This window comes from Rhipicephalus microplus, chromosome 4, assembly GCF_043290135.1.
Source record: "Rhipicephalus microplus isolate Deutch F79 chromosome 4, USDA_Rmic, whole genome shotgun sequence".
NCBI classification, from domain to species: domain Eukaryota; kingdom Metazoa; phylum Arthropoda; class Arachnida; order Ixodida; family Ixodidae; genus Rhipicephalus; species Rhipicephalus microplus.
Window position 1 is genome coordinate 87,211,006 of NC_134703.1, and position 128,009 is coordinate 87,339,014.

The window sequence follows — 128,009 nt, forward strand, 5'->3', positions numbered from 1 at the left end:
TTAGTGACGATTAGCAGAGTAGGACAGCTAATGTAATATTGCTGAGTCGCATGATAACAACCTTCTTAACAGCCACCGCATTCAATGCAGGGCTATTTTGTGCATAAGGGGCTCAACGAACATTCCTTTCTTTCCCTTTTTTTATACACTATTTAATACAACCAACCCTCACTTGAGTAGACTCCAAGAGAACCAGGGAAATAGCTGACTTAACTGTAGGCTTACTCAACTGAATATTCACTAGAACAAGTTAAAGCTTTGGGCACAGGAGAAATCGAATCAAATGAGCGAACTGTAATTTCATTTGAATAAAAAAAAACTGTGATTTTCCTATCGCCTGGGGACCTTAAAGCGCAAGGAAAGAGACAGCTGTTCAGAGAGCGCATGTTTCTAAGAAATGCAGTACCTCTGGCACAGCATGTTGCTGTGATACGAACTCTTGCAGCTTTCTCATGTAACCTACAGCCTCAGATTGAGATACATTTTTTAAGATACAGATACAGATATAACTTCGTCAAATTTTTCTCCCGGTTTGGGACGAACACTGGAAACAGTTACCACAATTGGTGTCACTGCACAAGTACTGAAGCGCACGGGGCTAGTTTTCATAGTTTTCGTCTCCCGAATGGTCACTTTGCCTCTATAAGGGCTTATTCACAAACGATGCTGCACCATTGCCGATGAATGGGTGATCTGGGGGTGGGACGTATAGGCTTCGCCCTTGCAGCAAAGTGCAAAGCTTTATTGATCTCAATAATTGGCCCGGGTCTGCAGGTCAAGTTCGTTCAACTCAAGTATAAGCTATTCACAATTTCGTTTAAATCAAATATTTCTGCATACAGTGCGCAAAAAAAAAAAAACGCCAGAGATTTTCTAGAAACTCCATATTCCAAAAACCAAATTCTTTACATCAATGTTCGTTCAAGTGAGATTTCACTGGATCGCCCCCAGAGTGAGCTACACCACAGTAGCGCGTGGGCGCACTCTAAGGTTATACATTATTCTACGTTTACACAGTGGCGTGGATGCGACACATTTTCGAGTGAGCAGGGGGGCGTGTGGCTGTTCCTACGAGTGCGCATCACCTCTACCTGCTTATATGGTCTCCCTGGTTTGGCCCTGGCGTGATATCGCCTTTACAAATTGTAAGTTAGAGTGAGTAGGCAAACTAGTGTGGGCAATGCGCGTTCTCAGGGGACCCTAAGGTCTCCCCCAGTAATTAAAAAAATATCCATGAACGGGGTCAACTTCATTACACCACCTTGCAGTACGCTCGGTGACGTGTTATCGTGGTGTATCTTGTACTGAACGCGACAGGACGAGTCATAAACAGCACATTGGCAACTGGCAACATCGGTTTGCGTTGGTGATAATCGTGTATTTGCAGTGACATTCAGTTACAAGTTTGTTCGCAGCTGACGGTCCAGGTAACTGCCCGTTCATAATTTCAAGCAGTTAATATCCGTTTCTAGGAGAGCAATGCAGTGACTCTGCAGCTTACAGGAAAGGAAACAATTTTTAGTGAGCGGCGAGCTAAAATTTAATTTTTGACTTCGTGTTTTACAAGAATCCTTCACGAAATCGCCGTTTCAACTCGCCTATAACACAGAACAGTCGGAAACAAAACAGAGAGAAAGAAAAAAAAAAGGATTTCAAGCTTGCTAGACTTGCTATCATCTATACATGGGGAAGACTAAATTGTTCATGCATGTTGGCAATATTACGATGCAGAACCAAAAGGGAAACACTCTCGGGAGTTCCACGATCCACACTGTGAATGTTTCCGAGTGGCAGCGAGTCTTTTTTTTTTCTCTGGTTCACGACGTTGTTATCAGTCACTGTTGCTGTCTTCGCTTCATATACATCTTCTGTAGCGTAAGCTGCAGTGGCCGAGGTTGGTCAGTTTCGCGTGGCTTACCGAGAGACATGCCGCATACGCCCGAGGGGTATGGCTGGCACACCGAATCCTCTCCTGCGTTCTCCAGCTCAAAGCTGGAGCACCGAAGTAGGCCTGGAAGCTCCATGAAGTGACATTGTCGCTTGTGGGCAGGTGGTTGACTCGCGTGAGGTCGCTGGATAGTCTGTCCGTCTATCCGTCTATCCGTCCATCCATTCATAGCACACCGTTATCATCATCATCATGATCAGCAGCAGCAGCAGTAGCAGCAGCTTGACTACGCCCACTGCAGGGCAAATGCCTTTCCCATTTTCCTTGCTCATGTGGGAAGTAATCACCAAGTACTGCACTAGGGCAACTAATCCTGCTCTGGTGACGGAGTCCATCCGTAGCTCACGCTATGTATATCCTTGAATAGCCAAGCTAAGACACTGCTAATTTCTTTCAGAGTTTCTGTAGTGCTCAAGAAATCATTTGGGATATCGCAGGGTTGTCACACTTGCGTGACCCACATCATATCTCCATGGAAAGACTCTTGCCTGTTGTGATTACGTTGGTTCAGGATCCAGCAGACGTCATTGTTTTCCTCCTCCTCCTCTTCTGGTTCTCCAGGTTCCACGTTTTCTTCTTCTCCGCCATTCACGCCTGCTTGTTGAGGGCTCTTGGTCCCATTCGAACGTCCCAGCGTTGGGTTTTCGAAGATGGTCGAACGACGACGTAGACGCTGCTTGTGGCGGCCTGACCGCGAGACGGACAGTTGGTTGCCGGTCCTTTCGAAGCCAGGGGGCGTTTCTTCGTGAACTTCTTCCATCTCGACTTTACCACTGTCGAGGGGATGGTCATGGTCGACTTTCGTGTAGCTTTCTGCTAGAGCTTCACTGGGTATTTCACTTGTAATCATGACCTTGGAATTTCTCGCGTGCCTGCAGTTCCAGATTTTCCAGAAGTTCATTTTTCACAGCCTATATAAGCCTATATATTTAGTCACCAATGAACTGATGTTCGAAGGCCCTAAGATAGTCGTGTTTTGACGGAAAGCCCAATATTCCCGCTCCTAGCTACAGTGGCGTATGTCATAACCTAACAGATTCTTCGATTTTTCAAAAAAGTCGGGATGAAGTCATTGCTTCGCTTATCGGTTCATGACAAGAAGGTGGCAACAGATTGCCATTTTTGAAGTATGTACAGCTTCGAGCTTACTCGTTCCTTGCGGGTGAAAGAATTGGGATCACTTTGGCATGTGCAGACTCCCGGATCTACGAACGGACGTCACTCACGGCTCACAACACTTCTTGGCAGAAAGAAGGACCTGTGGTGTGTCGCAGGAAACGACGAACTGCTGCTCAGACCTGGAATGTCCTCAGGCACAGAGAAGCTTGCATACGGTGTGTCTTGCTACTTGCTTATTCAAGAAGGTTTAATTGAGAGCTAAGCACTTTTTCTCTATCACATAAATACGGAGCCACCGTCATGTTGGGCACTAACGAATACAACCACTTGCTGCACAGGCAGTGGTCAGACTGCTCTGGCGTGACAACTGCTGCGCCACCGCCGTCCGGGTCCAATGGGTGCGCATTCACATGAGCGGAGGGCAAGCGGCCGGCAGTCGTGGCCAGGAATGGCCGGCCACCGGACATGCGCCCGGCTGTCGCTTCGCGTCCGGCGGTCGGGTCTTTTTTGCGAATCAGTCATCCTTTCAGAACGACTCTTCCTCTGGACGCTGTGGTTTACATTGTATCCGTGGCTTTATTGTCGTTTTTGCGACAGGCATTAGTTGTTCATTTTATTATTTTTTGCTCGGGTCAGCTTCCTTATGTGCTATGGGCGTGCGTGCGTGAACACTGGGTGCTTTGACAGATATAAGCAACGCAAACAGTTCCGGTATACTCACTTCGGCCCCATTCGATTGGGGCAGGCTTTTTTGCTGCGGTTGTTGTGAAGATGCAGTGGCTGGTGCTTCCGGATTCGATTGCGTGATAAGCCACAGTTTAGCGGGAGTACCTTCGGTGCTTTTTAAGATAGGAGTATGCTTAGAGCGACATTTGAATCAAGGCTGACTGAATCAGCCTTATGTAAAATTGCTCCCGCAGTTCTTCTCCGGGCGAGGCGGGGGGAAGCTGGGATTAACCTTTGTCATTGCTGGGATTAACCTTTGGAGTTTCGACTTGTTATTACAGACAAATGGGTTTTCAAATGTCATTGATTTACCAACCCGCATCACGCCAAATTCTTCCACGTTGCTAGATCCGTTTATTACGAACATAGACAGAGCAAGGGTAAAATCTGGAGTAATTAGCGCTGACATTAGTGACCACTTACCGATTTATTTATGTTTTACAAAAGAGTTCAAAAAACATGTTAGCAATACCCACTCTTTTCAACCTATCACTGAAAATGCCCTTTCAATATTTAGGCAAAATGTAGCGCAAGTAAACTGGGATTTTATTCTGGAAGAAAATGATCCTGAAATAGCGTACGACAAGTTAATAAATGTTTTTAAGCCAATTTACAACGCAAGTTTTCCATTCAAAGTTGTGAGGAACAACCACCGAACTCGGAAGCCATGGATCACACAAGAACTGCTTACTAAGATTAGGTTGAAAAACACTTTGTATCACAAGTTTATCAAAACTAAAGATGCGAATGACTTGCGTATCTTTAAGAATCTCCGTAATCGCCTGAACAAGGAACTTAAAAAAGCTAGAGCAGATTATTACACAAATCAGTTTGTTGCATGCCAGGGTCGCACTGATTTAACGTGGAAAAAGCTAATCAATATTCTAGGGAAACAAAGTTGAGAAAAAGAACTTTCCACACTTGTACTAAACGGGGAAGCTATATCCGGCCAGGAACTGGCCAATGAATTTAATCGCCATTTTGTAAGCATTTTTGTGAAGTGAAAGTGTTCAATGACCTCCTAAACATTACCTCGATTGAAAATACTCTATTTCTTAGCCCGGTTGATGAAGCTGAGGTGATGGGCACATTCAACACGCTAAACAACACGACATCTTGTGACATTGATGGATTCCAAGTTAAACCAATTAAGTTTATATTTGACATTATTTCGCCGTACATTACGCATATTCTCAACAAGTGTATCATTAAGGCAGTGTTTCCTCGTGGTATGCAGCTTGCGCGTGTATCAGTAATTTATAAAAAGGGTGACAGAAATCAATTGGGAAATTACAGGCCAATATCTATACTACCAATATTTTCAAAACTGTTTGAAAATGTTATTCATAAGCGCTTCGTGAGCTTTGAATCTAAGCATTCCCTAATTAGCGACTCTCAATTTGGTTTCAGAAAACACTGTTCGACAGAGCTCGCGTTACTGGAACAAAAAGAACACATTCTAAAGGAACTTGACAAAAATAAAATAGTTATTGGGATCTATGTCGACTTTACGAAGGCTTTCGACCTAATAAACCATGAACTATTGCTGCGCAAGTTAGAGCGTTGCGGATTTCGTGGACATGCATCTGCACTCGTAAAATCTTATCTTGAATTCCGTAGGCAGGCAGTTGTTGTAAACGGATTCTTATCCGATACACGGCCTGTTCAGTGTGGCGTCCCACAAGGCAGCATTTTGGGCCCGTTTCTTTTTAACATGTTTATAAATGATATTGTGCAGACTATACCCTTCGCAAAAATTGTATGCTACGCTGACGACACGAGCATATTTCTAGCTGGAGATAATATAGGCGAGTTGACAGAACAAGCAAATGACGCACTAGACAAACTTGATAACTGGAGACGAAAGAACGCATTACAGATAAACAGCTCAAAAACTAAAGTCGTCATCTTTAGAGGAAAAAACAAAAAAGTCGCATTAACAAGAGATATATGTTTTCTGCGTATTCCCCTAGAAATAGTGCCATCGATTAAAACATTAGGAGTTATGATAAATCAAAAACTGTCCTGGGACGACCATGTAACCTATCTTGGTAGCAAGCTGTCGCAGATAATAGGCATTGTTTACAGAAAACGTGAGATGCTGCCGCTGAACGTGATGATCCTAATCTATCAGTCTTTATTTTATTCTCATCTAAACTACTGTCACTTAGTCTGGGGCACCACGACACAAGAAAACCTAAACAAATTACACGTCCTACAAAAGAGCTTCTTACGCGTAATGGAAAACCTTCCTCGCTGGCACACAACAACCGAACTTTTTACCAAGCACAAAATTGTGCGAGTAACTAAATTATATGAGTATCGTCTTTGTCATTCCTTCAAGCGTGAAATCAAGTATAGTACATTTCTACTTCGTAAGATTGCTCTGCTAGAGCCGCGAAAACATATATGCAGAACGAGAAATACAGATATATGGCACGTTCAAACATACAGAACAACTTACGGCACGCAAACCCTGGAAAACCAGCTTCCGCGACTGCTCAATAGCCTCGCAGCTAAAAGCGCACCCCTTGAAACATTGACAAATAAAGAGTTGTTATCATTTTTTCTTTCATAATTCCTGTTATCTGTTTGCTCGCGATTTCTGTGCCTTAAAAGTGTACTTCCTTGTATTGTGTCTTTCGTTTTTCTTTTTCTGTTATGTTATGCACATTTGGTTGTGTTTTTTTTTATTCTTGAATCCTTGCTGTTCGCCAAGTTAGGGGTCAGCAGCTCAGTCAAGCTGTTTTTTTTTTTGGAGTTTTCATTGGAACGATCCTCGGATTTTGCAGCTTTTACTGCGGGCCCCTGTCATCATGTACACAATGATGATGAAATAAACGTATTATATCATGTCCAACGCCCTGTGGATGGTGGTGCAGAGGCCTCAGGTGACGGCTCAAAGGCCTTGAATCGGAGCAGTATCTTCAGATAGATATTACTAGGGACGAAGCTACTTAGTGCGTGGGTCTGTACATACTTCGATGTATGCAGTATGTTGCCACCTCTAGTTTAGTTCTTGAAGTGGTCACTAGATGGTGGTACTTGCGATTCATGAAAAGATGTTATAAAACCAGATGTCGCGACATCTGTGCTTCTGTTCGTCCATCCGTTCGTCCGTCTGTGTTTCCGTCCGTGCTTCCATCTGTATATCCATCAGTATGTCCGTGCTTCTGTCCATCCGTCCGTTACTCAGTCCGTACTTCCACCCGTCCGGCCGTCAGTCCGTCCGGACGCTTCGCCCTACTCATCATCATTCACTTCGCGGATAGGCTGTGATTTTTTTTTTACCAAACAAGAAAATAGGCACTTTTCACCTGAGTGTCACAACGTATACATATACTGCTACCTATAGCACTATAGTGCTACAGTCACACTTTTAGTTTCGGAGGCCATCGTCAATGAGGAGACCATGAGTTTTTCTTTAGATACGTTAGTTCTGCGGGTCATTTAACGGGATGAGTCATGTTGATGTGACTGCTTTCACTGGTCTTCGTTGCTTTCTACTTCTTTATTGTCCTCCACCACTCGTAAACAGTCGACAGTGCTAATGTGGTAGTCGTGTAATAGAGCCCCTGCAACGTACTAAGTGAGGCAAAAAAATGTTCGTTAGAGAGACACTATGCAGCTCGGCTATCGCAACACGACTGACCACACTTCATGCTCACTCTAATGTTTTCATTTTTGCAGCGTAGTACGGGTGATTATACTTCAGGTGTGCATGTCTGGAATATAGGGGCTGCGAAGTGTGAGTAGCTTCTCATGGTGTTTCGAGTCCACATTTATTGCAAAAAAAGATGAGCCTCACGTACCGTGGGAATCGATTTTATATGAAGCATGCGGAGGGCATGTGACTGTGGTATTTTTAAAGACGATAGTCCTTCTTGGGGACCTTCGACGCAAAAATATTGGTCTGTCTGTCTGTCTGTCTGTATGTCTGTCTGTCTGTCTGTATATTTGTCTCTTTGTCCATCCTAAATGGTACTGGGTACCCTAAACAACACCAGACGATACCCCAAACGGCCAACCCCATCCGCAGCGCCCAACAATATTGCTCAAGATTCAGCGTTCACACTTGTGCGATTGTCAATTAACAAGCAGTTATTAGGCATATCTGAGGCAACATAACAACACGTATATATTCTGTATGTGCGGCTTTTACTGGAAAAGGCTCCATAAATAATTCTAAAGACCGTAGCGTTTATCACGCTGCGCTGACCATGTAACGCTTGCACGAAGAGGAAGTGTTTCCAACGCTTTGCTAAGACGACACGGTGGTGGCACCTACCCGTCGCATTGCGTTCTACACCTTACCACCTCTGAGAAGGGCGCGCATGCCCGTCTCAGAGCCACGCGTTTTGTTTTCCAAGATAACTGCCAGATAACGGTCATGTCTCATGTGTGACGTGACTTGATGCGCTCGTTCGCCTCCGCTACGCGCTCGGGGCACTCTAACGCAGTGCCTCCAGAATACCGTTCACCGATTTTCTTGCGCAGAACATCAAATAAACGTTTTACTGACTCTCTCCAGACGCAAGACTATCTTCTTTCGACGACAGTTGCAGTGTAACATGCAGATACGGGGCCATTTTTTTATTGAGTGAAACGGTACAAAATTACGCTAAATAGATGTACAGCGCTCAACTCGCAGGCCTATAACGACGGAGCATCGTGCGCGAAACAGCACGAGCGACATCTGCCGTCGCAAATATGTCACATCTGAGCATGTGCGGCGCCAGTGATGTGCCTGCTTTGCAATGCTGATCCCTGTTTATCACCGCGGATGCAACCACCGCTTTGGCCGTCGAAAGCACTCTGAACAATTTGGCGAAAAAACAAAACAAAAACCAAGACGAAAAGACAAAGTAAAACCGTTGTCACTGAGATATGATATGACGAAGCGAGAATGTATCTTTTTTTCTTTTATTTCAGTTCTATAATGTTGACAGCACTTCGACGGCCAAAGCAGTCATCACGACCGCAGTGACTAAGAAGGGTTGAAACTGCTGAAGAGGCACGTCATTGGCGCCTTGCATGATCAAATGTGGCATGTTTGCGACTGCAGATGTCGCTCGTGCTGTTCCGCGCGCGATGCTCCGTCGTTATAGACATGAGAGTTGAGCACTGTACATATGTTGTACTTATGTTGTACGATGTACATATGTTGTACTTTGCCACCTACTGCAAAGAAAATGGCATTAAGCAGTGGAAGAGTGGGTGGATGCCTGTGTTGAAATCAGAATCGTTACAGCTCACATGTCAAGACACGCACTCTCCGAATACTCGCTTGATACGACACGAAATATTCCTCTTCAGCGTGAAACTACTTACCTTTGTTTGTTGCCAGGCCCGTAAGCGGAACTTTTTTTCGGAAAAGGGTAGGTGGGGGGGGGGGGGGGACACTTGCTGAAGGACCTGAAAAACGCCTATTTTTAGTATTTATACTGAGCCTAAAACACCGTTCCATCAGTGAAGCACCCCCCCCCCCCCCCCTGACTACGGGCCTGGTCGTTGCTGCATATGCTCGAAGACCTAGACAAAGTCGAAGTCAGTAAAAGGTAATACATTCACAAGCATATTTTCCAACTCCTAGGTAATACGAACAATGTCATGGGAACACGAGGGCAAGCATGTTACGCTCATTGAAATCAGAGTGCACATAATATGGCAAATGGGTTCGACTAATTTAATCAATGATGAAACAACAGTGACAGCAATAAATACAAAGTATGTGATTTGTGTGAATTTGCGAGTTTGCCTTTCTATAGTAGCCCAGAATAGACTTCATTAGCACGTGAAGCCACGCACACGTGAGCTGCTACCTCGTGTTCAACGCACGTCTGGAACGTCTTGGCATCTGCAAGGGCATCGGCGTGATGCGAGTAGGGGTCTAGGTGCTAGCAGATGAATGACTCGTAAAAGCGCTTAGAGACTTTTGAAAATCAATGGTACATGCCCATACAGTGGTCACATTGAGCTGGCTTGTTTGGATACCCTGTCGTAAAAGTCGTAGCCGCGAGAATGTGCTCGGCTCAATCTTGTTGCTTAATTTGCTTTACTTGTTTCTTGAGTGACTTTGCCCGTAAGTAACATCTCCCAGCCCGACCAACCTATTGTACAATAAGATATACCTCGGTCAGCAACACTGACGTCCAAATAACAACGCATCTTCCCAGAGACAACTCGGATCTTGAACTGCTTCAGAGAAGGCCAATATAAGTAAAGGCCGAAATTCTTTCTTCCCTTTGGCGTCTTGTGATAAGCGTTGTGATGCCTGTAGTCTGCGGAGCACCCTACAGGCATGTTCTGGAGTAGTTGACAGGAAAAAAATATTGATGTGCATTATAAAATGATTTGTGTGTGTGCGCGCGTTTTCCGTCCCGAGAAAGCAGGAATTGGTAAGGTGATGATGAACTCATTCTAACTCCACTGCCGCTTTAAATTCCACACCAATATAAGGCATGTTGCGCATGAGTAATTAGTGGCTCGATTTCGTTTTTTTTAAACGTACAACTTTCACGCGTTGGCACAATATAAATATACTTCATTTTCATGGTAATCATGTTCTCTGTATTGTCAGCTGATATAGTGAATTGTTTGACCAATAATTGTTCGCAAGTGTACTTATAACGCTCAGGCTCTTACGACAATTTCTGACACCATACTCAACACCACGGCGTTGACGATAACTGCTGAAAGGCTTTCCGCACCAAGCATTCTGTGCTAGGCGCAGCATGTTACCGCCTCCCGTGTACTTCACATGACATTTATGGTCCTATGGTTATGTAATAAATAAGTAGAAATAATGAAAAAAAGCTCTCTGAATCATTGTTATAATGAAAATTCTGTCATTCTGTTGTTATAGGACAGCCAAGGTGCTTAATTAAAGGTGGAAGCAGCCATTTTGAGCAAAAGTTACGAGTTACCTTGCTAAAATGCATCATTGTGGCATGTTTCTCAACAACAGGCAGGAAGTGAAGCTTCCAGGACATCAAAAAAAATAAAAAAACCCTTCTTGGTATCTCTTTCGCACTTGACAGACATTATAAAAAAATCTTCAAGTTAAGCTAAATGATCTGGAGTTATCAACAATGTTGCAGTAAATGTGGAGGAGCTTGCTAGGCCCAAGTATGACGGAATACTGTATGCTCGACTCTGAAAAGTAACGCTATATACACGGATCGCATTTTATACGGGCACTGTATCGCAGCGCTTGAACGTCACTTTCTCGGTTTTGGTCGAGAGCAGGTCACTAAAGCACACGCGTTGATTTTGTCGCATAGCGTTCGCGTGACTTTGTGCTGTAAGGAACAGTGATTGTACAACGTGTGCAGCACAGTAACTTTCATAGACAGTCAGAGAGCGTGCCGTGGATGTCGGGCTTGAATATCGCCTCCCAGAAGCGGCAACGTTCTAGTTGTTGCAGCGTCTCGGCACGGGTGCTGTTGTGGTCCAGGATAACCACCTTGTGGTCCGTGGAGTCGAACAGCGGCCATAAACCACCTTGCTTCATTGGCGGAACCCTGAGGTTGGAGGGAGGGTGGGGGGGTCGGTTGTTTAAATGTGCTGCAAACTCAAGTGGCGCTATACTTGTAATTACCATAAATAGGCCTTCCAAAGAAGACAAACATTTATGCGCTGTCATGCTCAGCTATCTGTGCTAATGAAGCCAAGACTACAGGGGCCGATCATCTTTGCATGGCCTACTGCGTAAAGTATTCCAGATGCTTCTAAACCAATTTTCGATTCAAGAAACGCATGCTGTGATGACTTTTTCCGCAACACGGAACAAAAAAAGCAAAAACATTGATCAACTGTAAAACTCAGTTGAACTATTATCCTGCGGATTTGTGCCTATTTTACGTTCTCTATATATTCACACTAACGCAGAAGTATGACCGAGATGGGCATTATGTCTTAGGCTAACGTTTTCTTAACGATGACCAACGATCATAGAGTTTTTGTCATCGTCTTACGTTGTGCACTTTCAGGCACGACACCTGCAATGCCAATGGGGGTGGTCGCCGTTATGCCAGCGTATTAAGGTGCCTGTAGAAGCAGTCAGGGTGCTCTTCATACAACTCAGCACGATCTACTTCGCATGTTGCACCGTGAAGACATGTCGCGCGGACGTACGGCTTGTATGCGATTCCAGGAGTTGACTGAGAAGTCGGAACTCAATTACGGTCAGTGCTTCATACTGTGAGTTAAAACTGCGAACATTGTTCAGATATGTGAGTTAAACCTGCAAAAATTGTTCCGATCTGCACCCACGTCATTTTTAAATAAATATATCTATATATCGATATTCTTGCTAGAAACATATGCATATCATTTCTTATACCGTTGTCACACGGCCACCTTTGATGGTGATCAGGCCAGATATGGATCAAATTTCTAAACTGTGTTTGGCTTCTTTGTGCAATCTGCAGAAAAAAATTAGTCACTCTTCAGAAATTCGGTCCCGATCATGCTTAATCACGATCAGCAGGGCATGCTGTGATACCGGTATTAAACTTTGCCGCTTATATCGTATGCTATGTAAAATGCACGCGTAGTGTGACCACATATGTACACGTTCGCACACCTTACTTGAGATCTGGTGCTCTTAATATTTAAAACATTGATTGAATGTAAAGTACGCAAAGAAATATGCTTACCCAGTTTTCGCGAAGGTCACCCATATGTCTATGATGTGTTTACTGAATTCCGCATCAAGAAATGAGTAGTTCTTCGGAGGGCTGTCTCTGAGAGGCATTCCGAACACGTACTGCACGTCCTCGAAGTGTGTCAGGCCAAGCCAGTGGTCGAGGTGGGTGTCCGTCTCCGAGTTATACTCCATGTTGTAGTAGTAGACGTGCGATTTGTGCTGTGACAACTTCTCGCCAAAAAACACCTCGGGGCAACGAAGAAAGGCGTCGCCGATGGCCTGACCAAATTCCGACCTCAGTTTATGGTATTCCGTCTCACGAAGAGCTCCAACGTACAAGTTGTACACCGCTCTGGCCACCGTGTTCGGCAAGAATGAGAAGGCCTTGAGGAAGAAGTACAGCATGTCCTGCTTGTTTACGTTCATGGCACTGCGGAATGGAAACTGCATCCAGAACCACAAACTGGCGAATACAGAGCCTTCGTTTTCAACATTTCCGAGGAGGAAATCCTTGGGCGTGCTCATGTCTGCTTCGCTCACGGGGTCGTAAGGCAGGTAGTCGTCACCATGGACGGCGGTAAAACACATCAAGTAATGGGCACACACAATGGACTGCGTGATGATAAGGTGGTGAGCGCTCTTGTTTTGCAGGCAGCCAACAGTGCTTGTAGTGTTAGCATCTGAAATGCATCCGATGTTATGGGCAAGATGCAAGGCCTTCGCCTCTGCTACACTGAACGTGTCAGCCAGCTGTGGCACCAGGACTCCGGCACTCTGGACGATAGCTCGACTGAAGAGCGTGCGTGCCATAGGTGACATGGCGTGGTATTCTATAGACCACCCGCCAGCGCTCTCCCCAAACAAAGTCACACGCGCAGGATCACCACTGAAGTTAACGATGTTGTCTTGGACCCAACGAAGGGCGAACACTTGGTCCAGAAGTCCCTGGTTTCCGTACACCGGCGTCCGATCTTTCGGAAGTGAGAGGAATCCGAACACGCCCAGACGGTAGTTCATCGATACGACGACTACATCACCCGCAGCAGCCAGGATGGCTCCATCGTAGAGGTCCATTGAAGCCGAGCCGGAAGCGAAGCCTCCGCCATGGATCCACACCATCACGGGTTTCAGCTTCTCTGTGGCGTTCTTCTTTTGTCGTGGTGTCCAGACGTTCAAATATAGGCAGTCCTCGCTCTGTTTGCTCTCGTGCTCTGCCCATGATGGTATCGGGTTCGCTGGGGTAAACTGAATGCATGCCGATCCCTTTCTAGTCGCGTCCAAAATGTATGGTTTCCAGGGGACTGGTGGCACTGGGTCCTTGAAGCGGAGCTTTCCAACTGGCGGAGCTGCGTAAGGTATCCCAAGGTAGGCATCCACCTCCATCGTTCCATTCAACATCGTTACCGTCTTGCCCAAGACGATGCCGTTCTTCGTCACGACGACAGGGTCTGCTATGGCCATTGCGATGCCGACAGCAATGGCAGTGGTGACGAGAGTCATCATGACCTGCGTAGTGGAATACAAAAGAGTAATAGCGATCGGAGATGTCAGGTACAAGTGGCTCAGCAAGTCGTCTTTTTCCATTCATTTCTCAAATTTCCTTTCTTTCTTACTCTGTTTAGCCTTCTTGTTTTGTTTTCTTACTCTCCTTAGCCTTTTTTATTCGAAAAGTGGCACAGGGCCACAGAGCAGCTAGTATGAAACATGACTTCTACACCACGATGTTGTTTCGCAACCTTTCCGCAATTCATCACACAGCATGAAAAATGATTGTGTCGGGCACCCACTGAATGCTCGGCTTTGTTGCTCTGGATTCTCGTAAACACAGGCCTCCCTTCAGGACGTCACCAAAGAGGAGTTAGGTCTAGGAAACTAGCTTCTGTACTGAAACTAGTACGTTACTGAAAAAATGCTTCCCGCGACTGAGCTGGTAGCCTAATATGGGCGACAAGGAGCATCAATATTCGTTGAATTGATATGATCAGTATGGACCTATTGTTATTTTATCAACACAGGACTTCTATCGTTGGTACTTACGTATTGCTTATGCTATTACACTATTGTTATTTTATCAACACAGGACTTCTATCGTTGGTACTTACGTATTGCTTATGCTATTACAGTGGTAATTTTGCAATAACTAACGTATCTTAGTGAGGAACTTGGCACAAGACGCGTACTCATATATTGGAAACGCATACGAAAGTTATTGTTTTTTATATGTAGAAGTAATCTTGCCTCTAATGAAACTGCATGTGTGACGGCGTTGTAGTTCTTGCACTATATAAAACATACAAAAAGAATAGTGTGTGTGATTAAGAAGAAAATGTGCTTTACCTTTGAAATGATTTTAGATGACCAGCGACTGTGTGGCTGCTACTATTGTGCTCTTTGTGTTGATAGCAATTGCGAGGTACAAGTTAATCAAATAATCAATATATTGAGTATTATGCACCAAAACCACTATATGGTTATGAGGCACACCGTATAGTGAATTTTTCCGGTAATGTTGATCACCTGTTGTTCATTAATGTGGCATGGACGTTTACATTACAAGACCAATAGGCTCATGACCCCTAGGGAAAGTACGGTGAGAGCACGCGCGCACGCGCGCACGCGCACCACACACACACACACACACACACACACACACACACACACACACACACACACACACACACACACACACACACACACACACACACACACACACACACACACACACACGCACGCACGCGCACACACACAACCATGTTTTCTGCAGTGGCACAAAATTTTGCAATATACTGTCACTACCGTCACTTATAGATACAGCTATTTATAGATTTCAAGCAGGAAAACAAAGTGAGGTTGATACAGTACAAGAGAAAAATATCTAAGAAAACTAGATAGATAGCAGTCTATTTATCACAAAATATCATCGAATACTTACAATCAAGATAGAGGTGGCATCGATTATAGCTCGGAAATTTGAGTCCGAAGTATTGTCAACTAACCGGCCAGAATAACTCTCAGGAATTTATTTTTACTCGCATGAATGGGTGAGAAAAATATCAGACGAGGAGAAGCGCATACATTAAGCTAAGCTATATTCCCCAGAGGCAACATATAAAATGAATGCGTACCAAAAAGACACCACTCCGCGTGGCCAAACATGGCGAAAAAAGTGTTATCTATTGAGGACACGGAGAACTACATAAAACCGACTGCATGGTGTTCGGTGCTCGTTGCTGAAATCATAACTGCTTCTATACAGGCCCAAGCGCACGGGCCCCCAACCGAGAAAGTGGAAGCCATTAGAAAACATCGACATCACTCTTAGGACAGGTGAAGACAGCTTGATTCCCAGGGTAGACTCCCTCCGGGTTATAGGTATGACCATCCAGTCGAACGCCTTCAATAACCTGACGGTTACGAGACTAGCCAGAAAAACTGACAGTGCCATCAGACTGATAGGAAGGGTTGTCAACAGGCAAAGGGGACTTGGAGAAGATAACCTCGTAAGGTTGGTGCATGACTTTGTGATGTGCCATTTCACCTACGTTGCAGCCATGCACAACATGACAGAGGTCAGAGCGTGATAAGCTCAACACGTTAATCAGAAAGGCCATCAAGAGCGCTCTCGAGCTTACCATGTACACAAGCACGGATAGACGGTTCCGTCTCGGCATGCACAACACGCTGGAAGAAATTGCAGAGGCACAGGGGAGGGTGCTATTCGCCAGGCCGTCCATCACGCGTTCCAGTTTAAACATTCTGTGGAAGCTGGGGATTCCCCTGACGGGAAATCAAGTCTCCCTTCTGAAGCATTTCTCGTCAACAGCGAGAACAAATCACCGGTCCCCATCCCGCGAAATGTCCATCCGGAGCATAACGAGTGTAGACGACGGGCCAGGGAAAGGCTCTACACTACAAAGGGCTCGGGAACATGCCGGAGATTGTTGCTTGGTCGAGGCGGCCCGGTATCCCGAAGGGAAGGTGTATGCGGCAGTGAGCATCAACCACAAGGGCAGTATCAAAAACTCGACAACGGTCCACACGACGGTGGCTGAAATAGCAGAGCAAGTGGCGATTGCGTTGGCCTTGCTGGATAACAGGAGGTCCACAATTTACAGCGACTCGAGATCGGTGATCCGAGCATTTGCCAAGGGAACAATATCAGGACCAGCTTTGCGAATTCTTCGGGACAAAGACATCGAGCCACACACACTCGTTTGGTTCCCAGCTCATATGGGATGCATTGAGGGAGCCCCGCCCAATCTCAACGAGTCAGCCCACATAGCTTCGCGAGGACCATAGTAAACCGCGAAGCTATCGGGGGGCGCGGCGCTGATGTTTTGGAAAACCGTGACCCTCCTATCTCGTGTAATGAATTGACAAAACATTTTTACACGGCGCTGAGACAATACCCTCCACTGCACAGAAAACTAAGCAGACCTCAGGCTCTGACACTCAGGCTTCTTCAGGTAGGGGCGTACCCTAATCCCGCGCTATCGAACGAAATTTATCCCGAAATACAGCCAACTAATACATGTTCTTTCTGCGATGATATAGCCAACTGGGAACACGTGTTCTGGCTGTGCCCCGCGTTACGCTGCGGGGAAGCCATCATGCCATCCAAATGGGAGGGTGCTATTACAAGCTCCGGACTCGAAGAACAGTTATGGGCAGTCCACCAGGCACGCGACGCAGCAGAGAGACTCAGTAGGTGGGAGCAGCCCGTAAAATGCTAAAGCGCGTTCTGAAGGACCAAATTAAGTTCATTCATCCGTCACGACAAAGTTCGATGTCACGCAGCCTAACTATGCGACGTCCGAGTAAATCGCATCTACTGTTTTGGAAAATTGAGTTACTTTACGAGGCAGGTTTTTCATTACCGTTGGTTCCAAGCACGTTTAGATTATTTTTACTATTGTTCATGACATCACCATGACATGGCAGTAAACTCAAGTGGAACAGAAGTTTGCACATACTAGGAATGACATAGGCAGTTTAAAATAAATGAAATGAAGGTGAAAATTTACTTTGGCGACGCGTTAAAAAAATGTATAACGCAGCAAACGAACCCAATTCGCCTTATCGCTTGGTTTTTAAGATGACAGTAGCAACTCACGTTGCTTTCCAGGAAACTTCCGTTCATTTGAACGATCACTACACCAAAGCAGAAAGCATATTTTAGGGGCGTAGCACCTCAAGGGGAAGGCTTGTACGGTGTCCGTTGTCACCGCTACATTATATCGGGCACCCTGGTGTAACGTACGGTATAGTCGAAACATAGGTGAGACACAAAGAACTATTTAACAATACACTAACACCAATCATAATTGTGACAGAACAACATAAAACAACTGCAAGCCCAAACCCACTATACTAGTCGGCGACTTCAACGCACGCATTATGGACCTTAGGACCTAGTTTTGTCGTCGACACTTTGTCACTTTATCGCTTAATGTATATCAATTTACATTATATGGCGCAACGCTCGGGTAACGTACGGTATAATAATAATAATATTATCTGAGGTTTTACGTTATCAAACCACAATGTGATTGTGAGAGACGCCGTAGAAAGTGCTCCGGCAACGTCAACCACACACACACACACACACACACACACACACACACACACACACACACACACACACACACACACACACACACACACACACACACACACACACACACACACACACGCGCGCGCGCGCACGCACGCACGCACGCACGCACACGCACGCACGCACACGCACGCACGCACGCACACACACACACACGCACGCACGCACACGCACGCACGCACACGCACGCACGCACACGCGCACACGCACACGCACACACACACACACAAAGGAGTCAAAGGAGGATTCTGAAACGCTATTCCGTTTTGGGTACTAGCTTTACCGCTTTTGGAAACTATATGCGAGAGAAGAGAGTTGCCATTTACAAGAGATTCATAGAACTCTCGCGCAGCGCGTTTCGATTGCCTTCCGTGTCGAAGGCGCCACCGTATACGCCATATAAATCACTTGTTTGCCTTTGGGTGCCACTTTGGTGGGTTCCCCGCTTACCCTGACTGGGGTGACCACGGCGTTTGCTGAAGTAGCGGGGGTGTCGCTCGTTGCGACCAGCGCGGCCTCGACCGCGGTGTCGCCGCCAGTTCGTCCTCCTTATCTCTTTGTTTCCACCTTCTTATGAATACGTCGCGTTGGTCGTGAGCAGCGATGTAAACCTTAGATATTTATCGCTAGATCTAGGGATTTCGTATCGCTTTCAGAGACTTTGCGTCTTTTTTTTTTAATCTAGGGGCTTTTGTAGGGCTATGGAAATTTCACATTACTCGGCCTTAAAGGCACTGCGTAATAATCACGCTCTTTTAACCTAATATCGTCTCTAAGATACGATAGCTTCGGCTATTTAACGTTTTTCCTATTTAAGAGTCTTGTTGTTTTGCTGGGCCGAGTGAAAGCAATAACACTTCTGAAACGCGAAATTATTATATGGTGAATAATGCGAAATATGGAACTCCGCCATACACGTGCATGTCATGAGCGGCCTGAGTTATTGCTGCTCAGTGAAAAAAAAAAAAACGATACACTTTGTTTTGTGCTGCTCATAAACGCGCGGCAAGTTCAGGCGTATTGCGTGTCTTCACCGACCCATGTCTCCATGTGCAATAACTTAGTCAGGAGGCTTAGAGAGGAACATGTAGAGCGAAATATGACTTGGGATTAGGTAAAGGGGTACGCGCTCAATATTGCGGACATGGCGTATTCAAGATTACAAGAAGACTCTTCGGATGTTTTCAGCCTTCCTATCGTGTCCTTTGTTGTATTAGTCCAGTGTGGCAAACGAGTTTGATTCCTGCTGAATGGAAATCATCCGTGGTGAAGCCAGTTTTAAAGCCTGGTCGCTTTGCACAACTTCTGAAGTCATACCGGCCAATGTCACTAACTTCTTATGTTATGAAGCTGATGGAACGTATGGTGCTGTTTCGTCTGGACGCCAGATTACAGGAGCTCACTTTTTTCCCTGATGTCATGAGCGGATTTCTTTGCCACCGTTCAGCTCTCGATAGCATAGCAGATCTTGTATCATCGGTTGAATCTGCTCGAGCAAACAGACATTCAGCGTATGTTCTATTTCTTGACATACAGCAAGCATTTGACTCGTCTTGTGCCACATAAGGCGATTGTTTGTGCACTGTTTGGAGTTAGTTTTGAGTTTTGAGAACTTGTTTTGAGTTATTATGGACTATCCCGGATAAGCATTTTTTCTCAGTGCACGAGCTGCATAGAAGCGGCAAGAAGATATAAATCAGCTCCTCTTGTCTGTTGTCTAGTCGCGTAGTGAAAATATTATGAGCTCAATGATTGATGCCTGCGTATTACAAGTTCCACTATGAAGCCAACTTTTGTCTATGAGCATAAATTTTCATTGTTCGTATTAAAATACATTTACCTCACCCTGAGGTGTTTTTATATTGCGTTCGAACCGGAATAGTCCTAAATATTTTAGCGTATACAGTTTACTCTATGCTGCATAATGAGTAGTTTGCGTGTTCATAATAATGACATACGGTACATGCTGCTGGCGATGTTATGCAGGCTGTATATGTTATTCACATTATTTGCTGCGGCGCTTTCTGCAGTTCTATTAAATATAATCTTAGGCAATATTCCACCACTGCTAACCTAATGAGTCAACATTTCTGAAAGCATTATCCCGTTGTTAGATTGTTATGGTAAACATTTAAGTGCATACTTATTTATGCCATGTTGAAGCATAGAGTGCAATAATTAGTTCGTGGTGGTTATTAAAATGTGGTTGTATATACTAGTTGCAAATATAAAAAAATTCTGCGCCATTCGTACGTATGTCCAGGAAGCAGTCAACAGCCGCCATTGTGCATGGGCAGTGCCGTGCGTTGGGCCGGCATGCGTGCCACCTGGATCACCTGTTTAAGTGTTCACGTCGAAATGAAACGTCTATCTCACGTTCATACTTCTTTTAACGTGATAGCGTCAAAGAGCTCGTTTCGCAGAAACAGTAAAGCGGTGCGTCCTTTGCTACGGTACTTCCGGTTCGAGGCATATCTCTTGGCTGCTTCAAGGTTCCTGCTGCGCAGTGTAATCGGCTATTAAATACGTGCAGTTCTGTGACGCGTTTGTTTGCCACTTGTTCAGTGATTAGGTTCTCTCTTTTTTCTGTGGGAATGGGTAGACTATATTTCGCGCACTTCAGAGAACGAAGCGAGAAGTGGGCAATCAAAAGAACGGTAAGAGGCGGGTTTCAAACGGCGCAAGTGATTATGCTTTGAATCATCTTTTTCAAAACCACCTCGGTATAGTATGTTTAGCACAAATGGTGAAAACTTTAAAATCACCATACTTGTGCGCACATGCTCCCAAACGTAAAAAAATTCGGCAGATCCCACGTACCCGGGAATCGACGTTATGCGAAGCATGTGGAGGGAAGGTGGCCGTATTGCAGTTTTTTTTTTTTTAGTGTGTGACACGTCATGAAATGACGCTAAATACATGTACAAACGTTGCACGCACAGATATATGTTGAAGAGTTGCAGATGCTTATATAACCAGTTATTTGCACTTGCGCAACGATGCCAACTGGAACATACATGTTATTAACACCAGAAGCTGATATGAAGCGCTGATGCCCGCGAGAATGTTGGCCCTGAACACTGTCAGATAAATCAACTTTAGCACATGGTAACTAACTACAATCGACATTAACCCGACGTGACGGATGTATGAAAGGAGCACATGTGTAATGTCTATAAAATTAAGTAGGCAGCACTGCAACCACTATTGACGTTTCACGAAGATTAACGTCTATTTGAAAAGTAGTTCCGAGACCTGGCGTAGCTCTGTGGTAAAATGCTTCATTGCCACGCAGAATGCTTGGGTTCTATTCCAGCTGGGACCCTGACATTTGTTCTTTGCATTCGTCGGGTTGACGTTACTGATTTCGGTTATTTCGTAACGCTCGCACGTTGAGCTTGCCCATGTGTGTTCTCGTCGTTCCTGGATAGATACTAGGTGTCAATCGCTTGTGGCACATACCCGCCTACCAGCGGCACATACCCGCCCGTGGGTATGTGTCACTGTTTGGCGGGACGTGTTTGACGACGTACGTGACGGGATTGGGACATTATTGAGGTCTTGTTCAGCGCGTCATATTCTCCAAACCATCTTACCCTTGCATGCTTATTTTGGTTCACGCAAGGTTAAGGGGTTGATGACAAGAGCACCCAAGCGTAAGCGGCTAGATAGATAGATAGATAGATAGATAGATAGATAGATAGATAGATAGATAGATAGATAGATAGATAGATAGATAGATAGATAGATAGATAGATAGATAGATAGATAGATAGATAGATAGATAGATAGATAGATAGATAGATAGATAGATACGCTCAAAGTCGCCGAAGCTCGCTAAGAAATGCTTCGCATTTAAAATACATTTTATTAGAACAGATTGATTGATATGTGGGGTTTATCGTCCCAAAACCACCATATGATTATGAGAGACGCCGTAGTGGAGGGCTCCGAATATTTCTACCACCTGGGGCTCTTTAACGTGCACCCAAATCTGAGCACATGGGCCTACAATATTTCCGCCTCCATCGGAAATGCAGCCGCTGCAGCCCGGATTCGATCCCGCCACCTGCGGGTCAGCAGCCGAGTACCTTAGCCACTAGACCACCGCGGCGGGGCTTGATTAGAACATAAGTATAAGCGTACTCTGTCAAATATATGGGAACTTCTGAGCGCGTAAAAAGCTCACGGGCAAAACGGCTGCTCTATTAATCGTATCGTGGGACGTAAACCGACCTAAGTCGCTTCGGGAGCAATGAGTAGCATGGTACGACGTCTTTATTGTGTAGACTGGCAGGCCTGAAGTGCCGATTGGCTGTGTTATGTAGGGTGCGAAGAATTCCGCATGTATTGAAGCACAATGTTTGAGTGCCTGAGGGAAGGCAATCTCACGTATACAGGAAGACGAAAAGGCGTAAAAAAAAACCCAAAAAACTACCAGCGCATTTCACTTTCAGAATAAGAAACGGTTTGCTATTGCCATTCACTATATACATCCTGGGATGATGCCTATGTAACACAAAAGCAAATAAATAATTTCAGGGGTAAGCAGCATGATAACAAATGGATGGATATTTCGTAAAGGAGGTGCATGCTGCTTGAATGAATAAATGACCGCTCGCACGATTACAACAATCTTGTGTGACTGCATTTATTATTCAACTAAACTTCATAGCTCTCCAAAGTATTATGCAGCGATTTGTGAGGGAAGGGCGCCGCGAGTGCTGGGTGGAACACGCGGAAAGTGACGCCACTGGCTAGAGTGCCCGTACGGCGGCACGGTACCTGTCGACGCAGACGGGCGCCGTAGCTCACAATCGTTCGCGTGAGCCATACTTTTGCTATCCACCTATTTCGGCGTTGGCGTCGTGGGTTGTGAGCGAGAAATCACCATCCTTGCGTGACCGCAAAATACAGAGAGGTGCAAATAAAGTAGTATAGAAAATTCTGGGTCTGAGTGGGAATTCGATCTGGGTTGTTTAAGTGGCAAGCTGTTGTTCTACCACACAGCCATGCCTCTGCTTGTGAGTACAGTGAAACAATGACTTAATCTGCTCGGAAATGGAGTAAAAGTAACTTTCACGCCTTACAAACACGCACGTCCTGTATATCTGCTTCACAGTACAACATGAAATATCGCCCTAATAACGCGTGCTACAAGTGTACATGGCCGTCGCCCGTCAGAACATCGGGTTGCCATAATGTATTCGTAGTTTAAAGCCAGTCACCCACTACAAAAGACGCACACGCTGCTGCACGAATATAAGACCACGTAGTGAGTGCATAGCAAGTTTGAAAAGATTTCATACACTAAGCGTTTGAAAGACGCACTAGGAACACAATATCGATAACGCATTGAACTCTAAATGCGAAGCTTCAGAGTCCCCCAATGTTATCACCCGCGCAAGCGCCGCGTTCTTGAGTGTTTTTTTTTAAGGGTGAAGCTCCTTATAGCGGCACCCGTTCGTCCCTCGTAGTCGTAGTAGTAATGTGTAACCAGTCTTACATTTTGACCTCCAAGGTGGTGTCGGTAGGATATTTATTCTGTGCGTTGTTGAACAATAAAAAAATCGCAGCGTGCGCGTTAACAAAAAGCCGAATTCTCCTGTCTCTCATTCTTCCTTAGCAGCCATTGGCATGTACATTGAGCACTATCTGACAAGAAAGGGTTGCTACGTTATACTCGCTGGGCGTAACCTCCTTGGTTTTAGAAACGTTTAGCGAGTGTTGGGCCGCAATGTCATAAATACAGTGAACTAGTATATACCATGAACTCGAGGTAGTTAAAGGTGGGAAGTAGACACGAAGCGCAAGCCGTAAGAAAGTGTGCGTGTGCCTCCTCTCGTTCAATCCTTGGAATGTCCACTAGATTGCGGTGCTTCTATATAAGGAATATATGATGAAAAGATACGAGATGGTGGTACTTGGAGTGTTGAATAGGTGGACGAATGGACACACAGACAGATGGATGGACGGACACACGGATGGCTGCACGGACGGATGGACGCATGGGCGGACGCAGGAGCGGATGCATGGACGAACGCAGGGACGGACGCCCAGATGAACGTGCGGACGCACGAACAGACGCACGCACGGACGGGCGGATGGACGCACAAGCAGCCACACAGACGCACGCATGGACGGACGGAATCAAGAACGAATGAATGGACGAACGCTTCGCCCCACTCTCTATCATTCACTCCGTGGATATGTTGCCATTTTTTTTTATTCGTTTCCATGCACTGCGGCGGCTTAGCCCATGGTCGCTTGGACGTTTTGGGACCTGTTTCAGTGTTGCTGACACCTATACAACTCGTCTATGATTCATATTCATTATCATCACAAAATAAGTGAAACTCTATTTGCGGTGCAGATAAGACTCGACCCGTCTAGTATTTTCCTCACAGGATAAAATATGAGCTTACATCGTGTAAACCTTTGGCGCACGAAAAAAAAAGACTGACTATGAAGACGGACTTCTCCCGTCGTCTTTCTTAGTCCGTGCCTTTTTCGTGTTTCTCGGATACCTGCGTGTCTCTGGATATCTCCAAGTCTCTCGGATATCTGCGCAGAAACTTACGCAACGCTCCTTGTAATGTACGTGCATCATCATATTTAACTTATGTTTGTCCACAATTAGAGTATGCAGCATCCACGTGGTAACCGCATCAAGATTACCTAGTCCGTACGTTGGAAACCATCCAGAATAGGGCAGCGAGATTCATAACAGGCAACCACGACTATCATTCAAACATCATCCTAATAAAACAAGACCTAGATTAAATGTCATTGAATCAACGCCGCTTAATCGCCCTTTTATGTTTATTTCATCTGTACATCTGCAGTAATAAATGCCACTGTTTGTCACTTCATGTCGCTTTGCGCACATCTCGACGCATTCACAACGCACGTAGTTTCATGCGCATCCATGGTCACACACTGGCATTTAACTCATCACCATTACCTCCAGCCATAGCACATTGGAACAGCCTTCCAGTCGTATCCATCTCCAACCGTGATCTTTTCGTGATAACCTGATTTCGTTGCGATTTTCTATTGTATATATATATATATATATAAGTTTGTTGACCTTGCAGTTTTTCGTTTGTTCGCTTTTTTGTTTTTCCTTGCTCTTTTTCCTTTTTGTCTATATTGGTTTGCAATGTATTTACTGATGCCCCCTCTTACTCAATGCCCTTTAATGGGCCTGTAGGGCATTTTGAATAAATAAATAGATATTATGCGCTGAAGTTCCAGGAGAGACATAATGATGTTTTGAGCGACCTTGTGAGCACCTGAAAAATCCAGAAGGTCGCGGGTTCGATACTGGCTTCGGGGATTGTATCTTGGTGCAAGCGAAATGATAGAGGGATCCTTCTATATTGTTATGTCAATGCACGTAAAATAGTACCAGCTGGTCCAAATTTCCTGAGCCCTTCGCTATGATATGCTTCATATTCATATCGTGGTTTTGGTCGTTAAACCCCGGATATTATTATTGGAGCTTCAAGCATGCTTCGAATTATATATATACATGCGCGCACTTGCTACATATCAGTCGACAACTGTGCACATTCAAAGCGACGATCAAGCAGACCACCGGCCGACTGATTCCCCTTTAATTATTCTAAAAACACGTTAAGCCTTTGACATTAGGTTACGACTGGTGGAACTTAAATGTCGGGGTGACTGACCCTGTCGGGGTGCTAATGGATGCACTTTTATAACCAAACATGTCGTTCGACTAAACTGTGAGATGATCATATTCAGCGAAGCGCTGAATATTTTATTGCGATGTGGCAAAGTACAAGTTCGCGTTTCGTAACATCGCTGTCGACATTACCATCAACCTACATCTTGAGGTGGCTTATACTGGAGATTTTAATATAGCTACTCGCCTAATACCAGCATACTTGGCAAGCTACTAAACCTTAATAGCGGTCGTTAGTTATTCCATGAAACAGAAACCATGGCTGTCGACCGTAAGAACGATGTCGCTAAGCAGGCGGAACCTTACTAAACTTTTTTTTTTATAAATTCATTGACATGTGAAGCAGAAGTTTTGCACTTTCCCGTCGTCTGAGTTTTCTACCGCTTGGAATCCAATTATACAATGTTTAAGAAACGAAAAAAAAGACAAAAAACGATTGTTTAAGACATCTACGTGTGAAAATTGAGCTTGTAGGCGTCAAAATAACAGTTTGTTGCCTGCGAGCTCAAGCCTCCTTGCGACCTGATAGCTCGTGTGAAATTCTCTTTTGCAGATATCAACACGCTTTTCACCCTAAGACCGAATGTTTCAGCAATTGGGAACAAGCTGTGTAGAATACATCGCAAATCGGGACACGGAATAAGCGCCGATGTAATGGTCTTCAAAGCAGAAACTCACATGCCGTCGTCAAAGGTGTTCTCCGTCGAAATACCGGCGGGTGGAGCACTGGTGTTTTTCTTTCGTTCTGCATGTTCCCCACGACTTTCAGCTCAGCATGCATGGCTGCCGGTAGAGAAATTGGCTGCCGGTAGATACTTTGCGAGAAATTGAACTCGAACAAGGCACGTCTTCTGGAACTCCGTGGAGCCCACTTCGCACATTCTGTGGCGCCGAACGAAGAACTTGCTTGATGATCGTGCTTCAGTATACCCTGTGCATTATGGAATGACAGACTGGACAACTGCACACGGACACGACGAAGACGCAGAGTCTGATAAAGAGCATGCGACAGCACACGTCCGCCCTGGGAATCTAATCTGTTTACACCAGGAACAGCGTGCGTTGCTGGCAGATAAATGATGCTACACTGCGCAGGGAACCGCTTTTCGAAATCCGCACAACAACAACAACAAGAGGAGGGTTGCGGCGGTTTAACGGCGAGGTCTCCTGAAAGCTGAGATGCTACTCCAAGTCTCCATACACGCTTCACATTGGATAGGAATGACTACGATACGGAACTAAAACGACAAGAGGTGGGCCACTCGGAAGGTCCAGGACAGCCACGTAATGGAGCTGACGTCTTTAAAGCAACTTACTGCGACGCGGCTCCGGTGAAGCCTTGCGTGGGTGGGCCCGAAGGTGCCAAGAGGACTAAAGCACCTCGTGCGGCTGTCGATCCAGTAGCAAACATACCGCGGCGTGTCGACCACGCCTATAGCTGGCGTAAAGGTAAAAGCTGTGTACAACGCGATTTCTTAAGGACACGGCATTGAACGCCGCGAAGCAAGAGGAGGAGCTAAAGACATGTACGCGTACCGCAATGGATAGTCACCATGTGGGTGGTGTAGGGTGGAGGCACACCTCCCCTCTTGCAAAAGTACCATAGCCCCGTTAAGGAGCACGTATCAACATACCAACACTATGTCCGTTCACAAGGGTGCGGAAAGCAGGGCGTGGAGGACCCGTATAGGGTGCAAATAACGCGGAAACATTAAATGTGTTACTTGTCCTTTTTATTTTAAATTTGGAGCATTTCTTAGCGAACTTCAGTGACATTGAGCGTATCTATCTATCTATCTATCTATCTATCTATCTATCTATCTATCTATCTATCTATCTATCTATCTATCTATCTATCTATCTATCTATCTATCTATCTATCTATCTACGACGTTTAGCTCTCCTGGCCATTTCGATAATGGTATCGATACAAAACTTGGTATGGTATAACATGACTGTATGAACAACACATCTGACTAGTCATAACATGAAAATAATGACATACATGTTATGAATGTCATGATTTACATTTTATGGTCCTGCAGCTCTTGCGGTGGTTTCATTTACATGGAATGTTGCAAAACTGGTATGGTATGATATGATTGCATGGCGAAAACAAGCGACAGACCCTAACATGAAAATCATGACATGCGTGTCATGTAACAACATGACTACACGCCACGCTCATGATGCACTCGCGGCCGTTTCGCTAGTATCACATATACCACATTTTGTTTTACAGTACGTGAATGGATGACGAAGGTATTTGACTGGTGCAAACACGGTAATCATGAGATGCGTATTATGTAACAACATGACTACATGCTACGCTCATGATGCGCTCGAGGCCGTTTCGCTAGCTTCACCTGTACCAAACTCGGTATTACGCGACGCGAACAAACGACATTGGTGAATGACACATCCAAACATGATAACGACATGCATGTCGTGTAACAACATGACTACATACCACACTGATGATGCGCTCACGGCCATTTCGCAAGCTTCACATATGCAAAATTTGATATTACGTGACGTCAATGGATGACGAAGGTATGCGAATGGTGCAAACATGATAATCATGAGATGCATGCCGTGTGAGAGCATGACTACATGTCTAAATCAAGGCGCCACTACACCTAGACGTGACGCGGTGCGCGTGCTCACCGGCGTTCATTTCGCCGCGTCACGTCGGCGTTGCCACGCCAGGAGCCGGTCCTGCCATATACTCGCAGGCGCGCGCCGCGCTGCGTTGCTTTGACACATGCGCGTTTCAGCGCGTCCGGCGTCCCTCCGTCACGAAAAGAGGGAGATGCAGTGTTTTCTGGTCAAAGCATCGGCGCGAAATGCAGCATGTTGAATTTCGCGCCGGTTGCTGTCGGGCCGCGCCAACGGATGCTGGTCGCGCCTGGCGTCAGACTATAGAGTGCTCGCGTTTTGCTAATGTTGCGTCGCTGTGCCCAGCGTGATCGCGCGTCAACGTTTAGTTGGAGTATATTGGGCCCTTCATGATGCGCTCGCGGCCATTTTGCTAGCTCCACATATACCAAATTTGGTGTTACGTGACGTCAATGGATGACAAAGGTATATGACTGGTGTGAACATGATAATCATGACTCTCATGTCATGTAAAAACATGACAACATACCTCGCTCATAGCAAGCTCGCGGCCGTTTCGCTAGCTCCACATATACCAAATTTGGTATCACGTGACGTGAGTAGATGACGAAGGTAAACGACACATCCAAACATGATAATCATGACACGGAAGTCATGTACGGCATCATTTACCTCCACCTCGTAACTTGCTGATTTTAAGCTGATTTTAAAGTGACATGTCAACATTTCTCATTCGTGCTTCGCATATCATCTATTCCCACTGTACGTGGTATCTGCCAATTTTTTATATTATGGATTCGTGTTCTTGTTAACATAGGGTGACTACCTACTAGCTAAATGCGGGACACATTCACTGGGGAAGGATGCGGTGTACTCAACGGAAAGTGATTGATTTATATGTGGGGTTTAACGTTCAAAGCCACGGTATGAATATTAGTGACGCTGTAGTGGAGGGCTCCAGAAATTCCGACTGGCTCAACGGAAAGTGAGAGTGTTGATACAGCACGATGAGTTATGAGGCGAGAAATATATTTTTGTTGTTTTTTTTTACAATACTTTGACATCTCTGAAACAGGGAAGCAGAGTGACTGGTACAAGCCAAGTCGAAGTTCAGAAAATATCTGTGTAAGCAAAACTGTACCATATATCCACCCTCGTATCATTACGCGTGGCACTGAGGCGACGGAAAATAACGCACAAACAGGAGCACACTGTCTGTACATCACTATATTGCTACGACATGAAACAATGTTGTTAATATAAACATGAAGTTTCAGCGTCTTGAAAACAGTCATTCGCAAAACAGCCAAGACCTTGCTTCTACAAGTTACCGATCAAGAGCCTGCGTACTCTGACTGATTGATATGTGGGGTTTAACGTCCCAAAACGACCACATGATTACAAAAGACGCCCTAGTGGGGGACTCCGGAAATTTCGACCACCTGGGGTTCTTCACGTGCACCCAAATCTGAGCACACGGGCCTACATTTCCGCCTCCATCAGAAATGCAGCCGCCGCAGCCGGGATTCGATGCCGCGACCTGCGATTCAGCAGCCGAGTACCTTATAGCCTAGACCACCGCGGCGGGCCGTATTGTAACTGAGGCAACTTGTTATAGTTAGTCATGTTTCTGGTGAGATTGAGCTGCTTCTAAAATGGATCAGTCAGATTGCCCGAACCCAAAACGCCGTCGAGTTAAGTGGTCGCAAAGGTCGCAAAGGTCGGAGCTAAAGCCAGAAACATTCCCCGCTGCTGAATTTTTCGGAAAATTAGGCAGAGTGGTCAGGTGCAGCTGAAATCAAGGCACTATAGTTCCGAACAATATCAATGAGATGTGAAGTGGGGTTTCTTGAAATCATTTTGAGAAAGTCATTTTTTTTCAACACACTTGTATCTCGTGCAGGTTACGATACAATAGCTCTACATGCGGTACACTCCCACGACTCCCGTGTTTGGCACTCACTCTACTCGAAGACGTCTCATGAACGTGATCGCTAGGTGTGGATTATAGGCATATAAGTTCTGCTTAATATGTACAAAAGCAGGCAACAATTGTACAACGCTTGTACAATCTTACCACACGTGAACAGGCTTGTACGTAAAACTGGCGGTCATATACAATGGATCTTCCCAAATTCTAATTTTTTTTTTGCTGATAAAGGAGATACTTCTCAATCGATAACGAAGTACGGTTGGAGTCGATAAAAGAATTATCTCCCCATCTTACTTGATTATCAGTCAACAACCCAAGGAAAAGCGACCGTTTTCTTTTAAGAGCCAACCTTTTTGTGCCCTGCAGTGAATTCGTCACGAAATGCCTATAAGTACACAACAACAGGGGAATCTACTGCAGTACTTTGTAAAATAAAATAATAGATGACATTTAAGAGAGTCACGGTGTTGTGAGCGCACATCAAGTTAAACATCATTTTCATTACCAGTAATGGTTGAATACTAATAGGAATATTTCATCACAGCTCGGAAAAACACTACAGCGGCTGCCGACTCCTTGGTATTCCTGATGTTACGAAGATCTTTGCTGTGTGTATAAATTCTACAGGCACGAATACCAATAATCGTAACAATATTTGCTGAGGTTTTACGTCTCGTATAGCTCTCCACCGAAAATTCGACTTGCATGGGGTGCTTTAGCGTGCACGTATACAGCTGAAGGCACGAGCATTTCACTTCCATCTAAATGCGGCCGCCGTGGCTGGGATTCGATCGCACGACCTTCGGGTTAGCACTCAATCGTAAAAACTACCATGTCACCACTGCGGCTACGCTCAGGGAATGCAAACTTTGCCTATTTGGCATTGGCACTTGTTGACCTTGCACATTACAGTAATAGCTTCGAAAAAGGTGTCGCTTGTGTAACTCACCTTCACTTACCGTCTGAAAGTCTGGCAATCGCTTAGCTTGAACAATCTGGATAATAACGAGAAATTTCCGTGTCGGTGGGACAGTCAAGCATTTGCTTCCGTCTAGAGGAAAAACCCCGGAACGTTTGCCAGTAGAGAGCGACATCGAGCAATAAGACAGGGTTTAAAAAAATGCAGGCGTCCTATAACTGAGCGAATAAAGATTCCACGCAACAACAGATTGCGCGGCTATTTCTCTCTCTACTCTTTTCTGTCGTCGTTGAGCCTGTTCCTATGGCTCCAAGATAAAACGTCCTGCCTTTAGTGTTTCTTTTTCTGCCACGCCAGGGGTAATTACTTTTTCGTCTCGCACAGCTTAGGACGTTATCCTGTGTCACCCGTAAAATAAACAAAACAAACAAACAATGTTAGCCGGTTGCAGAGCGCTGTGAAAAGGAGTGCCGCCGTCAAAGCGTGCTAATTGTTACCGATCACGATGCTTGTCGGCTCCGTGCGGTCTCTCAGCTTCTTACGGTAAACCTGCGCTCTTTTATTGTGATGATGCTAACAGTGTCAAAGCGCATACATTTAGGGGTCACAGTGTAGAGCGCGGAGCGATACTCGTTGAGGCTGTTGCCCCGAGGCCGCCATCTTTCTCTTGCTGACATTTTTGCCTTTCACGAAAGTCAGAGGCGTTGATTGGCTCATCTCTGTCAATGCGGCTTGACCACACCGAGCTATGCAACTCTTGCAGTAGTTTGGCTCTCATTTGGACGGGAAAGTATTGTCTTTTTGAGGACTGTATCAAAGTGACCTAAATGACATGAAATGTGAATGGCCGTTCGAAGTTACTTTTGATTATACATTCACCGGTAATTTCGAGCAGCCGCTCTTTTCGTTGTTGTCTGCGAGGAAGAGCTACAAACAGGAATCGTTCGAGCCATCAAAGGTACGTGTCCTTCGAAGTTTCGATCACGACTTTCTTGTGATAACCCAGCAATGCAAACTAAAATGCAGTGGTCTAGAAGGTTGATATAACCCTATTTTTTATCGCATTATCTAATTTGTACGGCAAGATAACTATAATTAGAGCGAAATTATTAGCTGGTGCGGAGAGCAGCAGCTGAATCTAAAAAGAGCGGGAAAGAACGCTGGCAAAGGTGTTAAAACAGAATGCGTGAAGGCAAAGCTGTGTCATCTCTCGTCCTTGCTTTTTGTCATTACATTCATTGCCGCAGCACTTTGCATTCAAATGGGCCAAAATTGCGTTGAAGAAACACGAATGGTCTGTTGATTTTGTTTAGTCACATTTCATGTCTTTGAACTTCAGCTAGGAGCAAGCGACGCTATACCATCCACGGTGGTCTAGTGGCTGCTGGCACGCAGGCAGGTTGTGGCATAGAATTTTCGCCGTGGAGGCCGCATTTTTGAAGGAGGTGAAAATGCTTGAGGCCCGTGAGTTTAGATTTAGGTGCACTTTAAACAACCCCAGGTAGTATAAATATTCCGAGCCCTCCACTACGGCGTCTCTCGTAATAATATGGTGGTTTTTGAGACTTCAATCCCCAGCGATTATTACCAAGCCACACTTTCATGAAGTGCAGGCGCATGAAAAATGACGAAGGTATTCGTGAATTTTTAAGTACGATGTGTTTGAAGGTGTAAACAAAACTTTAATAATGCTAGTTAATGCTCACTGCTGCTACATGTGGCCTCAAAAGTTTACTCTTTTCCGTATCCCTTCGGTTCACCCTGATGCAGTACCTAGCTGGTGAAGTCGCACCTTTGGCCGAGGCTTGTCCGACAGCGCATATTGCTGCACCGCGATATAGTTACAGCCTGCAGCAATGGCGAATCACAATCACGCTTTGCTGCAGCTTCTTATGCCTCGTAAGCATTGGAGTTAAAGAGCACTAACTTGTACGACTACCAAGCTGTCGACTTCGTCTAAAAACGTAGGGTCAGATTCTCTCCCAGTTTTGTAACCAGCATCGCTCCGTTATACAAAAAAAAAATGTGTCGTTAAGCCAAGTCGACAGTGGTAATGCTAGCTTATTTCTTAATTCAAGTCTAAAATTGTAGACGTAAACCGAAAATAAGACTAAGCGGCTAGAAAAAATAACCGTGTAGTGCGAAGGTTGTGGGGTTCAAAGCGAGCTTTGTTGTTTTTTGGTACGCATTGATTCAATCGATCTTAATGACTACTGGGTAACACTTTACTTAAAAGCGAGCAACGACATCCGCAACGCTGTTCTTCATATCCTCGTTCAATATGTCTGCCAAAAAATATAACGGTCACCTGAATCTATTTTTGTTAGTTTGTATGCTTCTCTACGTAAATTGCACTGATCCGATAAAGCTGACTGTGAACCCGTTCAAACAATACTGCCGCAACATCATTTTAATAGCACTTATTTTACACATTGATAACACTAATACATTAATATTGATGAATTACATAGTAGACTATTTCTAATATGTAAGTTCACCTGGCTATTTTATAAAAACACAGTTTGGGTGGCACTTCAGTTCAATTTTTACAGTACACTTATTTAAGTGCTTCTTGAAAAAATTTTCATTGTTCTCAAGTATTTCTTCAAAGTCTATCGAAATGCCTTAATCATGCATTACATACCTGTATATTATCATTGAAAGTATCTGCACAAGAAGCTGTAAAACTTATTCCTTTGCGATCATTCTGTTTTTTTTTTCTGCCATACATAATTTTTTATGTACCCTGTGGCATCTTGGGTGATTCAATTCCTTGTAAGGGAGCACTTGAAGAGGCTGATAGTATTTTTTCGAGAACCTGGAATGTTTAATCAACTAAATTTGAATATTTCAATATTCAGGGTCTTTAACTTGTCGTCAAGGCGCGTGATTCAAGGTAAAAATTGTAGTCCTTTGATTTCGCAAGATTTTGCAATTGCTTAAAACAAATAGCCGGTGCCGCGCCAAGTTAGAGAACTTGGTCCTAAAACATGCCTCAGAATATCTCGACGTTCTGGTTACTTTGATGATACAGGGGATAATGTGACTATATGTCACAAAATGAGTGGAACAGCACTACACCTCAACCATAGGTTTACATACTTCGCCATTTTTCGGCTATTACGATGCTGAAAATTACTGACGCTCATATGCCCGTGAAGTTTCACTATGTAGCCACAATTTATTCAAGGTAACATGCACCAGTAATTACTCGGGTAAAACTCACTGGTGTATTGATTTCGCTGTTCAACTTCTGCAACTAATGCCCGGTCTCTTCGCCGAGAATCTCGGAACGTTAACTACTGAATTCCGCATCCTGCCATCAGGGGCTAATATAACCTAAACAATACTTAGGCGGAGGTAACACGCACAGGAGGCAGTTATGACGATTGATTGATTTGTGGGGTTTAACGTCCCAAAACCACCATATGATCATGAGAGACGCAGCAGTTATGACGAGGAAAAGGAGTAGAGAATAGAAAAGCTGGCCTAACGAACGGTTGTTGTTTATGCTCGTTCTACTCAGAATATATATAGTACAACAAAAAAACATACAACACATTCGTGGTTAGGCCAGCTCTTCTATTCCCTACTTTTTCTTCGTCTCTGCGCCCTTCGTAGGAAAACATAAATATGCAAGTTGAAAAGGCTTTGTTTTTCTCACGTTTCAAGAAATACAAAAAAAAACAGCATTGCGGGGATAGCATCAGTTCCTTTTTTTTATTGGCACCAGTATGCCCTACAGCATCAGGTAAATAAAGAGAAAAAGTTCTGTGTCCTGTATCAAGGCCAGGAGTGGTCGATGCAGTGGACCATGCGTCTAGCGCTTCAAGTCCGGTGGTCGGCCAGGGTGGTGGGGAAGGCCGCGTAGGTGGCGAGTGTGATCCTGGTGAAGGCCCGGACAGGTTCCCCACAGGTGATCGAGCGTTGCCTCTGTGGCTGGGGCAACTCAGAATGGGCAAGTCGTTGGGGGAGGCTGGGCACCGGATGTCCATGTAGCCCTGATTGCAGCAGTCAATGCGGCACCCATATGAATCCTCTTGTGCGAAACCTCCTCTCGGGGAGTTAAGCCACCGGGAAGGTCTGATCCACGCGAAGGGATGAGTGCACGCGTGGAGTGCTGGAATATTTCTTTGTTCACAAGCAAGCTGTCCTTCGGGGACAAACGAAGTAGAGGCAGCGGGTGTTGAACAGCCACTGGATGGCAAGCGGCATCTACTTGCAATTGAGCCGGTGCATACCGGCGGGCCCACAATACGTGGATAGGACAGGCGCATGAGTAAATCAGTCGGTGTATATCAGAGGCTATATCGAGGGAGCTGGTCACTTTTGGCAGCTCTCGAGCTGCCTGCGTAGAGTCCGTTACACAAGCAATTTATCGTGTGACAAGGAATCTATTTTGGATATCATTACTGTTGACCCGTTTCGTATTGCAGTGAGCTCCGCTAATACTGATAGGAACGGTGCCCCTGTTACGTAAGAACATGTATGTTGGGTTTTAGGTTGCGCGGGTCATACGAGACTGGTGTGCAGAACGCAGTTATCAATAGCTGCGTCTACGTATACCGCTACTGAGTTGGCGATGGTAGTGACGACGCCCTCCTGCGCCATATGTCGGGTTGATTGTCGCAGGCAGGTCAGTGGTCGGTTATCGCTGGTCTATGCCTTGAGCCATAGTAGAGCTTCTGCCAAGGGTGCGTCAGGCTGTGGCAGCGTTGAATTATATTAGTGAGCTAGAGCCACTGCAGCAGAAACAGCTTGACTCTTTATGTAGCCAATGACGCGACGCTGGTGTACAATCTCGTCGATGGTGCTGAGCTGCGCTTCCGCCTGGAGGGTCGCGATAGTTGTTATACGAGGAAGGTATGTAATCGCGCTCATAGAATCTCGGTTGGCGGTCTGAGCAAGTCTCAATCTCTCAATGTCCGTCGTTGAAACTGAGCTTGATAAACAAGCCGAGGTTGTAGGATTCATCGCATCGACACACGGGGCATTCGAGAACAGGCACCTCCGGTCTTTTGAGAGATGCGACGACTGAGATGGAGGATATTAGCACTCTTCCGACGAGCAGAGTGAACCCACGCATTCGCAGAGCCAGATACGTCCAGTTCGACCCCGAGCAGATGGATTGTGGATACAGGAGTGAGGGTTTCGCCATTTAGGCTAAAACAAATCGGCGTCTGCTGGAGGCGATGGCGGCCTCGTCTGTTGGTGATAGACGTGAATGCAGTATTTGTGGCAGATAGTGTCAGTCCTATGCAGGCACACCAGTCCGACGCCTTGTCCAGAGCACTCTGGAGGGCCTCCTGCTGGCGTTGCAGGTATTGATGTAGTGTCCACACAGCCAAATCCTCCGCATACAGGAGGAAGAAGGTATCTGGATTGTGTGCGAGTTGCCAAGTGAGGGGCAACAGGGCAAGATTGAAGAGTATCGGGGCCAACGCCAAACCCTGCGGTAAACCCTGCTTCATTACAAAGTGTCCAGTTCGTTTCTTGCCTACTCGAATGCAGAAATGGTACGGTATGCCAGAAAAGACCCTACAAAGACGCTGACACGAGGCGGAAGTTGAAGCCATTGCATTATGCGAATGATCGCAGCTTTTCCAGCCACCAGGAGATGCGCAACACCTACATGCATTCAATAAGCTTGCACAACGTACACGTTAGAGCAATCGGCTGAAGATTAGAGAGGCTGCTCGGGTGCTTTCCCGGCTTTAGTATCGGCACAACTTCGGCATGCTTCCACGATTTAGGCAGCTCTCTGGTCGTCCAGACTGCGTTTAGCGTGTCCAGCAACCACTGCAGTACAGGGCCATCGATGTATTTGAACACTTCATAGGAGATCCCATCTGGTGCTGGTGCCTTGTGCATTTTTGCGTGGTGAATTGCTGCCTGGAGCTTCGCCATCGTGTACGACGCTTGCATGCCTTCGATTTCTGACGGACTGGGAGTCGCGCCAACTTCCGGAGGCAGGTAACACGTACAGCCGAATTGTGGTGAGGCCAGGTTGTTGGCTGGGAAGAAATCCTTGCCTATTTCTAGAGGGAACTGGCTTCGCGTGCATCCAGAAGACAGACACGCACTGGCCGCTTGGTCCGGCGTACGAGCGTCTAATTCCATGCTCCGCAACGGTCGCCATATTGAGGCGGATGAAGACGATGGGCCGAGTGAAGCACACCAGTCCATCCACCGTTCCCGGGCGAGGCCCTTCTCGCAGCGACGCGCTGAAGCGGTGAGTCTGTTGAGGTTATCACGAAGCTTGGCGGTGGCCGTATCTCGGTTTAAGTCTAGCTCTGTACGACGGCGGGCTGCCCACAGACGCAGATGTAAATTTGGAGGTGGTCTGTTCTCCTTTACCCAGCATGACTGCGTCGCGGCTTGTACAGCTGTGGCTAACACCTGTAATGAATCAAACGATGTATCAGCAATCGAGGCGTTCAGTTCCTTGCGGAAAATGTCCCAGTTGGTTGTGTAGCATCGACGTCGGAGGCGGCACTGGTTATACGCAGCAAAACCTATTATCAACGGATGGTGATCACTCCCCCAGCAGCCTGGTTCTAGGTCCCACGAAACGTCACACATGCCCAACCACCGCGAGAGATCGGGAGCATACGGTGGAGCACAGACATGATACTACCGACGTGTAGAAGTGGCAGGAGCATTCAGAAGGACTACGTGCGCGTCTGCAAATGTGTCTAGCACGACGTTGCTTCTAGCACTGCAAGAAGGGCAGCCCCACGAATGATGAGGTGCATTGAGGTCTCCCCCAATCAGCCTTAGGCACCCAGGGTAGGTTTGACGCAGGTGAGCTAGCCACCCAATCGAGGAGTTTTGCCACTAAACGGACGCACGTAAACTGAAACCACAATCACGTCAGTACGCGGAAGTCTAACGAGCACTGCCACCACTTCTTGCCACTGGTTACACCACGGCAGCAGGGGACCTTGCGTTTGAGGATATGTAGTCATAACATACAATGCAGCCTTGCCTGGAAGTCCCAACGCAGTGGTGCAGCGTCGATCAGAGATGATTGGGAAAGCATAGGCAGTGAATCCAGGGATGCGTGGAAGAGAAATCGTTTCCTGTACAAGCAGACACCAAGCGGGGAGCTTCCCCAGCGCAAGACGATAGCGAAGCTCACCAACCTTATTTGCAAGTCCCCGGCAGTTCTACAGCAGGACACAGTTGTGGTGCGTTGCTTTCGAAGGAACAGTCATGGCGGTGAGAGCTTGGCGAGCAACACCTTTGACAGCTCTTGCAGTTGCCGGGCGACAAAGTGCAGGAGCTTTGCCGGAGTCATCTTAACTGGTGCTGACGCGCTTGCGGAGGATGATTCAAGCACAGAAGACGCGTACAGCACGTCTGTACTGCGCATCGCAGTTTATCCAGCGGGTCGAGCTAGATGGGAGCGAGGCGCTTCACTTACATTTGGAGCTGCGCAATCTGTTGGTCAAGCTTCGCCAGATCGTTTGTCGCCGTAACAGATCGTCTGTCGTCGTATTTTAGACATGCTCGCAGCCTGCTGAACACGTTTTTCGCTTCTCTTGACGGTGTCGCTGTACGTGGGGGCTTCATAGTAGGCATTATCAGGTTCTACCAATGCTGGCGTGTCTTCATCGGAGGGGGACAACAGTTCAAACCGATTTCTAGTGGACGTTCTATCATGATCGTCTGTTTGGCAGAGCCCGCATTTGTACGTGTGCGTCTCAGCGGACTCCATTGAAGTGTCTGCGGGTTGGGGACAAAACAAAAATCTCGCATGTGACAGGTACGAAGACACCTATAGCAGTGTACCACACCGGGCGTGTACACATGAAATTGAAGGATGAATCCATAGTACGTAATGCGACTTGGTGGCGTTCGAGGACCTTGCAGAGTGACCAGGAACGTAAGTCCACGGCCCATATAACGAGCTGTTCCGATCTTGTGAGTGGAGCAGGTCAAAACAGCGGCAAGGTCCTCCCACAATTCCCCTGGGTCAACCCTAGAGACCACATACTGACGCAAGTCCGAGCCGGAGCTGAAGTACGCTTGCACTTGCACAGTGCAATCAGCTGTGACTGGCAGAGATCGCAGTTGGGGGAGGCGGTCAACATCCGCTAGCGAACGCACCCATACGGATACGCTGTTGGTGAGATGGTGAATGGAGAAACCTTGAAACGTGGTGGTTTTGAGGCAGGCGTCGAAGGCTGACTGTAGGAGGCGATTTGAAAATTTTGATACGTCGACGCACTCACGTGGTTTAACTAAGAACTTGTACTTAGACTCAGTGCCAAACGAGGAAACAGCTGTCGGACAGGGGCATTCCCAGTTGCTTGCCGGTGGGGCTGAAGCAGACAAACATTCTGCATCTATTTGTGAGTCAGCCACGCGTTTCTCACTGCATTTAGGAGCGGAGGCTGGTTGTGATGGCTGAATCAGAAGCTCCGCTGCAGCCATCGATACTGATTCACATGAAGAACGCGGGAACGTTGCCGCCGCCAGATGCAACCGGTGAGACGCCGGAGCTGTCCTGGCGAGCGTCCCACGCACAACGTTGAAGCGAACGGCACCAAGGGTGGTTAGTCCAGGTCGTCGATGGTGTCCGGGAAAAGAGAGCCTGAGGGCGACCCCACGGCCTTGTCCAAGGCGTCCAGCAGGTCTGTCTTTAGCCGGTGGGGCCAGACATCTGGGCGTCGTTATGTTGGGTCAGGGCGCAGACAGTGCGGGAACGCCGGTGGGGCGATGGTCGCGCGAGCTGATGTTCACGGAGCTGTCTAAACGCGTCCGTTCTCGTCGGCATCTCAGCTGCGTCTCTAGCATCAGTTTTGCAATCTTGTTAATTGTACTTCCCGAAAAAGGCCGGACAACCCTTTTGAAAACGTAGGAGCAATAAAAACGTCGCCAGCTTAGAAACTGCTTAGGGTGGAGCTTAATCCGGTGTGCGGCGTGACCGCCCTTACAGCGCTTCTACTTCCCCCCTCTCGCCACGCAAGGCCGATGCAGGGAGCGTCTGCTAACCTTCGCTTTCTCCCGACTGTTTTTTCTTCAAGGCATTTCTCCCGACGGCGTTTACACCCCCACTGCTCATGCGCGTACTCTCCCACTCTTTCTCCTTTCCTACGCTCCTCCCTCTCGTGCCTCGGAACGCCGAAATCGTTCGCTAATATGTTTCTTGATTGAAATAGCTGACTGCTCACGCTTACTAGTGCCGGTAGGTGCTTTCTCCCGTGCTTTGTTCAACAATAAAAAGTAAGCGTGTGCCTTAACTGAAAGCAGACAGCAAGTCTCTGTGTCTGATCGGAGTATTCTGTCTATCATTACTCGTTAGCACCGACTGCCATGTTCCAGTAGGAAACACCGGGTCATCACTGCGTGCTTTGCGCCTCCCCAGGTTTCTTTCCTGCGCAACGTCGCCTTGAGCTCTAGCGTCAACGTTGCCGCCAGTGTAAGCGCTAGCGCCGGCTGCTCCGCATCTCATGGCTCCCTTTGGCGGGAGATGGCGCAATGTTTTTATCTTGTACGTTGTCTTCTTCAAACTGACATGCTGACAAGGGTTACTGAACAAGGATAATATTAAACGGTCATAACTTGCTTAAAAATAGGCTTCATTTTTTTATTTTCTATGAGTGGTTTGTGAATTTTTCACAAGCAGAAAAAATCCAAAAGCAGCATATTTATACATGTATTTGAGGCCACAAAACTTAACTCTTAACGACTTCAATTATGATAATAAGTATGTTCACGCAGTTCAAAGAGGCGCATAAGACGACATGCATATGACTAGTAAGATCTGCCTTTTTGGTTTGTTTAGGGGGAATAGTGAACACCAGTTCATGTTCGGTCTTCCGGAAGCACAGATAAAACTCGATTGGCAAACCATTCACGTGTTTCATGAACGCGTAGACAGTTTGCCAGATCTTGGTTATAAAATTCAGGCATTTCACCATGATAACCTCGCGTGCTTTTAACTTCAGCAGTGCACGACAATGTTCATCGACGTTTTAATTCGAACCGCAACACGTGAATATTTTTGGCTGCGGCGGCTGCATTTCCGACGGAGGCGGAAATGTTGTAGGCCCGTGCGTTCCGATTTGGGTGCACGTTAAAGAACCCCAGGTGGTCGACATTTCCGGAGCGCTCCACTACGGCGTCTCTCATAATCATATGGTGGTTTTGGGACGTTAAACCCCTGATATCAATCAACACATGAATATATTTTTATGACGGTTTAGCAATACTTTTTTATTATGTGTTTGTGCTAATACAACGTCTCTGCGCGGGACGCACAGAACATTTCCGTGCAAAACATCTACATGCCTTTCAAATCACAAAATTTCTTTTAAACTTCATGAGTTTGTACTCCCTCTGCCATTCCACAAATATTGTGTCAAGCTTTTGAAGAAAGAATAGACCCATTTGACGAAAACACTGACAGAAAATCAATTCTGAGGTGTTCAAGATGGAAAGTGTGCAATATAATAATTTTATCCAGGGTTTTACGTCCCAAAACCGCGAGATAATTATGAGAGACGCCGTAGAGGAGGGATACGAAAATTTGGACCATCTGGAGTTGTTTAACGCGCACTGACATCGCGCAGTATACGGGTCTCTACTATTTCGCCCCTATCAAAATGCGACCGCCATGGCCGGGATCGAACTCGCGACCTTCACGTTATCAGCCAAGCACCTAACTACTGATCCACCAAGGCGGGCTAAAGTGTGCAAGATGGACCATTGCAGTGGTACCAGCTATTTGCGTCTACAGAACAGGGAAATACTCGCAAATATTTTGTCTCGGTGCGTTTTAGTATGTTGCTATCTTATTGTATCAGCAATATGGTCATCCCCTCGGTCAGCGCCTCCTATATTTTACATAGAGGAGGCGCTGCCTCGGTAAGCTTCTCTGATGAGGTGGTCTAAAGCCAGTGACATGTTCGCAGCTGTGAATGGCTACTGTATAAAAGGGGTGACAAGATATTGAAAGGCCAAATGGCGCAAGTAAGTGCGTCATGGATAAGCGTACACACACACACACACACACAAAAATGCTAGCCTATTCCACGCACTGCCGGGATTTGATGTTACGCGAAATAGTCAGTGAAAAGCTGTGTAAGTGACACTGTTCGTGTTTCTATTAATCCAACGTACTTCAACCAACGTACGTTTAGAGCTAAGCAATTAAGGGGACCGGGCCGTCTTATTAGTCATGTGCGGCGATTGTATACGCTATCGTCATCGCTTGGCGTAATGCAGGCAGAGCCACATATACGCATATATTATAGCCATCTGTAGTGCATGCTCTCCCACCTAAGAGAGCGTATTCTTCCACTTCTTTTTTGAGTGCTTTGATGATGATGACATGTAGTATGGCCACATGTAGCATATTGAGCGCTCTCTCGCATCAACGATAAGCTATTTTAGGAGCTTGCTCGCCAAGCATTTTATGCTCGGAGCATGTCCCTTGGCATGTATGCTAGTTCATGAGGCGACCGCTAGAGGTGCAGCTGGACAATAGTTTATAGATTGCCCGCTAGATGGCGCACCGCTGCTCACGGCGGCGCGGCACACCCGCGCCTAAAGTTTCCTAAAAATAACTAGAGGGGATTCTGGCGCTGCAATCGTTCAGCGACCATGGGAGTGATGGGTAGTACACGTATTCGCCTAATCTTCGTAATTGCGGGTGCTGAGTCACACGTGAGGCTTCGTTTATTGTCGTTTCGGTTTTGTTTTGAAGGAAAGAACAAACGCTTTTGAACTTCGTCACCCGATTTGAAATGCTAAGCATAAAAAATAAGGTGGTGAGGCGCTATCACTGAATGTTTACTGATTTCCGTTTCGTGAGAAAACAGCTCTGAGCCACATAAGCACACATGGAGTCATAAGTACAAAATTAGACACATCCGTGTGCTATCCATCTTTCCAATGCTCGCTGAAGCGCCATGCGTTGCTGCTCTCATGGACATTATCTCTAGAGTTCCCTCTAGTGCATATTTAGGAAACTCTATGCAAACCCGTACTTCTCTGTCTCCGCTGCATACACGGGCGACCGCCTCTCTAACAAGCGAAGGCAAGGCAGCAGCGCTGCTTTGCCTTTGCTGCTGCCTTTGTTAACAGTAGCGAAGGAAGCGTGAAGCTTGTTAGCATGGTACTGTTCTTGCTGTTCAGTGTCACCTAATTTATTCATTTATTTATTTTATCTTGCAAGTTCATTAATGTACATTGAGTAGGAGGGGGCCGGGGTACAATGGCAAATATAATGAAAGGGATAACAGGTGAGGCAAATCGCGAATCTTTGCTTTATACAACGACGTATGAGCAAAAGCGTTATTTTTGTTTTACTTAAAGCACTAGAGAAGAGGGGCAATTATATGTACTCGTTCTGCGCAAAGGAGGACTGTGCAGTTATTCCGCGAGTCAACTAGTTCCACGGCGGTTTTCCCAGTTGCGCGATTGGAGGAATCAAGCGTCTCGTACCTGCTTTTTATGGTGTCCTACACGTCGTCAACAGTGAAAAAAGGAGCACAATAAATATTGTCATCCAGGTGTTGCCGCGGGAACACTTGCGAAAGTGACCAAGATGACCGGCGTGAACTGGTGGTTCACGCCACGGTCTCGCGAGTGCCGGCTCCTCCTCGGTGATTATGATGAAAGGCGGGGTCCTTTAGTGGGAGGCGCTGAAAGTCAAAGGAGGACGCGACTCCGTATGGCATGAGTGAGCGAAGAAAAAAAGCGAGTGTTCAGCGAAGACGCTTTCGCGATGAGCGAGATACCACTTGCCTCTCCGGGTCGTCCCTGCAGGCGCGGGCAAAAAGGATGAAACTGAACCATCAGCACATGTGCTGCCCCGACGACATAATGCCGCCACTGCCAAAAAAAAAAAAAAACGCCTAAAGAACACTAAAAGAAACAATGACTTCGATTAGATTGACAAACCGCACTCTGAAAACTCGCATGCCATATGCTTCACTATCGTATGTTTATTATTGGAGGAAAAAATCGAGGTACAAGTTTCACTTCTATATGTTGTTCCGAAATCTCCGCCCATGACGTCATAAATTAAAAATATGTATATATTTCGCAATTTCACGACATTAGCTCGATTAAATTTTCTGAAACTTCGTATGCTAGCAAGTTCTGTAGGCTGTCACGCCACCCCGCGGCCGCCAACGAATCTTTTTCAAAAAGTATCGGAGTAGCGGTGGGGCAGTGGCGCTCATAGCAAAGGCATGTACTGCTTGGCTGGCGTTGGGCCTTCACTAGAACATTTCTGTTGTAGTTACCGGGCACACAAAGGTAACTTAAATCGTTGCACAGTCTCTGATTGTGAAGAGGGTGTGCTTTTCTGGTACAGCGAAGTAACAACTGAGACGTTTATTCGCGTTCATCTGCACTCTTGGAAGAAAGGTAGTAGTACTTCCTAACTTTGTGGTAGTAATGGTTTGTAACATGTTACAACCCTGGTAGTAAGCGCGGTTAGTAACAATGAAGGTGGTAACAGTTACTACCTTTGCTCTTACTACCAGCATTCAGTAACTGTTACTACCCTAGCCGTTACCACCCACGGGTATTAACTTTGAAAGCTTTCAAGAAAAAAGTAGTAACTGATAGTACCCTATCCATTTATTTTGGCATATTATTTCTTCATTGCTAATGTTGGTTAATCAATGTCTTATACTACACAACTTCGGGTAATTTTGCGTGATGTGCCATGAACACGAAATATATATAGAACTAAGAAGTTCTCTATTCTTTTACGCAACAGTATAAGGTAAGCGTGGGGTATATATAGCCCCTACTCGGCAGATGCATGTCTGACACAAGGACACATTTGTGTTTCAGGATGAATAAAAGCAAATGTGAATCTAGAGCACTATATTGTACTGCCTGGTTACGTGTGTTTGGCGACGTATAGCACACAAATGTTATTGAACCTTACTTATAAAAAATAAATTCATTATAAAATGACCACAAACATTCAATTTGCACAGTAGCCAAAACAAGGTACCCAACTCTATAATATAGTCTCAGTGCATTTAAATGTTTCACACGGCTAATATATCAGTGGTTAAAAAATAATAATCGATTTAGGTGTTTGACGTGGCAAAACAACTATAATATTTGGAGACACGCCACCGTGGATTAATTGTGACCTTCCTCCGGATTAATTGTCACCATCTAGTTATTTTGACCCCCCCCCCCCGGTCTTGTTATTTGCTGCAATTTACTAAGTTTGTTGTAATTGTCTATTACAACGCATGTAGCACTTGCTTATGGTTAATTAACTTGTATTTCTCCATTCCGACAATATCAGAATGACGTTCACATATCTCGGTTGCGTCATTAAAAACAAATTGTTTTTTCTTTATCTATGGATATCTTCTACGTCATTTTTAGGTTTAATGATGATACGACCAGACGATTCCTCTCATATATTATCAGAATCGCAATCACACATTTTGGATTAGATAGTCAACAGCCGAGTAGCCAAAGGTAGTAACCGAGCAAGAAAGGTAGTAACAGCTGCAGGTTATACCTCTTCCATTCCAGTTACTGTTTACTAGCGTAGGTAGTAAATAGGTCGCAAAAAGTTAGTAACGGTTGCAGCTAGTGACTATTTCATAACGTAGGTAGTAAACAGGCAGGAAAATGGTAGTGACGGCCCAAGAAAGGTAGTAAGCGCTGTAGTTACTACCTATTTGCTTGCAGTTGCTACCTTTTTACCAACTTTTCTTTAAGAGTGTGTACCTGTGAGAACGTTTCGTGCGTCATTTGTGCTTGAGAAACACGGGGCACGTTTCGATCTGCTTGCCATTCGGCGCGTGACCTTCCGATTTGTTGCTATCGCGTTCATCGCTTCGCCTTTGCGGCAAAGCTGTCACTTTTTTTCAAAAATGCGTCAGAAATATCGGAATGGCGATAACTTAGCGAAATCTTACATCGGTAAGTATCCGCTCAAAACTGAGGACGTGAAAGTAAATACAGAATCTTGTAACACTATTTGGGGTTTTGCGTGACGAACCACGTAATGATCGTGAGGCACGTCTTTAGTGGAGGGCAACGTGCATGGACATCGCACACCACGACAAGTGATATGTTTAGCCTTCAGAACATCTTCGCCTTCATTGAGGCATAGTATCAGAGTTTCTGAAGCGTCTAGGTGGCGCATAATATGCGACTGCAAAAAGGGGTAGAGCCATCGCGATGCAAAAAAAAACAAAAAAAAACACTGCAGTGCAGGCCGCACATGTGCTCAGTGCCTTCGATAATCTCTGTGGGCGATATATTGAGCCACCCTGACCGCTCCATATAGGCGATCAAACTTGCGAATAAGTCTACGGCACCCGCAAATGACCATGAACTTCATTTTTATCAATTACAAGCTACTTAGAACCAGTTGACGGCTTATAAAGTTATGAAGTCGTGTTGTTTGAGGCGGTGGCGTCTCCTCCAGCATTTCCTTGTCGCGCGTTTTCTTGCTTTCCAAGCGTCCTGTCGCGCTAAGGGTGGCGTTTGCGGTGTTGTTATATTGTACTTTGCTGATACGTGAAAAATCATTTTCCTCTGTAGTGTTTCTTTAAAAACAAGCACGTTGGCAACATAGGTTTGCAAACTCACTCCTAAGCATAGGTCGGCAAAACTTGTAGAGCTCACTCAGACTCACCCATGAAATGTATTTTGAGCTTTGGACTCACTTTCACTCAGACTCACCAAAATTTTCCTACACTCACAAAAATGTTCTTCATCCGGACTCACTCGGATTGAGACTCATGAAAATATTACTCACCAGGACTCACTCACACTCATGGCTCGATCTGTGTCTGAGTGAGTCCGAGTGAGTCGATTCATAAGTGAGTTCACCGCCCTAAGCTCTTAAGTCGACTCACAAAGACTCACTCAGATTCACATCGAGTCGCGAGCCTGACTACGAGTTAGTCCGGATGGGAAATATTTTGATGAGCTTTAGATCGAGTTAGTCCGGTCTGCTGGTCCAGTGGAAAAAAAAATTTAGCCAGCCTGAGTCATAGTGAGTATGGTTGACCTGAAAAATTTTGGTGAGTCTGAGTCTGAGTGAGCCCGAAGCTCAAAACACGTTGCTTTAAAGATTGTGAATGATAACCACATTTGTTTTGCCAACGCATTGTTGATAATAACCTTGTTTATGGTTTTAGGGGCAAAGCAAGTTAGCGCCCAGCTTGCGGCGCGCACCCGGCGTGGCCAACTAGTTACAGTTGCACCCGTTAGGGGCGTTACCGGAGTCAACTTTCAATGGCGACCGCTAGAAGCGCTTGCGGCGTGCGCTCTCTCTCACTCCTACCATTGATACGTGTCACTCGCCATGTAGGAACACGAAGCTCGGCAGCAAGCATTGCGGGCTCCCTAAGCCGGTGCAGTGCGAAGGCGTGGGCAACCGTGCGCGGAGCTCAGAGCTTGAAAAGCTGTGGTGAAACGGCAACGAAGGCAAGTGGACCCGGAGTTGAGTGCTCTAGAAACAGAGGTGAAACGCAAGATGCGTACGGTACCCGACGTGAATGGCGCTGATGCCCACTTCAAGCTCGAACAGCGCCTCCTTCAACCGCAGCTTCGGACACAGTTGCAAAATGTGTGATCGTTAGTGGTTTGATAACAACGTCATCAAGATCACAAACATTCTGCCTCATTATATGATGTAGAGAGTGCAATCTACATATACGGGTATTGCCGGTTATTCGATGATCCTCAGTGCTTTGCCTACACGTCATCATTCGCTCCGTGGATATGCAGTGATTTTTTTATGTTCCTTCTTAGGTCACCATGCTGTTTTCAACGCATGTTTCACGTGAGCTTATGATGGACAGTGTGTGAGATTCTCAGTAACTGGAAATAGATATTTATTCTACTCTTAAAATGCGCTTCAATAAAGTTTTCAATTGTCAGTGTGGTCACCTGTCCCGATACCCTGTACTATACAAAACCAACTGGTTCTGTATCTTCCAGTCTTGCAATGTAACAGCCCTGTAAACCATCGGCTAGTCATTTTCATAGCGATGTATTTTGTGTCTGAAAAGTAATCTCATCACATCCAGGGTCGTAGGCAGAAATTTTCTTTACTTTTTTTTTGGGGGGGGGGGGGGGGGGCACAATCATGCAATGGTCATTTTTTGCTCTGTATGTCATGGCGAGAAAAATTTAGAGGGGCCCTATGCCACATCCCTTGGCCACTACAGGGATCCCATCTCCACCATATCCTATCATCGGAGCACCAGTTTGCATTTAACCAACGAGATTGGGTCTCAATATGTTGAGCTCGGAAGTAGCTCAAACAACAAAGTGATAAAATTGTGTTTTAAAACGCATGGGAAAGTGATGCACAGTCATTATTTATTTACCTATTTATCTATTTAAAACTCATGGACAAGGGATGTGCAGTGATTATTTGTTTATTATTTTACTTGTTCGGTCATTTATACTCTGCTTTTGCCCAAAGGCACGTAAGCAGGGGAATTGATTGATAGATATGTGGGGTTTAACGTCCCAAAACCACCACATGATTATGAGAGACGCCGTAGTGGAGAGCTCCGGAAATTTCGACCTCCTGGGGGTTTTAACATGCACCAAAATCTGAGCACACGGGCCTACAGCATTTCCGCCTCCATCGGAAATGCAGCCGCCGCAGCCGGGATTCGAACCCGCGACCTGCGGGTCAGCAGCCGAGTACCTTAGCCACTAGACCACCGCAGCGTGGCGTAAGCAGGGGGGGGTCACAACTAGGGGAAAAAGTGTCTTCGTCAGAACAGCACAGTGGGCCATGAGGTAATCGATTCGACTCTACTACAATAAAAACGAAGAGAGAATTGGCATAAAAGTTTGTTGTAGTCCGGTATTCTAGGATTTTAAGATCGTGATCGTATCTTCAAGACAGATGATGGGGTCGCTTAAGGTAAGTCCTCATTGTTACCAGTATTTTTATGATCTATGTGAACTGACAATTTCAAGTGCAGTTTTTTTTTTTTTTGCGGGAAAATTTTTGTCCCTCTTCTTTGTCAATTGTTATCCGCTGCTGTGCACTCAATTTTTCTTAGGCCTCAGAACATCCACAAGGAAATCTACGTTGGCAGTCTGTTAACCTTCATGCTTTAACCTTCGCTTTATCTGTCTCTCTATCTGTCTTTCAGATACGGATTCGTCGTACATGATTTCGTCGACGTAGAAAAATTATCAACGTAACTTTGACGCCTCGTTTAACATTCTTCGTTCTACGTCTTCAGTTTCATTTGCAAGTCCATCTGTTGTTGGACGCGCTGGCCTTCTTGCGAGAATTTCTTGTTGATGTCTGACGGTTTATGTACATTGTTTGTTTTCGTAAGAACCTGTGCTCAGAAGTGAAGCTCACAAGTCGGCTGCTGTATGCGAGAAATTGTTGAACTGGCGATATCATTAATGTTTCATACACAAGTCAATCGGAGGTCCCCTGGAGAGTTTTACTTTGACTCCTGTATTATAGAAATTTTCTATTTGTATTGTATTGAACATTAAATAGACCTATCGAACATATTCCAAGACCGACCACTTTCGATATTTTTCCGTTTTTCAGAGGCCATTCAGAACAATAGAACGCACACCATCGATGTTTTCGGGTTTGCACAAGTTGAAAAAACTGCGGAAATGTGGGCAGTAGGTAAAAGAGTGGTCGTACTTTTATAAATTGGGAGGCTTTTACTGCGTCCCTTCAAACGCTGAAAGCTCTCGAACAAAGTTCCCTCTTTTTTTCGTGCATATATAGATCACCTTTTGGACACGCTGTTCGAAGCGAAATGCGAGATAACTAATGCGTTTGCTTCCTTCTCCGCAGGCTTTTGGCCTAGTAATTTCGGCCGCGTGGGCTTCTGGTTGTGGAAGTTCTGATAATCGCTGCAATTAGCGCCGGAGGATGTGCTAGTGGTGAGCCTGCCCCTAGTCCTAGGTGTCCGACAACTGTCAGGTTCGTTTCATTGCTAAGGACATTAGGTTACAAAAACGACGGTACGTGAGACAGATTTGTTTTTACGCACAGAGTCTTCACAGGGGGCAAGCTAAAACCAAAGGTTGAAGAATTAGACGAATGCATGTTTTGTCCCGTTGCGCGTAGTGAATAGAAACTACTGTCATACACCAAGTCAAAAATGATCTATTTACGTTTATGAACCCATACACTTTTCTTGTCCATAGGACATTTTCCAACTTGTGCGCAATTGCTCAGATAAACAGCCAGTACGTACGAAATTTTTGGGGTCAACATACCCGCTGGTTAACGGACAAGTTCGCTGATTCCTTGCTGCTGTAGAAGTATCGAACAGAGTAGCCTGCACTTAGTTCATGCTTTTCTAAACTCATTTATTTCAGTTCACATTCGTTACGACGAGCGGTTCAAGTAAAAAAAACACTCATGCTAAATATCTTCTATGTTCGAAATTACTGAAGTAATTAACAACGTGTATACGCAGCAGGAGTAATGAACAATTATGTTCTATGGCGTCATTCATAGCCCATGAGTTTCAGTGAATTGTAATCTGCTAAAATGTAACCTTCCGTACCTTTTTTGCTCTGTATCATTCAAGTCTCTTCTTCTCCGCCTTCTCGTCTATTATTGTTCGAAAAGCTGCCGGCATTAATTATGTCGCCCTGATTTGCATTTTAATAAAATACGCCCCACCCCCCTCCCCGAGCAATGCTCCAACACCTGATAACAGAGGAGCTCATCAAGCGAAACAAAGTGGATATTTCCCCTTCACCCCCCCCCCCCCTTCTTCCGTACCGCTGAGATCTTGAAGGGGGATGGACTTCGTCGCCAAAGTCACATGCTAATTGCAGTACTAAGCCTCATTTTCACTGCCTTCATTACAACGATGTTGAGCAGGTGGTCTGCATGTCAACGTTGAGATCCCACTGCCTGGAGGAAAGCTAGCACTGCTGGGCTTCCCGGGTGTACATGCTCTAATCGCGCTCTGCTGACACTGCTCTAGCTGTGAAGGCAGTTGCCGCTCTAACCACATAAGCAGGAAACGAAACGACGAGTGCACTCAGTCTTTCACGCGAACGTCAGCAAACATTATTAAAGCCAACCTGTGCAACCAATTATGCGCCGGTGAAAATGGAGTCTATTGAAACATATTAGTAATGATTGTTAGGACTTTGTGTTCCAGAAACCCAGTATGGTTGAGAGACACAGTAAAGCATGTCTCTGGAAATTTCTACCACCAGATAGTTCTTTAACGGTGTACCCTAATTCAAGCACACGGTTCTCTAACGTTTCGAGCCCAATCAAAGTGGGGGAGGGGGGCGTTGCCAGCGTTCGGTCCCGATACCTTCGGGTCGTCAGTGAACCAGCACTACAACCGTTAGGCCATAACGGTGGACAGACTACACACCTTGGAAACAAAATCATCCAAAGTGGCATTAGGTTAAAAGCAGCAGATCAAATTGTGCCTGTCATTCACGAGCACTCGGGCTTGAGCGACGTTCAGAGATCAAACAATAAATCAAACACGCAGCTTTAGTCGCTGCCACAAGCCCGCCCCATGGCAAGCGGCCAACAAGTAAGCCCCTTTAATGTGCGCACACTCACCCCATCTGCGACACTTGTCTCGCTGTTACACTACAACAGAACATGTGTTCCTTGGGGTTAACGGGCTCGTTCCGATTATGAGAGAAAAGTTTGCCGTACCATGCTTCGCGTTTGATGGAAGAAAAGGTTTCCTTTTTCAAAGATATGACCTGCATTTGTCGTGTTCACTGAGCGTGCCGTTTCATGTGTTTTTCATCTGAAACTTGTTTTTTAGTAAGCGTATAGGTTGTACTCGGGAGAAAGTAACTTTGCTTATATATGTGCTGCAAACGAAGTACAGGCACTACCTCGTTGAACAAAGAAAAACATTGGCTTGGCCAGTAATCTGAGTAAAGATTGGCAAAAAAACTGAAAAAAAAAATCTGACACTCTGTGCCTCATCTTGCAGATATATGCTGGTTTAGCGACCGAGGAGCGTCTGTAAGACATTTCAAAAGAGAAGATAGTTTTCGCGGTGGAGCTGTTTTTCTCTCATTGTACAATGGGTGATCAGTTTTATTTTCTTTCAAGTTTAATCAACTATCCGTATTTTTTTAGAACAGCATGGCCGCGTCCATCCTTTTATACCTACCACGTTTGCCTTAATCATGGTGACACTGCACAGAAAGCGGGATTGTTGAAATTTGCAACACTGTGCGTGTTATATAAAACATTAGCCTATCGTATTGTTCGTTTCGCCCGCTGCATCATCTACTGTGTTTTGACATGATGAACTGACCCAACTAGCCCAGCTAGTGATTACTGAGCCTATTTACAGCAATGTAAAACATGTGTGCAAGCATGAAGGCAGCACTGGTACCGACTGTATATACTAGTGCCCGCGTACTAATACATGCAAACGTTTTCGTTCTTGCAAGTATAATAGAAAATTTAACAGAAATTACGAACTAAGGACTTCAGTACTTCGAATTGCGGGACAATGTCCCCATTTAGAGCATGCAGAGTGATCATGAGCGACTGTATATAGCATGGACCGGCTGAAAGTTCCTTCAGAATTGTTGATAAACTCAAGACTGACAAGGACACAACCATCGTTGATATCAGCTACATACCAGGAACAGCTTGGTACTGTTGTCAGGAACACGTATAACATTAGTACTATTCTGAAACAATCAGGTGCTCCTATAGATACAATCCAGTTTTCTATAGTGCTTTTGACGCATGCAGAGACTTTTGAAAGAGTCGGATTACTTTATCATGTCAAAACAGTGTATACGACGGCGCGGGCCAAACGAACGATACAATAGGCTGATGTTAAATCTCAGTTCAGCACTTATACAAGAAACATTTCAGTTACGGCCTCTCCAACACGCAACTCTTCTGACATGTAACAGTTGTAGGAGTTTTAATTGCGACCAAAACCACGACATGATTACGAGGAACGCCGTTGTGGGTGGCTTTAGAAGTTTCGACAGCTTGGGGGTCTTTCACCTTGAACCTAAATCTAAGCATATGAGCCTGTAACATTCTGCCTCCATCTGAATGCGGCTGTTGCGCCCGGGGTTCGATCACGTGACCTTGGGTGCAGAATTCAAGTGCCATAATTCATGAACCACTGCGGCTAATTTACATGCTTAGTAACAATGTGCGGAAAGCCCTTCGATCTGATACGCGGCTCTTTCGGTGACAGACACGTTTAACACAGCGGCTTCAAACAATTTGGAAGCTCCGAACGTGTACTTCGACTGAATTTACGCTCATCATTACCAGCCCGTTTTCATATTAAAAACGTTCCGCTGCACTATAAGTTAATCTGTGTGAATTTGATCACAGCGGATAGGTCATACTCGTTGTACTCGTGTACAAGGCTTACAGAGGCTACGTTGCACTCATGTAAGGGCATACAGAGATGACATGCACACGGATCCCCTTTAAAGGGCGCGAAAGCTCGTCGCAGCGCCTTTCCTCCATATATCATGTACAAGGTTGACTTTGCGCCCTCCCCCCCTTCACCCTCCTTCCTATATTGTTAATGTACCGCCCCCTGCCCCTCTCCCCCATGCACATGATTGTACATAAGTTGCGAAATAAGGGCATACAGAGATGACTGGGTGGGTTTCAATGACATAATGCTAAAGACGAAAGTTAAAGCTGCAGGCCTATATACAAGAACGCTTAGCCACGTCGAATTCAGCACGCGAAATCACTAAATGTGCCATGCAGCACGCTCTTTAAGCAACAAAGTTATCCTTCCTTTCTGAAAGTTGCAAACAGAACAGGGTGACAAAGGGACCAGAGGACAGAAACTGCACGATCCAAATGTGTTGGTAGCCACCATTCGTCTGAAGTTTCGTAAGATATGTCATCGGCTCTCTATTGTTTATTTTCATCGTCGTTCATTTGTCCAGAATCTAATTACATATTCAGATGACAAATGCCTAGATTAATATCGCACCCGTGGGCTGAAATGTGGTGAACCGATTACATAGCATGTACTACAGTGTATTCTTGAAACAGAGTCCTTGTGGGCCGTTGGCTTCTTCACATGACTCACTCAAATACTGAGAAGCACGCGCACTATTGTGTCTAATGAGGTTAGCTGACGCCATCGCCTCGTCGTTTCCTTTTGCACCAAGTAACGCGATAGCTGCCTTTTTTTTCAATTCCACGCCTTATTTCATAACGTTAGCACAAGAAACAAAGATAGCTCGAGCATCACTGTCTCCTTTGTCAAAGGGAGCGGATTTATTCGAAGAGCCAGCTGCTCCTTCTTCTGGCCCACTCTGAGACCTGCAACAACACATTTGGTTTACGAAGGCGCGTTCTTTCGTGTAACCCTGCTGCGTGTCAAACTCGAGGCTGTACGCTTTTGAATGCTTGACGCAATCGAGAACCAAGAACAGCGTGGTGCACTTGCCGTACATCCGATATGGGAAGACGCCCTAGTGAGCCCACCTTTCGCAAAAGCTACGTCTGGTGCTGATCTTGCTTGTTTCTCACGAATCCTCAATCGTGCGATATCGTTCCATCGAGAAGTGCGCGTGCAATGAATGAAAATCGCATAGAAACTGATTACTTTCTTCGCTTGCATTTCCGCACGGGTTGTAACTGTGATTATATCCGGTTCTCGATTCTGGGCATATAAAACGTCCGCAAAGCTTACCAGCATTCACCAATCACACTTGGACATAGACTGTTGTTCGGTAGACTTGAAAAAGCAGCCAGAACTCAGCTAAAAGCAGCCATAAGTAACCACGCCATTTAATGTTATCGCGAAGCTTGTTGCCAAACTGAGCAGAAGCCGCATTATGAATATAGCTTTTGTTGTTGAACATTTACATATACAATTATGAGCAAGGGAAGGGTTGGCGTAGCTACGTCAAGCTTTTTCCTGGCGTAGCTACGCCAAGAACGAGAAAACAGCGTAGTTGGGGGCGTTCCCCTCCTCCTCACGCTCGCTACCCCTTTGCGCTCCATGATATACTATACCACAAAAAGCCATCCTAGACTCGTTGGAAGCTGTCGGAATCGGTGGTCGGATGTTCCAATGGATCCAGGATTATTTGACGAGAAGGTCCTTTTTTGTACAAACCGCAGGTGAACCTACCACAAATTACTATACCTCCCGTGGCGTCCCTCAGGGCGCCGTATTAAGTCCCACTTTATTTATCCTCGTGATGGTAGGTCTTCGTGAAATTTTGCCCAGTACTATCCTCATATCCATATATGCTGACGATATTTGTCTATGGACTTCGGCTGTAACTCGTCTACAAGTACGTGCAAGAGTCCAGCAGGCTGCCACCCTGACGTGCTCATATCTCCGCAAGCAGAGTCTTTTCGTCTCAACGGAGAAATGGGCATTGGTTGCGTTTACTCGCAGAGCCATGACACAATACCCCGTTACCATCAATGGACAAAATATTCCATACCAGAAGAACCATTGCTTTCTGGGTGTGATTATTGAAAGGCACCTTTCTTGGAGTACCCACTGTAATTACCTGAAGAGAAGGCTAACTTCCATCGTCCATATAATGCGGTTCCTCTGCGGAAAATCTCGGGGCACATCGATAAGGTCAATGATGCAGCTATACAGGGCACTGTTTCTGGGATTTTTGCGCTACAGCTTGCCGTTACTGGCAAGTACGTGCAAGACGAACACCCGCACCCTCGAAAGTCTGCAAGGACAAGCACTACGCGTGTGCTTAGGATTGCCGCGATGCACCTCAACCTACGGGGCAATTATGATCGCAAGAGAGCATCCAATTCAAACATGCATCACCACTGACAATTTGAGAGCCCACATAAGACACCTCTGCCGAGTTCCTGGTCACCATGTTGCAGTGTTACCACTTCAAAGACCACAATCGATGTTTTCAAAGATTATTTCTGCTCATAGAGAATGCCTTCCTTTTGGCTTCACTCCAGCAACAAGACCAGCGTCACCTCCATGGTGCCTACAACAACCACAGGTGTGCCTCACTATTCCGGGAATAACAAACAAGAGCAGTCATTCAACAGTGGTCCTACGACAGGTGACATTGTCGCTACTCAACAAAAAATACGGCCAGAGAACCCAAATTTACACCGATGGATCGGTCTCGGCTGACAGCTCCACAGGTGCTGTTGTCATCCCGACGTACCAGGTCACTATAAAGTTCAAACTGTCGCATAGGACAACATCCACAGCAGCGGAGTTAGCCGCCTTACGTGCTGCTATACTTTATATCGCGGAAGCCCGGCCTCAAAAATGGACTAAGTTCTGCGACTCCAAGGCATCCCTTCAGAGCTTGCAATCAGCTTTACGACAAAGTTGCATCTACAACTAGTAAATGAAATAAGAGAAGTGCTTCACGAAGTTTTGTCGAAAGGACATTACGTGGTGTTCCAGTGGTTACCGGGACATTGTGGTATTGTCGGTAACGACCTTGCTGATAATGCTGCCCGATTCGCCCACGTGGACGCCCAGACTACACCAATTCCATTGTCGAGAACCAACGCTGCAAGGGGCCTTCACTCGTTCGCTAACACTATGTCAGAGACTTGGCTTAGTGACCCTAGTGTCGGGAACCGCCGCCTACACAAACTGCACCCATCGAGAAAGCTTCAAGTTCTGTCGGAACTCTCCCGCCAGGATGCAACTTTACTGTGCCGCCTGTGGTTAGGAGTAGCTTTTACGAAGGCGCACTCCTTTCGCATAGGAATGGCGGATAGCTCCCGATGTGAATCGTGCGACAACGACGAGACAATAGAACATCTACTGTGTTCATGTGAACGTTTTGCGAGCGAACGCAACTTGCTACGCGAAACGTTAGAGACACTAGACAGTAGACCTTTTTCCGAAGAGAAGATCCTTGGTTCATGGCTCTACGCGTTGCAGGCCAGCAAAGCGACGCGGGCATTGCTAAGTTTTCTAAAGACGACCGGACTACGCGACCGCTTATAAGCGTGCAATGGACAAGGTCACATCTACGCACACGTTGTCCTTCACTTCTCTCTCTCTTCTCCTTTAATCCCCTCACCCCTTTTCCCAGTGCAGGGTAGCAAACCGGACGTGCGTCTGGTTGACCTCCCTGCCTTTCCTTTCTTCCCTTCCTCCTCCTCCTCCAATACCATACGTGGCTGTGCTATGCTTCAGCGTCACGTCCCCTCTTTTCTCTCATCCAGACCCTCAATTGCCTTTTCCCTCTTCTTGCTATTCTACGCTATACAAGGCAAAGAAAATCAAGTAAAGGTCACCTTCACTTGATTCTCTTTGCTACCTTTGTGCTTTAGCAATATGGTATAAGCTCCACTATACAAGAGAGTATGCACTTCTCACGAGGCTATTTAGCAATACGCTCTCATGTAGGTTGTTCGTGTGAGTACGAACCGATGACAGAACCATCATCGGGAAAGATGAGACAAGATCATTTGTGCAAATAGAAAAAAACAACAACAGAGAATGCAAAAGAGCTAAAATTAACAGGGCTAGAGAGGTGACGTATAGATGCAAATGTTCACAAGAAACGACAAACGATGGTCACCGTTCTGTAGCGGGGCACGTGCAGGCAGCGAGGCTTGATGTGACGAAACACAGCCGTGATCACGATGTCGCTCGGATGATCGGTAGCGTCGGTGGACGCAAGGACAGCGCCCTGTCGGCGTTTTTCCTCGACGATTAGACGTGGAACCGGAGACGGAGGGGAAGTGCCCTGCCAACGCCAGTCCAAATGCCTGGCCACCACCTAACGACGAGCAGCCCAGCCAACGTCAGACGACGAGCAGCATGACCAACGCCAGACGATGGTCGACGCTTGCGAACACGTCCAGGTGGGAGCCCGCAGCGGCCTTGCCACAGGAACACAGCCGCCACTCTCGCACCCTGGTCGCCTGCTCGCCTCCGCCACGTCTCCGCCCCGTCAGTCGTTTTCTTTCTTCGGCTGCTTTTCCGTCATTGCTTTCGCACTTCATTGGTAAAGGTTGTTTGTTTGTTTGTTTGTCGCCTAAAAGGTAAAGTTTCCCGACGTCACTCCACACACTCCATCTGCACCTCATCGTCCTTGTTGAATACACCAAACAAGCTCGCGTTCATACATTTTGTCGTCGTCATCGCCGTCTTTCTCGCGCCGATGCACTCGCACACTTCTCGAACAACAAACTGGTTTCAATCGCGCACTGATCACAACATTTGCCTCTTCCTCGAAGTTGTATTTTTTTTTTCAAATGACAAATCGGCATCCGGTTCAGACAAGATCACTAATAAGGACCTAAGGAACCTGCATGACAAATCAATAGAGCACCTCACTCAGTTCATCAACAAGTCATGAAGCAACGGAAATGTTCAAGCACCATGGAATAAGGCCACCGTCATCCGTATTTCCAACCTGGAAAGCCACCCAGTCCCGACAATCTTAGGCCCATCTCGCTCACTTCGTGTGTGAGAAAGGTAGCCGAGCACGCAATCTTGAACATGCTCTCCCGATACTTGGAAGACGGTGACATCTGTCCCCACAACATGATAGGCTTCAGACAAGAGCTTTCTACTCAAGATGCCATGAAGCTAACAAAGAACCAGATCATTGATCGCAACACGAGAGACAAATGAGAGCCATTCTTCGCCGTGACTTGGAAAAGGCTTTCGACAACATCCTATGTTTTGGTATGTTTTGGGGACTTCTCGAGCCTTGGTCTGGGCAAGAACATTTATGACTACACAAGATCATTCTTGGCGGGCAGAGAAGCCAATCTCTAAGTGGGAGACCTGTTTCATACTACGTTAAACTTGGTTCTAAAGGTACGGCTCAGTGATTGGTCATATCCCCGACCCTTTTTAACCTCACCATGATTGGTCTGTCCAGAAAACTATCGGAGGTCTATGGCATTATTCATACTAGATATGCAGATGATCTAACTATATGGTGAGTGCACCGGGGGCAGCGATGGACATTTGGAAGCTGCACTTCAATGTGCCATCGAGGTCACAGAACGCTACCTCAGACCAACTGGAATTCGATGCTCACTACGCGATTCAGAGCTGCTACTGTACATCCCCAAGCTCAGGTGCCCCAAACCGAAAGGTTGGAGGCCTGTAGAGGACATCGACATCGCTCTAAGGACAGGCGAGTGTGGTATCATTCCCAGTGTGGACACCCTCCGCATTCTGAGTATGATGATTATTCAAACGGTTCAAATAGCCTGGCTGTACTGAAGCTTACAAGGAAAACAGACAAAGTCCTGAGGTTGATAAGAAGGGTTGCTAACCAGCAGCAAGGACTATGCGAGGACAACCTCATCAGGTTGGTTCATGCTTTCGTGATGTGTCACGCCACCTTCGTAGCGGCAATGCACAATTGACAGAAGCCTGAGCGGAACGAACTGAACACGTTCATAAGAAAAGTGGTGAAGAGAGCCCTCGGGCTTTCCATGTATACGAACTTGGAGAGGCTGCTTCACCTCGGCGTGCACAACACGCTGGAAGAGATAGCTGAGTCACAAGAGAGGGCACAGTTCACGAGACTTTCTACCACCAGTGCCGGAGCTTGAAGTTCACCCGACAGAAATCGACACCAGCTATTGCAGCGTTCCTCAAGAACAAAGAGAGCGTATTACCGTGGCACCCATACCTCAGAATGTCCACCCTGAATACAATGTTGGCAGACGACGGGCTAGACCTAGAGCCCTCCTGTAGAGGGCCCATGCATATGCCCGGAGTTGATGTTTTGTTGATGCTACACGGTACTCAAACGTAAAAGTATTCTTTGCAGTCACTGTTGATAAACACCGCATTTTTACAAACTCCTTGTAGGTCCGGTCCACAACGGCCGTGGTTGCTGAACAGGACACAATGGCCTTAGCCCAGCTAGACGACGGGAGAAAAAACAATATACAGTGACTCGAGATCAGCAGTCCAAGCATTCTGGGGGGTCACCATTTCGGAATCAGCCTTGCGGATCCTGCGAAATAAGGAGGTACAACAACACGCAATCGTCTGATTCCCTGCTCACATAGGACAGATCGAGGGCACTCCCTCCAACCTCAGCGAGAAAGCCCACAAAGCTGCGCGAGGAGTCGTCGACCGCGTAGCTATATGGCGTGACTATGAGGTTCTAGATAACAAAGATCCTCCAACGACGTACAATGAACTTTGCAAGAACCGTTATCTGAGGAGGTGAAAGTATCCGCCAGCGCCAGTAAACTGAATAGGCCTCAGACATTGACGCTCAGACTCATGCAGGTCGGGGCATATCGCAGTTCCGTACTCTTGCATAAAGCTTACCCTAAAATGCAGACGTCAAACACATGCGCGCTTTGCTCAGACTTTGCCAGCTTAGATCATATGCTCTGGCGGTGCCCCGCGTTACGGATTTAAAACACTACATCATCGAAGTAGGATGCCACGCTATGCAGTACGGATTTAAGGACGCAGCTATGGGCAGTCCAACAGGCCCAAATGTCGCGGACAGGTTAGGCCTATCTGTCCCTATGTGAGAGCGGCCTACTACGTGCTAGTTCACGCCCCGACAGACCAAAATAAAGTTTGTCTATACCGTACCATAAACGACTGCTAAATGCACGCGTTTCACTATACACATGATCGGTTCTTCGAGTTCACACAAACACATGTGCACTTGTAGCATCCAACAAATCCTAAGGAACAATCGATGCCTTTTGAAAGTCCACACAAAATTCTCTTGGGAGTCTGCACTGCTCAGCTTACACCGGCAGGAACAGCAGCAGCTGGTCCAGCGGGCTCGCAGGGTCGCGCAAGGCAATGGAGCTCTGGGCTGAGGGCCCCACCCAAGGAAGGCTCAGTGTGTATTTGTTAATAATAAAAGTTTATTCTCTCTCCCTCTCACACCCCCCCCCCTCGTAAATCTGCAGCTATATAATTCTACCGACCTTCATCGAAATCTGAAAACAGCCCCCAGTTGTCGGAATTGCAGTTTCAAGTTATCATATCCCACACGAGCCTAGCTGCCGTGATCACCTGGGTAGAGTACAGAGTTATAGGACCTTGGAAGAACTTTCAACAAGACGCTTCCTTGCGAGCAACCGTACTCGTGCGCTCAGCTGACTCGCTAGCAGTGGTGCAGGAAGCGACTCCCAACCAAACACACTCCTTCCAGGCGCATCGAATTACAAATGTCCGAAAAACTGCTACCCGCAAGAAAATGCCTTGTTTTTGCCAATAAACATCGGACCGAGCTATCACCTTAAAACAATAGACTTCTGCATGTCAAGAAGTTACATGGCATCGATCACATTTCTTGCTGCTCCAATGGCATTGGAATTCTGACTTTTATGTCATTTCAATTCCTGGTTCTCTTAAAATACTAACCCTTCCATATGGGTCATTCATTGCAAAAGGCTGACCTAGCTAGCTCTCGACTCAATCCCTTGTTTTCGGTAAGTGCTTGTGCACTTTGTTATAACTCTCCCACATAAATTACATCTGAACTTGATAGAAACATTAACCTTGCTTCATCTTCAGAATTGTTTACATGGTTCACACCCATCCTTGCCCCGTCTATTACCACAGCCTGTCCTACACTTGACTTTATGGCAACCGAATTAGGGTTCTCTTTATAGATTTCGCACAGTGCGATACCGTATGTATCTGTCAACCTGAATATGTTTGAAGACCCAGCGTGTTCTATAGACATCGCCCCAGACTCTTCAAAAGCACATTCCATGCGAACTACCATTGCAGACAGTGTACCTTCCGGTAAATCTCTCTAGATGGTCGAATAACTTTCGATAGAAATACAGTGTTCTTTGTGGGCTGAACTGTATCAAGCCATAGTCACCTCTGACCTGTCACCTACGTTCAGTTTACTCACACTCTCCGCCTCACTGTTACAGACTTGACGCCTCTTCTCGATCTCCGCAAGCTGAATCTTTAACTGAAGTGTTTCCTGTTTCAACCGTTGAAGTTCCATCTGTTTTCTATTTATTTCTTTTTCAAACTTCAGTTGATCTTTCCACTCTTACATTTTTCAGCTTTCTCTTGGAGGATTCTCTGCAAACGTTCCTCGCACATCGCCCTCATTTTTCGCCTTCTAGCCCCACTCACCGAGCCAACTATTCTAAATCTGGCCTTCTTATCTTGTATCTTCCCATGATTTGATCGATTTGTGGGGTTTAACGTCCCAAAACCACCATATGATTATGAGAGACGCCGTAGTGGAGGGCTCCGGAAATTTTGACCACCTGGGGTTCTTTAACGTGCACCCAAATCTGAGCACACGGGCCTACGACATTTCCGCCTCCATCGGAAATGCAGCCGCCGCAGCCGGGATTTGAACCCGCTTGTCTCTTCCCAGCACACCAATGAATTGACACAAACGGTCTTGTCCTGTCGTAGCGGACGGTATTATTTTTTTGCTTTATTGCCTGTTCTAAGACACTACGTACATGACCAATGACGTAAAGCTCACAACAAGTTGTAGTACTACTGAATAGACACCAATTTAAAAAAATTGAGAGCTTTCAAGGGTTCCACTCTCGAAAACCACACAAGAACAGATCCCTGTGGTGTTTGAAGTTCCACAAATTTCGTCATGCACTCTCGAAAGTACATTCTTACGAGTCTTGCATCTGAGTCACTGTGAAACTCTGCCATACTGGCCCACCATAAACAGTGGAGGCCTGTTAGCATTATTAAGTCAAATGGCGAACCATCCTCATTATCTATCAGGAGAAATCTTATTCCGTATGGGACCAGCGGGAATTCCTTTTTGATTGTCCTCTGCAATACATCCCAAAAATACACTCCCTCCCAGCAATGAGAAAAAAAAACGTGATCAATAGCCTTTAGTTTATCACAAATGAGACAATTTGGTCCGCAAGGTAGAAAGACACCCTGCTCTTCCAGAAATACCTTGACGTGCAAAGGGCCAGTGTGAAGTCTAAAAAAAATGTCTTCGTGGCAGGAGCCACTTCCATTCTTTCAAACCTCTTTAGAACGTCCTGCCCTTGAGCTCCACTGTGAGTGGCCCTGTACATTGGAACAGGTAAAATTGCATCGCACACATATACAACTTTTTTGCGTGTCACTGACAACAGGTACTCATTAGAAAACCTGATGGACAAAAAGCGCATACTTAAGAACACCTCCCTGAAATGTTCACGGACAGCCCCATTTATGTGGTCTGTACGAACTAAATATCCGTGTAAAGCTTTCATCGGCCTCAGTTGGCACACCGTACACAGGAAAGAATCACTCGCGTTACGAAATTTGTCACGAGGCTATTTTACCATCTCCCCGGTAGGTTCGAGTGAAAACAAACCGATGACAGAACCACCATCGGGAAAGAAGAAACAAGGCCATTTGTGCAAATAGAAAAAAAATAACATCACTCAATATATTTGAATAAAAGAAGGAAAAGGAAAGTGATAAAAAATAAAAGCAGAGAATGCAAAAGAGCTAGAGTTTACAGAAATAGGGAGCTGACGAATAGATGCAAACGGTGCTTTAGTTCAGAAGACACGACAAACGATGGTCACCGTTCTGTAGCGGGGCACGTGCTGACAGCGAGGCTTGGTGTGGCTAAGCGCAATCGGGGTCACGGCGTCACTCGGACGACGGGTAGCGTCGGCTGATCTGAGGCCAGCGCCCTTCGGTGCGTGATAAATGATCGCGCTTAAAAGTACAGTGCAGTGAAAAGTGCAGTGCCGACAGCATATTTAAAATGCGCACCATCGAGACAGTCCAAGTTGACGAGGCTGTGGAATCGGGGCACGCGGTGGTGCGATGCGTGGTGGGACGGGACCGAGGAAAAAGAAGATATACAGATAAAGTGGGTACGTGTCACATATTGTACGAAAACAAACAAATGACTTGCGATCGGAGAACCAGGGTGCGGGAGCAGAGACCTGTCGGGTTTCAGACTCGAGGTTGCAGCGGGCTCGCACCTGGAGCCGAATCAATTGTCCTCGCACCTGTGGCCAAAGCAGCCGTCCACGCACCTCCGGCCTGGCGCGGTTGAAACGTCGCCAGGCCGTTCCCGTCAGGCGAGCTCAGCTTCTACCACAGCGAGCCACAGCCAGTGTTCATGAGCAGCATTTCAGGAGTCATGCGTGCCCAAGGTCAGCATACAATATAATTTGAATGCAATATAAAATACAATATGAATATATCACTATACATTATAGCATACGCGTACTGTATACTATACAATACTACACTATACTAGGCTCTGCTGTACTCCTCTCCTCCTTTCCTTCCTCGTAAGCTTCAGTTCCCTTTGTCACCCCCTTGCTGTATACTACACTGTACTATACAATAGAAGGCAGTGCTTTACTACGTCCTCCTCCTTTTCTTCCTCGTAAACTTCACTTCCCTTTACCACCCTCTTGTTCTACTGTACTATACTATACAAGGCTGCGCTTTACTCTCCCCTCCTGCTTTCCTGCCTCGTAACCTTCACTTCCCTTTGCTACTTTCTTGCTCTACTATACTTTACAAGGCTGTGCTTTACGCTCCCCTCCTCTTTCCTTCCTTATAATCTTCACTTTCCTTTGCCAGCCTCTTGCTATAATATACGAGGCTGTGCTTCGCTCTCCTTAATTTTTTTCGTTCACCCTCGTATATCTCCTTCTCACTTCCTTTTGCCACCAATTTGCTATACAATTTTCTACAAGGCAATGCTATCTCTTCCAGCATGCTGATAACCGAGTGATTGGTTAAAATGCTCGCTTTTGGATCGCGGGTACGCGGGTTTGAGTACCGCCCCGTCAAGAATTTTTTCGCCAGGAATGTGTCACTTTCTCTTTCCTCCTCGCTTTCGTTCTTTTTTTTTCTCTCTCCCTCTCTCTCTCTGCGTACTAGTTCTATTGACTGTTAGAGTTGTTGCATTGCGTGCCAGACAAATAGGCGCTCGTGTTCTGGGAGCGAAGCAGAAAATGAGCATGATGAAGACAATGGGGGAAAACAAGCGGGCGCGTGCCGATTTATGATCATTCATTCTCGCGTATAATGAGACTTCTCCGAGTTTCAACAGATTATCTAATGAAGAAACACAAAAATCAAAGCAAGATTATTTTTTTTTTCTTTTTGTTTGGTCTTCAAGCCACAGTACGCTTGCATACGCTTGCATATAGTTAACGCAGAATAGACGGAGTTCTCAGAGACGAAGTAATTCTAGAACAATCAAGCCAACATGTTAGTATAAGAACATTAGGCTTTGAAGCATTCTTCGCTAGGCGCCGCAGACCGGAATGGACCAGTAGTGTTACATTAAAACACCAGCCCAAAGTCTAAGATTGAAATCTGGCTGAATATCAACAGTACTGTTTCATTCATTTCGTTGCATATCTCTATTCCCGTCAATATTGCGCAGAATTTGCGCTGCACGCCGCGCGCTACATCGAGATGCTTTAAAGCACCCCAGCGACTGCTGTCAGGTGGAGGACAAGCGTTCGTATCGGCTTGCCCAATAGAGCACTCTAAAAGAATACGTTGAGGAAAACAGTCAGCCTGCATGACCTGGAAGACCGAAAGCAGCCAAACGCACACAGAAGACAATTGACATACACAACGACTGGCCTGAGAACCACTTCTCTCCACTTCCGTATATTGGCTGCTTCCAATCCCTCAGAAATAATGTAAAATTCACCTGCCCACATGGGGGTTGTAAAGTAGCCAGCCTGGCACATATATTATACCCACGAAAGGCTACCCTGTTCAAAGACGTTGTTTACTTCAAAGTGTCGGCGAAGATAAGATAGGTGTGTCGGGTAAACAACAACAAGGAGCAACGACTTTTTGATGACTGGCGAGAGTGTTCTGTCGTATGCACGAGTACGTTTAAAGAAAATCGAGGTGTAGAAAGGGTGTACCCAGCGCAACACTATATACACCAGCACTGGGGGAAAGAATGAAGGGGAGAGAAGAGATAGAACACAGAGAAGATAGATACACACAATCACGAGTACACATGGGGAATCAATCGCAGTATACAGGCGGTCACTCAGATTTGTTGCGTTCAGGTGCTGCAGTAGCACTTCACTCTCTTTCGGCACTATCGAAGCACACGTCCAAGGACGCAGAATCTTCTGCACAGAAAACGGTCTGAAGCCAAGTTGCTTGAAAGCTTGAAGCCAAGTTGCTTGTGCATCTTGTGCAGCTGCACTCGCTACGACACCATCGCTGGGTGTCGTAGCGAGTGCAGCTGCACAAGGTGCGTTCGACTGTCTCTTCAGCGCCGCAGGAGTCTCACGTGAAGGTGCCCGCCATACCAATGCGAAACGTGTATGTCTTTGTGAATACAACACCCAACTAGAGCCGGCATAATACGGAAGGGAAAGGCAGGGAGGTTAACCAAGCTTTGGCTCGGTAGGCTACCTTACACGTGATTTATGTGAGAAAGGGAAGATAGAGAAGAAAGAGGACGAAAATTAAAAAAAAGAAAATGGTATGAACACTTCATTGATTAACCTGCGGCCTGAAGCTCACTATGGCTTGGCCTATAGTTATCTACAAAGAAATGCCGTGGACGACTCGCAATAAACTACAACTAAAGCGCCAGCTTCAAAGGAGCAAAAAGAAGCGTACCCCACTGCAACTTATCAGTGAAATGAAAAGCAAATATTCGTCAGCTGTCTGCTGTTCAAAAGACTATTGCTTTAAGACTGTATTTTCTCGCTTCATAAAAAATGCATCAGAAACGTTTTTGGGGCACTTGAGCGAAAACAAGAGACCTGTCAACGAAATAATGGTGTATGGAACTACAGTAAACAAAACTTGCATAAAATCACTCAACACTTCAACAACTACTTCAACGGCATTTTTTCCCACTCAGACGTACGTAACTTGTTCCATTCGACTGATTTTGAGGCGTACGAAGTAGGTTTCTTTTCATACAATGGTATTGCGTCAATGATTTTGATTTTATAAACAGCAAAATTATGTGTCCCAGATAATATCCTAAATACGTTTCTGTACAGATATGAGGAAGTTATCGGTTGATTTATTTTTATACTCTTTCGAGCCATCGAATAAGGTGCCCAAAGACTTGAGGACGGGTCGAGTGTTGTCTGTTTTTAAAAAGGGCAATCGTTTGTCAGTTGAAAACTATTTACTAATATCATTACCTTCGTCTTGCTGCAAACTAGTTGAGCGTATTATCGCCAACCACATCATAGAGCTTTTAGAACGAAATTCAATTTTAACAGATTGCTAGCACGGCTTCAGAAAAGCCTATTCCACTACGTCACAAATGTTAACTGTAACTCATTCATTTGCGAAATGTTTAGGTAATGGACAAGTGGACACTATATTTTTTTTGGATTTCAGTAAGGTGCTCGACCGAATATTTCGTTATAAACTTATTCCGAAACCTATAGATTACAAACTTCCAAACATCATAATTTTTTGGTAATGGGTGAGGTTTGTTGCTATTGAATGTATCAACTCGAGCTGTCTTCCCAGTAACATCCGGTGTATCCCATGGCAGCGTCTTGGGTACACTTTATATAAATGACATTGTCAACATCGTTACTCCAGGTACACAGATAAGATTGTTTGCGGACGAGTGTGTTTTACTCCGAAAAATATTTACAATCCATGGCCGAACAGACCTTGAAATAAGTTTGCATAACATACAAAGTTGGTGTGACAGGTCAGGCATGGCTTTGAATATGTACAAAACAGTAAATCTTCGTATAACACGCGAGGAAGCCCACTAAAATATACCTACACACTGGTCGCTTCACCCCTTAGTGAAGTTGAAGATTACGAATACTTAGGTGTAACATACACAAACAATTTATCGTGGAACTCACATATCAGCAATATTTGTTCCTCCGCTTTCCGTAAATTTTGCTTCCTAAAACAGAAACTTCGATATTCCCCAGCCAGCATTAGGCATTAAATTGCTTATGTTTATGACATTCATTCGACCTAAGTTTGAGTATGATCGTATAACATGGGACCCATTCACTAAACACAGCATTGAAATGTTGGGCAGAATGCAGGGAAAAGCTGCTCGATTTATTTACTCTAAGCGCACCGATGCTCCCGCACTGCTCGTGATAGAAAATGACATTCCGCTGCTCGAAACACGCCACCAGATGCTTCAACTTTTTACAAGCATTATTTAATCACAAATTATCCACAAAACCCACTAAATGTGTCACCCCCCCCCCCCCCCCTGTCCACGAAACGTACACGTCATGATCATACGCATTCATTAACCCCTCATTTTGCAAGGACAGATACTTACAAATATTCTTTTTTTCGTAGAACAGTGTCGAAGTGAAACTCTGAATTCATGAACCTTTCTAAAGTAGCTCTATACTTCTAATATATATATATATATATATATATATATATATATATATATATATATATATATATATATATATATATATATATATATATATATATATATACAACAGCCTTTTTGGGTGTTCTTCCTTCGTGCCCGTCTATGTGCTCTCCAACCTTTGATGATGTCGCTAAGGTGCGTCTGGATACGTTTAACCTTAACGGCATTTGGGCAATGGCCTTGAGGAACACAATAATTGTACTCACGATTCCCATCTGAATGCTCGAACTGTCCGTACCTTCTTGGCTATTGCAGCAGATTCTCAACGCACGATCTGCCCACGAGCAGCGCTGATTTTTTCATTGACTCGATGCTTGCGAGACACGTTGATTGCTTCACTGCTCGCCGCTGGTGTTGTGTGTACCTCGCAGCTCACCGCCAATGCGAAGCTTCCGATTCGGCCGTGTTTAGTATATAGCGTGCGCCGATTACTCGCAACCGCACCTCCCTTTCCTCTTCGCCATTATCATTCTCGGGAAAGCAAACCTACTTCTCTCACCCCAAAAAGGAGGCAATAGAAATTCCGTTCGCTATCGCACTCATAAGATAACGTAGGTTTCCCGGTTATCTGGCGAAGAGCTGTGGGTGTATTGCAGCATCTTATAGCGAAGATTGGAGTCGTGGTATGCCTTAGGAACAAGGTCTCTCTGCTTTGTTCTCGAAAGTGTCATTTGTTTATCATTTGTTTCTGTACTAGTTGTCGTCAAAGAGGGTCTGTTGGAAAGAAGTATCGCGGGAAGAACTTGTTTACGAGTACAAGCTAGGCTTGTTTGCTCAATGCATTCAGTCCTCTTTAGAGGCCACGCACCCAATGCCATAGCTTCGTGTAGCCATATCCACTAACATGCAGCAGTTTGTTGCGCCGAAGGCCCGGACAAAGTGTCGCTACAAGATAAGCATTGTTTATCTCACCTGCGACACATTTGTCGGGTGCGATAAATTATTCCTTAGGAATGCAGTATCACAAAGAGCTCCTGTACTCGGCGCTGATTGCAGTGCAGAGTGTTCTACGCAGCCGCACGCGTGGATGATGAATGAATGAAAAATCTTTATTTTAGTCCTGCAGGACGCGCTTAGCGCGTAGCGGGCGTCTCCCACGTAGGGACCGACAGGGAGTACCTGGCGGCCGCTTCGTGGGCCTGCTGGACGGCCCATTGCTGGTCGGCGAGAAGTGAGCTCCTGAGGGACTTCTCCCACTTGCTTGAGGTAGAGTCGGGAGGAGTTGTTCTACACTCCCAGAGCATGTGTGCGAGTGTCGCTGCGTGTCCACATGATGGACATGTGTCGCTGGGGTATGCATCGGGATAATAAACGTGAAGCGTGGCAAGGTTTGGGTACGTGTGTGTCTGTAATAGGCGTAGGGTTAATGCCTGCAGTCGGTCAAGTTTCGGATGTGGGGGTGGAAAAATGCGGCGTTCCAGGTAAAAGTGCTTTGTAATTTCATCGTACGTAATTGGTGCATCCCGATTGGTATCTAACCCAGCAAGATGAGGTTGCCCTGTGGCAGTGCGGTCGGTAAGTGTGCACGCTGCATCATGGGTGATCTCGTTCAGGTTGGATAGGGCACCCGGCACCTGGCCGAGATGGGCGGGGAACCAGATGACAGTGTGGTGCTTCAGGGCACTCGGGTCCGCATTGCGCAGGATACGTAACGCCTGGTCGGAGATGACTCCGCGTTCGAAGGCTTTGATGGCCGGCCTGGAGTCGCTGTAGATGAATTCCCGTTTGCTGTCGAGCATAGCTATAGCTATAGCTACTTGCTCCGCTACCTCGGGGTTTCGGGTGAGGATTGTGACTGAGTTAAGAGTCTGCTGCGCGGATGATACCGCGACCGCGGCGAAGGCTTGGTTGTTGCGATAGGCAGCGGCGTCCACGAACGAGACGTTGTCGGCTTCCATGTCTATGCGCTTGAGAATGGCGGTCGCCCGCGCAAGGCGCCTGCCTCTGTTGTATTCGGGGTGTACATTTCGTGGTATGGGAGCGATCGTGATAAGGTCGCGGATTTCACGGGGAATTAGAGTAAACTCTGGGGGGTCCCTGGCCCTCGAGGAGAAGAAACCGAGCTCGCGCAGAATATGGCGGCCCGCCTTGGTGGTAGTGAGTCGGGTCAATTGCACGCGTTCCTGAGTTTCGGCGATCTCTTCTAGCGTGTTATGTACGCCAAGCTCGAGGAGTTTGTACGTTGGAGTGGTGATAGGGAGGCCAAGGGCTCGTTTGACCACCTTGCGAATAAGCGCATTGAGTTGATCGCGCTCAGCACGTAGCCACTTGTGTATAGCGGCAACGTAGGTAAAATGGCACAAAACAAACGCGTGTACGAGACGCAGCAGGTTGTATTCTTTGAGGCCATGGTGCCTGTTGGCTACTCTACGTACGAGTCGTATGGCATTTTCAGTCTTACTCCTGAGCTTGTGTACTGTTTGGGTGTTGGTTCCGCGAGACTCGATGATCATGCCGAGGACCTTGATGGTGTCTACCCTGGGTGCAGTACGACCATCTCTGGTGTGGAGGGTGATATTGCGTTCCGCCGGAGGTTTCCACCATTTGGGCTTGGCATCCCGGCGTTTGGGCAAATATATCAACAGCTCCGACTTCGCAGGTGAGCACCTGAGACCGGTGTAGTCGAGGTAAGACTCGGTGGTGTCGATAGCCTCTTGCAGGGCGAACTCAATGAAGCCATCCGACCCTGCGGAGCACCATATGGTTACATCATCCGCATAGATAGTGTGATTTAGCCCGTCTATTTTTGAAAGTCGTACGGAAAGCCCGATCATCACGAGGTTGAAGAGCGTGGGTGAGAGGACAGTTCCCTGAGGAGTGCCCCGCTGTCCGAGCTCCACTTCTTCCGACACGAGGTCTCCTACGCGGAGGACGGCTCTACGTCGAGTGAGAAAAGAGCGGATAAAGTAGTAAAATCGATGACCTAGGCCGATGGCTGCAATCGCTTTCAAGATTGACGATTGCGTTATTATATCGAAGGCCTTTTCTAAATCAAGACCGAGTAATGCACGAGTGTCCCGAGTGTTTCCGCCATCTAGAATTTGATGCTTTAGGAGTAACATGGCGTCTTGAGCGGATGATATAAACACATTTTACGTTACTGTAACATTCCAAGATTCATCTTTCATGCTGCTCTAAATGTTTAGCTTCTTACAACATGAACAAAAGCCAATCGAGATAGCTGTCAATGTCAGCGATAGCTTGTTTGGCTGTGAAAACTTGTGACCATAGGGAGTCACAGCACACAACATGGATTAGTATCTGTATTGTGTATGTGCAGGAGGTCATCAAGCACCGTTGCAAAGCACGTTAATGTGAGGTGTGCTCCAGTAACAAGGCTTGTTTGGTGTTTGTGCTTCTACCAAAAACCTGGTGTCAACACTCACAAAAGTGACTCCTAACGCTCAATTGGATCTCAACACACTGGCCGCTAAAAGCAACATAAATATTGCGAAAGTGGTGAAGAATTTTCGTAAAAGTATACTTAGAATGCTCTAATTTTTTAGAATGTCGAAGAGCAACTAACACTACAATAGATGTGGTATTAGACAAAAAAAACAGGGGAAAACAAAGTAAACATCATAAGGAAATGAAACAGGCGATAGTATGTTTGGGCAAAAGTATATATCGGTCGCGGAACTTGTGGCACTACTCTGTGCATTGCCTAAGACAGCTTATGCTTCGCGTTGGCAGATGAGCTTGTCTGTCAGAAATAACAATGCCGTGTTAGTTTCACTGGACTGTTGAAGTGACGTGCTAGTTTCGAGATATCAGTGGATTGACGTGCCGTTATATTGCCGTTTATAGCAGTTAGATCAACATCTCTCAGAATAAGCCTGCTGGAAGAGGAAAACACACAGTAGAAAGGCATTGACGGTTGCTAGATTCCACGCGCTTAAAAGTCCGTTTCAATGATAGTGCGTAATTATTAACCTAAAATTTCATCACATTGTGGTCACACCACAAGATTTAATTACCATTACTTCATTTTTTGTTGCTGCAAATTAAAAATAGCGCTCTTGGGTGTCGCGACTATTCTCATAAGGAAAAAACCGTTCTGGGGAAGCGCCTGACAGCTAGATGAGAAGTTCTAAAGTTACTTCTCGCTATTTAAGAAGAGATGAAGCCAGTGTTGCGTCTACTATTGAGTATTTGGGAAGTGGTCACCATAATGTATGCTGCTGTACGTGAAGCAATGTATATTTCAATGAACTGGCTATCTGGCAAGACACCTCATTTTCCAGAAACATGAAATCCATGTTCTGCTGGCAGCATGCATTTAGCGTTATCTTTCAAGCATCTCTGACCTAGCCTTCAAGATGGTCACAATTTGGTCAGACTCAAAGCTTACGCCTCTGCTCGATTCGCAAGAAGCTGTCGACATGGAAAACATTCGTCCGGAATCGAGTGGATGAAATCCAAAAACTAACCGAAGTCTCATTTTGGCGTTTCCGCCCAGGCAAGAAAAATCCAGCAGACTTATTGACAAGAGGTATCAGCAGAAAAACTACATCAGACAGAACAGTGGTGGCGCGGACCAAAATGAATGAGTGATCCGTCAGGATGGCGAGAAGACTCTGATGAATAAATACGAACAGAAGTATCAGAATGTGCCACCACGACCTTGACTCATGCTGTCAGCGCAAAAGAGCCATTAGAACGACTAATTGACCCAGAACGGTTCAGCTCTCACGTCAAACTTCTACGAGTCACTGCGCGGGCGTTGAGATACATAAAGAAGCTTAGAAGTGTGCCCATGTCATCACAGGAGCTTCTGACTGAAGAACTACAATAAACTGAATGGTATCTGATACGTGTCGAGCGAAGGACGCAGTTTGGCGATGAAATAACGCACCTTTCGGAAAACAAGCCTGTTACAGCTCAGAGCCAAGTTTGACATCTACGGCTTTTATTGGACAAGGATGGACTGATTCGTGTACAAGGTCGTGAACTCAGCAAGAACGAAAACTACGGAACTGAAAATTTGATCCTTTTACCAATAAAAAGTCATTTCATCACGCTTACCACCCGACAAGCCCATATGAAGGTTCTTAATTGTGGCGTGCGAGATACGCATGTACAGATTCGTGAACGATTTTAAGTTTCACAGACCAGACAACTAGTCAAGAAAATCATACGTCGATGCCTGATGTGTCAGCGAATGCAAGCAAAACCATTTCACTGATGCCTGATATGTCAGCGAATGCAAGCAAAACCAGTTCATCAAGAAGCACCTTCTTTACCAATTGGTAGATGTACGAAGGCTGAACCTTTTCTGGTAACAGGAATTGATTTTGCTGGTCCACCATACATCAGAGAAGATGGACACCAGCGTGCCCATATTGTACTATTAACCTGTGCTGTCATTCGAGCGATACTCTTAGAGTTGGTAAAAGACATGACGACATGACTACGGAAAACTTTCTCTGTGCCTTCAGAATATTTATTTCAAGAGGAATATGTAGAATCCTATATATTGACAACGCTCGAACCTTTATGAGGACATCAAAGCTGCTTGTAAAATTGTGGAAGTCTGTTCGACGCCCAGATGTAATCTCGTTTTTTTTTTTTGCGGTATCGAGAATTCAGTGGATGTTCCTGTGCCCAAGTGCTCCATGATGGGGAGGTTTTGACGAGATATTAGTACGCCCTGTGATGAACTGCTTGAGAAAAATGCTTGGACGGAGACTTGTGGGTTTCCCGGAGCTCAGCACGCTTTTACCAGAAGTAGAGGCCATTCTGAATTAACGACCTTTAACATTTGTTTACAATGATATTGACGAGCCCTACCCGCAAGTTTTCTAGTGGAGCGAATAATTATATCTCTGCCACCTGACGAAGTGCCAAAGGATGATAAAAGCGAAGACAAGCTGAACCACCTCTTCCAGAAGCGAGTAGAAGACTTGCAAATCTTTTGGAAACGTTGGCGGAAGGAATATCTGAGTGAGCTGAGAAACTCTTCCGTAAACAAAACGAAACGCACTGAATTGCTGAAGGAAGGAAAATTAGTTCTTATCGGAGAGAAATAACGCCCTCAGCAAGTTTGGGTGATGGCAAGAACAAGATACTTGCATAACTGACGCGAAGGAAAAGTTCGCTCCTGTTCCCTCCAGTTGCCGGGCGGAGCAGAGGTCAACCGCCCTGTTCAAATGCCCTACCAACTGGAAGTAGAGGGACTCCATCTGTTCTGCCCGAAAAGATCTAGCTTTGTCTTCACCAACGCAGCAGACGCCGTTCATCACTATGGCGAGTGCTCCTCACGAGCTGCCGCTCGCTCGAGGGCATGCAGCCAGCGAGTTCTTTTTTTTACTTTTTTGTTCCATTAGGGAGCGTTCCTTTCGGACGTGCTGTCTCTCGTTCCTGCACGACAGCCAGGTAGCCGGTGGACCTCGAGGTCCACTACACAGGTGATTTCGCCTTTTCGGTCATCTCACATTGCGCAAACAGTTTGCAAAGACTGACGTGTGCTCCACGGGAGACCACAGTGTTCGAGCGACTGTCGATGAGGATGTCCAGCTTATCTACTCGAGTAATTGTTTTGTTCCTCGAGTCCCCTGTTTCTTGCTTTCCAAGTCCTTCTTGTTTTAACTTACATAGGGCGGCCCATAACACAATATGACTTGTCAGCATGCAATCCGAACTTCTGCAAGCGGCACAGCATGCGCAAGTGGCGGTTTGTCGAAAATACGCTCTGCAAACATTTCCCCAGCTGTGACGTTCGCGCTATCGAAAAATAGCAAGCGCAGTCAGCTCCTCCGACAAGTCATCGCAGCCCCGCCGCTATCGACTATCCCATGAGTAGTGTGTAACCGTCGAAAGTCATGGCGGCGGCTCTCTCAACGGTTACGGGTGTACACGCATTGAAGGTTGCGTGACTCATCATGTAGGCTTGCGGTGAAAACGGTGGCGATGCATTCGGTCTCAATGCTGCGTGTATAGCCTCTCGTCGCGGTCGCTCTATTTGGCCACATTGCTGCCCACCTCCTCCTGCTCTCTCTTTCCCCTCTGATGCAGACCGCGGTGCGATCGCACCTATAGCCCCGTGTTTATTATGACTGATGGCGCCCCGGGGACCCGGCGCGCTTGGCGGACTCCGCTGTAGCAACACTGACGACCGTGCTCCTTGGCTAAAGCAGTGCGCAACGCCGGCTCCACAACGCTGTTTGTCTTGTCGCCGCGCAGGCTGCTAGAACCGTACCTTCTCTCCTCGAGTTGTGGCTTCTCCACAGATTTTTAAAGACTATAGTCTTTCTTGAGGACCTTCAACGCAAAAGTTTTGGTCTGTCTGTCTGTCTCTCTGTCTGTCTGTCTGTCTGTCTGTCTGTCTGTCTGTCTGTCTGTCTGTCTGTCTGTCTGTCTGTCTGTCTGTCTGTCTGTCTGTCTGTCTGTCCACTCTTAACAGCACCGAGTACTTGAAACGGCTGACCACATCCGCAGCGCCCACTAATGTTGCTATAGATTTAGGGTTCATACTTGTGCAATTGTCAATTAATAAGCAAATATTGCGCAAGTCTGGGGCACCATAACACATATATATTTTGCATGTGCATCTTTCACTAGAAAAGGCATACACAAGTAATTTCAAGAACCATAGCGCTTATGACGCTGCGCTGACGATGCAACGCTTGCCCGAAAAGGCAAGTGTTTCCAACGCTTTGCTAAGGCGCGATGGTGGTGGCACCTACCAGTCGCCTTGCGTTCTACACCTTATCACCTGCGAGACGGGCGCACCCTGCTTTCCAAGATAACTGCCAGATAGCGCTCATGTCTTACATGTGACGTCACTTGGTGCGCTCGTTTGCCTCTACTGCACGCTTGAGGCACTCCAACGCAGCGCCTCCAGAATACCGTTCACCAATTTTCTGGTGCAGAACATCAAATAAACGTTTTGTTCAATCTCTCCAGACGCAAGACTATCGTCTTTCGACGACATTTGCAGATTAACATGCAGATACAGGGCTAATTTTTTTCTTGCGTCGCACTAGTCGTGTAGGTATTCGCAATGCCCACGGGCCGTGCAAGGAACGCCGTGCAATGCAACATGGCGCTGGGAGGAGGGTCAACCATGAACTCGCATAGAAAAATATAGGATGCACGGACGTATTCCCCATGGCGCTTTCACTAGATGAACTCTAGATCTTCAGATAAATGCACATCGGAGCAAAGTACTTTCCCAATCGATAGGATTGATTTGTGGGGTTTAACGTCCCAAAACCACCATTTGATTATGAGAGACGCCGTAGTGGAGGGCTCCGGAAATTTCGACCACCTGGGGTTCTTTAACGTGCGCCCAAATCTGAGCACACGGCCAATCGATAGGAAACGCTAAATTATCGCTACCTCATTTTTTGCCGCAGTTCAAAGGGTCGTGGTGTACGCTGATCCACCGTGAATCAACGATGCCACCGTGAATCAACGATGCGCTAAAGAAAAGTGCGTGAACTAGAATTGACGTATCAACTGAACGGTACTCCGAGGTAATTGGTACCGAGTTTGTCTGGCTGATTCGCTGCAGTAGTAGGCCGCTAGCAAGCATCGCGCCATCAGGGCTGCATGGAACCAAATGTGCAACGTGGTAGTGGTTCGCAACCGTGTTACGTCGTCGTCATCACTTGCGCTGTCAGGAACATGAAGTTACATTTGAACCGAATGCAAGCATTTAACCCTTTTATTCCTGATTTTTAAAAATTTTCTTCGTAGATCGCTTGTGTCAGAACTATGCTGAGACTTTAACCGAGTGCTGCACTCGGATGTTGCAGGTTCCGTCAACGTTATCGAAACAAGAATATCGAAAAGAATACAGACGTATGCTTTTTTGCAATGTAGAAATTCTGAGAATTTGACTAGAAACAACGCCGTTCGGAAAGTACCGGTAAAATGCGGGATAACTTGAGAGGCGTGGATCGTAGTCGTAACTGCAAGTTTTATCGCTTTAACCATTTCGCTTCGCTGGTCGAGCTCGAGCGTCTTGGCGGCATGTGTGCCCCACCGCGGTGGTCTAGTGGCTAAGGTACACGGCTGCTGACCCACAGGTCACGGGTTCGAATCCCGGCTGCGGCGGCTGCATTTCCGATGGAGGCGGAAATGTTGTAGGCCCGTGTGCTCAGATTTGACTGCACGTTAAAGAACCCCAGGTGGTCGAAACTTCCAGAGCCCTCCACTATGGCGTCTCTCATAATCATATGGTGGTTTTGGGACGTTTAACCCAACATATCAATCAATTGGCTGCATGTGGTGCCGTAATATCCACTGTAACTGGGCTACATGCAATGCAAAAGAAAAACCGTGTTCTTCTTTGTATTTTGATCTCACTGAATGATATTACACATTAAATACAACCAGAGTGACGAGCGTGAGAACGATTATGGGACCCTGAAGCTTCGATTTTAGGAGTTGAACGCGTTCGTTAGCGATATTCTGTTCTAGTGCGTATTTCAAACATTTAATGCATGAAACTTCTTCGAACTTGATATTCGCCCATTATACGAGGCGCTAAGTAAATAGGCACAGTAGCATGTGTGCACATTGTAGTGGGTGACCGTCTTTAAACCACGAAGCCAATGGTTAACCACAAGTTCTGACGCCCGCCGGCAATGTGCGCCTGTACCACGCGTTACCACTGCAATATTTCATGCTGCATTGTGAAGCATGTATACACGACGCGTGTGTTTCTAAAGCATGAAAGCTACTTTCACTGCATTTCCAAGCAGAGGATGTTTTTTTTTTTTTTTACTGTACTCACAAGCAACATGTGGCCGTGCGGTAGAACATCAGCTTGGCATGCAAACGACCCTGCTTCGGTCCCCACTTTGACCCTCGCTTTGTTTATCACTTATTTTACTTGCACGGTTCTCCATTTTTCGGTGGCGCATAAGATAACTTCTTGCTCACAACTAACGACGCCGTCACGGACCCCGGCGCCGTAATTTCTATAAAATGAGGTCTGTAACGTGATCGCGTTAAAACATTAATTCACGAGAGGAATGTGAAGTGCAACTTTCCCCTCATGAGTGAGCAGCTCGTTCATCGCCGCTGTCACTTTTGGTGCGTCGACAATCTTAAACGTCCAGTAAAAAATCCTCGTCGTCACGATGGTTTTTGTCAACATCGCTGCTCAAAGTAATCCGAGGAATCGCCTCCGCCGAAGGACGTCGAGGATGCCATGACCACGTTACTCAATGTACACGGCCGCGGATAACATTTACCTCTGAGACCCGTACACAAGCAATTGCTTACAGAGTGCTGCCAGCTATCATCAAACGCACAAAAACAAGCGGTCCGCCATGTTTTCGAGAGCAAATCGCGAGCTCGCATGACCTACTGCGTACAATGAATGTTTTGGGATTCATGCACTACAGAAGCAGTGACTAATGTGCTATACACACGTAAAACTAGGTGAGTTTAAACTGCAAAGGTCCGACAATAACATTCAACTAACAACGTGGATACATAGAATCTAGCGAAGCTGATATGTGTGTACTTTGCGGGCTATAATCGAGAGTGCGAGGTGCCTCATTTTTCGCTCGTTCACGAAAAATTCGCGTCTTGCAAGAACTTCGATCTTATTGTCTCATGAACGGTCTGGTTTATGCACTTATACAAAAAGCATGCGAAGTGGTAGTGTTCGTTTCATGCTAACGTATTAACACGGAGGCTAGTACAGCCCAACAAGGGAGCGTCTACCTAATGACCATCTTCGACAGGACTCCCGTGAATTCCACTTGGCGGTGCGATGGTCTATGAGCATAACAAGTACACCAACCCTACGGACAGAGGACTAGTACAGGGTCTCGTAGGCCACTCGGTTATGCATCTTGAAGTACCTATAGGTTATGCACCTTGAAGTACCTGAGCGTTATATCTGACCCGCGTGTTGACAGCGAGTGATGATTGATTGAGTTTCAGCTCTCAAATCTACGCCGTACCGGATGTGGCAGAGGCCGTCGTGCAGCTTTTAAATAAAACACACGGGGTAAATCTTAATGACGTGCGACTCTCTTGAGTAAACTTTACGCTCTTGACATAGACATATATCACCATTCAGGCTGCCTGATTTCGTTGAATTTTTCATCGGGTGACTTACTCATGTTTGTACCGATTATTCTGAGTACTTCATTAATGATGAAACAAGCGCAAAAATACACATACTCAGATAGGACACAGACAAGATAAGCGCTTGTCTGTGTTCTATCTGAGTGTGTGTATTTTTACGCTTGTTTCATCATGAACCTTTACCAACACGCCCAACTGGCAGTCATCCTAAATATACTTCATTAAGATTATGCTATTACGTTGACTTATAGTGATATTTTTTCTAGCATTTTCGAGAGTTTATCTTGACCAGTGCTTGACTATGTCGATGGATATGCGCAGTATATCCGATGGGGGGGGGGGGGAGTGGTTATGTTTAGGAGGAAAAGAAAAGAAAAGTGAGCCCCGCAACCGTATGCATCAGGGTGCGACACCTCAGCAGTAGCTCACAAGGGATGTGGGTGAGGAGGGATTAAAAGGATAGGAATAAAGGTGTAGAGAGAGAGATGAGGAAAGCCAGAGAGAGCGACGACAAATCAAGGGGATAGAAGAGGTAGGAAAGATGGAAACACGGTCACAGGAGTCCGAGGATGGGGCACGACTTGCGAGAGCTCTTGTCCAACGTCAGGAGATGACGTAGAGCAAGTTCAGTCGGTCAGAGCAACACTGTCGTTGGAGGTCGGCGCCAGGAGATGACGTAGGGCGAGCCCTGTCGGCCAGAGCTACACTGACGCCGGAGATCGCGAGCGCACAACCGGTCGGCACGAAATTCAGCAAGCGAGTCCAGTATATTCGATGAATTCATGAATGAATCTGTGCCTGAGGTATCTTATTTGTTTTCTACTATTAACTGTACGGGTATTGAAGTGTTACGATTTTACGGTTTACTTGTTTGGAAGAGGTGGTGTATATGTTTGAATTTGATCTTATTCAGCCATGTGGCAGGTACATAAAGCTACAATATATACCTTAGGTGTTCTGAATGGCAAAATGCTAAATTTTACTGCTTGACTGACCCTGTCACCCGGGAAATTTTATCACTACTCATCTTTTGATATATTGTGGTTGTATAGCTATCTTACCTCGCTGCCATGCCTTCTCATGGCATTGCTCTCTTTTCTCCACGTTCGATCGAATCCAAAGCTCTAATTCAACATGTCGAATTGTTACGTCTACTTTACGGCGGCATTGAACAAAGTCAGGTATGGTACTTACATTGTGCTTGGACCACAGTGGAAGGCTCAGTACCGTGAACGATGAAGCATACGCTAGAAAGAGTGAATGGTGAAGCTCACAGTATGACCAAGCTTTTGCACATGTAGCACGCTGTTATGCACGCCTACAGCATCGTGAAAGATTTTATATACGTATAACGTGTAATGATAGAAACGAAGGTGGTGATTTCGATTCGTAGGCTTATCAAAAGACGCGCATACGTCGACTTCGGCTTTTTTTTCTTTTCTTTCTTACAGTTGTGTTCAGGTTAGATGTACCGTATATTCATGTTCCAAGAGGTTTTACATATTATTAAACGGCCTGCGACGACATCATCCAGGTCCGTCACAATGTTAATGTCGCAAACACTCTGCTCATCAAAGCGTACTTTATACAAGCCAATTTCACCCCTGCTCCCTTTTCGGGTCCCTTTATCAATTTTTGCCCGACATTAATCATTCAATGTTGAAAACGTTTTTTGTTCGCAGATCGCTTATATATGAAAAGAAGCGTGAAGCAACCCTAAATACGTTCAATACCCATTGTGCTCGCTATTGACGATGGACCGGATGGTGGACGTGCGAGGCCGGACAAGTGTTGTGAACGCAGTTCTGGGCTTTGTAACAGCGTCGCTATTATTAGACATTCTGTTACTGCGAGAGTGCGTGCTCCACTAACCTTTCTTTCGGTGAGGGCATTGTAGAGGTGCCTCGACCTGCTTTCGTGACGATGTTCTCGTCGACCGAAGGCACTCTGGAGGAGTAATCTTTAAAGGCGCACTCGATCGATTGATTGATTAAAACTTTATTTTTGTCCTGAGAAGACGCAGGGGAGACCCCGCGCCACTCGGCTAATCTCACGTGAGGACCGTCAAGCCGAGCTTGGCGGCCCGTTCACGGGCACTCTGGACGGCCAGGGTTTGATCCTTAAGTTCGGGGCTGCGTAAGAGCGCAGCCCACCTGTCCTCGCTGAGGGCGGGGCCGAGACGATTTTTACACGTTGCAAAAGTGACAGTTTTTGTTTCTTTGGTAGGCACTATTAACACTCTCCGTGGGCTGGGGTGAGACGATAGGTATAAAATATTTTACTTTGATTTTTACTGTTTCATCTCTGAGCATCAGGAAGCCGTCCTCACCATGATGCACATTACCCGACTAGTTTCATTAGTTTCCAAACGCCATGTCCTGCATACAACTTGCAGAAATCACTGTCGGAGTCACTGAACGATAACTCGTTCGTCCTTATCTACAATAGATGACAGGTATACCCCTAGTACGCCGCTAGTTGCAGTCATCTCGTGATGTCACAATGCAATGGCACATCACTGAGAAGCCTTCTCTTTGTTATCGAAGTCTAAAGTGTCTCAAGCGCGGAGGGCTTCAGGGGCCCGTGCTGTCGAATGTTCTCGTCACTTGAAGTGAAGCAGGCAAAGCCACGTATAAAAAAAAAGAAATTAAGCAAGCAAAAAATAATAAAGAGAGAGAGAAAAGAAAATATAAGAAAAATAGAAGTAAATATAAGTCAAGAGCAAAAAAATCATTTTGTATCCGCACGTTACACTGCAAATGTCGTCGAAAGACGATAGTCTTGCGTCTGGAGAGAGTGAACAAAACGTTTATTTGATGTTCTGTGCAAGAAAATCGGTGGATGGTATTCTGGAGGCGCTGCGTTAGAGTGCCTCGAGCGTGCAGCAGAGGTGAACCAGTGCATCAAGCCACGTCACACGTGAGACATGAGCGCTATCTGGCAGTTATCTTGGAAAACGAAGCGCATGCGCCCTCCGCGCCCGTCTCGGAGGTGATAAAGTGTAGAACGCAAAGCGGCGGGTAGGTGCCACCACCGTGTCGCCTTAGCAAAGCGTTGGAGACACCTGCCTTTTCGTGCAAGCGTTGCATGGTCAGCCCAGCGTGATAAACGCCTCGGTCCTTAGAATTACTTTTGCATGCCTTTTCTAGTAAGAGGAACGCATACAGAATATTGGCGTGTTGTTGTGGTGCCTAAGATATGCGCAATAATTGATTTTTAATTGACAATCGCGCAAGTATGAACGCTGAACCTTGAGCAATATAGGTGGGCGCTGCGGATGGCGTCGGCCGTTTGGAGTATCGTTAGGCCGATTTGGTGCCGTTTAAGGTACCGTTAAGGACGGACAAACTGACAAACGTACAAAAAGACAGACTGGCTGAAATTTTCGCGTCGAAGGTCCCCAAGAAAGACGTCTTTGAAATACTTAAATAACTGAAAAAGAGAAACCTCGAAAAAAAAAACAATGAAGGCTGCAGCCCAGCTCCACTCTTCTTAGGCTTCCTGGCCCCTCTGTAGTGCAAAGCTGCCTTATTTTTTTTTCAAGGTAGAGGTAGCGGTAATAATATATATAATCGATCCATTTCCAGACACCACAACACCGTTTTTATGGCTCTCAACATCAGTGGTATTAGTGAGAGCAGCAATTGTAAAATATTTAAAATTCATTTCAGTATTATTTCAAGCGATTTTTGTAGCATTTCAGCAGTTTTAAACACACCAAAACGCGTCCTGTATTTCGCAATTCCCGTGAAACCATGGCAGCTTTTTTTATTTGTTTATTAGAGAAAAAAGCCACGAGAAGTTATTCCACATCAGATTCTGGCTATCCCGTCAATGTGATACTAGTTAAGAAGAAACACACCTAAACAAGAAAAACTAGGATGAATGAAGGAATAAGAAAGGAGAAAATAATCAATGCACCATGTGCATATACGACATGTGGTGTATAGGGAATCAGCTGAGTCTAAGGGCAGAGTACAATACATAGGTGGTCGCCTCATCACAAGAGATAGTCTGCACAGATATTTCTCCATGCGCCTATATATGACGTGACTATGAAGTACCTTCTTCAACAAAAATTTTATGAAAACAAACGATAAACACAATAATAAGCAGTGTATTAACTTGTACCGATTCGGCTCCCTGAACTCCAGTAAGTGGTGTGGAGAGGGACTGGACAGATGTCACGACGCCATCCAGTGTTTGCCTTCCAGTAACGGGAATGGGGACAGGTTGTTCGAGTGCGACTTCGTCCTACGAACCCATTTCTACAGGAATACATTTTTCGACTACGCACAAGAGAAATCTCCCACCGTCACTACATTGCTGCTCAAAATCCTGTACCCATTCACACAGTCGGCACCCTATAGGCGGCACGCGAAGTAAACCAACATGGCGGTCCGGAGGATGATAGCGAGTGAGTAGGAGGGCATGGAAGCGTGCTGTAGAACTTGTTTCGACAAATGTATAAACACGCCAGGCCGCTTTCATGGCACAGCATCGAGTTTCAAATTGAAATAGATTACAAATACACGCAAAATAAAGGGCAAATGAGTAGAACTTCATAAAACAACCATTTAAGTGGTGGCAAAGATGAAGAAGCCTCGTACAATTCGCGAGCATCAATTACCGCTTCGTTTTTTGTTGCAGTGACCCGCTTGTGTCCGAAGATGTCGCGCTTGCTTCCTACGAATAAATCTTGCGATAATACACACCATTTCTGGCTGCCGTGTTGTCACTCTCTATTGTAATTAAACAGCCGCTGCATTATTTTATGTAGTATGACCCAGCTCGCGCACTTGGTGTCTTGAAAGGCCTTATGGGCTGTTCACAGAGAGAAAAGGGGTAGAAATACACCATCCATGACATACATGACGCATCGTCACTCGCGAAAACAAACTGCTTCAAGCTGTGTTGTTATGAAGGAATACGGTTATCCCTCGGTAATTGGAAGAATTTTTAAACTTGAATCATTTCAACCACGTAAATTACAAACTTGAATTTATTTGATTTATCATTAGCATTAAGCTCGTGAAACAAATCATTAACTGGTGTCGGTGATTTTGTCAAGTTTTTGTAGTCTTGTTAAAAAAGACGCATGTGTTTTTTGTTGTTTTTTGGGGGGGGGAAGGGTGAGGGTGAAATGTTGGGTGGTTGGCAGAAATTGGGAAGTGCTCAGGAGATACAAAGCTATGGGAGTTTATCTTTAATACTAGAGTACAGAAGATTCAACCAAGATGAATGACTTCGTAACGTTGTTGGCCGATTTCTGAATGGTGGTTTTCTATTTGCACATCTCCAGTTCGCACTTTCTTTTTCTCTCACTTCTTTTTTTAGAACGGCATAAAATCAAGCGTTGCAAACTTTCCTACAGACTACCACATATCCGACAACAACGCATTTTAAAGTGATAGGTTCCACTAGAAAGAATGCCAAAATATTTTCGCTCTCAATCTGGCTTGCGCTTTGCGGCACGGCACCCGTATGGTGGATACTGCCACTCGATCGCGAAAAAGGCTAACGAAAGCTCTGTGCCTGCATGACAAGTGTTGGCAGGGGCCGCACTAGCCACGTGAAAGCGATTCGTTGATTGATCTAGAGTCACCGCGTATGGTCCTAAAAGTAGCATATGCAGGGACTGTTGATTGATCCTCCTCGAGGTGTTTTTCTCTCTACCTGGTGTGCGGCGTGACCGTCTACGGTCAGTGCGAATACATAACGGGTGGACGGTGAGCGGTTGTGCAGTCCGCTGTCTCTCGCGGGCGAGCGAACGCGCCCCTCAGCTTGCAGGTATACACCTTTTCACAGGAAGGAAAAAAACACCGCCATGATGGGCTGTGCGAGGGAGTGCAAAGGCTAAAGGCGCAGCGTCGCCAGTGCATTTTCGAGGGGACGCGCCAATTTGCACAGTCCTAGGAGGGCTATGGTGGCGCCCAGGGAGGCGTTTATGAAAAGGAGAATAGCAAGATGCAGCTCACACAATCACTACCTTCTCCTTGTTCCTCTTCCTAACCCCTTCATTCTTCAACTCCTACGAGTGCTTTCTCATTTCCCTCTTTTTTCTCTTCCTCGCCCGTATACTAAGAATCACTAACAAAGTAATTTTCGCAATATCTTCCGAAACAGGCATCGAAACAGGCAACCTTCCGAAACAGGCAGCAAAGTTTTAAATCAATCACTGAAACGGCAGCACCAGGGTCCACAAGCAAAAGGGTACGGTAACCATCCACAAAAACGTCGATGAGGTTTGACGGAGAAACTCGAGGGCTTGATTCTTTCGACGACAACGCAGTTCGTGCCTCGGGAACGGCGGCATCTCGTTTTCCGCGTCTGAAGGGCAGGGTCGAGGGCGCATAGGCGACAGGGAGCAACGTCGGGGAGATAGAGATCGGTGACTGACTGAGGGGGGGGCGGTCGCGTGAAGAGGATCTTTGTTGACGTGCCGTGTCGTTAAAGCGCCGAGATTCGTGCGACGATCTTTGCATGGTCTAGCTGTGAACGAGAGGGCGGCGGCGGCACAAGCGAGCCACATGTCCTGCGTAACCTCAAGAATAGCAAATCGGCCGGTTGTCTGCGGTGCGCCACGGATTCAGAAACGCCGCGATTGGCCAGCTGAACGGAGCTGGTGATGACCTAACAGGGACCGATGAGGTAGCATAAGTGGGCTGTCGAGGTGCTCTTGCTGCAACGAATTGCGCATACGCCAAGGGTGCGGACTTCAGAGGAGGTGAAAGAGCGAAAAGCAAAGCGTCAGCTACCTCATCTTGTATGACGTGCCTTATGGCCGGGGCCAGATGATCTGAGGCCAGAGGGTGCGTTTGTGCTGGTTCGAGCGTGCTCGATAAACTGGAGAGCTGCCGAGTGACCTCCTCACGCGCGAACTGCTTTATGCGAGCCAACATGTCGTTCTGGTCTCCGAAAGTCAAGGCCGCGACCGAGTCACGTTGTTCCAGAGAGCACCGTGTTTGGGCGCGTTGCTTGCGCAATTCATCAAAACCCTGGTGAAAGCTGACGAGATCGGCTACGGTTTGTGGGTTTTTGGCTAACAACATTTGAAATATGTCATCGCATATGCCTTTGAGGATTTGTTTGTTATTGTCGGCTTCGAGCATCGCTGGGTTTACCCGCTTGCACAAGTCAACAACATCTTCAATGTAGCTGGTAAAGGTCTCTCCTGGCTGTTGAGCGCGTCCCCAAAGTCGTTCGTTCTGCACGAATATCTCGCACAGCAGGACGGTCCAAGACTTGCGAAAAGAGGTCTTGAACAAATCCCAGTTGACAACGTCAGCTTCGTGATTGCACAACTAGAGGCTAGCGACGCCGAGCAAGTAAAAGCTTACATAGGTCAGCTTAGCCGCATCGCCCCACTTGTTCGCTGCGCTCACCTTGTGGTAAGTAGCCAGCCACTCCTATACGTCTTGGCCGTCAGTGCTGCTGAAGATCGGTGGGTTACGCAATGGCCACACGCTGGGACATGTAGAGGCGGGAACTTGCGAGGCACCTTGGGTGGAGCGTTCTTCCGGCATTGCTGACACTGGAGGTAAAGTTCGACTTCGTAGTTCCAGCTTCGAAGATTACCCCAGCTCTTCCACCAAATTATAAGGGGGTTCATTCAATAAAACCACCTGCCTGGTTTAAGGGGCGTCAGTCACTGTCACGAGCTCAGCTCTTCGTCGTTGTCGTCTTCTAGCTGCTCTGACAAGATACTGTCTTTCTCCCTCTTCCGCACTACAATATATATATATATATATATATATATATATATATATATATATATATATATATATATATATATATATATATATATATATATATATATATATATACACATTGTGAGTTCCTAAATGAAAAAAATAAAAACATATATAATTTTATTTACCTGCTTGGGCAAGAAAAACATAGAGAGACAGTGAGAGCGAAAGGCAGCAAAAATGCACGAAGCTTAAGCAGCTTGCATCTGGTTTGCTACCCTACGCCGGCAAGAAAAAAAAGGAGGAAAGATAGAACATCCAATACGCGCGCACTCACGGAAGCTTCCACCACACCTGCCCGGGAAGCTCAGAAAGTGCGAACTGTTACGGAGTATATACAGTTCGACAGCGATTTTCTTACAATAAGTGCGCACAAAATGGAGATATAAGCCAGGACATTTGCCAGTGAGGCCAGCAGAACCTTTCTAAAGGGATAGAAAAATACCAGGCCCACAAACCTACATTGATACCCATCATTATCATCGCCATGCCAACTTAGTCGCTGTCGTCATCAGCATGTCCCATCCTCACTATAGGACGAAGCGCACTCGATGTGATGTCCTGCCCCTTCTACTTTATGCCTTAATTCTATTTTATGCTTTCAACTTTCTCGATTTCATCGCTTCGCTACATCCAACCCTACCCCATCTTGTACCGTACTTGCCATTTGAATAGGCTATTGAATAGGCTACAGCACCCCTACTCTTGTTATTATTCTTTTTGCGCGCTTACTTTCCTCTTCGCTTTCCTCATCTTTCTTCCTCCTCCCATTGGTGTAGGGTGGCAAACTGGATGCTGCAATTCTGGTTGACCTCCCTGCCTTTCTCTAAATTTATTCTCTCTCTCATCACCCATTTCATCTCTCTTACTGACCGCTGTTGTCCGCCTCGGTGGAACAGTTAGGATACTCGGCTGCAGACTGAAATGTCGCGGGCTCCATCCCTACCATGGTGGTAGCGTTTTCAAGGTGAAATGATAGAGACCCATTTATACTGTTTGATGTCGGTGCACCTTCGAGATGGTCAAAACTTCCGGAGCCCTTTACTATGGTTTGCTCCGTAATCCTATCATTGTTTTCGCACGTAAAAGCTCAAGATATTATTACAAAAATCGCTCACCGTTACTTGCCACGACGTGGTCACCAAGGTTCATTCTTTATATATTTGTACCAACTACGCTGTCGGACACTCAATGTTATTTGTTCAATGATAGTCACTTATATATACGTAAGTGATGACTACCACCATAAATGTGCGGTGTTGGGACTCCGGGTCCTGCCGGTCTCGTTGTCGGTAGCTGGCCCCGTCGCAGGATCCATCGTCCAACAATTCAGCGAGAAGAAGCGCCCGAACGAACAACAGAGATTTATTTACATGTGGAGAAGTGGTCAACTGACCCAAAGAGAGAAGAGTGCCTGCGATACAAAACGTCTTCGGCATTTTATAGCGCCGCGCCGTTGACACTGGGCGCCTTGTCCGCATCGTCGGCCAATACGGTGTCGCCGGCACCTCGGCCACGAGGGAGGGGAAAACACCTCTCACAACACAAGGAGTGGCACAGCCCAACACGAGGTCCATATATGGTCCCGGCGCCCCGAAATGTTACCAAATATGGTCACGAACGCACAGCAGACCCCGTAGCTCTCCCGGCGAGGAGGAACCCGAATGGGGAGGGGGGGGGGTGGACGACACCGTCAGGTCAAGAACCGGTTCTCCCCCAAACTCTCCCTGCTTGGCTCCCCAGGGCCGGTCGTAACAGCGGCCAGCACAATTAATTTTCACATCCGTGACTCGTACGATCAATTAATTTTCTATGGCATGCGTTAATCTGGATTTATATAAAACGTATACATAAGAAAAGCGGAGGCCAACTTGCCGAATGAGTCCTCAGAACTAAACAGGTCGAGTAGCTTGCGCACTCTATGGGCTGTCCTGACACATATTAACGCGATAGCGTTAAAGAGCTCGCGTCGCAGAAAACCAACCACCGGAGTCGCCCCGGTTGGTTGCGAGCGAAAAATTGGCTGTGCGTCTGTGACCGAAAAATCAAGTTACCGAGGTAGCTGCGGGAGGCCGCTACTTGTCCTCACGTGTGCGCGCGATCACGCTGAAAAGGCTGCGCATTCGAAGAAAAAAAAGTGCTCAAGGTCAAGAGGCGCAGCAGTTTCATTGCCCTGCCACCCCTCCCTGCTTAGCTTCCAGCGCTTTCGTCGGGACGAGAGAAGAGGTAATGCAATCGCAGCACGCGACAAACCTTTGTAAATCCACTCACACTGGACGGATTCTTAAAATTTTTTGCGGCGTTCAATGCGGGAAGGAATAAGGTCTTCTAGTGAGTTCCTTCTACAATTACTTGAAAAAGTGTTTCAGGGCTTTTTCAACGGATTTTGTTCGACAGGTGTCACGACGAAAACGAGATAATAGTGCGCGCTGGTCCAATCTACTGTGTGTGTATTTGTGTGCGTGTGTATCTTACAAAACATATGACTAAGTATGCACTTAGCGGTTGAAGGGTGCACTAGGGGCCGGATTTCGCTATCCCGTTAGACTCTGAAAGGCGAAGCTTAAAGGTCCCCCAATTTTACAATGATCAGAGTGACTTGTTCATCGAGAAAGGCACCAGCGATTCAAAAGCCGGTGCTGGATGTCATTAGCAATGTCACAAAAACTTGACCGTACTATACACGTACTCGCGTAGCACTCTCAATTGCGACACAACTTCGTGCCACTCGTTCAACGCCGAGACGTCAGAAATGAAGCGCAGGCATAATTGCATCCGCCAGTTCTCTCGCCTTTTTTATTTGTATTTTGCTGCCGAAAAGAAAACGACAATTTCCAGTGCTCGGCGATGCGCGTCATGCGGAAGCTGCTGTCGCTGGACCGTGCGTCATAGATGTAAGGGTTCACAAGCGTCACGCTTCCAACCCCCCTTATCCGCCGCTTTTCAATTGTGCACCCCCTTGCCACTTGTCCCAACAAACACAGAAGCGGCATTTGACTGACGGGACTAATTGACCTGCGACGCCTTCACTGCTGTGGAGGAGCGCAAGAGGAGCCATAAGGGTACGCCGGAAGTTGGCTTCTGAAAGAACGTTTCTGAACATCTTTTAGATGCGAAGTAGCTTTGGTCAGGGCTGTGTCCATCCATAGGTGACCGTCCACTCCCCCACTGCGCGTGTACCTACTCTCCTCCTCTCCTCGCGTGAGCGTGAGGAGGTGGGAGGAGTTGGTGAGAGAGAGATAAAGATGTAAGGAAAGGCAGGGAGGTTAACCAGACGCACATCCGGTTTGCTACCCTGCACTGGGGAAGAGGTGAAGGGGAGAAAAGAGGTTGCAGAGAGATGAGAAGCGGGAAGAGTTGGAATGGAAGAAGTAGCAGGGCGCTGCCTCCGCTTCGTTTCACCTCTCCCGTTCATCACTCCGCAACAGCTGTGCGCTCGTATATGGCTTTATACGGCACGCTTGCGCTCCGTTGCACTGTCCTAGCACCGCTGGATGTTCACTTTGCGGCGCACACATGGTAATACTCGCAAGTGAGAGCGCCGGTAACGTAAAGGGCACACAACATATACAAAACTCCGCACACAAAGGAAACGTGCACGGAAACATGCAAACGTAAAGAATAAATGGAAACACAAGTGAACACAGCGCTGCTTCACATCCCCACATGGTTCTCTTTAGTGGGAGATCGGGTAATTTTTTGAAAGTAATAGCACAGGAGGGAGAGAAAACAACTTGATCAACTAAAAAAAAACCCACACCCTTTCAAACACGTGAACAAGACCAGCAGTGGTACACTAGCACGTAAGGTGCTGCGCTGGTTACCTCAAGGGCGCAAGTTAAACTCCCGCACGTGGCGGCCGGATGCGGATGGAGATGAACTGCAAAGAACACCTGTGCGTTCAGATTTTCATGCTTGCTAATGAACCCGAGGGGAGCCAGACCAATTCCAATTCTTTCAATATGGCGAGCCTCATAGTCACATGGTGGTTTTGGCTTGTGAAACAATAGTGATTATCAGATGGAAAACGTAACGCTGAAGCATCTTTTCGGCTGACCCTTCTGGAAGCACTACTTCTTTCGTAACAGCAAGAGAACAACTTTGTGTAGCAAAACTATAAAAAAAACGCAATAGTACAACTTATACAGGAAGAAGGCCATAAGTACGGGATGCTTTGATTTTCCGCTGAAGTGTGAACCAATTCGGCAAGCATGAAGTAACTAACTAAGAAGAAGTGTCATCCAAAATACCAACCTTGAGATATTGAAAGATTTAAACATCGTAACTATAATTATCATCAGCAGAGGCAAATTAGGTCAGAAGCCTTACATAACAACATTATATAGATACCCTAATTGCCTACTTTATACTTGCTTCAGAAAGCGCGAGAACATTTGAGTGGCGCTATGAGTATACTCTTTTTTTTAGTGATGGAATCCTTCCTAGATAGTTCTTAAGATGGCTTTAAAATTTTTCGTTTGCTTGTGGCTGTACAACAAAACACACTTTTTGAAAAAGGTTATACTAGTCCAGGTACAGGTAAAGTCTAGCACATCAGCTAAAAATCATGAGATATGTAAAGCACCGTATGCACTCGATTGGGACGCGACCACGATTGCATACCGCGAAGGCTGACTTTTCATTGAGTTCAGGAAGGGAAAAAAAAACATTATATCAGTATGCGATTGTAACGGGACAGTGGACTTTAGGTAGAAATCAATCCAGGGGAAAAAACCTCGCGTTACGTTCGAGTAAATATAGTCTGGAACTTAATATAGATTAAAAAAATTCTGGGCACCTGATTTCCCGCAGCACTCCGTGGACGATCCATTCGACAGATCAACATGGTCAAAGCTTGCTGCTCTCCTATATCACAGGCGTGGCTGGAAACGTCCCAGAAAATTTTCCACAGGGCAGGCACGTGTCGTTTGGGAAGGCGCGTGGCAGCGGGCATTGATTTTAGTGTTTTTTTGGCAAATTGAGTTCATTCATACATTCTGAACGAAGCTGTTGGAATATACAGTTGTCACGTTTTTATCATTTTGGCTACAGACTTCGTCGCTTTGCAATTTTGCGTACGTTTACTGCTTGGACGAGCCTTTACGTTTCTCTAAAATGAGCACGAATAAAAACCACATCGATTTCACATTTTTTTAGCGCACGACGCGATTTTCAAAGGTAACTCCCCATATAATCCCGTATTAATTACAGTATGGGTGAACGTGATTCCTCTCGCTGGTTTCTTTTCAGGAACTTACACATACCATCAAAATTTTTCGTTGAACGTTGCCTTCAATATTATTAATTGTTAGAGTTTACCTTCCCAAGACCGCGATATAAATATTACAGACGTCGTAGTAGAGGACTCTGAAAATTTTGACCAACTCGGGTTCTTTAACGTGTACCTAAATCTAAGTACACGGGCTTCAAGCATTTTCGCTTACCTCCCGAAATTCGACCACCGCGGCCAGGCCTCGAACCCACAACCTTCGTGTCAGCAGCAGAGCATCGTAACCGCTATGGGTCACTAAGGCGACTGTTTCTGTTAACCAGAGCTGATACCTCATTGTCACATGGTTCGACGGTAACGAAGGCTGCGCCAAGACTGGGGAATCCATAACTCTTTGTTCGGATGAACTTGTGCGCCGCAAGTGGAACGTCAGAGTTACTGGTAATTTACGCTGTGCACTGGGAATGGCGAGAACAGTCGTATACAGGCTGTTGCGTTATCTGATCAGAATAAAAACGCGTCGGCCATTCGTGCCTGTGGAACCGAAGGATGCCGCTTTGATGATGGTTGGCGGGTTAGTTGTTGCGCGGTAATCAACCTTCTCACAATATGCTTCAGTAACGTGTAAGCGTATGGCAGTAAAAATGAGTGCAGCGACGCAGTTATACACACACACACACACACACACACACATATAACTATATATATATATATATATATATATATATATATATATATATATATATATATATATATATATATATATACATGGGTTATTATATATCAAATGTACCTCGTCAATTTTTTCATCATCACCAATTATGTTGACAAAAATGTGTGCTATATGTAAATGTGAGAAGTAAACCTAGTGCATGTCGTTCTCAGTATACTGAAGTAGCCGCTAATTCTAGATACGAAGCAGCTCTTCCACTAGCCTGTGTAACGCTGTCCCTCCGTCCGCACCACTCCCCTGGCCGCAGGTGTTGGAGCGGTGCCAAGTAGCTCACGTCCTCCTAGCAGTGCATAGTGACATCTTTCTCCCTCACCTTCCGCGCGCCAGATCCTTCTCGCTTCACCCTGTCCACCACTCGCAACGCTCGAGCCCGCTCCTCACGTGGACATCACCTCACATGCGCCTCCTCTCTACATCTGGCGGTGAGAAGCCGCGCGCCGACAATGTGGGCTGCTACGCCGAGAATGGGCACAGCGCGCCGATGGGTGGGACGCCGTCGCGGCATGCTTCTCGCTAGTGTGGGTGTACTTTTCCCGGCTGTCACCGGCTTTGCGAGGTTTGGTGAAGCTGATCGCGTTCGCAAATGGCGACGTCAACACCGACGATGTGCGAGCCAGGGAAGCCGAACGCAAGCGTCGGCAGTGGAAGACCAGCGACACCAACAATCTGCGAGTCAAGAACACCGATCACGTTCGAGAATACAGATGGCGTATGGATAACACCGAGGAGACGCGAGCCAAAGAAGCCGAGCGCAAGCATCTTCAACCAATGCAATATGTTTCTAGGTGGCACTGCTTAAACGGGTCCCGCCTTTCGTGTCTTTGCTTGTCAAACGAACGTTTACTCAAGTAAACGGTACACCACGCTTCGCTTCAAACCGTTCTTTGAGCACCCGCGTCAACGTCTGTTTCAACCGGGTCGACGCCGTGCACACCGTTGCTGCTTCGCATCTCATCAGGGTTCCCTTTGCTCAGATGGTCCATAGTTTATTTTTTAATCATTATTACCAATAAGTTTATATTTGTAACTCTAAATGTATTCGCCTAATTATCAAAAATAGGCTTTTTTAGCTGACCGTATTTTGGTTCCCGCAGTGTTCAGTCAGAGTGGTTGTGCCACTGCGCATGCACAAGACGGTCTGGCACTGAGGGCGTGGGTGGTGGTGGTAATCATTTATTAAAAACTGAGAGGCTGCCAGAGAAACCAGCATCTAGTGGGTCATCTTCCTTACAGTACAAGACGGAGTTCCAAGTCAGGGACCCCATTGGTCATGGCCGCTGTCCTGGCATGCTGGATTATAGCTTGTTGGGCCGGAAGGTCTTGGCAACCGAGCAGGGCTGCCTCCCAGTCCTCTCTGGTTGGATTTGGGTTCAGGGGTAAAGAAGGATATAGCTGATTGATTGACTGATATTTGGGGTTTAACGTCCTTAAACCACCATATGATTATGAGAGATGCCGTAGTGGAGGGCTCCGGAAATTTTGACTCCCCGGGATTCTTTAACGTGCACCCAAATCTGAGCAAACGGGTCTACAGCATTTTCGCCTCCATCGAAAATGCAGCCACCGCCGCCGGGATTCGATCCCGCGACCTGTGGGTCAGTAACCGAGAACCTTAACCACTAGACCACCGCGGCGGGGCAAGGATCGGGCTGCATAGCCATACCATGTGCTAGGTGTCAGCCATAGAGTTCCTTAAATATACACTAGATGGAACTCTGGCGCTAGTGTCTATGGGAGTTGCAACGCATAGCGCTTCAGCGAGCATGAAAATTATGGGTACGACATGGATTTGCCTAGTCTTCATACTTGACGTTCCTTTTGGCTTCGAGTGGCTTGAAGCTGCTTTGTCACGAAACATCAATCGGCAAATGTTCGGCAGCTACGCTTCACCACCTTAATGTCTGAGGATTACCACTTCAAATCGGGTCACGAAGTGAAAAACGGTTTGGTCTTTCCTCCGAAACAAACCCAAGACACAGCAATACACGAAGTCACAAGTGCATTTTTCACCCGCACGCACGAAAACTAGGCAAATGCATGTCATACCCATGATTCTGATGGTCGCTGAACGATCGCAGCGCCAGTGTCCCTCGCATCTAGTTAATCTTACGGAACTATATGGTGTCAGCCACTTCCGCACTGCACTACCAGAGGCCGGAAAAGGAAGAGTCAATGTGTTTAAGCACGGCCGGCCACAGTAGCGTATAGACGGAGGAGAATTCTTTCGACCGTGTTCCTGAGTCCTTTGCAGGGCGGAGCGTTGCCGTCGGCTTAGACTGTAGCGAGCGAGGCATCACGGAACGCGAGTAGAAACAACCAACATGGCAGTCTCTTGTGCCTCGGAAAACATAGCGGTTGTTCGGGCAACACTCCATCCCCCAACGATAACTGAGAATACACGAGCATGTGTGCCTCCTCTGAGAAGTCGTCGTAGTCAGTCCCTTTGAAAATCCGTGCATGCAGGAGATGTTCTATGCTGCGATACATCGGTAGCTGACACTCCTGGCCACAAAAAAGCGTCTGAGCGAACTGCTGCTTTGTTACTTTCGATTGATTTGATTTGTGGGGTTTAACGTCCCAAAACCACTACGTGATTATGAGAGATGCCGTAGTGGAAGGCTCCGGAAATTTCGACCACCTGGGGTTCTTTAACGTGCACCCAAACCTGAGTACACGGGCCTACATCATTTCCGCCTCCATCGGAAATGCAGCCGCCACAGCCGGGATACGATCCCGCGGCCTGCGGGTCAGCAGCCGAGTACCTTAGCCACTAGACCCCCGTGACGGGGCTTTGGTACTTTCGTAAGAAAGACTCTGCAAACCTTCGCTATAGTAAGCGATTTCAAGTATAGAATAGTGGCAATTGCGCTTTTAACAGTAGCCATATTCTCATTAGTTTCACTTGCTACAACGCAACGCTCTGAACACTTGCCTTCCATGGGGTAGCCTTCTTGAACCACGTCTCAGCTGCCTTGAACGCTTAGATTGTAGTCCTGCTTCAAGTCAAAGTGACAAAAAAAGAATTCTCGTGCGTCAAGCACCATCTTAACGCGAAATTAGATCAATTCACACTGCTGTAAAACAAAGCTTGTTTTGTTCTTGCAAGTTAAGTAAAATTTTTATTTTCATTTTCAACATACTTATGACTTTCATGCATCGATGGCGTCGGGATTGCCTTGACCGAAAGACGCTTGGCTAAAACCAACTACGCGCGTTGCGGAACGTTGAGCGTTTGAGTGTAGCGCGGGACGGACCGCAGAATCGGTCAGCTAAAGGCGCCTGTTGTCAATGAGGCAAATGTGCACATTTTGAAATCATATCTGTCTGTGCCACTTCCAACAATGTATTAATTACGTGCTCATTTCTATCTGTGAATGGAGAGAGCCCACGAAATATAAAAAATAACACGTGACTGTGCTAACACCTTCAAAAGAAAGTAGTGCCCTTAAGTAATCTTACTAGAAGCAACAAGTTTGCCTCTTTTTCGTTGCTAGAGGCAGCGTTTTGCGCATTGGCAAGGGTACAGGGTCGGGTGCCAACAACATGTGTTGCAGCTTTGCAGGGATTCCTTCCACTCGGCTGTACTTACGTCACTATCACCATTCACATCTCACGGTCAAGTGTTCGCCGCCGGATCACTGTTCCCTTTAGAGCGATTACAGCCTGACTGTGTAGGATCAAGGCGGCGCGTTCCTTCGGACGGGAAGTGGCAGATAGCGTGATCCATCTTCTTTTTTTTACTACATTTCCTTCATTGCTACTGGCTATCTCAAAATGAGCTTCTTTGAGGGCGCTTCTTTCTCATGCACGAAGCGGTATAGTCACGTGTTACTATTCATATTTCGTGTGCTTTCTTTCTTTACGAACGGGAAAAAATGAGCACGCAATTAGCACGTTGTTGAAAGTAGCACAGATGTCGTTTCAACATGCGTATACCTAGAGCCCCGCATTCTACACAAGCCAGCCTTATTGACATTTTGATAACTAGGTGAGTCCTTTTGAGTTACAAATATTATTATGACGAATTATTAATTGTCATTAACAAAACAATTAGTAGCGGCAACTGCAGTACTGTGGTATGCGCCAGCTTTGCTTCGCGTAACGCCGTCACTATTCTTTTTTTTATCTAAATTGCGCTGCATGATAATTGGGACGCCCAGCATATAAATAGCAATGGCTCTCCGTTAGTACAGTACACCCTATTGTTAGCATGTAGGAAAAAGGTCGTTCGGTGGCTTAGTAGTTAGCATCGCGCGCTGAGGGACGCGAGGTCGCTAAAAAGCCTTCACGTGCAGGCCACCGGCTTGCACATGAAGGCTCTTAGGAGATCACTGATTCGACGACCCGCTGTAATGTTTTCGCCTAGGTTTTTTTTTTCTTTGCGACTTGTTAGTAAATATTTTAAACGTCATATCCGTGACGGAAATAAGGCACGGAGCCACAGTGGACCCCGATATAAAACACTTTTGTGTTAGAATTTAGTGTCAGGTTAGGATTCGGTATCACGTGCGCAATATCATGCAGAAGTCTTTACATATGCCATGCTCAAGTCCTGTGCACGTATACTTTTAGTGCTGTCACTCGTCAAGTTCAGTTGTTGGACATGTCAGCGCAAGCTTTGTGTGCTCTGCTCTGCCATCGTTCAATTTGCACTGGGTAAAATTTTCTAGTTATTTATGCTGCCACGCCATAATTCCTGGCGATACTGATACCGACGCTGCGTGTCCAGACGACGACAGCAGAAAGTTTCCATTGGCAGCGCGTTGACATTTCACAGAACCAAGCACAAAAAAAATGCGGCAGATACCACGTACCCTGAGAATCGACGCTATGCGAACCATGCTGAAAGAAAGTGGCCGTGTTTTATTTTTTTCTTTTTGTACTACCAAAACTGCGCCACAACGTATAAAACGAATGCACACGAAGAAAAAAAAAATATGAAGCACAAGTGTTTCTTGTTTCTTTCTCGTGCATTCGAATTACCTTGTGGTGCCGTTTCAATATAGCTATAAGTATGGGTTCATACAAACTTGCCCAGCTTTCGGTCCTTCTGAACCTTTTCGACGCACGCTAGGGGGCGCGAAGAAGGAAAGATGTCCTCACTTCACTATCTGTAGTATCGATTATCTTTTTTGGCGTTTATCTCCCGATAACGTCCAGAAAGTTCCGTAATAGAATCGGGAAGTTTCCCGGCGTCTAACAATAGTGCATTTGAAGACCGGGACGCAGATATCTGGAAATGGCCACCCCGTCCGCCCCGACCACAGCTGAAGGCCTGCTAACCCGAACGCTGGTTCAGCGACAGCCGGGCAAGTGGAGAGACGCTACAGCTTGGAGCGTCTCCAGCTGGGCCAAGGCATGAATGACAACGCGGATGGAGATGCGGTGACTGAAACAACTGACGCCTGTGCAGACAACGATGATAACACGCCGATGGAACTTGCCAACACCAACGGCCATGCCTCGGTGAGTGACAATTTGCCCGATCCTACCGACGCCGATGAAGCGAACTGTCAGCTTAGCCAAACGATTCGGCAACGCAAGAAACAAGCCTAGGAACGCCGCAACCTTGCCGCGCTTGAGGCCCCGCAGAAACAAATGCTAAACAGTAAGAAGCTGGGACCGCGAGTACTGAAACTCCCTGCACTGCCTAAAGACGAATTTAAAATTGCCATACGCCCGCATGAAGGCCTGCCATCGAAAGCGATCACTGCTCCTGAACTCTCAAGAGCAATCATCGAAACCTGCGGCCACCAGTTCATAGACGAGAAGTTCATTTTGCGTATCAACCCAGGATCCAATATTTCCATACTATCCACTAAGTTTTCTGAAGTGGCTGACCTCGTTCGGAAGGTTCAACAACTTGTCATCAATGGCGGACCACACCTGGTGCGCGCCTACGTGGCTACGAGGAAGAGGCACTCCGTGGAGTGGTGCATGGTATTCAACCCAATACGTCTATGGAAACTCTAATGACCCATCTTCGCATACGCTCTCAAGGCGTCGAACTTGTGCAAGCCAGAATGATAGGCTACACCAAGAGCACAGCCCTCACTTTTTATGGGGACAAGCTTCCTCTGTCTATTTTTATGGAGGTGAACTTATTTGCCGTCCATTTCGCGCTACTTTGCAAGTTTGCAAAGTCTGCAGGGAAAAGAGACACTGTGCAGGCGTTTTCCCGCATTTGCAAACTTTCTGGCACACACAATCCTACCTCCGGACATCCTTGCCAACTGATTTGCGCCTCATGCGGGAAGCTCATCTTACCGGTGATCCTGCGTGCTCCAAGACATTTAAGCCAGTGCTACTGTGCAACCGACCCAATGAAAAAAGTGCGAAAAAACTACCTTCGCAAGCTTCCGAGATGACACTGTGATGATTTTCCTCTGAAGATGAAGAAGAAGCTATCAAGCTCAGAGGGCGCCCCACCCGGACTTCTTCTAAATCTCGATCTCGCTCTCGTTCTCGCTCTCGCTCAAGACAAAGACTTCAGGCGACCAAGACAACGAACCAGGCAGCCCAGTAGCCAAGACAGGCAACTCCACTCAAGAAGCACAAAGACCGGCAACAGCAGAAGATGAAGACCCCAGGTCTTGAGGTAAGGTGGGGAGATATCGCGTCTCCTACAGCCACTCCATTTATACACAGCCAGGCGTATCAACTGGTTGTAACAGGAAACAAACAACTCAAAGCGCAAATCAAGAGCTATGCTCAGAAAATAGACCTGTTGAGAAGCAAATAGAGCTGCTTTTAGAGAAAAGGCAGGCAGAAAACACACAACCATGACCAACGCAATATTCTCAGGTATAAGTGCGCCAACTGACACCTACTCTACGGTTTAGCCAGAGCGAGGAGCCGGTAGCTGCTTCCCAATGCTCTTCTGAACGAGCTGCACAGCCAGCAGATTGAAGGACTTCCACAGGCTTTGCTAGATAAATTACAAAAAAGCCTGCGATAGCAAATGAACGAACAATTTCAGCTCTTTTATCAAGATTTTCAAGACCTAAAACGTCACGTAGATGAAACCCTTCAGAGCGTCCTAAAGGGGAAACGGCAGCCTGGTACCGACTCCAAAAGCCAAGGAGCAAAAGTCGTTGTAACACATACATAACAAACTGCCTGCAGCAGCAATATTCCCAATCATGGCTAAGCACTTTCGGTCACAAGAGAATCTCACATTGTGGTCTTGGAATCGCTGTTCCTTTAAAAACGAACATGGCTCTCTAACACAGTTCGTCTGTACAGCATTGGTCCAGCCTGACGTAATCTGCTTACAGGAAGCTGGAAAAGGCTCGAAGCCACTCACCTGTTATTATACACAGTTGATCCCAGAGTGGCACTCCTGGTAAAGAAAGACTTGGACATATGATTGCCACTCTTCTCTAGAAATTGCCTCACAAACTCTCACTATGTGGCCAGCAAAGAAGGGGAGTCCCAAAGTAGTTGTTTGCAATGTATACAGGCCATCTCAGGCGCACTCGGCGGACTTCAATACATTAATACGCACACTTAATAACAACATAACTGGTGAAGATCGCTTATTATTCCTGGGTGACTTCAACGCCTGGAGCACTACCTATAGAGTAGATCATCCGAAAGAAACCAAGCTGTTGGAAGCAACCCAACAATACAATTTGGAGTTGCTTACCCCCCCCCCCCCCGCCTCGAGTATGCCAACCCGACTGGGAAATAGCGTCACAGAAGACACCACACCTGACCTTGCCTTTACCAACAACATGCGGCAAGTGCAATGGAATAACCTCGAGGAAACCCTTGGAAGTGACCATTACACAACGCAAATCCAATACAGCTCCACCCGCCTTAGACGGCCAGTGGGGAAAATTAAGTTAATGGACTGGAAGAAATACCGCGAAGCACATGAAAACAGACACCGCAAACCCACCACAGCACAAGAGTGGGGAGAATACATCACTGAAACTCATGCTCAATTTACCAAGACGCATCGAACCACAGTGGACCGACCGGCAGTGGACAATAACCTAGCACACATGTGGGAGGCCCGACGGGGTCTTTTTAAGCGCTGGAAACCCCAAAGGCTTAATCGCAAACTGAAGCAGCGGGTCTGCCAGCTAACTGATGAAGTCAACTCCTATGCTGCGCAGCTCACACAAAGCAATTGGCTAACTTTCTGTGATTCTCTCAAAAGCACTTTAGGAACAAAAACAAATCTGGGCCATCTTGCGTGCAATTATGGATCCTGCTAGCACGAGAACCGAACCAACAAATACAGTAACAAAACTAGCCTCTGAATATAACGGGAGCAACGACCAACTTCTCGACGAGCTTACGCAAAGTTATATCGGCAGCGCCAGGCCTTCGACCACGAGCAATGTAGCTGTACTACAATACACGGGGTCCCCAAATTCCATTCTAGACGCTCCAATCACGGTTGAGGAGCTCTATTCAGCCGCTCAGAGCTTTCAAAGAAATTCTTCCCCAGGCCCTGATGGTGTCTTGACAGAGGAACACTACAAGATCTCACAGACTACTTTAACAGCGTAGTTTGGATTCCAGAAAGAGAACTACCTGCCCCTTGGAAAAAGGCTAATTATACCAAAATGAGGGCAACTCAAAACACTCATTATCCTTCGTCCTATTTATTGACCTCGTGTCTGGGGAAGCTGTTCAAAAAGGTCGTGCTGCAGCGACTTGAAATGCATGTTGAGGAACTGTAACTCATGCCAAATATGACGTTCGACTTCCGCAGAGGGGTCTTGGCACAGGACATCTTTCTTATACTCAAGGAGGAAGTATTGAATCCACCCTGAAGCAGTCTTGATAACATAGTCTTGGTATTGGATGTGCACAAAGCGTTTGACACTATCTCTGACGAAACACTATTGCAAGGATTGCAAGATATTGGATGTGGCCAACGTATTTACCACTACATTCAAACATTTCTGCGCAATCGCACTGCAACTCTCGCGTTGGGTTCATTCAAATCCAACCCCTTCAGTATGCCTCATCGAGGCACACCGGATGGCTCTGTACTGTCTCCCTTTCTTTTTAACGTCGCGCTACGCAAGCTGGCCATAATGCTCGCTCATGAACCCCGCCTTGGCTTTGCAATGTATGCAGACGATATAACCCTTCGGACGACCGAAGGGTCCTACGGAGAGCGCCAGGACACCCTGCAAATTGTTTTGAGTATATTGAAAGACTTCATAGAAAAAGCCGGGATGAAGAGTGCACCGGCGATGTCAGAATACATTCACATACGTCCATATAAGTCGCGGTCTTGCCGAGCGCCTGAGCTAACATTTTACTTGGGAGGATTGCCACTCAGAAGAGTTATCATCCTTTGAATACTCGGAATGCACATTCAGCAAACAACGAGTGTCAAGGCTGCCTTGAATAAGCTGAAGCTTACAGTGAAAAGCTTGACGAGACTCATTAGAAGAATCTCCAGAGGAAATAACAACATGATTGAGCACGACATGCTGAGGCTTGTGCAAGCACTTGTTGCGAGTCGGCTTACCTATGCTCTCCCTTTCCAGACAAGCGGAAAAACAAAGCAAGAGCAAGCCGACATTTTAATTTGACTTGCGACTGAAGCAGCCCTTGCTTGGACTACCTACCAGTACAAGAACACAACACCTGCTGAAACTGGGGGTGCACAATACCTTCGAGGAGCTAGCGGCTTCCACACTCATCTCTCAGCGAGAACGACTCTGCGTCACACCACAGGAGAAATTTCTGTGACAAAGACTCGGATATCCTATCTCACCGCAATACTACTCCGACGCCACCAACCTACTCTCCCAAAATCTCAGACAGCGCATCATGACGCATCACAATATGCACCCGTACCACCATATAGGACGCCGAAAAGCTACAGTACAGAAGCTGCAGCGACTGAAGAATCGTCCTGACGGTTATTATACAGACGTCAGTCCCTACCCTAAGCAGCAAGGGCAATCTCACGCTTTCGCTCTCGCTGTAGTCAACCGGGGCTAACTTGTCAACTCCGCCTCCATACGTACCTCATTCTCCGCGTCAGCCGAGGCAACTGCCATTACTCTCGCCATTCGAATGGCAGACAAACAGGGTATCTCTGCTTACGTAGCCTCAGACAGCTTGTCGCATGTACCTCAAGGGCATAGAACAAAGGCCATCAAGCTGTTGGGAAACGAACTGCTGTTTGACCATGGATTAGTCTGGTGTCCGGCCCATACGGGCCAGGATGGCAATGAACTTGTTCATTGTCAAGCTCGAGTACTCAGTGGCCGAGCCCCGCTACCTCCCGCTGCTGAAGATGATACAAATGAAGGAGTGAAACGCCGTAGAATCTTAGAGAAACAAAGATTAGATCGCCGCGTCAGGGCACCTGCCCATAAGGACCTCAAGAGACATCAAGCTTGGGACTGGCGGTGCCTGCAGACTAATACATTCCCAAATCTGCATAAGCTTCACATGATGTACCCGGCAAGGTATTCCAACGCATGTCCGTGATGCGGAGATACTCCTACACTAACACATATAACCTACAGCTGACCAGAGCGGCCTGTTACAGTCAACATAGGACATACGTACCCAATACATACGTAAAGTCGTAGGAGACGCGACTCGATGAACGGACCCTGGGAAGCCAACTAGCCACCCTTGGTTAAGCCCGCCGAGCTTCCATAGCCAGTGGAGCCTTAGAAGAAGGGCCCCACCCGCGACGAATCACTTCTTTTTTATTAAACGTTGTTTCTCTCTCTACATCTTTATTTATTGAGCAACACGTCATGACACTCACACAAAATGTGTGTGTAAATCTCGCACGCACAGACATAAGTGGAAGAGTTTAAGATGTTTATATAACCAGTTTCTTTTAATTGCGCAACGATACCAACAGGAATCTCAGTATTAGCAACACCACAAGTGACAAGCTGATATATGAAGCACTGGTGCTCACGAGGATGGTAGCCCTGGACACTGTTACATAAATCAAGTGCAGTGCACGACATCTAACTACAATTGACGTTAACCTGACATGACGGCTGTATCATAGGAGTACATATCTAATGCTTATAAAATATGGGTAGCCAGCACTACAACCACTATTGACGTTTCAAGAAGATTATGGTCTATTTGAAAAGTAGTCCCGAGACATCGCGTTGCTCTAGGGTAGAATTCTAGATTTCCACGCAGAATACTTGGGCTTTATTCCTGCTGGGACCCGGACATTTATTCTTTGCATTCGTCGGGTCAACGCTGCCGATTTCAGGCTTTTTTTAACACTCATGCATTAACATTGGCCATGTGTTCTGGTCGTTCCTGGCTAGATACTAAGTGTTCATCACCTGTGGTACATACCGGCATACCTGTGGCAAATACACGACCACTGGTATGTGAGCCAGAAAGTGACACGAGCATGTGTCCCCTTCTGGCTTTAATCATTTGAAGATGTATGCGACTGGATTCTGACATTATTCATGTCTTGACGAGCACGTCACGTTCGTCAAACCAGCTTACCCACTAATTTTGGTTTACGCCAAGTTTAGGGGGTGACGACGAGAGCACACAGACGTAAGCGGCTCTAAGATAGATTGATAGACACCATTAAAGATTTCCGATGGCCAATAAACTAGATTTGTTTATCATTTTTATTTTCAGTCAAGAGAAGTCAATGCAGCCATTGTTCGTTGAACTGATTTTTGTCTTGTCGGTACCACAGGCAAATAGCGCAACTAATCGCCGAAACATATAAATTTTGCTACGGTTCTCTGTCTCGAAGAGCTTTGCGAATGAAACCTCTTACCTGCGTCGTAACCTGTAGTGAGCACGGCAGCATCACTACGATACTGTGAGCAGTAAAACACGAGGTCGTATTCCTTCACAGCATGCTGTCAAGACATATGACAAAAAAGGTACATACGTGGAGGATGTAACAGCCCGTGTTAGACGACACCTTCTTGGGGGCACTGCTTTTTTCCGTGAAGAACCGATGGAATAAGGATGAATATTTGGTCTAGAGAGATCACCGAGTGATATTACGCGTAATATCGAACCATTTACCGCACATTCACGTTAACGGTGACGACTCTTCATTTGTATGAATGTAATGCTAGGTAAGGAATCTGCACACTAACGCCACAAGCAGTCGACGTTCTTGCAGACTTAGCAAGGGCGTTAAGTCTAGCGGACAAGGACTGCAAGCGCTTTTTGCTGTCCTTGCAGAATAACAACAGCGTTTTTAGCGGCTCAGGATGTCCGCGTGGCTCTGACGTGTTGTAGTGCAAAACAATCAACGCGTCAATTGTGTGGCTTTAGAAAAGAAAACAAAGGATTCTCTCATGCAAAGTAACGGTCTGTGAGCTGACGTGTTCTTTTCTCTTTCTTTTTTGTTATTTGATGTGACAAGATGCCAAGGAATTTTCTGTGGAACGCACGAGCACGTTGTTTGCGATCATTCTGCCGCTTTCGCGCGGGTGCTTTACACTTTTTCGAGCCGAACACGAACATGAAACCTCTGCTAAAGGCACTCGCCAGTGATAGTCGGGCAAGCACAGGAAATTCTTTCGCGAGCGGTTGCGGCGCGTGAAGGCGCACTGTAACACTCACAACATTGTTCAGTCGGGTGGCGATGCCGTTTCTCTTTTACGAGTGAACTACGCGTGATCCAGAGACAGATGCGCATTTTGGTTGAATTGTATAATAATAATTTGTGAGGTTATATGTGCCAATACCACGACACGATTGTTATGATGTGCGCCGTAGTGGAAGGCACCGGAAATTTCAACCACCTGTCGAACTGTCATTGCACGTTAATAGCTGCATGCATGAATGAATGAGCTATTGAGATGAAGTCGGTGCTTTTAAAATACTCCGGTGTCCGACCTGTAGGCATTGTTTCAAGCGATGCAAAGATTCACTGTAAATGTCGACGACTACTGCGTTGATGACCTGGTGTAAAATATATCGTGATTATAAGGGCTGTATAGTTAATTTATACCGTAATTGTTTTGACACTACAAAGTTTTTTTCCTGCTGAACTTTTTTATAACGACATTCTCGCGGTGGCTTCACGTGTAATGCGCTCCAGTTTTGCTGTCTCGAAGGCACATGTTTTCAAATCTTTCACTGGCGCTAAATCACCCGGATAACGCTGATAACAGGTGTACTAGCGCTATCAAATTTCTCAATATTATGTTGGGATTCATGCGTAAAACCATGATATAACTGCGGACTAGTCAAGCCGCCTCTCGGCAGCATTTTTTTCCGTTGTCCTCCATCTGTGAGAGTGTACAATGTGGAAATAAAAATTTAAATTTGAATTTGGCATATAATAGCGGAGTTCCCCAGGAGTTTCGACCACCTGGTATTTTTGAACGTGCTCTGATACCGCATTGACCTCTGACATTTCGCACCCATCAAAACGCCGCTGCTAGGATGAAAACCATGACCTTCGGGTCAGCTGCAAAGAAACCGTACCCACTATTTTGCCGTGGCGGAAAGCACCACAAAAGTTAACAACACTAAGCATAGTAGTTAGGATTATGCTGACTGAACGGTTGCCAGGGTTTAGTAAGCTAAAATCGCGACACACGTGACAAAGAAGCAGACACTCACAGAAATGCTGTTTCCGAGATTTCCTTTCATACGCGCTGAACAAGGCCCATTTCGGTACGATTCTGCGAATGTTTCCGTCTCGGTCAAGAATCGCTTCGCCACCCGGCAGTTGCAGACCCGTGGTCGTCTAGGGCGGAGCGGCACAGCTTGCGGTGAGGCGACCCCCTCGACAGATGTCCCGATGCCCCACAAACCCCAGGCGAGAGCTGTAGCATGTCTAAGGCAGTCTCCGGTGACCTTGCACCGAGCGCGCGCGGTTGGACCCCATGGTTTAAAGGAAAGAGAGCAGGAAGTTGAAACAAGCGCGCAGTAGGGAAGGGCTACGTGGTATTCGCCACTTGGTCTCCCAGGGGGGCGAAGGTTGCCGACTTCGTCGCGAAGCCATTGAAGTCTGCTCATGCGGAGCGAACAAACAAACAAACAAACAAGGGGGAAAGAAAAAGCCAAAACTTTCCTTTAAACACTCTTGCGTGGCCGCTTCTCTCTACACCATGGGTCGACAGGCTGACAAGAAAGGGAGCGAGAAAAAAGAGAAGAAAAAAAAAGAACTCAAAACCTTGCGCGTTTTAGTGACCGGGCCGTGGCTTTGATGGGATGTGTTAAAGGAGGGAAAGGGAGGTTGGGAGAAAGAGAGGGAATAGAAGGAACCATAGGAGGGAACTGAAAAAAACATGCAGCTCGCACCGGTGCTGGTATAGCACGAGATGTTTGGTGATGTATGTTCACACTCCCGAGAGGCACGTTTTGCGAAGCGCCGCAACTGTCAGTCGCGCAGAACCAGACCGCCCCTTTATTTTTAGAACGCAACGCAGAAACATTTCTTATTGCGTCCTTCGCTTGTCGCGCAACATTTAGTGTGTGTTTCTTAGATTGTACACGACGCCCCACTGGAAGGTTCCCAGGGCTGTTTAGAGAGGCATACAACAGGCGGCATGTTTTCTTAGCAAAGAGCGGGAGACCAGCGCTCATCTTGTCGGAGGTTCTGGCCCTGCTAAACGCACTTCAAGCTTTGTGCCAATTGAACAAAACAATGAATGCAACCTGAAAGTACGAGCGGCTGTTTCTTGTCTGACGACGAGATACGCATCGAAACAGGAGTGCGCTTCAAAGAGAGCGCACTTGCAGGTCGTCATTTCGAATTCACTTAGCAAAGCCTGTACCGTAGACACGAGGGCTTTGTCTAGTTTGACAGTTCGATTACGTCTCTTAAACTATTCACAGAACCCCCATCTGCAGATATAAAATGCGGAAGCGCACAACGGCACAGTGAACATAAAACAGAGCGTATTCCAAGTTACTTTCCTCCTCCCGTTCCCTGTTTTTCTTTCCTTCATTTTCTTTCTATGTCATTTTTTGCCATCTCTGACTATATCTATCTATCTATCTATCTATCTATCTATCTATCTATCTATCTATCTATCTATCTATCTATCTATCTATCTATCTATATATATATATTGAAAGACGCAGGCAGACTAGGTACGGCGAGCAGGCAGGGCGAGCAGAAGCGTTTATTCTGCGATGTCTGGCTCGGCTCAGAACCACCCCAAGAGAGAGAACGATGATGATGGGTATGTGCAAGTGAGAACGATGATGATGGGTATGTGCAAGTGAGAACGATCAAATGCTTGGAATGTGCTTACAATTTCCCCCCCCCTCTGCGAAGCGGCCAACCTGGCCGCCAGTCAGAGATCGGCCGAACGAGTAACAAAAGGCTTCATGCGTGAGACGTGAACTATTTCCGTGCTGCGCAGACGGCGGTCAGTGACAGACTGAAGCGGGGTGACGAGGTAGTTAACTGGAGATGTCTGTCGTACAACGGTGTATGGGCCAACATACCGGTGAAGAAATTTCTCGCAAAGGCCCGACGCTCGAACCGGGGTCCATAGTAAAACCTTATCGCCAGCATTAAAGGCCACGTCGCGTCGTTTTTTATCACAGCGATGTTTTCTCTCCTTTTGGGTTGCTTCCGTGTTTTTGCGAGCAATTTCACGGCATTGTGTGACTCGGGCTGCGAACTCTTCTGGGAGCGAGGTACTGCTTGGAGCCGGTGCAAAGAAAAATGCCGTGTCGAAGACCGAGGAGGCAGATCGGCCGTACACGAGAAAAAACGGGCTGTAGCCAGTTGATCGTTGTACCGCAGTATTGTATGCGAAGGTGACAAACGGTAAAATGTTATCCCAATTTTTGTGGTCAGGATGCAAGTACATCGATATCATGTCAGAGAGTGTTCGGTGGAAGCGCTCGGTAAGGCCATTCGTTTGCGGATGGTATGTAGAAGTGGTTTTATGCACTGTATTGCACGCCTGCAGGACTTCATCCAGGACCTTGGAAAGGAAGGCTTTGCCACGGTCACTCAAAAGGACGCGAGGGGCTCCGTGGCGCAAGACGATGGAGTTCAAGAAAAAATTGGCGATTTCTGTGGCGGTAGCAGAATGAAGAGGTGAAGTCTCGGCGTATCTTGTTTGATGGTCGACTGCAGTGACGATCCAACGGTGACCGGAAGGTGTCAACGGCAAAGGACCATACAAGTCTATTCCGACAAATTCGAATGGTGTGGTGGGACAGGGAAGAGGCTGAAGGAAACCAGCAGGCGGGGATGTGGATCGCTTGCGGTGCTGACACAACGCGCACGAGCCCACGTATTTGGCCACCGTTGTGGACAAGCCAGGCCAGAAGCAGCGCGTCTTGATGCGATCGTAGGTCTTGTGGAAGCCTAGATGACCGGCAGCAATATCATCGTGGAATGCTTCCAAAACTCGAAGACGAAGGCAGCGGGGAAGAACTGGCACCCACTTGTTACCGGTGGGATGGTAAATGTAGCGCTTAAGCACACCGTCCTGAAGGCGAAATTGTCGAAGCTGGCGTCGCAAGCGGCTGTTGGGTGGTTTAGTGACACCGCGAAGGCGATCAATGAAAGACCGACAGTAGGAATCTGCCAGCTGAAGTGAACGTAAATCGGAGTTCGAAGATAGCTGCATTGGATCCAGCGATGCGAGCGATACGTGTTGTGAGGCAAGCTGGGTGTCAGAGTCATTCGAACGCGATGCGGTGGACGTATTGTCACGAGAGAGCGAAAGTGGGCACCGGGACAGCGCGTCGGCATCATGATGACATTTGCCAGACTTGTACGTAACTGTAAAGTCGTACTCTTGTAAGCGCAGTATCCAGCGCGCAAGACGTCCTGACATATTCTTCATTGATGAAAGCCAACAGAGTGCGTGGTGGTCGGTGATGATGGTGAAGTGCCGACCGTAGAGATACGGGCGGAATTTCTGTATCGACCATACGATAGCCAAGCACTCCTGCTCCGTGATGGTGTAATTCCGCTCAGCTGTTGACAGAGTCCGGCTAGCGTAGGCCACAACCTGCTCTTTAGAGGTGGAATCACGCTGCAGAAGGACTGCTCCAATGCCTTGTGCGCTTGCGTCAGTATGGAGTATGGTAGGCGCTCTCTCATCGAAGTGGCGCAGCACTGGTCCGGAAGTCAGGCGTTCTTTCAAAATTTCAAATGCAGATTCGCAGTCGTTGGACCATGAGAAAGGAGCACCAGTGGCCAATAACTTATTTAGCGGAGCCGCTAAGGTAGCAAAGTTGCGTATAAAGCGACGAAAATAGGACGCGAGACCAAGAAAGCTGCGCAACGTCTTTTGGTTGGACGGTCGAGGGAACTGTAGCACAGCTGCGATCTTCTCGGGATCTGGTTGGATTCCGTCTTTGGAAACGACGTGACCGAGGACTTTGATGCTTTTGCTGGCAAATGTACACTTCTTTGTATTTATCTGAAGGCCAGCCTTGGAGAGACATTGTAGCACCTCGTCTAATCGTTGAAGATGTTGGGCAAAGGTACTTGAAAAAACAACGATATCATCTAAGTAACAGAGGCAGGTCTTCCATTTTAGGCCACGAAGAACAGTATCAATCATTCGCTCAAACGTGGCTGGAGCGTTGCACAAGCCGAATGGCATTACATTAAATTCATAAAGGCCGTCCGGTGTGGCAAATGCAGTTTTTTCTTTGTCAGCCTCGTTCATGGGGATTTGCCAGTAACCTGATCGTAAGTCAAGGCTCGAAAAATAGTTCGCCCCTTGCAGTGTGTCTAAAGCGTCATCAATTCTAGGCATAGGATATACGTCCTTGCGTGTGATCTTATTTAACGCGCGGTAGTCAATGCAAAAACGAACAGAGCCATCCTTCTTTTTAACTAAAACGACTGGAGATGCCCAGGAACTCGAAGAAGGTCGTATTATATTTCGCGATAGCATCTCGTTCACTTCTTTTTCAATTATTTCTCTCTCTGATTGCGAAACCCGATATGGGCGACGGCGTATCACACGAGAACCGTCGGTTTCAATGCGATGTACAGCCGCGGAAGTCTGACTCAGTGTTGTGGTACAGCTATCAAAGCAGGCTTTGTGCTTAGCCAAAAGGGCCAATAGTGCTTCAGACTGTTTTGGTGTGAGGTCTGAACCAATGACAGGTCGAAAAGGGAAAGAACGTGAACCTGGAGCTGGTACTGGTGACGAAGACGGGCAGAGTGTCGCGATGGAGGTCAATGGAGAGAAGTCAATCTTTGCCACTGTCATTCCCTTGGGCAGCAGCACAGATTCTGCAGTTGTGTTAGAAACGGGCAGAAAAGCGCAGCCAGAGGAAAACCGGAGGAGGCAAGAGGCGACGAGAATTCCACGGGAGGTGCAGCGAAACGAAGGAGCCACAAGTGCATCACCGTCGGTTACTTGGGTAGATGCGACAGCTATCACGTGTTCGTGACCAGGGTGCAGGACGCAGTCTTCAACAATGACCAAGTTGGAGATCGAGGGTGATGAAACTGGAATGGGCGCATCCGTTGTATCCGTTATGTGAATGACGTTCTCTTTAAAGGATATAACAGCGGAAGCAGAATGCAGAAAGTCCCAACCAAGGATAAGTTCATGAATGCACGTGGGCAACACAATCATCTCGATGTGGTGACGTATACCATCAATAGAAACACGAGCCGTACACTGTCCGTCAGGTTGAATCAGCACGTTATTTGCCCCACGCAACACAGGTCCGACATAGGGCGTTCTGACTTTACGGAGGCGCGAGCACAAGTCACTACGCAAAACAGAAGTGGTTGCACCGGTGTCAACGAGAGCTTGCACAGGAATACCTTCAATAGTCACTGACAACATATTAGCTGGGCGAACAGGAGGTATTTTTGTTGGTCGACGGGACGCAGTTTTCCCTCCAAAAACTGCAATCCTTAGTTTTCCGAAGATTGGTCAACAGGACGGGAGATGATTGGACGAAGTGGCGATGCGGAGCGGCGATAGGGCGATGGAGAGCGTCGTCTGGAGGAGCGGTATTCCTGATGTTGACGAGGGGACACTGGAGGAGACGGAGACCGGTACTGCGCGGACGGGTAGGTGTCTGGAGCATAAAGATCTGGTCTTCGGAACCGGTCTCGTTCGAACTCAGCATAGCCTCGTCGTTCCTCTTGCTGGCGGCGACGGCAGTAACGAGAAATGTGGCCTCGTATACCGCAGTAAAAGCAAACAGGACGGGATTGACGCCACTGAGGATACAAGGGTGCAGCAGTCATTCCACCTCGCATAGCAGCCAAATGGCTACTAGCAGTATCCGTAGAGCTAGATGCCCCGGGAGCAGGCGGAATCGCAGCGATCTCCGCATATGTGGGCATTACCGTTTGAACAACCGGTGCTGCCGGTGTCGACCTGGGCGTCACATCGGCGTATGTGGGCATCGGGCGTGCTGGCGGAGCGACCGGGGATGTCGGTGTCGCCATTGCCGCTAACTCCTGCTTAACAAGATTCCGCAGGTCGAATGGTGGAGACGGAGCGGAGGCGACAGTGGACCGCTGCTGTTCAAGGTCTCGAAGTTCTTCCCGGATAATTGTGCGGATAAGGGTTTTTAATTCAGAGGGAGGCATCAGGCGTGGATCACTGTCTTGTTGAAGCCGAAGGGACTGCAACTGGTCAAGGCGTTGGCATGTCGAAATGACGTCGTTAACCGTAGCGGGATTGCCAACAGCCAAGGCGTTGAATGCGATTGGGCCGATTCCTTTAAGGATGTGGCGAACGCGCTCATCTTCCGTCATGTCTTTATTCGCACGGCGACAGAGGGCCAAAACATCCTCGATATACGAAGTGTACGACTCATGTGCCAGTTGTAGGCGCACAGCCAGCTTCTGTTTCGCGGCTTCGGAACGACCCGATGAGCATCCGAATATTTGTCGCAGTTTGTTGGCAAAGGTCGACCAATCAACGAAGTCAGTTTCGTGATTAAAATACCAGGTTTTGGCTACGCTGGTCAAATAGAAAGGAAGGTAGCTCAGTTTCTCTGCTTCGGTCCATCGATTGGCTGAACCCACACGGTTGTAAAGGTCAAGCCATTCCTCGACGTCGTCACCGCGAAGACCCGCGAACACGGGCGGTTCGCGCTGAGGGCTGGTGACAGTAGATGAAGAGCGGGCAGCCGCCGGCGTAGGGGCTGTAGCGTTAGGGCTAGGCGTTAGGTCCGATGTCTGCATACCTGTGTGGGTGGCTGGGTGCAATCGGCGACCAGATCGGAGCTCCAGGTGGGAAATGAACGTAGGAGGACGTCGGGATCTTACCCCGGCACTTCCACCACTCTGAAAGACGCAGGCAGACTAGGTACGGCGAGCAGGCAGGGCGAGCAGAAGCGTTTATTCTGCGATGTCTGGCTCGGCTCAGAACCACCCCAAGAGAGAGAACGATGATGATGGGTATGTGCAAGTGAGAACGATGATGATGGGTATGTGCAAGTGAGAACGATCAAATGCTTGGAATGTGCTTACAATATATATATATATATATATATATATATATATATATATATATATATATATATATATATATATATATCATTCAATGGGCCAGTTAGTATTTGTGAAGGTATGGGATATGACATAACGGGAGAGTTGTCAACAAGAATATATATATATTTATTTTCCAATAGTTTCGGGAGGGGTGCTCCCTTTGTTGCTCCCGTATCCAACTCTCCTTGAAAGATGTTTGCGAGAGTGAAAAAGATCTAAAAAACAAAAAAGAACACTGTGAACGGTGAGCACGAAACCAGCCTGTGTACAATGTCGGTGTAAGTCCAAATCCGGTTCTCATCGTGTGTTGTCCAGTTCTCGACGTGTGTCGGCCCAGCCAAGATCGTTGCCGTGGTTGCGGGAGGGGTCCACGAAGGCGTGCGTGAGGAAAGTTTCCCCTTAATGGGTTGGTCGGCTCTTTTCCTTTGATCTTTGTCCGTTTCCCCTCAATGGCCGTCAAGTGGTAGGCGAGCGTAAACACTTTGTATGTACACGTGAGAAAAAATATGTAAGAAGAAAAAGAAAAAGATAGAAAAAAAAGAATGAAAGGACAGTGTGCACGTACGAGTCAGTCAGAAAAAAACAAGCATGGTCTCTAGCTATGAATCTTTGTGACTTGTCACCAATTTCTTCCTAGCTTACTTCTCGTAGAAAGGAGAGTCTTCCGGGGTCCTCGTTGATGCCGGCTACTATATATATATATATATATATATATATATATATATATATATATATATATATATATATATATATATATATATATATATATATATATATATATATATATATATATATATATATATATATATATATATATATATATATATATATATATATATATATATATATATATTGGTTGGTTATATTCTGAGCATTTCTCTATTACTTGATTGATAGTATCAATGTGGTCGATTGTTGAGTAGCCTGTTCGGAATCCTGCTTGTTCCTGTGGTTGATTGAATTCTAATGCTTTCTTTACTCTGTTAGCAATTACCTTTGTAAATAGCTTCTATACTACAGAGAGCAAGCTGATCGGCCTGTAATTCTTCACGTCCTTGTCATCTCCTTTCCTATGTATTAAGATAATGTTAGCGTTCTTCCAACACTCTGGTACCCTTCCCGTCAGGAGACACCTCGTAAACAGGGTGGCTAGTTTTTCTAATACAATCTGTCCTCCATCTTTCAGCAGATCTGATGTTACCTGATCCTCCCCAGCAGCTTTGCCTATTTGCATGCTCTCCAAAGCTTTTATGACTTCTTCTATCATTACTGGTGGGGTGTCATACTGGGTTACTGCTGTCTCCGCTACTGTACAGATCTCTGTAAAACTCCTCCGCTATTTTAACTATCCTATCCATATTGGTAGTCATTTTGCCTTCTTTGTCCCTTAGGGCATACATCCGATTTTTGTCTATCCCAAGTTTCCTCTTCACTGCTTTGACGCTTCCTTCGTTTTTCAGAGCGTGTTCACTTCTCTCCATGTTATACATTCTTACATCGCGTACCTTACGCCCATTAATCAACTTCGAAAACTCTGCCAGTTCATTTTTGTCTGTGGTACTTGAGACTTTGACGATTTGACGCTTCCTAATGAGATTCTTCGTTTCCTGGGAAAGCTTGTCAGTGTCCTGTCTAAGTACCCTGCCTTCAACTTCCACTGCGCACTCCGTAATGATACTCGTCAGATTATTATTCATTGTATCTACGCTAAGGTTGGTTTCCTCACTAAGAGCCGAGTACCTGTTCTGAAGGGAGACTCTGAATTCCTGTACTTTCCCTCTCAGTGCTAGCTCATTGATTGGCTTCTTGCGTATCAGCTTCTGTCGTTCCTTCGTCAAGTCTAGGTGAATTCGAGACCGTACCATTCTAGGGTCACTGCATCGTACCTTGCCAACCACTTCCACATCCTGCACGATGCCTGGGTGTGCTCTCACTATAATGTCTATTTCGTTCTTGTTTTCGCCATTAGGGCTCCTTCATGTCCACTTGTGGTTTCCTCATTTTCGGTAGAAGGTATTCATAATCAGTAAATTATTGCGTTCAGCGAATTCTACTAGTAGCTCTCCTCTGGCGTTTCTAGTACCGATGCCATAATTTCCTACTGTCTGGTCTCCAGCCTGCTTCTTCTCTACCTTTGCATTAAAGTCTCCCATCAGTATAGTATACTGTGTTTTTACCTTACTCATTGTCGATTCCACGTTTTCATAGAAGCTTTCAACTGAAGCGTCATCATGGCTGGATGTAGGCGCGTAAGCCTGTACCACCTTCATCTTGTATCTTTTATTCAGTTTAACTGCGATACCTACCACCCTTTCATTATTGCTATAGTATTCCTCTATGTTGCCAGCTATGTTTCTGTGAATTATGAACCCCACTCTCAGTGCTCTTCTGTCAGCCAAGCACCGATAGCAAAGGACGTGCCCATTCTGTAGCACTGTATAGGCCTCATCTGTCCTCCTAACCTCACTGAGCCCTATTATATCCCATTTACCACGCTCTAGCTCCTCGAATATTACAGCTAGACTTTCCTCACTAGATAAGCTTCTAGCATTAAACGTTGTCCGAGAAGGCATTTGATTCAGTAGAAATATCAGCCGTCATGCAGACACTGCGGAATCAGGGCGTCGATGAAGTATATATAAGGAGGAGGAGGAATAAATGAGGAAGGACAGGGAGGTTTGAAGTATATATAAACATCCTGGAAGAAATCTACAGGGGATCAAATGCTACCATAGTGCTTAATAAAGAAAGCAACAGAATACTAATCAAGAAAGCAGGGGGACACGATTTCTCCGATGCTATTTACCGCGTGTTTACAGGAGGTTTTCAGCGGCCTAGAATGGGAACAGTTAAGCATAAGAGTTAATGCAGAGTACCTTAGTAACCTGCGCTTCACCGATGACATTGCATTGCTGAGTAACTCAGGGGACGAATTGCAACTCATGATTACGGAGTTAGACAAATAGAGCAGAAAGGTGGGTCTTAAAATTAATCTGCAGAAAACGAAAGTAATGTACCACATCCTCGAAAGAGAGCAGCGCTTCGAGATAGGTAATAGTGCACTTGAAGTTGTAAAAGACTATGTCTACTTAGGAAAGGTAATAACCGCGGAGCCGAACCACGAGATTGAAGTAACTAGAATAATAAGAATGGGGTGGAGCACATTTGGCAAGCACTCTCAAATTATGACCAGTAAATTGCCACTATCCCTCAAGAGGAAGGTATATAACAGCTGTATCTCACCGGTACTTAGCTACGGAGCAGAAACCTGGAGACTTAGTGATTGGCCGAAGCAGTCGCTTTGCGACTGTTTGCGACAGTTCGCGACTGCTTGCGACCAGTCGCAAATGATCGCGCGACCGCGGCTAGTCGCCGGTGTGCACCAGCCTTTATTGTAAGAGGGTTCAGCTTAAATTGAGGACGACGCAGCGAACAATGGAAAGAAAAATGGTAGGTGTAACCTTAAAAGACAAGAAGAGAGCAGAGTGGATTAAGGAACAAACGGGGGTTAATAATATTATAGTTGAAATCAAGAAGAGAAAATGGACATGGGCCGGGCATGTACCGCGTAGACAGGATAACCGCTGGTCATTAAGGGTAACTAACTGGATTCCTAGAGAAGGCAAGCGAGTTAGGGGGAGACAGAAGGTTAGGTGTGCCGATGAGATTAGGAAGTTTGCAGGTATAAATTGGCAGCAGCAAGCACAAGACCGGGTTAACTGGCGGAACATGGAAGAGGTCTTTGTCCTGCAGTGGACGTAGACAAGCTGATGATGATGATGATGATGATGATGATGATGATGATGATACCAAATTTGACATACCTGAAGCTAGCGAAACGGCCGCGAGCGCATCATCAGTGTGGCATGTACTCATGTTGGTACATGACACGCATGACAAGATTATCATGTTTGGATGTGTCAGTTACATTTGTCATCCATTTACGTCCCGTAATATCAAATTTAGTATAAGTGAAGCTAGCGAAATGGCTTCCAGTGCATCATGAGCGTGGCATGTAGTCATGTTGTTACATGACACGCATCTCATGATTATGATGTTTGCACCAGTTGCATACCTTGGTCATCCATTCACGAACCGTAATACCAAATTTGGTATATGTGACGCTAGCAAAACGGCCGCGAGGGCATCGTAAGCGTGGCATGTAGTCATGTTGTTACATGACACGCATGTCATGATTTTTATGGTAGGGTCTGCCTCTTGTGTTCGCCATTCAATCATGTCATACCGTACCTGTTTTTCAACATGCCATGTGAACGAAACCACCACAAGAGCTGCATGATCATGAAATGTAAATCATCATGCCCATGGCATACATGCCATGATTTTCATGTTGCGACTAGTCAGATATATTCTTCATGCAGTCATGTTTGGCCATACCAAGTTGGTATTGATACCATTATCGAAACCGCCAGGAGAGCTAAAAGTCTTAGGCGGATAGATAGATAGATAGATAGATAGATAGATAGATAGATAGATAGATAGATAGATAGATAGATAGATAGATAGATAGATAGATAGATAGATAGATAGATAAATAGATAGATAGATAGATAGATAGATAGATAGATAGATAGATAGATAGATAGATAGATAGATAGATAGATAGATAGATAGATAGATAGATAGATAGATAGATAGATAGATAGATAGATAGATAGATAGATAGATAGATAGATAGATAGATAGATAGATAGATAGATAGATAGATAGATACTTTCAAGTTTCCAAAGTTCACCAAGAAATGATTCGCATTTAAAACTAGTATCAGAATTACGCACTTTGAGCACTATCTGAACAGAAGGGGTTGCCACGTTAAACTCGCTGGGCGTAACCTCCTTTTTTTTAGCAAGGTTTAGCGAGCGGTGGGCGACAGTGCCATGAATATAGTGAACTAGTATATAGCCATGATATAGAGGCGGTGAAAGGTGGGAAGTAGACGCGAAGTAGAGGCCGTAAGAAAGTGCGCCAGAGCCACCTCTAGTTTAGTCCCTGAAATGTCCGCTGGGTTGCAGTAGTTCTATATACTGAATATATGATGAAAAAAAATGCGAGGTGGTGGTACTTGCAGTGTTCATCAGACAGACAGACAGACAGACAGACAGACAGACAGACAGACAGACAGACAGACAGACAGACAGACAGACAGACAGACAGACAGACAGACAGACAGACAGACAGACAGACAGGCAGGCAGGCAGGCAGGCAGGCAGGCAGGCAGGCAGGGACGCACAGACGTGCGGATGCACGGACGGACGAATGCACGAATGGATTAACGGGTGGATGCATGGACGGTCACACAGATGGACGGACGGACGGACGGACGGACGGACGGGTGGATGCTTCGCCCCACTCATCATCATGCAACCCGTGGATATGCTGTAACATTTATTCTTTTTTTATAACCGCACACGTAGCCTATTTAAAACAACCCCATTTCTTTTGCGCTCTGTACTTGTATTACTTTTTGTGTCCTTTTTGTATAATCTGACCCTGCCCCTTGTCAAGAACGATGAATCTGCTCAACACATTGAGCATGTTGGCGCATTGGTTCAGCAGGAAGTTACCAGAAATACGTGATAAAATTGCTGCTACTGAACCAGATCATAAGCGCGCATCGAAACATCCTTGCACATTGGCTCTTTTTTCAAGGCTATATGGAAGTGAGACGCCCGTAGACTGGAAAAAAACGCTGAGAAAACAAGGTGAAGTTCTCGTTTGGACACATCAGGATCAGGTATGTCAAGCTCTTTATCTGGAAGATTGTTTCAATAAGCTTTTGGGCATGGTGTAAACGCTATAGGTTGAACGCATTTTTTTTTTCGTTCGAGCAAACAGTGCAAGCTTTGATGACTGTGAAAGAGAAGAGATTTGCACGATGCGCATGAGTAAGCAGTGGTACAGATCTGTGATGGCTGCGGAATGTTTAAGAAGGATGCGGATAATTGATAAGTTATTACGTGACTCCAACGATGCAAGTGATAGCTTCGACTCCGCGTATTGGTCAATGGGAATTCGGGGTCAGCCATGAAAATGGAGACATATTTAGTACGACTGAAAGGCGGGTGAATTGAAACCGGCGCTCGTCTGGTTCGTTTCTGTTGGGATTTATCAATTTGTGCGCTACCCACGATGAATACGGTCATCTTCTTCACAAATATTTGTGGCAACCGGACAATGATTAAGTAAAGACACGTCGCCAAGTCATCGCTGTTGGCACACCCTAGTGTTTGCTCTGACAGCATGGTGATGTGGCGTTGTCACCTGAACACAGCTGTAGTATATCCTATCGTTGGCTTCAAGAAAACCTCTTTGAAAACAAGAATATTGGCCTCAGTCCGAATGTTCACAAGAAACGCCTAATAACGTGAACGAGTTCTTTCTTTGTTAATTGACTATTACCGAAATGCAGCAGAATTTCTCAATTATAACGTGGCTTGAATACCATCGCACCACACACCCTTCAAGCAATATGTGTCATAAGTACTCATTAACCAGCTTCAAAATGACCACAAGCAACTGTTCTGGCAAACCTGCTGTCTAAGATTAATTCCCCTTTAGGTTTGAGGAATTACTTCCAAATATAAAGTACGCTTTAATCGTTACAGCCATTAGTTACATCTCTGACGCACGATCAAGTACTACTCAGTCAATCAAAGGGCTTTTTTTAAACATTCAGCGAGCTATTGGGGTGGGCAGAAAGTCTTACCTGTGTTGTCAGTCAGTAATTCTTGAGTTCTGGTGGCATCCTCGGTCTGCTTGACAGTCCAACAATTATGTTGGAATGTAGTGATGAGCAATACAGACTCTCGGGGGACGTGGAGTCACCTAGCTTTAATTAATGTGACTGATAATAATTATTGTATTGCCTCCTCCTGACCACAGCTATAACATTACAACCTGTTCTAAATGGGAATTACTTTCTTCAAACTAACGCAGAATTTAAACAGAAGAAAATCTTGGCTGCGTGGTCTTCAAGTAAGTCAGCCGAGAAAGCTGCCCGATTTCTTCTACAATCATTGAGAGCAACATCACAGAGCGACCACCCATGACACCTTGCACTGTGTGTGTGATGTGTGTGTGACGTGCAATGTACATCACCTCCTCTGTTTTATTCCCTTATTCCCCTTTTCCTATGTGTAGGGCAGCAAACTAGACGTAGTCAAAGAACCTCCCTACATTTCTTTTACTCTTACTATCTCTTTCTACAATGAAATGCAGGCATGCATGCATGCGTTTATGTATGTATGTATGTATGTATGTATGTATGTATGTATGTATGTATGTATGTATGTATGTATGTATGTATGTATGTATGTATGTATGTATGTATGTACGCATGTATGTATGTATGTATGTATGTATGTATGTATGTATGTATGTATGTATGTATGTATGTATGTATGTATGTATGTATGTATGTATGTATGTATGTATGTATGTATGTACGCATGTATGTATGTATGTATGTATTTATGTATGTATGTATGTATTATGTACGCATGTATGTATGTATGTCTTTTTTCAATTAAAGACGTACATTTACAAGTACCACCGTTGCTGTGTTTCTTATTTAATTATGAAGTACTTCACAAAATCTCTTCTGTTTGTGAAAAGTCCAGAGATGAGACAACTCGATGATAAGAACCCGGACCACTTTTTTTAATTTCTTTGTCTTGATGAAGTATGTGCGTGCGCGCTAGTCTAAGACATCGACGCTGTTCACCTATAAATCAATAAGGTGGTACGGGCAAGCTACGAGAGGAAATGTTATTGTTGCTCCGAGCTAAAATGAGGGTTTTGGTCCAGTCTGGTGACAATCGCAACAATGACGCTCTTTGCATTGCAAATGAGCTCGCTGACTGTTTCATTTGTGTCAGCGTTCATGGATTTGTAGCGGCGGCCGCCCACTCGAGGCATCAAAATCGAAGAAATGTCGACTTAGATGCAAAACTAGACAATACATTGTTGTCATGGTGAAAAAAAACAGGAAGGTGCTTCGCCTTTCAGGACCAGCTTTTAGTGCGGCCGATTGACGTCTTTCCATGCGACTCGCGTTAGCTATAGAGATGAGCGCCAAATTCCCAAACGCTGTGTTCTGCGTGGAGCCCTCTTACTCATTGTTGAGCAAACTTTAACGTCCACGTTTTCTTGCACATGCTGTAAACACTGAGCTAGTACCAGCTGCAGGCATTATGTTTGTTAAGTCGGTAAAGAAAGGAGAATAGAAAAACTTGCCCTTGTTATGGGGCAGCTTCACGTCATTCGGAAGCTTTACGGAAGTGACCTAAGGAGAGTAGCCCTCCTTGCTTTCACTACAGTTTTATTCGACGAAAATCTCGCACGAAGAACAGCTGTAGTCGATATGCTCCGGTTGTGGCTTCCTTATGATGCTCCTGTTGTCATCGCCTGCTACAAGCAAGGCTGGGCTGACAACGATGTGACTTGGACCAAACGACTGCCCTGGAGCGTGGTGTCATGGTGCAACGACTGGAGCCCCTTTTTGCAACTTCTTCAACAGAAAACGGCTTTGAACCACAAGACGACAGTCATCGTACCAAGCGGTGATGCGGACATCGCAAATTTTATGCTCAGTTTTGGTGAAAACAGCCACTTTTCGTACCTTGTGACGTGGGTAGTTCTCCTTTCGTCTTCGCCAGACTTGAGCATTCTGAGTAGCCGATTGCCGCGGCTATTGCTTTGCAACCTAATTTTGATAGAAATTGACGGCGATTCGGTCGTCAAAGTTGCCGCTTCCACGGATCGATACTGGAATTGCACACTACGGGAGGTGAGAATGTTTGCGGAACCGAATCTTGGTGCCAATGTCAGTGACGTTGTGGGTCCGCTAGGAGCGTTTTCTGGGAAACGAGTCACAATCTGTTGTCCCGCGAAGCACTTAAGAGCGGAGCCGAAGACGTGTCAGCCGTACCGTCGCGTCACCGACTCCATCCGTGACTTGAACGCATCAATCGTCCACGAGGAAGTCGATCTGATAGACTTTGCGCAGAGCCTGCTGCGCAAGCAATGTGACATATACATGAGCCACGTCGCCCTCAGCAAGTGGAGGCTGCAAGCTTTGGACTTTCCCGCCGTCACCCATTACTCGTACCTAACCTTCTATGTGCGCGGTAACTCCACGAGGCCCTTGCTTGTTGGCACGGTCATGGCCAAATCGAAGACGGCTTTGCTGCTTTTGTTTGGCTCGTTGTCTTCTTGCTTTGTCGTGCTTCTCGTCATGGATCGTCTGGGCGGTAACCGACAGGGCTACGACACGGCTACGCGAACGCTCTTCTTTCTGGTAGCGTCTTTCTACGCCAACTCGACGCGCGTGCCCAGCTCGAGACCGTGGAAGCTCAGCCGCAATATCCTCGTGTTCTCCTGGATTCTGGGCACTTTTACGCTCACCATCTACATCGACGGTGAACTAACGTCCTGGCTGAGCGTGAAGGTGCCGGCAGACGTGGTCGATACGCTGGACGAATTGTCAGACGGCATCGAGAAACGCGCCGTGTGGCCCTGCGTCGTGAACTTATCCGTGTTTCATTACCTGTCCACGCGACCGAGTAATCACACTCTGCTCAAGACACTGCACGAAGCCTACAACGCGTACGGTGAGAGCATGGTCTACGCCAATGTGCGTTCTTGCCTTCAGTGTGCCACCAGGGACGACGCTGTGTGCCTCGTGAGTACTGTAAACAAGTGCTTCACCAGGTGAGCGAGAGCCCTTTACGGAGTGCTCTATATTCGGCAACGATTAGTTAATCGAGATTTGATGGGCCGTACAATTATGAAAGCGTACTGGCGAACTTATTGGAGGCTAGAGCTTTTGTTAAGTAGATTTTGAAGTGAAAGGATTCACGGTGGGTGCGCTACGGCGTCATGATCAATTAAGGGAATTGGTGTCCCAGCCATTTCAAGAAATGCGACATTGAAATTAACTTTTTTTTTAGAACTCAGTTATTAGCCTCCAAACTCTGAAACCATTTTTTTTACTACAGTAGCAACGCCTCACTTGCGGCAAGGCCGTCTCGCAGAAACTCTGAAAGCTTCTTTATTAAGGGGCATTCAGTGAAGGCCTCCTTGGTGTCTCTTAAGGGCGAGTCAACATTGAGTCAACTTATTTACTCTAGTTTTCGGCTTCTGCACTGAACAATTTTCTGGCTTCGCTGTTTCTCCACGTAGCGCTCACCAGCGCATGCACGCACTCTCGCATTCCGGTAGGTGGTGAGACGTAAAGCCGAGGCGAAGGGAAAAAAAAGCTGTTTGTTAAAGTCCTTGTTTGCAGCTATTTGACGTGTACATGTCAGTGTTTCTAGCCAACATAATAAATAAATAAATAAATAAATAAATAAATAACATAACATTTTGAGATTGTGTATCGCTATTTTATTGCGATAGCAATTAACACTGACGCACGTTTTAGCTCTTGCCGCCATGTTCCGTGTAATGTCCAAATTGATAACCCCGCCCAGCGCGTGGTATGATCTATGTGCGACCGAATTCTTGCGTGTGCTGCGAACTGGCCTGGCTGCAGCAAAGATGAAACGCGCCGGCCCAATTCGTCGACCGAAGGACCATGATATGGAGCAAGAGGGGGGGGGGGGGTTCTATGTTTCCCGGGCAGAAACTGTCAACTTTTATCAAAAGGGTGCGGTCGGCGCTATTTTAACAGACATAAGTAAATAGTTTTTTCCTCCTACGTGCTGTTATCTCACCGCTTATTTCACGTTGAGGCGACAGACAGCGCGAATAAAAACCATGTTGTTATCTGATAAAAACCGCATCGTTATCTGAAGAGAGCGTATAGGCGGTGTCAAGGTAACAAGCGTTGTACCGCAAAACACTTCTGGTCATCTCATTTACCAGCTACTAACGTCGAAAGTGAAAGCACATCTTCAAGTTCTTCTCAAGGGTAAAGAAAGTCTCTGTTTCATTTTTCACATAAAAGGAACGTACCTAAAGTACAATGGAATGTTTTAACATTTTTATGTAGCTTAAAAGAACATTTATTTGAATATATTTTGCCAAATAAGGGGGGGAAACTGTAGAAAACCAGCGGGCTATTTTCGGAAGCTCTTGTTGTCTACCGATGCTATTATGGCACATCGGTAGATAAAACTGGATGTCTTCGAGGGGCTGTGTTTGTAAACGGTGAAAGGGTCTGTACATTATAAGCCAGCGTTTCGTATGAGGTGGGGTCTAATGGTATTTGATGCTAGTGTTTCTTCGCATAAAATTGCAATTTATTGCTGTCACATTTATTGCTTCGGCTTTGCATCGAAACTGTGACCTATTTTTTTTTTTTACTAAACAGAACGTTGAAGCACGTTTATACGTGTTTTCGTACTTCTCCGTAAATTCGGTGTAACAGATGACTAATTTTTTTACTATTACGCGCTTTCCGGCAAGCCAAACAATCGGCGTGTTTAAATAAAAGCCAACCTTTAGTTAGAACGGGAGAAGGCATCTTCCAAGTATGCACGCTTACTTGTATTATTCAGCTATGAGGAAGCATAAGTAACTGCGAAGGTGCAGATAAATTGGCATATATAAATATTTCAATGAGGCCAATATGTATTTGTTCTTTCTAGTCATCTCTATGGTCAACTCAAAAAGGTATCTATAGTTAGTTATGAACGTTATGAACATGACACAGGGGTTTCTAATCTTACAGTTGTATAAAAGAACTCGAAGTGCCAACACTCTCGGCTGCTGACTCGCAGGTCGCGGGATCGAATCCCGGCTGCGGCGGCTGCATTTCCGATGAAGACGGAAATGTCGTAGGCCTGTGTGCTCAGATTTGGGTGCACGTTAAAGAACCCCAGATGGTCAAAATTTCCGGAGCCCTCCAATACGGCGTCTCTCATAATCATATGGTGGTTTTGGGACGTTAAACCCCACATATCAATCACATACCAATCGAAGTGCCAACACTAATTTTCAGGAGAGCTCAGGTGTGTGGCATCACCATAATTACCAATTTAGCATAGTGTGCCAAACTCAAACCCATTGATACCTACCTCATTTAATTACCTACGTGTTTTTATTTTCAGAATTTTCAGCGAGGGCATCAAACGGGGAGAAGATTTCGGCCAGCTGTTTTCATCTACGCCCGTGCGCAAGGACTTTCCGCTCAAGAATTCGTACAGGGCACTGATTCGAAGGCTGTCCGAGGCGGGTTGTATGAGATCCATTAGTCGCTCAAGATGCGAAACGAGCGCCCGCTTTGAACACGCCGTGGACGAACACCTGACCCTGAGCAGCCTGTACGTCCTGTACTTCGGATGCGTGGCAACTTCCGTACTGGTTCTAACGCTTGAGCTGTGCGTTTTTTACAGTACTGTCACTTCTAAAATGGCCAGTGTAGGTGAAACCGTTGAAGAGCCTACGTTGTGTCCAGTTGAGTCTGCCGAACGGCTAACATTTCATGGTGAATTGGCAATACTCGCTGGAAACGAGAAAATGAAAGGATGCTGAGTGTTTTTAATATTGCACGAAGATTAGTAGTGCTAACTTCTTTTGTATACTTAAAGCAAAAAAGAGATTATGTTTTTGCACTACTAACAGTGGGGCAGGTTTGATTCATGACTTTTTTGCGCAACACACACACATGGACCAGAAAGAAATAGGCACCACGGGCGTTAACTCACACATTTTTTTTAAACAACGAAGTGCACTTTTATCATAAAGAAATACATATGCGCCCCGGTGGTAGACCCAAATATCGAGGACGCAAAACTAAGTAAACGTATTCAAAAACCCTATCAAAACGACAAAAAAACAAAAAAACAAATAAGCTTCAAGCTGACCTCCCAATTCTGCAACAGGATTACTACGAATACTTTTCAAGTAGCTGAAATTTCTCACCGCACAACGTGATGGAAGCATAGCTCCAGAGGGAGTTCTATAGTGTCTCTTTAAAGGAAGTCGTCATGCGTGGAGCAAGTCAGGACGTTCAAAACGGAGACAAGGCACTGTATTTTTTTTTTTTCTCTGATGAATGAACCAGGGCTAACAACATTCCTGGTGTGGTGTGCTCATTTATTGTTTAGTGTGTAGATTCGCATCTAAATACTCTTTCGTTTGGTCTTAGTATACCACGCGAATATGGATGGAGACAATGTGTTCTGCAACAAAGTAGTTTTGTGCTCGGTTGTGCATATCTGAAAAAAGTAACATTACTACAATTTGGATAGGATATGGGATATTTGGAGTGGATATAACGTGTTTGCACGTAAAAAAAAAAAAGCTGACCTTGCGCAGCTTGATTTCTCGTCTGGCGTAATTCCAAAATATTCAGCAGTTGGGGAGCAGTGTATTACAAAAATAATGAATCATATTTGGCTTGGTAACGACTACGTACACACATTAGTGCAGGGACTTGCAATTGGTTATGGCAACGACATATGCCCTTGTCGATAAACAAGACAATCGTGGTGAGCTGTAACTGCTATACTGCCACTGTTACTACCAGCAAGACCCTCCTGCATTGCCAGAATATTCAGCACGTATTTTTACGCGCATGTAAACGTTATGTGTCAGTAATGCGCCAACATTGAACTAACCTGATTATTACTGTGTATTGTTACTATTATTACTGTATATTTTACCTGAACAGAGTTGCACGTCTGTCTTCCAAACGGCACTGGCAACCATGCGTTGGAGTGAAGTTGACGCTCGAGACATTTTCCGCATTTATCGGCGCCTCCACTGTAACCATAGAGTTTCCTGAAGTTAACTAGAGGAGACTCTGGCACTGCGATCGTTCGGCGACCATGGGAATAATGGTTAGTACACAGATTTGCTTATAGTATTCGTACATGCTGGCGGCGAATCGCACTTCTGTCTTCGTTAATTGCTGGCTTTGCTTTCGTTTTGAAAGAAAGAACAAATCCTTCTCGATTTCGTGACCTGATTCGAAATGGTAAGACTAAAAAGAATAAGGTGGTGAAGCGCAACCGCTGAACCTTTGTTGATTTTTGTTTCGTGAGAAAACAGCTCCAGGCCTTACGAACACACATGGAGCCAGAAGCACGAAAATTAGACAAATCTGTTTACTACCCCTCATTCCCGTGCTCGCTGAAGCGCCGTGCGTTGCAGCTCCCATAGACACAAGCGCCATATTTCCCTCTAGTGTATATTAGGAAACTCTATGGCTATAACGAAATGCACAGACCACAAGTCATCTACAGTCAATTCAATCGCTGATCTTCGACTTGCCACATATGTCAGTCGGAAACACGGTAGGCATGT

The 128,009-nt window shown here is 46.2% G+C and overlaps 1 protein-coding gene across 5 annotated transcripts; it reads right to left on the reverse strand.

The window, feature by feature from the left end:
- Positions 1-9,456: 9,456 nt before the first annotated feature.
- LOC119172186 (cholinesterase) lies at positions 9,457-107,071 on the reverse strand. Of its 5 annotated transcripts, none has more exons than XM_075893265.1 (3): positions 106,895-107,071; positions 12,454-13,949; positions 9,457-11,316 (listed from the first exon to the last, which is right to left on the reverse strand). In XM_075893265.1, the coding sequence occupies exons 1-3, from the start codon at positions 106,922-106,924 to the stop codon at positions 11,139-11,141; spliced, it is 1,704 nt and encodes a 567-aa protein (XP_075749380.1). In that variant the 5' UTR covers positions 106,925-107,071; the 3' UTR covers positions 9,457-11,138. The 5 variants fall into 5 exon arrangements, with proteins under 5 accessions (XP_075749380.1, XP_075749383.1, XP_037279109.2 ...); XM_075893268.1 differs by lacking the exon at positions 106,895-107,071 and adding an exon at positions 105,415-105,508; XM_037423212.2 differs by lacking the exon at positions 106,895-107,071 and adding an exon at positions 105,201-105,495.
- Between the last annotated feature and the right edge of the window lie 20,938 nt (positions 107,072-128,009).

Excerpts from the sequence above, each read along its gene's own strand:
- LOC119172186 (XM_075893265.1), bottom strand. The coding sequence starts at position 106,924 with ATGAAAGGAAATCTCGGAAACAGCATTTCT. Across the intron at positions 13,950-106,894 it reads ATCTCGGAAACAGCATTTCT|GTCATGATGACTCTCGTCAC; the intron begins GTGAGTGTCTGC and ends TCCACTACGCAG. Across the intron at positions 11,317-12,453 it reads GTGACCTTCGCGAAAACTGG|GGTTCCGCCAATGAAGCAAG; the intron begins GTAAGCATATTT and ends CTCCAACCTCAG.